This window comes from Centropristis striata, chromosome 14 (assembly GCF_030273125.1).
Source record: "Centropristis striata isolate RG_2023a ecotype Rhode Island chromosome 14, C.striata_1.0, whole genome shotgun sequence".
NCBI lineage: Eukaryota > Metazoa > Chordata > Actinopteri > Perciformes > Serranidae > Centropristis > Centropristis striata.
The window spans coordinates 13,368,321-13,512,499 of NC_081530.1; the positions used below are offsets into that span (position 1 = coordinate 13,368,321).

At 39.1% G+C, this 144,179-nt stretch overlaps 3 protein-coding genes and 1 long non-coding RNA gene across 6 annotated transcripts; 1 reads left to right on the top strand and 3 right to left on the bottom strand.

The window, feature by feature from the left end:
* Positions 1-506: 506 nt before the first annotated feature.
* On the bottom strand, positions 507-39,540 carry top2b (DNA topoisomerase II beta). 3 transcript variants are annotated; one of them, XM_059349643.1, is made up of 36 exons: positions 39,038-39,540; positions 36,795-36,959; positions 33,554-33,644; positions 31,078-31,141; positions 27,398-27,543; positions 27,208-27,305; positions 25,511-25,723; positions 24,249-24,422; positions 24,040-24,141; positions 23,794-23,931; positions 23,569-23,707; positions 21,901-22,058; positions 21,408-21,533; positions 21,212-21,322; positions 19,767-19,872; positions 19,522-19,631; positions 18,143-18,235; positions 17,745-17,859; positions 17,508-17,629; positions 15,765-15,913; positions 14,980-15,211; positions 14,562-14,696; positions 14,240-14,440; positions 13,311-13,506; positions 13,123-13,214; positions 12,233-12,385; positions 11,912-11,995; positions 11,162-11,356; positions 10,944-11,079; positions 8,333-8,488; positions 6,901-7,111; positions 6,133-6,215; positions 4,148-4,243; positions 3,104-3,232; positions 2,911-2,996; positions 507-980 (listed from the first exon to the last, which is right to left on the bottom strand). In XM_059349643.1, the coding sequence occupies exons 1-36, from the start codon at positions 39,077-39,079 to the stop codon at positions 816-818; spliced, it is 4,812 nt and encodes a 1,603-aa protein (XP_059205626.1). In that variant the 5' UTR covers positions 39,080-39,540; the 3' UTR covers positions 507-815. The 3 variants fall into 3 exon arrangements, with proteins under 3 accessions (XP_059205626.1, XP_059205625.1, XP_059205627.1); XM_059349642.1 differs by having other exon boundaries at positions 3,104-3,235; XM_059349644.1 differs by lacking the exons at positions 27,398-27,543; positions 31,078-31,141; positions 33,554-33,644; positions 36,795-36,959; positions 39,038-39,540 and adding an exon at positions 26,927-26,952 and having other exon boundaries at positions 3,104-3,235.
* A 1,743-nt stretch (positions 39,541-41,283) lies between these two features.
* ngly1 (N-glycanase 1) lies at positions 41,284-55,174 on the bottom strand. Its single transcript, XM_059350321.1, has 12 exons — positions 54,813-55,174; positions 53,232-53,346; positions 51,641-51,880; positions 50,833-50,995; positions 50,511-50,730; positions 48,829-48,950; positions 46,350-46,495; positions 44,461-44,571; positions 44,185-44,370; positions 43,650-43,835; positions 41,753-41,930; positions 41,284-41,654 (listed from the first exon to the last, which is right to left on the bottom strand). Exons 1-12 carry the CDS (start codon positions 54,911-54,913, stop codon positions 41,479-41,481), a joined length of 1,944 nt encoding a protein of 647 aa, XP_059206304.1. The 5' UTR covers positions 54,914-55,174; the 3' UTR covers positions 41,284-41,478.
* A 359-nt stretch (positions 55,175-55,533) lies between these two features.
* oxsm (3-oxoacyl-ACP synthase, mitochondrial) lies at positions 55,534-60,951 on the top strand. The gene is made up of 2 exons (XM_059349117.1): positions 55,534-57,400; positions 60,394-60,951. Exons 1-2 carry the CDS (start codon positions 56,412-56,414, stop codon positions 60,797-60,799), a joined length of 1,395 nt encoding a protein of 464 aa, XP_059205100.1. The 5' UTR covers positions 55,534-56,411; the 3' UTR covers positions 60,800-60,951.
* A 10,343-nt stretch (positions 60,952-71,294) lies between these two features.
* On the bottom strand, positions 71,295-73,226 carry LOC131985565 (uncharacterized). The gene is made up of 3 exons (XR_009395646.1): positions 73,198-73,226; positions 72,205-72,288; positions 71,295-72,062 (listed from the first exon to the last, which is right to left on the bottom strand). It is a non-coding gene; the product is annotated as an uncharacterized LOC131985565 (long non-coding RNA).
* Between the last annotated feature and the right edge of the window lie 70,953 nt (positions 73,227-144,179).

Below are 144,179 nucleotides of genomic sequence, written 5' to 3' on the forward strand. Positions count from 1 at the left end.
CGCTCTCACGTTATTCTACCATTAAAGCCGGGAAAGCAGATACGTCGTTTTGTAGTATTTGTCGTTTTTTTCCACCTATTTTCGGCCTCTTGGCCAATGAAATGCATCACAATACCTGTGGGAGTGTCGCAATGCATCATGGGAATTTTCCAGAACTTTGAAATCATGGTGGAAGACGACTATAGTGGAGGGAGCTCAGCTATAACAGCTATAAGCTCTCAAATACTTTTTGAATTTCATTTCTATCTGCTACAGAGGCTGAAAAATCTATTATTTAGTAGGAAGCGTTGACACTTCAAAACTTCAGGTTTTAGGGGGTTATTTTAAAATCGCCAAGAGGTTTTACAGGCGTTTCAGGCCTTAATGGGTTATTGTAGAGCATAAGTGAGGGGTCAAAGTCTAAACCAACTGATGATTCAATGTTACAGCATTTGTTTAAGTATTACTGTGAAATTGAATGTGTGTAATATTGCTCAGTCATGAAAGAATCAGGCCAGCAAACTGTGGACATTTCATTGTTTACTTTCAACTTCATTTTCAAAAAGTTACATATTATTTTAACAATTAAAATGTGCTTAAGCACAGCGTTCTAAACTTCTAAAAGCCGCTTCGGACAAATACGGAACATTTCAATGAGCATAAAAAAAGAAACCTGTATATGTGTAATAAAAAGTGTAAAACACCTACACATTAAAAATCATTGAACATCACCATTAATGAAAATAAAATGAAAGAGGAAATGTACAAAAGTCTGTGGGAACACAGAAGGAGGAGGAAACTTCCATACAAGCAGAGTGTGTTTGACGTTTGTGGCTCTAATCGAACATGTCGTCATCGTCGTCTTCTTCCCCGTTGTCTGACTCCACAAAGTACTTCACCTCCCTCTTGGCCCGGCCCGGACGGTCGCGGGAGGAAGCGCCCATCGCACTCAGGCTGTTGCTGTCATCGTCCTCGTCGTCTGATGGAGGTTTCTGAGGCTTCTGCACAGGAGGATCACAAAACACACATTTAGTACCTATTGTGACATTTGATACACTTAAGTGGAGATTCAATTCTGATGCACTCAAGTGGACATTCCACTATATTGTGTATACTCTATTTTGACATGTCATAGTTTGTGTCTGTTTTTTATGTATTTGCCTTTTACTGTTATCTTTATTATTATTTGTGCATGCATGTTATATGTTACTCTGAAAATTGACAATAAAAAAAACACACACATTTTTAGGTTGTAACTGCACCGAAACTGCAAAATATAGCTTGGTTTCAAAGATACCTTTGTATGGTACAGAGGAGTGAAGAGGGCCCACAATACAAATGTATCCCAATACTTGAGTCACAATATGATATTGATTTTAAGCATTTTGCGATATATTGAGAATACAATATATTGTGATTTGACTGTTTAACTGCATTTTGTGTCCACAAAATTCAACTGACTCAAGAATTGTTTTGTCAAATAAGAGAAAATTATCGTTCTGTTCATCTCACTTGAGTCTTTTTATTTGTCCACGATGAGAGTCAAACCCACAGACTGACCAACAAAGTATTCAGTCAAACTGAACTCAACTGATATCAAACATGTATGATGACAACAACTGCAGCATTTTATCAAACTTTCCTAACTTTAAGTTTCACTGCTCTGTTTAGGTGGCTGTATCCTTGAAATAGCTCAATAGTCACATACCAGTGTTTTCAGCATGTAGCTAAAACCATCGTAACTTTGCAACATTATTTCGACAACTTCCCAACATGGTATCCTGATGTGCCTATACTGCCCTATTCTGCCCTACAAAGACTAACTGCAGTAACTACACAAAGGGTAAAACTGAGAAAAACTGCTTTAAAGTTATTAAATGTTTTTTTTTAACTGGCCAGCCAAATGGGTTATAGGTAGGTCAGTGATATGACACTTATTTCTATTTCTATGTATTGATGATGTAATTTTTATACTCAAAAATCATGATGATTTATTTGACCTTTGACCCCAAGAAGGTAGTTACTGCACTCTGGTTTTGCTGTAAAAGGTTTTAATAGTAATGATAAACAGAGTGCAGGAACTATATTGTTGTTGTCTTCTTTCAGCTTATCTGAAAATTATATTTTGTTTTCAGTGAATAAACATTTTCAAATTGATTTTGTTATAAATGTATTTAAAAGTGTTTAACAACTCTATTCAAAGGTTTGCGTATTTTAGACTTGATATCATAAAGTAATGCTCTATTTTGGTCTTAATATATTTTTATCTCACTTTTTTACACACTTTCCCTTTCAAATAAACTTATAATTTCTATTTTTTTAATGTTTAAATTAGTATATATATCCAAAGCAGACTGTGGTGAGTACAATTACTGATTGGTTTTGAGTTTCAATCATTTCTCTGAAATAAAGCAAAATTGAAATCTAAAACTTTGTCACAAGATAAAACAGACATTAAGGAGTTAATTTTTAGCTACAACTAAATTTCGACCAAAAAAGTATTTACTGCAGTTAGACTTTGTAGAGCAGTAAAGTTAGATCTTCTAATTTCATATGATACCAGTGTCTATAGTATATTCCTAAAAATGAGCTAAGGCTGCTACGGCCTCCGGAAAAAAAACAAAACAGCGAAAATACTGACGCTAAATATGGATAGTTGGAGGCCATGAATCTATATAATATTGGCATGCAAAATATTGCAATACTACACTGTATTACACAGTATAGCCCCTATATTTTTCATTGGTAGGGGAAATATTAAAACTATTTATGTAAAAGTAGAAAACTGCAATATAAGTAATTTAGAAGCAGGTGCTGAATTAAAAAGCCAATGTAAAGTGTACAAAATACAAGCAGGAGAGAATAGGAGAAAGAAGAAGAGATAATAAAATAAAAAAAAGACCTTCCCTAATGAATGCTAAAGATACTCACTTTGATCACAGGTTTGGGTGTTTTTTTCATTGGACTGTACTCATCTTCAGAGCCAGAGCCCTTCCTCTTCCTCCCTCTGCCTTTACCTGCACAAGTTCACCACAACAACAAGTTTACCATCAGCACTGAAAATGTGTTTGTTTTATCATTAGAATTATTATTTTTGTAAGAAACCACAGGATGTGTGCTGTACCTTTAAGAGCTGATGCTGGCTTCTTGGACCCTGTGTCAGAGTCTGAGTCCCAGATGGATTTATCTGGTTTCTTTGCTTTTGGTGCTGGTGTCTTCTTAGGTTTGGGAGCTGCATCAGAGGGCTTCTTAGCTGCTACAGATCACAGAGGAACCTTTACATCACATACTGCTGACACGTGCACAGTTATCTACAACTATAAATTAGGTTTTAATATGCTGTAATGATAATATAATGCTTTCATGAGTATATGAAAATAAAATGCACATTAGACTTAATAACTCCCGCTTTAATAATCCTCCCCTCTCCTGTTAACCCTTTGGAGTCTTCGGCTATTTTGTCAGTTATTGAATGTTTTTTATTCTGCCACTTAAAAAAATCTTTACCATGTCGTGGTGTTGGCATCAGTTTTTTCAGCACAACCTCACCTTTATGACCTGATAGTTATTTTTTCACTTCAACATTTTGAGCCCAAAAGAAACAAAAAAAACAACAATATAAAATCAGATTTTAAAAATGTTATATATATTTTTAAAAGCCATTTTCATCCTCAATGAAGAATTTTAAATCAAGTCAAATATGTAAGATCACTTCACATGGAGACAGAAAACTGCTGAGTGCAAATACATAAAGTGCCTGGAATACATGTGCAAATTAGTTTTAGTCATAAGAATAAAATACATATATCACATGTGAGTTAAAGTTTCCAGATGTTGAAATTGGTTGCAATTATAATATAAAAAGGTAAAATGAGGATAGCATCTATATCTATATCCATTATCTCTTTTAAAAAAATTTTTTTTTTTACTTTTTTATAGTAAATATATTAAATCTCTTCTTTTTACTGTCACCATCAATCAAAAACTAGGATGTAGTTTAAGCCAATCCTTTAAAGGGATTCTGACGGCTTGATGTTGCTTCAATTTTATATTGTGACGTCATGAAGAAGTAGAATGAAGAAGAAGTCATGTGCTGGTGCTTTCATGGACTCCAGACTATTAAGATGCTGTATTAGAGCTCCCTCTGGTGAACACAGTGAGTCATTACCTTTCTTTGCTGGCGATACTTTATCAAAAGCAGAGCTGCTGGAGTAAGTGGAGAAGACTGGGCCGATGTCATCATCGCTGTCAGACTTGGAGCCATCTGAAAGACAAGCACAGGCCAACGCTCAGCTGCATGTTCACATCAGTCTTGCATGGAGCTTTCTCACTGCATTCTCCTTTTGCCCAGCATGTTCTATTTTCTTTCTTTCACATTTTGTCTTGGTCATATTCACATGGATTAAAGTAAAAAAAAAAATCTTCTGACTGAAATTTTATTCGCGGCAAATCACGTGCAGTGTGTGAAACATGTTCCAGGTTACTTGACACCTGCTTAGGAAATACTAATGCAGAAGAATTCAGCACCAAATCCAGCCATCACGTTTAGATGCTCAACCAAAACTGTTTTACAGGAGGAGGGTTTTGAAAAGCTGTTCTAATGCATCTATTGCATTTTTTTTGTCCTTTCAATTATTTTTTTTGTTTTTGCAAAGCTTGTCTTTACTCTCTAAAACAGTCAGGCATCTACACAACTTTTCATAACTGTTTTTATTTTCCTTATTATTTCAAGTAAACCTTTTATATGTATAAGGAAATAGAATTGAAAAAATACATCAACAAACATCCCCTGGATTAAATAATAATGGGTGCAAATCTCTATAGTGCTTTGTCTTATTTAAAAAAATTAACAAAAAAGCAGATCAAGGTTGATTTGCCGTTTAATTCACAATCGCTATGATAATGATCAGCGAAGACTGTGCATAATTAGCCATGCTGCTTTTGTTTTGCAACAGTTGCATCTCCGTGTTTAATCCGTCGCGTATGTGATCACGGTCAAAACTATCACTAAGCGATTAAGCTACGATCGAAAACCATACGTCACCTTCAGAGTCTCTAAATCCCTCTGGGGGCTAACTTGTAATGGAGACACGATGAGTGAGCGGACATTTAGGGGGCATGACCTGAGACTTTCCCAGCTGACACTCTTCCCCCAAAGGAAACACGGCGATTGATCTCATAATAAGTGGCCTCTGTGAACTTCAAATGAAGGAAATCTGCCGTAGCGACGGAGAACTTAAATCCATGTATACTGTTTGGTACTTGCATGGTATGGAGTACTAGCAGGAAAAAAAACAATATGCAAGTGAAAGAATCTTGTTTTATAGTTTCTGAACAGAGCTGGTATGAAATAGACTATTGACAATGAAAACTGGTGGTCATCCATAATTTATAAAACCAAAGTCACATTTGATTCAGCCGTCCAGTAACGTGTTGCTCTCGATACCAATACCCTGTTCAACAATAGTAGGCTGAAAAACAGTGGATACAGGCAAATATCCAACAGTGGAGTTGTGTTGGGATTAAAAGGGAAACTCAGCCAGGTCTTGCTCCGTACTGCAGTGCACAGAGCTTGCATCATCTGGCAGACTTTTAGCAGCCAGTGAGAGCTCCATGCACTGCAGCATGGAGTGACCCTGTGCATCCCCAGCTCCCTACAGTACTGAAGGAGAAACAACTCCAACCACATTGTCACAATGTAGACATTCACTTGGCACCAAAGCAGCGCTTTTCATTACATCCCTGTTTCTTTAATCTTGTTTTAGATTAGATTTCTTATTTTAAGTGTTCAACATGCTTATTTCTAGATTTAATGATCTTAATTTAAGAAATCTTGTCAAGTGAAATTATCTGTCCATGCAGCATGATCATTTCCCTCAGATTTAGTGTTTTTATCTTGTTTTTAGACACACCTTTTTTGCAGTGTATATGATAATAAAGTGGACATTTTTCATTTTACAGCCCAAATGATTAATTGTGAAAATAATCCACAGATATTGAGAGTGATTATTTACTGCGGACCTAAACAGTCGAAAAATGTGTGATGGTTCATAACTATTTACCATCATAGAGTAAAAAAAAAACACATATCCAAAGCCCACATTGCAGTACATTTTGGAATGAAGAAAATTGTGTCTGCAAACTAACACTCACCACTGTCGTTGCTTTTTTCAGAGAAGGCTGGCTTGGATGAGAAGATGCTGGTTGTCTCTTTCTTTTTAGCTACAGGTGCAGACCTTTACAGGAACAAACAAACAATGCATTCAGCATTTTCTTTGATATTTTCATTAGAAAGCAGGCAGTAGAGACAGAGGACAGGAAACAAGGGGGGTGAGAAGAGCACTATGCAAATTCTACACACCAAGGTTATAATAGTTTGGGATTTTTCATTAGTTTTAGTTTTAATTTCGGTGTCAATTTTTGTTTTCAAATTCAGTTAGTTTTAATTCGTTTTTAGAGTGAGTTTGCTAGTTTTAATTAGTTTTACATTTTTAAAAAAATGCTTAGTTTTAGTTTAGTTTTTGTTAGTTTTAGTGTTAGTTTTAGGTTTTTTGTAATGGAGTATTTGTTGGGTGCAAGATTCAAAAAAGTCGCAATAAATGTTTCCTTTATTTACTTTGCCTTATCAATCTTAGCCCCAATAAGTTTATTAGGTCATAAGACCAGATAGATGAAATAGATTTAGATATGAAAAAAGTTGACAAAGATTAAAACAAAGGACATTTTCACTATAATTTTAGTTAGTTTTGTAACCACAAAATACAGTTTCATTTAATTATGTTTTTTTTTTTAAACTCTCGTTTTTATTTTTATTTCAGTTAACGAAAATGTTTTTTCAATCCTAGTTTTCGTTATTTCGTTAGTTTTCGTTAACTATAATAACCTTGGTACAAACTTGTTCAGAGGACATTCAAATCTTACATGCTCTGTTGTTTGGGAGTGGGGTAGGAATCTTCGTTATCGTCGTCATCTTCGTCGTCATTATGGTCGTTGTAGCGACCCTTGGTCTCAGAGGAAGTGAAGTCATCTTTGAATGACCTCACCGGAGAAGAAGCCACGTCGTGGTCTCCGTTCTCCTCTTCATCTGCCTCCTCCTCCTCTGAGAAGTCGAACGTGTATTTTGGCTTGGAAGCTGAAAGACAAGAGCAGAGTCCGTGTCACATTTTTATTGCTGTGGATTCTGGTGCCTTTTACAGTAATTATTGGTGTTGCATCCGGGTTGCATCAGTCCTCAGACACTCCAAGCCGACAGAGGCTAATCAAACTGACGAAATGTAGACCTGGCTCACAAGTTATTTTAGGCCCCAGGCGGCATGAAGAGGATTTAAATGAAATATTACCAGTTACTCTGTAACTAGATACCGGATCCAGAAGGTGAGTCATAAGAATTTGCACATGTTAAAAAAGACAAAGGCTGCAAATGCATCAAAAAAGCTGTAAATCAGGAAGATAAAACTCTGAAATGACTAATAAATACTTGGAACATTTTGTTGTTCTTTATACAGTTAAATTTTTTTAACCCATTTAAGGCGGGAAAGCATTACCGCATTTCTATCATGAAAAACCGGGGGCGATGTTGCGTTATTCTACCATTAAAGCCGGGAAAGCGGATACATCGTTTTGTAGTATTTGTACTATTTTCCACCTATTTTCGGTCTCTTGGCCAATGAAATGCATCAGAGTACATGCGGGAGTGTCGCAATGCAACATGGGACTTTTCCAGAACTTTGAAATCATGATGGAAGACGACTGCGGAGGAAGCTCAGATATAACAGCTATAAGCTCTCAAATACTTTTTGAATTTAATTTCTATTTCGGAGTCTGAAAAATCTATTATTTAGTAGATGTTGACACTTCTGTTCAATTTCCAGAAAAACTTCAGGTTTTAGGGGGTTACTTTAAAATCGCCCAGAGGTTTTATAGGGATTTTTCCCAGGGGTTTTAAGCCTAAATGGGTTAATACTCACATATCATATGCATCTCCTGACTACGCCTGGTTGATATTCATACTTAGCAATATTTTTATGAGCCCATGATAGGAAAATGAGAAATATTAATTTTAATATATAGTTTTATAGGTTGTTTTAAAGTTTCAGTAAATGCATAAAACGGCTGTTTACTGGAACTTTTAACAAACGTTACTCAACCAGGACAGGACATACATGAGTGCGTATGTAGGGTTGAGTCAAAATAAACCACTGTGTGTTTTGATGGTAATGAAGGAAGATGTAACCCAGTGCAACAATGTGTCTCAATGATGAGTTTAGAACAAAATAGAATACCACCAGATTTACCCTTTAAGATTCAGACTACAAATAAAGTGCCGTGAGCTGGCTGGCTGGTGGTGCCTTACCTGATGCCCTCTGGGACTTGGTCTCTCTGGGGATGACAGGCTGACTCTCCAGGTCACTATCTGACTTGCACTCATCATCAGACCAGGGGTTCCTCTTCTTCACCTTCTTAGCAGAGGCACTTTTGGGTCCTGGAGGTTTTCTCACTCTGGGAGTTCCTGCAACACAGTAAACAAGATAACCAGACGGTTTGTTGACAGACAGTATTCTCACTTAGGACTGAAGAGCTTCTGGTTGTTAATAATGGATTATAGTTTTCTCACTGAACTGCAAATAAACAAAAGGAGCCTGGAGTAATTTGCTACATTCACACCAGTCAGAAACAGTATATGTAGGAGAAAGAACGCTGTACATTTCAAAAAGGTGTGTCTAAAAACAAGATAAAACACTAAATCTGAGGGAAATGATCTTGCTGCATGGACAGATAACTTAAATTAAGATTATCAAATCTAAAAATAGACATGTTAAACACTTAAAATAAGAACATAACTCTTAAAACAAGATAAATTATCGAACAATTCTAAATCTAAAGTTTTTTTTAATCTTGGTAAGGAACAAATAATTGTCAGTGTTGTCTGGTCGGGCCAGTTCATCGCTGCTAGCAGCTTTAATTAGGGCCTGAGCAGGCAACGACCTGCGAGGTCCCTATTGTATTTCAAATGATTATTAGGGACCGAGCACCGAAGGTGCGAGGACCCTATTGTAATTGGTCCGTTTATTATTATTATTGCGCGGAATGAATCGCCTTTTTGAGGCCTTTATCATATTCAAAAACTCACCATTTTTGGAATGTACGTCTATCTCCCAGGAAATTTACGTATTCTAGTATTCGCGGGAATGGGCGTGGCACAATGACTCACTTGCGCCCCCTAAATTTCATATCCTCCCACTGGTTTGTCGGAGACGCACGAAATTTGGTATATACGTGTATCATGGGAAGACGCACCAAAAAGTCAGTGGAAGCCATGTCCTAAAACGGACAGGAAGTCGGCCATCTTGGATCGAATATGGAATTTTTGCCATTTCCAGGTCGCATACTTTCGTGAACTCCTCCTACAGATTTCACCCAATTCTCTTCAAACTTTGGGATCAAAAGTTATTAAAATCTTTACCGCCGCTCACACTATGTGGCCGGGGCATGGCGGCAAAATATGGCGTCTCGCCAAAGAACATCAGATCTTTATAACTTTTACATACTTTGTCCCATCTGCTCCAAACTTATCATGCTTCATCAGAGTCCAGCCCTTAACACTTCTAAATTACCATCTTTCATCACGCCCTGCCCCTTATGCTTTATCCACGCCCCCTTTCATAAAATGACCACGTTGCATACTTTACATAACTCCTCCAACAGATTTAATCCCATTGACTTCAAACTTGGTCAGTACCATGACAAGGCCTTGGGGAACACAACTTATCAACACCTTTACTGACCTTCACAATATGTGGCCGTGACATGGCGGCAAAATATGCCGTCTCGCCATCTAACACCAGCCTGGATAACTTGACCATACATTGTCCAATCTGTCCCAAATTTCTCACACGTGATGAGGCGCCAGCCCTGAACACACCCACGTGTCAATATTGAAACACAGTCATAGCGCCCCCAGCTGGCTACAGAAACTAACATGTTTTACACCTAGCCCGAGCAGTAGGTTTCACGTAGAGACACGACATTTGGTACACATATGAATCATGTGGAGACGCACCAAAAAGCCTCTTGGACCCATACCTCAAACCCAACAGGAAGTCCGCCATCTTGGTTTGAATATCGCAATATTCAGCTTATACTTATTGTCAATGCCCTCCTGAGGATAACCCTTGAAGATTTTATTGATCGGCCCCTAGGTGGCGCTCTGGCGGCAGTTTATTTTAATAAGTGCCACTATGCCCAGACCATAAGACTTAAGGCAATGAAATTCATAGGGGTGGTATAGACTGGCCCCTGTAACGCACAAACCCCGACGGCAGCATGCCCCGACACGCGTGGACTGCGAGGGCCCGTTCAGTACTGCGCGCAGTCCTAGTTCATCTTGTTTTGAGAGTTCATTTCTTATTTTAAGCGTTCAATATGCTTATTTCTAGATTTAATAATCCTAATTTAAGAAATCTTGTCAAGTGAAATTATCTGTCCATGCAGCAAGATCATTTCCCTCAGATTTAGTGTTTTTATCTGGTTTTTAGACACACCTTTTTTGCAGTGTACCATCTCTGGATTGTTCTTACTGACAAATATCTGTGTGCATGTGTTGACGGTTGTTGCCCTAGTGCCCTGGACTGCAGGGGTGCAGCCAACTCCTCAACCCTGCTGCTTTCAAGCAACCTTTAAACGGAGCAAGTCAACTGCTCATTTAAAACCCCCTTTGTTTACTCGCCACTGTAGCTGGTAGGTTGATCAGATGCCATCGTTGAAAGTACCCCACACTTGATCAGCTGCAGGTGCTGACTTCAAGCCCTGCCCCCTTCCTCAATCTCCTCAAAAGTTACATTTTTCCATTTGGCCTATTAAATTCAAGACTTTTACATTTGGACAGAAATAGCAATCAGTAAATGTTTGAAACTGCTGGAAAAAAACAAAGGAAATGTATTTCAATGGTTGACTTTAGTACTGACCGGGTTCTTTCTTCTCTTTCTTGACACGTGGAGTTTTTGGTTTGGGTACAGTGGGTACAGAGTTTTCTCCTGTTGCTACCTCAACGGCCAAACCGTCCTCATCAAACTCCAACTTCACCGCTGGATCAACATCAGCCTGAGAGAAGAGCACAGCCTTTAACAATGCTACATTACTCATTTCAATCTTATGTTTTCTGTATTAAATCGAGGGTTCTTACTTTCTTCTTTTTGGTCATTTTCTTGGCTGCATCAGATCTGATTGCCTGAGTTGGAGGCTCCACCCTGCGTCCGAACGGTGACGGCATGGTCTCCTCCAGGTTCATCTTCTTGGCTTTAGGCTTGCCCACCTTCCCCTTCACCATTTTGACAGCCTTACCTAAACTCTGGTCCTCTCGCTCCTGAGCCTCGATTTTCTGTTGGACCAATCACAGCAATTCGGTTACACAACTTTATATTTTCTAAAAATAGTAAATTGATGGATGGGTGGAATGGAATAGATAGGAAAGGAGAGTATTTATTTTTTCTTTGTTTAATCCTTTTTTATTTGAGCTATGGAAAAGGGTTTGCACACTGGTCAGAGGAAGCAAAACTCTCCAGGGAGGCAAGGTGCCCAGTGTTCAGACTCAAGAAGCTGCAGTTGGATGTCATTACAGAGGTCAGTTTTTCTTTTATGCAATTCATTTTTCTTAAATTTTATTTGTCTGAAGCTGAAACATTGGCATGGGAGTAAAGCCATGCCAATGTTTCAGATGGACAGATGGGTAATCTGTCCATCATTAGGTCTGTAAAATAATGTTTACCAATGCAATGTTTAGGGAACATGTTCTTCATAGGTAGTTCTTGGTTATTTTCTGACCTAAAATTAGAGTGGATTTATAGCAGTGGCCTAACATACGGTGACAGTAAGGAAGGTGCCATTTAAAGACTCTTGCGTTTACAACTACACACCACTATAACACAGAACTTACATCCAGCTCCTCGATGAACACCGCCAAGTCCTCCTTCCACAGATCATCTGGCATTTTCTTCTGGAGATCACCCAGCTCTGCTCTCTGTACACCAGCACAAATTCACTTATTAATACACAAGTCAAGTGCACAACTTCATAGACTAAATCTGAACAGCGGTCCTTCATCATAATAGAGTGAAATCAAATCTCATTCCCAATTGGTTAACCCCCTGATAAATAAATGTCATTGCTACAATAACCATAAATCCTGACAGGCTCCACAGGTGCCAACGAGTGAGATTAAAATGAGCATGTGAAAGAAAACAGTGATTAATATTACCTTGTGATCCCTCTGTTTGAGCAGCTCATCCACCTTCTCTTTAGTCAGGCACCACAGAGGCATGTTGAGGATGTAGTTGAAGTTGGGCCCTGACGAGGAGCCGGAGTCCACTGAACCGTCACTCTCATTTCCATCATCATCTTCTTCATGAGCCTGTTAGAAAAAACAACAACAGAGCCTAACTCGTGCTGCTTCCTCTAGCTTGTATGTGCGTGTATGTGTATTTAGTGACATGCTGCAAATTAACGGTTTTAGAAATAAGAGCAGCTCCCTCTTGTGTTTGTTAACGCTTAGAGCACCTTGTTTTTATTGCTATACATATTTACAGGGTTACTACACCTTATTTGGGGTAAAATTCAAGCATATTCCTGACCTTGAAAACATAACTATTAAAATGAAGCATTTTCCAAACTTTCGAGAGTTTGTTTGAACGCTGAATCTATTTGTATTACTTATTATTGGCCTATGGAATTTTTACACTGCTGTGTTTTTTGAATGTACAGTAATGGAAAAGAGACCATTAGACCACCCTTGCTTCCTTCATTTTCTTGTTCATTTTAATGCCTAGTACAACTAAAGGTACATTTGTTTGGACAAATATAATAACAACAATAAAAGCTGATAAGAGTTTAATTTAAGAAGTGATATCTAGCCATTTTCTATGGTTTTCTTGATGATAACCAAAATCATTATCAAGAAAACCATGGAAAATGGCTACATATCAGCTCTTAAATTAAATTCTTATCAGCTATTTTTGTAGTTATCAATATATTTGTCCAAGCAAATGCTCCTTTAGTTGGGAGGAATTAAAATGAACAAGAAAATGAAGAAAAACAAGGGTGGCCTAATCATTTTTCCATGACTGTATGTGTAGATGTACAGTTCAGTACCTTTTCCTGAGCCTTGGACCAGGCCGCCACTGGGTCAGACTCGTAGCCTTTCTGGATGAGCATGCGGATCAGTTCACGCTTGGTTTTGTTCTCTGTTAGGATAAAAATATTAAAAATATAATATAAAAATGTTAAAACATATTCAACCACTCATTGTTATCCAAGAATCTAATTTTCCGCATTCTTACCGATTGTAATTTTTCCTTCGATCTTTTCCAGTACAAAGCGAGCCTGGTTGGACAGTTTGGAGGCCTCGGCTCCCAGGCTGCCCAGTAACCAGTCCTTCCTCAGTTTGTAGTAGTGCAGGCGGAGCTCAAAGAACTCCCTGAGGATGTCTTGGACCGAATCATACCTCTTCATACAGCCCATGTGGTCAAACAGCACCTGAGGATGAAGTGGTTTAAAAATCAATTAGTTAGTTAGATAGATGGATGGATGGATGGATGGATGGATGGATGGATGGATGGATGGATGGATGGATGGATGGATGGATGGATGGATAGATTACTTTATTCATCCCTGAAGGGAAATTCGGCTGTCACAGCAGTCTGGTATTTAAGTACAATAAAATACAATAGAATAAAATACTGAGGTAGAATAAATAAAAACAACAATAGAAAACAACACAGAATAGAACAAGGACACTTAAGAAGTTAAAAGGAAGATCAGTTTGTAGGTAGATGATGGTAATTATACTGATGATATGATGGTAATAATGTTATTGTGACTAGACAGTATATCATATATAATAATAGTAATGGCAGCAACAATATATACATATATACACACACACACACACACACACACACATATATATACATATATATACTCATATATATATATATATATATACACACACTGAAATATATATATACAAATATGTATATATACATATATACAGACAGACAGACAGACAGACAGACAGACAGACAGACAGACAGACAGACAGACAGACAGATAGATAGATAGATAGATAGGTAGTAGTAATAATAATGATAACAATGTATCAATGTGTCATATATTTAGCCTGTGCCACGCCATTGACACTTTTAAACTCAAGTGAGATATAATGGAAATACAAGGGAAAGTGTTTAGTTGAAGTGAAACCACAGTTTACCATGGAGTTGCAGGTAAGGCTGGACTGCAGCTTGAAGACTTTGTGAAGGCCGACTGACTCTGCCTGAGCAAGTTTCTCCTCAGACATGCGAACCACAAACTTGACTGTGGTGTCTGTGTGGTATTCTTTATAATCACTGATGAGGGCAGGTGTTTTGTCAGTGCCCTGCAGCATGGGCTCCAGCACAGACTCCTTGTATGCCTGCACACAACAGGGATTAAACGCAGTTAAGATTTACCACATCATCCAGTACTAATATTCAATATTCCAATAGAAAAATATCCAATGTATGCAATCCTCCAGGAAAGAAGCTGAACTGTACCTGAGTCCATGTTCGGACAGGAAGCTCTGTGATCTCAATGGTGTTTCTGTCAATGACCGATACCTCTCCACTGACCAGGTACTGGTTCTGACCCAGTTCATGGATTACCCCTTTGAAGTTTTTGTAGTTGGGAAGCTGTTTGTGGACAAGAATTACACAGGGAGATAAACTAAGAGTAACAGAATAGTTTTTTTTCCCCATCTGAACAAAGCTTAAGTCTCCAGTCTGCATCCCCACTATCAATCAATCAATCAAACTTTATTTATATAGCACTTTTCATACATAGAAATGTTCTTTTCTACTAATGTTCAATTCTACCCATGTTCAATCAGAAAGCAGAAACCACAGATCAAGATGCTGGAAATGTGACCAAAAAAAAAATCAGTTAGGCGTAGTTGAATGTCCTCCGACGGTTTACCATTGGCAGGGTGTCCTGGTGGTTGAGCATGCGGTTGATGTTATTGACGATCTCTCGGGCGTCGTAGTTGGGGATCTTACACGCCCAGCCTGTTCCGATGCCCTCAGCACCATTCACCAGCACTAGTGGAATGATGGGAATGTACCACTCAGGCTCCACCTTCTGGTTATCATCGTACAGGAACTTGAGCAGGTTGGAATCCACCGGTGGATACAACAGCTTGGCAAGTGGACTGTGGGAAATGAGAAAAATGATGCCATTTTTTCCTCCCGATACCGATTACGATACTTGTGCTGTGGGTATCGGCCGATACGAGTACCGATCCGATACCAGTATGCTGTAAAAAATATATTATTTTAAAATAAAACGGTATACAAAACAGTAGTGCAACAGCAACTTAAATAAATAAATCTGGGGGTCCGGGGGCATATTTAATTCCGGGGGTTTTATTTAAGGCATCTTATTTTGACAGTCTTCATGTAAATTCTGTGCTGGACTCTGCTAACACATCCATGTGCTTTTATTTTGAAAGCTATATGTGTTTGCTTTTATATTGAAGGCGGGTCTAACACTCAAAGTCAGAACTTGAAAGTCGAAACTTGGAGCTTGGAACAATGTTGAAATATTCTGACAGTCGTGTAGACCTTGAACGCACCATAGCCACCTGACTTTCTATGTGCTCTGACACACATGTGTGTCTGTTGTGTCTGTGTTACGTAATCAATTCCTCCTCATCCCGCTATCATCAATGAATACAATCAACTGTGTTGTTCAATGTGCTTTACCTGAGCATGGTGAAGATGTAACGAGGGCTGGCAGCATCTTTGCCTCCATTGATGCGAGTACCAAACTGACCCAGCGGCTGCAGGATGTTAACGTTGTTACTGCCCACGAAGTTCTGGGCCAAGTTTACTATGGTCATCATGAGAGCTTGCTACAGGGAGAAATGGGAAGTGGGTGGTGAGTAATAGTGACTAGAATGCAGAATCACTAAAGCACCTCTATAAACTAGCTCACTAAAGTAGGTAAAGGAGTAGGTTCTGATACACTATTTTAATGTTAACATGGCAATCCCAGACTATCCGTTAAGGCCTTTTCATAGCAAATGCAAATATTTAGTGCAGAGAAATCTAATGTCAATTTAAAAAGTCAACCCTTTCTTTCTCTACGAGACAGACCACACAGAATCTAAAATGCTTGTATTTTGCCATGCATTTCCCCCTCCACAGCGGTTTCAATTTCTGTAGATTTTGGATGCTGATAAAAACAAGTCAACCAATAAAATAAAGGTTTTGGCTATAGTGATCAATAGTATCACAACACTGTTCATATGTGATTGATTGATTGATTGATTGATTGATTTTACAATGCCCTGCCCTCTTTGACAACAAAATATAGATTATAATCAAAACAATCAAATCAAAATTACTTTATTTATCCCAGAGGGGAAATTCAGTTAATCTGGTAACTCTGGAATAATGAGATAGCCGATTGGCTATAAAGCCATCAAACAAAGGCAACTTCTGTGAAAGTATAGCAGTTCAACTGGCTTGTAAAGGAGAGTAAACATATTTGTTATCAAAATACAATACAATACAATATAGGGACATTTATTTCCAAGCACATGGCTGACATTGTGCTGTGGACATTATATTGTAGTCATTAGGCCACTATAAAACCTGGCCATATAGGATTAGCAACAGTGTCACATCTATTACTATTAATAATCAAATTAGCTGAAGTCACTGTTTTTCCTTGAACATTAGAGGTATAATAAACTACTCATAAACTGGCCATGACGCCTTGTTTTAAGGCCATTTATCACTAATAAGCACAAAAGATAAAACCATATGACCATATTTTGGATCATTGCAGTAAATAAGCTCTGTGGCCAACACATGTTCTGATGCTCACGCTTTTTGTTCAGAAGGATAATTTGCACAAATGAACACCACTTTAATTATGTTTGAAGTAAAGCACTAATGGTATGCTATAGCGAACTACACCACGTTGACATTACGACGACAGTCTCCGGCAAGCTAACCAGCGATTTTGACAAGCTAGCGAATCCGTAGCCTAATAAATTATTTATTAACATAATCTACAATCTCTTGTCTCAGAATTTGCAAGAGCACTGAAAAACACGACTAGAGGCTGTGAGGCGGACTAGTGAGAGAGTTCCTGTCCGTGTCCGGTGTAAAGACAGTTAATGTTCCTGACAACCACTGTAGTCTCATTTAGCCACTTGTTAGCAACCGCCTTTTTAAGGACACGTAAAAACTCAGTGTTCACAAGTGGGGGTATTTACTAATGTATATATTATGGTATACAACAAAACATAGAATGCAAATACTTGTGTGAGGAAAAAAATGTCAATAAATACTCCTTATTTAAATTTGGTTTCGTCACTGTTGTGAAAAGGTCTTTATAGAGTTTAGATTGTTGTCAGTTTGAATGTCTGTCACAAACCACACAGAACAGAAAGAAACACCATGTCACATGTCTAGAGGACAATGAGTGGACCGTACCTCTCCATGATGGTATGCAGACATCTCGGCCACTGAACCAGCCAGCTGTGCTACCTTCACTTCCCTCTTGTCATTCCTTTTTAAGCAGGTGAACAGCACCTTCCTCTGGCCTGGCTTTAGACCTGGAAATGACACACACATCCCATCATCAAAACATCACAGTTCTTCCAAAGACAGAACAGATAATGATGGTTTCATTTGAACAGTTTTCCAAAAAAAACAGCGAGGTTTACAAACCGTCAACCAAGGATGGAATGGACCTCTCATTGTCAGAGTTGGAGAACAGAATCAGCTCTTTGTTGATGAAGTCATTGTAGGAGAGGTGCCTGGCCTGAGTTCCATACAAGTATTGCTGAGAAAACCCAATTAAAATAAAAATTAAAACACACACTTCATATGTTTTATCAGAGTGGTTTAAGACTCATTTTAGCAGGAAAAATAGTCTTCTAAAAGCTTTATGGTTTTCTACAATGCTTGTTTTTCAATTCAAAATCACAAATTATCTAGTTTCACCCAATCACAGGAGCCTGGTCCAGTCACTCCCATAGTGGGAGCAGCACACACAAACCAAAACACCCTAAAACACACGTCTTAACTCCCTTTCTTCCATTACTGCCTCACACAAAGCTACAAACCTCCGGTAGGCCGTGCATCCTCCTCTGACGTCGGTCTTCCATGAAGTTAGTCAGCCACTCCTTCCTGTCATCAGTCTTCTTCTTACTGAAGGCCTGCAGCACAACACAGCCACTCAGCCTCCATTAACTGCTTACTTTAGCGCTCAATGATATTGGTACATTTCTATTTATGTTTTCATTTGGCCTGTTTCTAATAAAAAACCCTTTTAGACTGTATATTATTAAGGCATGATTCTTCATGCAGATTCAAGTGTGTTAAGTTTTTTTTTAAAAGTCAAGTATTGAAAATTTGAGAAGCTTTTCTGTCTTTTTTGTTGAATAGGTAAGGTTTTGAAAAAAGAACTAAATCTCTGGTAGAATAGGACTGTTTCCACTACCGGAATAAGGCGGGTCTCACTCGCAGAAACGCTCCTAATTTGAATACGAGCAGTCCGGAGCCGGCTTTTGTCTGGACTTTTTTAGTCCCTGTAGAAGAGCAGGGTCTTTTTTCTCCTCTGAAAACAGCCTGGTTACTGATTGGATACATCGCTAAGCAGGATGTGACGTAGTACCCAACACGACAACAACACACGCCATTTGTAACAGCCCGGCAAAGCAGTGTTGCCAACTTAGCGACTCTGTTGCTAAATTAAGCGACTTTTCAGACCCCCTTAGCGACTATTTTTCAATAAAGTGACTGGAGACAAGTTAAGCGACTCCTTCTTACTCTTCTTGAGGAGCCGGCTTGTAAAGAAGAGCCGCAGTTAGCTACAGTTAGCTCTGTAGCAGTACAGTGTGTATGTGCTGCTGCTACAGGAGGTGTTCACTTAGGGATCTCTGTTTGTTTATAACAAGCACCAGACACTCTGTCAATCACTATGTTTATGATCAGCGGAGACTCTGTGCATAATTAGCCATGCTGCTTTCAGCTGCTGACGTTGTGCAGAGTTAGCGAAGGCGAAAACCAAACGTCACCTCCAGAGTTTCTAAATCCCTCTGGGGGCTAACTTGTAATGGAGACACACAGAGTGGGCGGACTTATGAGAGGGTGTGGCCTGAGACTTTCCTGGTGGCCACTTCCCCCCCTAGTGGAAACACGGTTAATATTGGCACTATTATAAAAAACAAATAATGCCAAAACCCATACATATTTATAAGTGGGTTGATTTATCCCATAATAATTTTACACATACACTATAGGGGCTCTTTTACCAGTATGAATATATACAGCCCCCTGTACAGTGTTAAGTGATATCGCTGCCTGCCACAGATCACAGATAATGTCAGAAGGACTTTTTAACGCTCTACTCAATAACAGTGTTTGTCTGTGCATCTTGGATGATATTTTTCACAATTCTGCTCCCTGATAGAACAGTATGTATCTGTGGTTTTAAACTCACCAGAGTAATGGCAGCGTCGTCCTCTGCTCCACTGTATCTGAATGTGATGCGATGCTTCTCCATGTCAGCAAAGTATTCCTTTGCCTCTTTGCTCGTACTTGTACCCAAACCTGGAACACAAATGTAACATTTTTAATTAAAATAAAATAAAATAAAAACATCAAACAACAGCAGAAGGAACTTTAGAACTAACATGAACGTTCATTTGAGTTTCTATTAATATATTTAATACAAGAGTATCAAACCTTTGTAGTATTTTATGTGCCAGGTTTTATAGTTTTCTGTCTGTTTCTTCCACTCATCAAACTCTGGAATGCTGTAGAAGGCCATCTCCTGCTTGTTCTTGTTCACCTAAAGACAACAAATTAATCAGTGAGGGTCAGCTTTACTGCACTTTTGTGTTGAGTTTATATCCATTAAATAGTTCATGCTAATTAGCCTGTGATGCAAATAACCCATGTGCTCCATTGATTTAGCATTTTACTCCCAATAACACTACCAAACACTGCTAAACTCACTTCTTTTTCACTTGACCCAGAATTTTTCAAACTTGTATTCTTTCGACCCAAACAATGCTGACGTAAGTGACATCGTTTGAGGATTGTTTTCGGACATCAGCTCCACAGCTCCCTTTGGAGATACAAAAGGCTTAATACAACTTTCCTAACAAGTGCAGTTGTACTTCACCTACTGAAACTTTACGTTGCTTCATCTGCACGACATATTACTTTGACGGTTGTAAAAGTCTCGGGACTCAATAAAGTGTGTTATATTTGGGAGTATTTCCAGCATATTTTGCATTCTAGTGCTGTTAGTTACATGGATTTAAGTTAAAAAAAAATCTTCTGACTGAAAGGCTATTTGCGCTACAGCCAAGTCACGTGCAGTGTGTGAAACATGATCCAGGTTACTTCACACCTGCTTAAGAAATACTAATGCATAAGAATTCAGCACCAAATGCAGCCATCACATTTAAGTGCTCAACCAATACTGTTTTACAGGAGGGAGATTTTAAACAGCTCTTCTATTGCATCTTGCATTTTTTTTGTCCTTTCAATTAAATTTTTTTTTTGCAAAGCTCGTCTTTACTCTCTAAAATAATCAAGCATCTACATAACTTTTCATAATCGTTTTTTATTTTCCTTATTATTTCAAGTAAACCTTTTATATATATAAGAAAATAGAAATACAAAATAACAACAAACAGAACAAGCATCAAACAATCAACACCAACTTAGCGTTTGTTTACAACAAGCACCTGACACTCTGAGCACAGTTAGCGATGCCGTTCATTCACAATCAGGATAGTTATGATCAGCAGAGACTGCTTACTCCGTCTCCCGTGTTTAATCCGTTGCGTATGTGATCATGGTCGAAAATGCCGCTAATCAATTACGCGAAGATCTAAAACCATAGTCTTATACCTAATTGTGACTATTGAGTGATATTGCAATATGAATCACAATAATAGAGGGAATTGTATCAAGATTCTCATTTTCGTTTTAAAAACATTAAAGTGATCATGTTGGATGTTGGATCATGATGGGACATCCCTGCAGCACCTAAAATACACCTGCACCCCTGCCATTCTGCATAGTGCACTAATCCTTACTGAGATTTGGATCAAATTCAGATGAACTGTTTATAGCCTAATATAGAATCTGTGAGCGTGTGTGGGTCTTTTTCTTACTTTGACGATGGGTGTGATAAACTCCTCCAGGAATGTGTGTTTCAGGAGGGACGGCCAGTTGTGGTGGAAGAAGTTGATAAGAAGACCTTTGATATGGGAGCCATCTTGATCCTTGAACAAGACAATAAATGTTAGAAGTTCAGGTTGAGCGATTTATTTCTACTAAAGCTCTGTGAGTAGCCATGAGGCAGGTCACCTGATCAGTCATGATCATGATCCTGCCGTACCGCAGGCTCCTCAGCGACTCTGGGTCCTCATAGCTCTTCTTGTATTGCAGTCCAACGATTTTGATGATATTGTTAATCTCTGCATTTTCCATAATCTGTTGACCAAACAAAAAAGAAAGAAAAAAAGTATTTTCAATCGACTGAAGCAGAATATTCCCTCTAAAGATAAATAAAATAAGTCACAATCTACACAGATCTCAGCTGTTGTTAGCTCACTGACTTCTTCTCTTTAACCAAACCCTTTGACTGATGTTTTCCTCCAGTTTGAACACAAACTGTTTGCTTTGTTTTCCTCTTGATTCATGAAAGCTGACAAATTGAAGCGCCAATACAATCAAATCTTACTAATTCTAACACAATTCACTTTTGCAAAGCTGTGTTCATGAGCAAAATGTAGTTACTAAACTGTTTTTTCACCTGGTGGTTATTTTCCATCGTTCCCTAACACATCATTATATATACCTGCTTGTGTGTTGCCTCTCGCACATTCAGGATCTTCCCTCTCAGTGGGAACACTCCATAGCGATCACGCCCGATGACTCCTAGTCCAGACACAGCCAGAGACTTGGCTGAGTCTCCCTCAGTGAGGATGAGTGTGCATTCAGAAGAGTGTTTGCCACCTATGACATGGATGTGGAAAAGATTCATAATCCAATTACTGTGCAGCAGTGCATCATTGTCATCATAGTCTGATGGGTATTTTGAATGTTCACAGTAGCAAAGACACAGGTGCAAATAACTACATTACTTAAGAAGATGGCCTGGGTATTGGGTCTATCTCAGTATATTTTAATGGATTGGTATAGGCTAAAATAAAACAAATCAAAATCTAATGCGAACATTGGTGAGGGAAGAAGATCCACTCTCTTACACGTCTTCTGTCTGGCAGGTCAGCTTGATAGTTCGGCACAAAGACATGCAGTATTTGGATCAGGTAGCTTGTGAAAAGGCCAGTGTCTTTAGAGCAACAATTCAACAATTGCCTACTTATCAACATTTATGATTTAGTTCAACCCTCTGAACTGAATTGCCAAAAATACAGTTTATCATAGATGGAAACTGTGTAAACAGGCATCAAGCAGAGTTTTAATTTTCCAACGGTCCTTGAACAGATCATGTGTGACGAACGATTCGGTTTCTTTCTCCAAAATCATTTTATTCCACGACTCACTGAAAACTTGCCTTAAATAAACAGTTTGCACTAACTAAACCCTTTAAAAAAACTCCTCAGCTCTACTGGTATGCCATGATTGATTTCGATAAGACAAACGGTTAGTGGTGGCATACCTGTCAAGTATCCCATTTTGGTCGGGAAAGTCCCGTATTTTACCCTTCTTTCCCGCCGTCCTCCTCGTATTAGTATTTTCCCATAAATCTCCCGTATTTTAACCATAGACTGTATATTTTAACCGGGCCAAGTAAAAAAAACAAAAAACATTCCCAGTCTGAGCTCTGTCACTAGCCTCGCAATTACAGCCACCTGAGTAGCTACTACAGGTACTGTAGGTGGCAGCTGTCGCAAAGGTTAGTATGTGACATCAGATCAGTGGACGTGGTGCATCTCCAGTGGCACACCTGGTAGATCGCAATAAATACAGGCTCAGCCCTCGTGAGCTGGTGGACCGGGTTCAAATCGGCTCAGAGCACTTTCCCTCTGTCTTCCCCTTTAACTCTGAATATCTCTCTATCAATAAAGCTATAAAAATACCCAAAAAATTACTTTTACATAAATAAATAATGGACGTAGTCACCGTGACGTCACCCATAGGGTTCTGACTAACTGGTTAATCCAGGTGTGTCTGATTATTGTTGCTATGACAACTGAGGTCAGGCTCACCTGGATGAATCAGTTTGTCCAATAATGGCAGACAGGAAACAAAGGAGCTGGCTGAAGTTCAGGAAGTAGTGCAGCTGTGCATAAAGCCAATTGTAGTTTATAATGGTTGACAAGTGGTGATTTTAGCTTTCTTGTACGCCTGTCTTATAATGTAGGGCATACTGGAACTTGGTTGGGGTGGTGGGACTGCTTGCAACAGTAGCTGGAAAATTTCCCTTATTTTCAAATCCGACACTTGACAGGTATGAGTGGTGTACATTCAAGGCAACAAATACAGAAGAGTGTTAACACACCAGCATCGTTGGCGTCGTCTAGCTTGGGGATGCCTTTGATCTTGCTGTACTTGACAGATGAGCACTTCTTATTGAGCTGCGTCTGAGCTTTGAACTTCACCCAGTTGAGTATACTCTCAACGATCCCACAGTTGGTAGCCTGTGTGCGACAAAGAGACAAAAACCTTTACTGACTGTTGGTGGTTTCTCATGAGTGAGTGGAGAGTGCATTAGTAGAGTCCTTACAGCCCTGATGAACTTCTCTGACAAAAGGCACTTGGACCCAAAGCTCTTGGTCTGGAGTGTCATATTCTCCTTGGTCTGGGAGTCAAAGGTGGGGTTCTCGATCAATGCGTTCACAAACACCCAGATGTGGTTCTTCACCTGAAGCACAATTGAAAGGAAGGTCACTCAGTTTTCAACATGTCTGCAATAGAACCAACACACTTGCATTGAGCTCAAAATGTTGCATAAAATCACTCATAACTCTACCTGGAAGGGTTTGACTGACACTCCTGCCTTGTTCTTCTTCTTCACCACTTCAATAAGTTTAGACACTATTTGGTCCACCACATAGTCAACATGTCTGCCACCCTGAAACAAACATATCCCTCATGTTAGAAAGACATTTTTACTCTTTGCTTTGATGTTTTATTATTAACAGTGAAAAGCTGATAGAGGTTAAAGCATGAATAAGATACCTTGGTAGTGGCGATGCTGTTGACAAAGCCGATTTGTTGGAAGCCCTTCTCGCTTAGGGTGAGGCAAACCTCCCAACGATCATTCACAGTCTCATTCACTACCTTCAGAGCAACACCCGTCTCGTCCAGTTTGTCCTTCACATACAGATCCACATAGCTGCGGAAACCCGTAATCTTTATTCGGAGAAAAGACATATACAAGTTAGGTTTCAATAGCTTATATTCACTGATGAAACAACATTGTCAGGCTCATCACAAGTCCAGGAGCACAGCTACAATTGATAATATTTATGAACAGAAATGCAACAAGTGATTGATATCTGCCATCATAATAAAAAAAAAATGACATCCAAGCATGTCTGGTCATCCTGACATGGTCATTCCTGTGTGCAGCTGGTAAGCAAATCTTCATATTATTTTATGTGAATCACCCAACATAGTCTACAGAAGGTGAGTACTGCACATCAAACGTTTCACACTGAAAGAGCACAGGTGTTTCACTGACAGTAAGCCAGGAAAGCATTACCGCATTTCTACCATTAAAACCGGGGGCACTGTTGCGTTATTCTACCATTAACGCCAGGAAAGTGGATACGTCGCTTTGTAGTATTTGTAGTTTTTTCCACCTATTTTCGGTCTCTTGGCCAATGAAATGCATCAGAATACATGTGGGAGTGTCGCAATGCAACATGGGACTTTTCAGAACTTTGAACTCATGGTGGAAGACGACTATAGCGGAGGGAGCTCAGATATAACAGCTATAAGCTCTCAAATACTTTTTGAATTTCATTTCTATCTGCTACAGAGGCTGAAAAATCTAATATTTAGTAGACGTTGAGACTTCTGTTCAATTTCCAGAAAAACTTCAAGATTTAGGGGGTTACTTTAAAACTGCCCAGAGGTTTTACAGGCATTTTTTACAGGTGTTTTAGGCCTAAATGGGTTATTGTAGAGCATCAGTGAGAGGTCAAGGTCTAAACCAACTGATGATTCAATGGGACCGTATGTTACAGCATTTGTTTAAGTATTACTGTGAAATTGAATATGTGTAATATTGCTCAGTCATGAAAGAATCAGGCCAGAAAACTGTGGACATTTCATTGTTTACTTTCAACTTCATTTTCGTTATTTTAAAATCGCAGTCACAGATGGAACAAACAATGGTGAAACTCTTGCAGTTACCCTGTGGGATAACACTAAACCCTCAACACAGACTTTAAAACCACAACAAAGTAAGATGCGTAATAAATTGGGAGACTTACAGGTAATTTTTTTCCATTCAGCGTGACTTTAATGCCCCTGCAGGAGCCGGCTACATCATAAGCTCTGCGGGTCAGGAGTGCTACAGTATCTTTGTCCAGCTTCTCCATCTTGAACTTAGACAGGTCTGGCTGGAACGTCACACAGGTGAAATCGTCCCCGTCAAAGAACTTAATCTTGGGCTCAGAGGTCTTGCTCATGTTGTTCTGCCACGTCTGCAGATGGTAAAAACATGGTAAAATACACACATATGCTGTCATTCACTTCTAGATTATTATAACAAAAAAATGTAATAAAAGCTTTTTTTATACATGGGTATGTACTTGATCGTCTAAAACTCAGACACCTCTAACTGTAACCCATGCATTTAATCTCTACGGTGTTTAGTCTCTTAAACCACTGTGATATAATCCTTAAATCAGGTATGTGGAGATGCAGATTTGGTTGATGTTATTGTTGTGAAAAAGGCTGTGAATCTACTACCCTTCTAGAACACTACGCTCCCAAAATTCTAGGTTACATGTGGTTCCGAAAGTCCTTAAACGTAGATTAGGAGCCAGAGCCTTCAGTTATCAAGCTCCTCTCTTGTGGAATCATCTCCCAGTCTCAGTACAGACACCCTCTCTTTATTCAAGAGTAAACTTCAAACTTTCCTCTTTGACAAAGCCTATAGTTAGGGCTGGCTGAGGCCTTGGACCAGCCCCTAGTTATGCCGCTATAGGCCCAATGTGTCGGGGGACACCAATAACCGGGCCGCTCTTTTCTTCTTTCTCTCTGATGACCCAATAATACATGATACAAGCTTGTAATTTACCAGAGTACTCGCACTTTTCTTGGTGTCAAGCTGTGGTCCTGCTCGGCATCACTCCTGCTGCTCTCACTGCTGTGGAGATGGTTCGGCCCAGATGGGAATGCTCCTCTCCTGGTCCACTCTACACTCACCATCACTACTGGCCAATGGTGGCCCTTCATCCCCTGCTGCTGTCTCCTCCCAGAACTCCTGCTCCTCTCTGTCTCTCTCCCTCAACAGTCTCTCTCTATCCTCCCTCTCTCCCCCCCTTCAACCTCTATCTACTCTATTCTACTCTGTTGATCCTGTACAACGACATCTATTGACATCTGTCCGTCCTGGGAGATGGATCCCTCCTCTGTCGCTCTCCCTGAGGTTTCTTCTTCTTTTTCCCCTGCTAAAAGGGTTTTTTGAGGAGTTTTTCCCTGGCCGCTGTGAGGGTCAAAGGACAGAGGGTGTCGTACCATGTACAGTCTGTGAAGCCCTTTGAGGCAAATCTGTGATTTGTGATTTTGGGCTATACAAATAAAACTGAATTGAAATGACAATTTCATGTAGTGACTTAACATTTATGCCCCATCTATCAATTGAGTGCAACCACCAAAGGTGATAGTATAAACAACCTTACCTCAGATATGACAACATGACAAAACCCTATAAAACAGCAATTACCTCATTCAAATATCACGTGGATGTGGTGAAAATGTTGTATTCAAATTTACAACAATCAGATCAAATCAGTCATTACTATCCAGTTTATCTTTAGTAAAGTAAAATGATAACCTTTGACCAAAGAAAAAAATATCCTCTCTGTGACAACCAATGGGAATTGTACATAGTCTTATTTTAAGTCAATGTTGACGCAGGTAAAATTTATTTGGTGCATATTAACAGAGGCAACATCCTCACCTGTTTGAAACTGTGTCTGTATTCCTTGCAGGCGGTTTCCACTGTGAACTTGGTACTGAAGATGTTACAGAGTTTAGCACCGTATCCATTCCTTCCACCTGGGCCAAACAGCATTGCAGACAGCAGTTAGCAATATTACTGAACATACCAAAATAACCACTGATAAACATGTTAAGATATCTCTTCTCACCTGTCACTTTCTTCTCATCATCATCATAGTTGCTGGAGGTGAGCAGGTGGCCGAAAATGAGAGCTGGGACGTACATCTTCTCATCCTTGTGCTCCACCACTGGTATTCCTTTACCATTGTTCCAGATAGAAATGGTGTTGGATTCACTGGGGGAGGCAAAATAAAGGACAGGAATGAACTACAGGGGGTTTATGGATTGAGACAGACAATCTGAATGATATCTATGTGTGAACAGTTCTTTTTGTGTACCCACATAAAGACACAGATCAGAACTACTGAAAACTCAAATATCTTGCTGGATTCTTAGTGCTGTTTATTTATTCTTTGATTAAAGAATTTCTGATTTATTACAATAATCATTCAAATTCAAGACTTCAAGACTATTTTATTCAGGCGAAGTTCAACTCTGATATTTTTGAGATGGTTGGCAGTGACATAACTCAGTTATTGTATTCGATCCAGCAAGGGGAATAAAATCTTATTATTAGTTACTTTCTATAAAAAGTACTCCACTTCAGGTTACATGAAGGAACCAGGGGCCGACCATTTAAAATGTTGAAATGAGACTTAATATGTAACCAGGGTTCTAGGAATCCAGATACATGAGGTTTTTCCTCGGTCAACCCACTCTAAAAGTCTGAACGTGCAACTGCCACCAGTTCAGATGAGAGGAAGGACAGATATTCGCAAGGACATTAGTAATGTGTTACTATGAGGCTTGGGTAAAACATGTTCAATTTGTTAATCACACATGGGCAGTATAGCATTTGCTAAAGTGCAAAGATATGTGCTGATCAGGGGTGTCAAACATGCAGCCTGAAGGCCAGAACCAGCCTGCCAAAGGGTCCAGTCTGGCCCACTGGATGATTTTGCAGTGACATTAGCTTAGAAGTAATTAATTCTGAACTTTCAATACAATGCACTGCTATTCTTGTTTGTCCACTGGGGGTTGTGCCGTCCTAACAGTAGCAGGCCGTGTGAGGGATAGGCTATCATAGATCCCACATGCTTGTGTACAGGCTATAGGGCTATTTCCACTACCGGGTAATAGCCAGACAATACCCGGAATGAGGCGGGTCTCACTTGCCGAAACGCCCCTAATTTGAATATGAGCAGTCCGGAACCTGCAACAACACACGCCATTTGTAAAAGCCGGCAAAGCAGTGTTCCCAACTTAGCAACTTTGTTGCTAAATTTAGTGACTTTTCAGACCCCCCTTAGCAACTCCTTCTTACTCTTTTTAATGAGACGCTAACGAGCCGGAGGCCCGCTTGTTAAGAAGAGCCGCCGTTAGCGGCAGTTAGCTACAGTTGGCTCTGTAGCAGTACAGTGTGTATGTGCTGCTGCTGCTACAGGAGGTGTTCACTTAGCGATCTCCGTTTGTTTACAATAAGCACCAGACACTCTGTGCACGGTTAGCGGTGCCGGTTAATTCACAATCACTAGTTTATGATCAGTGGAGACTGTTTATAATTAGCCATGCTTCTTTCAGCTGCTGACGTTACCTCCAGAGTCTCTAAATCCCTCTGGGGACTAATTTGTAATGGAAACACACAGAGTGAGCAGACTTTTGAGAGGGTGTGCCCTGAGACTTTCCCGGTGGACACTTTCACCCCCTAGTGAAAACACAGCTTATGTGACACAAAACTGTCAAGCATAGTTAATGCAGGTTCATGCAGGAGCTGCTGGCAGAAAATTTGTTAAAATTGAGCAAAGTCGACACAAAGTGTTGGCTTATGCCAGAAAAATGGACAACTTATTGTTGAAATGCACTTATTTTTCTTAAGAGACCTGAAGCTGTTTTTGATTAGTTTTTGTTAATAGAATGCTCATTAATTGTAAACATTTTCGGAATGTACTTGTAGTTTAAAGAAAGGGACAAATTGAGGGGTTGTTTATAGATTGGCACGCAATGCTTTTTCTGATCTGGCCCAGATGAGATCAAATTAAAAACAAACTAAAATGAGTTTGACACCGCTGGATGCTTCTGTAAAAACAAGAGACACATGCAAAGACTACTACAACCATAAAAAATGGCTATGTTTGGAACAACGAGGTGCGGTGTGGTTGCACTGTAATTGAAAAGAGAAACCTAACAAGTGTCAGATGCAAGCTCATGTGTTGGTGCCATATTGAACACTAAAATATAATTAGAAAATATGTTAACTTGTTTTAAGTTAATTATGTTATTTTTTTATTTGTAAAAGAAATTATTAAGGAAAGTAACAAAATTTGGAGCCAACCTGGTTTAAAACTTCCAAAGGAATTTAAAGACATTATTTTATTTGTATTGGGATGGTGACGTATGTAATGCACCTCCCACAGGCAGGTGGATATTTAATTTTTTTGTGAATGATGTTTTGGAGGGTTAGGAGGCAGAGTGTAAACAGTTTTCCGACCGCACTCACGCACTAGAATACTTAGAAAACCAAATGTTTTGGATCGCATTAAGTGAATAGTTTTATTTTGTATTGAAATGAAGGAAAGTCAACCGGAGTTCTTTTCAATAAACATCAGAAGTGGATGAGCGTCTCTGCGCGTGCTTATTGTAATGTGTGTCGGCATATCTGCAACCTGAGCTGGCTAAAAGGAGAAATAGGATTAGCCACTTCAACATGGTTTATGTGTTGAAGCTTGAATCTATTCTTTATAGCAAGCTGGACTCAATGTGCAAAACAAGGCTGAGAGTCCCACTCCAGGTGTTCAGTATTGGCTAGCACCATGTTGCTAGTGTTATCATGTACCCATGCTGTGAATTTTCCGTTTATTCCCCAGTGTGCAGTAGCACAGGAAAGCACATTTTCCAGAGTTGTAAAAATCGTGAATGTCTGTGATGCAGGAAAATGAGGAATCTTTGAAGAATGGCCCAGGATCATGAAATAGGACAAACTGGGTGATAAATAAAATGGGTTACAAATTCGTGGGATAAAAAGAAAAAAAAAAGAATGGTCAAATAGCTCCCAGTGAATGCTGAATAATATTTTTGCATGAAATGCCCGTCCCTAATATCAATACATCTTACCTAGGATATAAGGCAGTTAATTCTGTTGTGACTCAGAATAATGACAACAGTGCTTAATAAGCTGACCCACAAACAGGCTGGGGGAGCTGTGGAGAGGAGCATTAACATCTCTATAAAACCACATTAGCAGCAGAGACCTGAGTGCGGCAGGGCTAATGGTATCATTTATACAGCAGGGGACATTGGAGAGAGCAGCGGCTCATCTGAAGGACACACTGCTGTTTAAGCAGTCAGATGTTGATGCAGTTGGCAGGATGGAGGTGAACTGCATATAAAACAAGAGCTCAGTGCATTTCAGCACAGGCTCATTATACTGTAGTTATGCCTGGATCCATGTTTTAAACCTCATTCATCTTCTGCATGTATTCAGCAAGCCCTGGCTATATCCACAGCATAAAGAAAACAGGCAGGGACAGGCCTCCAGCCAGACCAGCACAGCTTACTGATAAAGAAAATAAATCACAGTAGCTGAGAACAGGAGGAGAAAATTCCTGGTGCACAGGTTGTGATGAGTTCATAATGGCATAAATACATTTACATGACATTTTGTAAAAAAGGAAAAGAAAAGAAAAAACTGGTCATGGGAATAGAAAAAAAATGTAATGGTTATAAATGGTACACTCTTTTTGGTCGTTTTAATACAAAACATTGTACTCACGCATCAATGTTGATCTTAATGTGACTCATGTTCTTGTCCCTTTGTTTGTTGTCTGCTGCATTGACTGTTAACGGGAAAAAAACAACATGAAAACAAAGTAAAGATTACAAGGTGACATCTTCAAATGTCTGGTTCTGTCTGAAGAACAGTTCAAAATCCAATGACTGGATTTATAATAACAACCACAGAAACAAAGGCACGTATTCTCACATTTGATCTGAACCGGAGAATGTTGTAGTAATTGATTAGTTAAAGAAGTAACCAACAACATGAATAAATGAAATCATTAGCTGCAGCTCTAGTGGGAACATGTATTCTTATTGAGGAGAATGTTTATTTAAACAGGCTATTAGATCATTGGGGATAGTAAGAGGTTTATTCTTGGACTGGGAAGCAGTAATGGTAAGAAACCTGTATCTGTAGAAATTTGAGTTGCTGCCTGTAAAAAGGCAATATACTGTCTGGGAGGTTTATTACTGTTTTATATAGGCATGGTGATGGAAATATCTGTGCTGGGAAATGATCACCTACACTGCTAATGTCATTATGGGTGATTCTCATGAACATCATTCTCATGAGCTCATAGCAAAAATCCAAGGGCATTGAATACACATTTTCTTTGACCCTTATATATATATATATAAACAATCTAAAGTCAGTGTTTAATATGAATTTATAATTTATTTTAAAAATGTTAAGGTATGTTCTGACATTTTTTGCGACACTGAGCAAAATTCATTACCATAACACATTTTTAAATAAAAAAATAAAAAAAACAACGAAAGGTTTGTTTTATAGAAAATATTATTTTAACACAAAACAATGAATTGTGCATCATTATGGCTATATTGTTCATTCATAGTGAAATATATTTAGTTTAATAAAGTATGTCCTTATAATCTTAGACATAACTTAGACTGGCTTCATGAGAATCACCCTTACATCTGAATAAAATGAAAGAATATGGATTTTAAACAATTGAATAAGAATCATGTAACCCACTCAGTTCAGTGACCGAAAAATGAAAAAAAAAACTTGCTACTTATAACTTATAAATTAATAATTTCACACAGAAGTGTTAGTTGAATTTCTACTGAGAGTGATTCTAGCTACTACACGGGAGGCAGCTAGCCTGGCTAACACCAGACTATTCTCAAATGAGGTCTAGTCTGGCAACGAGCAATGGATTTCTCCGTAGAGGAGGTGTGGTTTACGATCCTCCAGAGCCGTTTATTGGACGCTTAGAATGTCTATCAAAAGCGTCTGTAGGTAGCTCTTAGCCAATCAGATCAGTTATACCAGATGACGTAGTAGAGCAACAGAAATGGATGTTTGTTGTGTGTGTGTCTGTGAGAGAGTGTTGTTTGCTGCTTTGCTCCTCCAGTTCTCGCTTTCTGCAAGATTATTTATTTTCACGCTTTATTCCCTCTCATGTCATTCAGCCACACACATCCACTGATTTTATGGGCAATAAACAAGCTGCTGCGGGTCTCTCGGCGGCTCCGCTGTCCCCGGGCTCGGAGCGAGATCACCGGTGGTGACCGGCGGTCTCAGCGGCTCGGCGCTAATCACCTGCGCTACCGGTGATCTCGCTCCGAGCCGGGGGACAGCGGAGCCGGCGAGAGACCTTTCGCCTTTCAACTTTCGCTCTAAACTATTTAAAACACCATCTACAGCTAAAGAGAGTTTCGCGTCTGCAGCAGCCATGTTGGATCCGGAAAACTACAAGCTTCCAAGTGCCGAGTAGTACGCGTCATCGTCTTGCCGTCCCTCCCCGCTCTGTGATTGGATCCCTAAAACAGGGCTAAGAATGCTTCCTAGTTTCCAGACCCCGCCGCAGTTCGAAATTAAATTTGAGCGTGCAAGGCAGTCTGGGTATACCCAGGCTAGGAGGCAGCAGTATCCAGACAATGACACGGTCATCAATCAAACACCTTTATAAACACACAGGCTAAGAAATGAAGGCAACACTCTCATGAGCTGTGATGCTGTGAGTAGTGTTGAGCCACACCGTTTAAGGTCTGATTACACTGGCATCAAGTCGAGCATTACTCCCACATTGTATTAAAGTCATTAAAACTAACATTTAACGGACTGTAACTTCTTTATTAACCTTTATTTAGCTTACTGAACACGCTTTCTCTACAAGGTCAAATAAATAATAGTGCACCTGTGACCGTGAGCTGCAACAAACACAAATGATTTTTGAATCAACTTGTCATTTTTCACAAATGTCCATTCAGGCTGCACACAAAGACAAGCTGGCAGGGAAACTAATCTCCACATACAGTCCTAGATCAATGCTGCAGTGCCAGCAGCAGACTGTGATTCAGTCAATGACGCCGACAGTTTTATAGCGATAATAAGCCTTCAATATCACACTTATAGAGGGACAATCTCAAATGAAAAATGAACCTTTATATTAACTGTGAGGATTGGAGTGCCAACGAATGTTGAACAGTGTGAATTCACTTACCAAGAATTTCATCAAAGATTTTGTACAGTCCAGGAACGTAGGTGATTTCCCTCTGGTTCATTCCTATCTCTTCATCAAAAACCCACATTTGCTGAAAAAAACAAAAACAAATAGTTTTAAGTTCAGGTTGGAGAACTCACTGGCAGCAGTAAAAAGTGTCTGCTGCTAAGAGCATGCAAATGAGCACATAGGTTAACATAGTTATGTGTACGCATATTAGCAGTCATAGATTTGTCTTTCTTGTGCCATATCATAGTCATGTTATCATGACTCTTGTCATAGTCAAAGACATGTCACTTTTAAAGGACATATTGCAGCTAGTCACAGAGATGTACACACAAAATGTGTTTGTTTTTCAGAAATGTTTTAATTTTCAAGATGAACAAATGCCTAAAGGCTGTTATGTTCCAGGATGTGCCTTCAGAAGAGGAAAAATACTGTTCTTTGTTGATCACTCCTGCAGATCCTCACCACAGAGCACTCATCTAATTGTGTTTGGCTGCCTCAAACAGACTGTAAGACACAGATCCAAACCACTTACAAATTACGGGTACAATATTTAACCCATTTAGGCCTAAATCGCCTGGAGAAGTTTTTCTGGAAATTCAACAGAAGTGTCAACACTTCCTGCTAAATAATAGATTTTTCAGCCTCTGTAGCAGAAAGAAATTAAATTCAAAAAGTATTTGAGAGTATTTGAGTTTGTTGATTTTTTAAAAAACTTTATTGAAGGTTTGGACAAATAAACTCAACTTCTCATAAAAGCAACGGGTATAAACTCAAATACTTTTTGACTTTCATTTCTATCTGCTACAGAGGCTGAAAAATCTTCTGTTGAATTTCCAGAAAAACTTCAGGTTTTAGGGGGTTCTTTCAAAATCGCTCATAGGTTTTCCAGGCATTTTAGGCCTTAATGGGTTAATCAACCACAGAAGCCTGTCTGATATAATATACTTTACTCCTATTTAAGTATTCTTATATACATGGAGCACTTGTTGCTCAGTGACATGCAGGTTCTGCATGCACAATGAGCCATCAATCACAATTATCCCTGATCAATTTCTAAAACAGTCAGCCAAGCCTCGCTTACTGTGGAACACAAACTGAGAAAGAATTTTTAGGTTTAGCGTCATGCATTATAAAAGTTATTATCATTATCATGACATGTTATATGATTGCCTTGGGCCTGGATTAATAGAAGAGTAATATGAATACAATGGTGTCATGTCATCAATGTTTGTGTATTAAGCTACATAATTTCCCCCAGAAGAAGAATCACAGCCCAAACTAATTGTATAGCATTAAAGTTAAGATGGTTCACATTAAAAAACACTCCTTTATAGAGAACAGTTTAAGTGAGGGAAAACACCTGGCCCTAGTCTTGTAAAACACATCTCTAAACTAGTGAGACTGTTGTTTAGCCTATACTGGATATGTAGTTTCTGAACATATTTCATGGATCAAAATTAGATTTGAATGTGTTCAGTTTACTATGTCATCTGTCCAGTCTCAATGACACTTAAGGCTTAAACCTCGGGCTGGGTGATATATCAATATAAAAGATATATCGATATGTTTAAATGTGATATGGAAATAGACCATATCGCATATATCGATATAGTTCAATTTCTTTTTTTATATATAAATGCTGTCCTTACTAGTGTTTGTCATATTTACCTATTTTGTAATGTTCGTTAATCTTTTCTCAGATAAATATATTTATTTCAGAAAGAGACTGGCCTATTTTATTTCATAGGCTATTTTCATTTAAGATATTTTTTATTTAAATGTGCACTTTATGGAGCTTGGATTTTGAAAAAGGTCCTCCTGTTGTTATACAGTATTTATGTTCACTTAAATAATCGGTTTCAATAAAACTACTTGTGACATGTTATATTTGACTCTGACTGAACATTTGCTCTCACTTTGAGATAAAAATATTGGGATATATATCTTATATCGATATTCAGCCTAAATATATCAGGATATGACTTTTAGTATATATCGCCCAGCACTACTTAACCCTTTGATGCACAACATGGGTCTAAAGTGACCCGACTGTATTTTTATTTTCTGTATCTTTGCAATAAATTAATTTAATCATTCAGTATTCCAGGTTTTCCTCAATCAACATGTTTTTCATCATCATACATCTAATCTTTTGTTTTAATTTCTTACTTTTTGAATAAAAAACCTTTTTTGTGTCACTACACTTCTAATGCAAAACAAGGGTCAAAACCTTTTTTGTGTCACCACACTTCTAATGCAAAACAAGGGTCAAAAATGACCCACATCCATTTTCAATGTTATTTCATGTATGGCTGAGTGTTTCTATTATACATCTTTGAAATAAATGTATTTTATCATTTATTAGTCCAAGTATTCAGTACAAGTACAGTACAAATTACTATCATTACAGTATTAGGTCATTTAATTTTACATCAAATTTGGATGAATGGGTCACTTTTGACCTATGTGTATAAATTTGATGTAATAATACAAAAAAATATTATTCTTCATAAAGTATGAAAGGAAAAATGGATAGAATTATCTGTTGTAATAAAAAAGATATTCAAATAATACTTGGACTATTCAATCATAAAATAAAGCATGAAAAAACATGAGAAATGAATGCGGGTCATTTTTTATGTTTTTTATGTTGTGCATTAGAAGGGGGGTCAATATGTCGTGCATCAAAGGGTTAAACCTAATTTGACACTCGTTGATTACACCTGAACGGAGATGTTATTAGGCCCTCAGTGGGCAGATTACCGGAGCTACTTTTACATAGAAATGTCCATAGGTCCTCTTGTAACAGGCCTCCTCACTGTCTCATTTTAAGTCTCTTCTTAAAACCCACCTCTTCTCGTTGGCTTTCAACATCACGTGTGGATATTGACTTTATGATTTTTTTTTTATTTGTATACATGCATATTCTATTTTGTGCAGGCAGTACATTTTACATTTTATTTATTTTTATCCCATTTTTATTTTTTTTTTATCTTATTGCATTTTACTGTTCTGTTGTTTACTACATCTCTTTGTATTGTGTTATCTATTTATTGTTTGTGCAGCACTTTGGAAACCTTGTGTTTGCTAAAAATTGTGCTATATAAATAAAGTGGATTGGATTGGATTGTAACATAATGCCAACAAATGTATAAGATACAGGGTATGTCTGAAACAGGCTCATCAGTTTATTTTTGACGTCAACAGTGGAAGGCAGTTTGCTAGGACTCACCTGGGTGATGGGCTCCACAGTGCCGATGTATGTGTCTGGGCGGAGGAGAATGTGCTCTAGTTGGGTCTTCTTCTGGTACACTCTCTCCACAGACAACTTGGACGCTGCCTTGTCTTTCTTGGACCCTTCCATCTTGCCACCATCACCTCTGCCATTCGCAGCCTCCTGTTTGGCGGAAAATGTTTTTTGTGATAAAGAAAAAACGGGACCTGCAATAAAATGACTCTACTGTGGTGTTGACAGCAGATATTCAGTGCCCACCACCACCACCACAACCACAGGGAGAACGCCCTAGACCTCTCGGTGGCTTTGTGATTTTGGTGACACATTAGCGACAGAAACTTGTGGACATTTTACTGTCTTTTATCTATCTATTCAGAACTACAGTAATATTTGGGAATGTTAAATATAATTACTGTTGGTAAGCATAACAACATTTAAGGGCAATTCATTAGAATATTGTTATAAAAATGGATATACTTGCATTTAGATCTGCAACAATTATTTGATTAATCGAACAATAATCGATTATTAAATTAATCGTCAGCTATTTTGATAATCGAGTATTTGTTTTTGAAGACAATAAGTCCATATTCTCTGATTTCAGCTTCTTCAATGAAAGAGAAGAAACCAGAAATATTCACAAATATTTCTGGTTTCTTTGTTCCTTTATGACAATAAATTGAATATCTCTTTGGTTTGTGGACAAAACAAGAGATTTGAGGACGTCATCTTTTGGTTTGGGAAACACTGATTGATATTTTTCAACATTTTATTGACCAAACAACGAATCAATTAATCGATTATGAAAACAATCATTAGTTGCTTGCAGCCCTTCTTGCATTCAACATTTAACTTGCCAAACAAAACATGAAACATTTGCCTTTGGGAATGAAGACAAAAATTTAAACATCAATCATATTAATAGTTTAGGTATGACTTGAACATGCATTATAAATGGCACCACAAATATACTTTGATTCCTTCAATTTTAACAGAATCCGGTAAGATTTTGTGGTAAAAGTACTATATTATCTGTACTATTAACCCAACTGTATTCTCAGTAATTTTGTTTAAAAGCAGATATTAACAGCTTGCCAAACCTCAAATCAGTGGCCATGTTTTTAATGTTTGTGCCAATAATGATGTGTAAATTACTCATGGCACAAAATCTAGTGATTAACTGTACACGCAACATCAAGACAGACAACTGGACAGGATCTGACTCTTCAGCTGACCTTAAATGAGTGTGTGTGTGTGTGTGTGTGTGTGTGTGTGTTTGTAGGAGTCAGGAGCATCTGGGTCACCATACTGGTTTCTTCTAATGAGAAGTCAAATTGCAATAGTGCACATCACCCAAAGCATATTTAAAGACTTGCATGAGTGAAACTAGTGCAGTTAAATACGCAGGTTAGTAGTAATCCTTTTCATCCTGCCTGTATACAGCACTTAAAAATGTTTAAATGCCATGTTGGTCTTTTTTTTTGCTCTTTTTTTATGACCTAATAATAATTGATTTGTTATTCTGACTTACTGGATCAACATTTTGAACCAAAAAGAAACAGAAAAACCAACATAAATGTGATCTTGTGATTGTGTGTGATCCTGTCATCCAACTCTGTTTTTTATTCTAGTGTGACTATTTTATTTGTGTCTTGTGTGTTAAGCGTAACAATTTTTTTTCAATTCTTTTTTGCTAATTTTCCGTCTTTTTTTCCCTCATTTTCTGTCTTTTTAGTCTTTTAGTCCAACATAAAATGTTACTTTCAAAACACTATCATGCTCAATAAATAATTTTAAATGTTGCAAATGTGAACAAAGGTTGCAAATATATCATATAAGAGGGCTACATCCAGTTCTATCATTTTATACAAAATATATTTGACCTTGTCTCCAGTTTTTACTTCGTATATCATCATCAAACTTAAACTGGCCTCATGGAGTTTACAGCCAAAACTTTAGAGGTAAATTTACAGTAGGGCTCCACGCTGCTTTGTTTTCTAGTCTGGATGTGATGAAGTAGTCCTGCTTTGGAGCTTTTGGAGACTCCAGAGGGTTAATAACCAGCGTATTGTGGACACAGAATAAACTGTCTGGGACTCGCTTGGGGATTTAAACGCAACCGAGCCGGTGTAGTGTGCTGTGGTGAACGTTAACACTTCCAGGTGTTGCAAATGCATAATTTAGATACAAAAAAAACTGTAAGTTAGTTAACATTTGTTGTGTAACACAAACTAACTTACCATCCAAGCCAAAGCGCCGCTTCCTGCTGCGCCGTTGGACATCTTCCTTTGTGATCCGAATTTTTTGATGCAACTCGCAAAATGTCTTCAATTCCACTGAAATTAAACGTCCGCCAGCATAACAAATGTATCAATTGCTGAAGCGTACCCAGACCTGTTTATCTTCCATGTTCTTTCTCCGTCTGAAGCGAAGATAATCCTCTGAATGTACCAAAACAAGCGGAGCAGGGGAGTGTATCGCGGCTATTGTTAAAATCGACAAGCGGAGGCACCGGAGGCCTGAACTCCCAACAAAGATGCTACCGGGCTGCAAAATAAATACTGTACAAAACGCACCTATTAAATACACTTACAATATCATGTGGAAAATTAAACAGAATAAAATATGAGTTTTACTGAGTGGCTCCGAAAACGATACACTTAAATACTTTTCATTTAGAAATAAAAACGGGTATTAGCTAGCTGCAGCTCTAGCTTTCCGGCTCCGCCATCTGCAAGATAGATGGCGAATCGTCTCGCAGATAAACCGACCAATCAGAGGACTGCTTTTCAGAAGCACCGGTACTCCAGCCAATAGGAAAAGTCGACACTTAACGGCTCTGCTCTTTTTAAAACACAAGATGGCAACAAAACATCAAGTTATTTTGTCCATTTTTGATCATTTTCATGTCTTTGTAAGTCTTTTTGTCTCTTTTTTTGTCATTCTGTGTCTTTTTTTTGGCCATTCCGTCTTTTTTTTGGTCATTTTGAGTCTTTTTTGGTAATTTTGTCTTCTCATTTTGTCTTTTTAGTCATTTTGTGTCTTTTTTTTTTAACTTTTTGTATCTTTTTTTAGTCAGCCAGAACTTAAGAGGTAAATTTACAGTAGGGCTCCAAGCTGCTTTGTTTTCTAGTCTGGATGTGATGAAGAAGTCATGCTTTAGTGATTTTGGAGACTCCAGAGGGTTAACACCGAAGGAGCAGACAGTTTGTGAAACAATGCCATTATCAGACTGCAAAAATATCTTTATTACACCACCATATTTCCGAACATTCAGCACCTTTCGCAACACTACCAACACTTGATTTATAACTACACACAGGGGGTAACTGGGCAGGGTAAGGTGTAAAACCCGACTATCATAGCTAAATAAATAAATGACAAACTCAACGATAGCAATGGTGGAATGTAGCTAAGTACATTTGCTCAATACTTGAGTATTTCCATTTAATGTAACTTGTATGCTTCTACTCCACTAAGCTTTGAGGCAAATATTGTAATTTTTACTCCACTACATTTAGCTGGCAGCTTTAGTTACTTTTCAGGTCGAGATTGAACATAAAAAACATGATAAATTTAAAGTGATAAGACTTTTTTTTAATTAAACCACATTAGAGCTGCAACAATTATTCGATTAATCAAACAATAATCGATTATTAAATTAATCGTCAACTGTTTTGATAATCAAATCACAGTTTTTTTTTAAAGACAGTAAGTCCAAATTCTCTTATTTCAGGTTCTTCAATGTGAAAATTTCTGGTTTCTTTGTTCCTTTATGACAATAAACTGAATATCTCTTTGGTTTGTGGACAAGAGATTTGAGGACGTCATCTTGTGATCTGGGAAACACTGATAGATATTTTTCAACATTTTATTGACCAAACAACTATTCGATTAATCATTTAAATAATCGAAAGAATCGATAATGAAAATAATCGTTAGTTGCAGCCCTAAACATGAAAGTAAGTTAAGTAATTAAAAAATAAAAGTTGTTAAAATGGATGCCTTATCTTGAGAAATTCAAAACACTGGTTACACAAATGCATCAATAATAATAATCAAGTAATATATTTAGACTATATTTAAAAAAAAATCTGAGTGGGACCATGCTGCATAATGAGTACTTTTACTTTTGATACTTTAAGTACATTTTGTTGTTGATGCTTTTGTACTTTTACTTTTGAATGCAGGACTTTTACTTGTAGTGGAGTAATTTCACAGTTTGGCATTAGTACTTTTACTTAAGTAAGGGATCTGAATACTTTTTCCATAACTGAGCAATTGTTAGTTTATTACTAGCAGGAGAACAGGATCCACCTGAGCTGACAATTAACTCCGTGGAGTGTCTCCATGTATCACATATTACAGACACAGGCAGATGATACAGAAACTATGGCTTATGTTTTAAACCCCTTTCATGTATATTGTAGACTACATGCCCCAGGTTATTTGGCCTTTTTAATGGTAAAACATGACATCTGTACTCTGTGATAGGTACAAAACTTGTGTTTTCATTCATCTATCTCATTCATCATTAGACCATGCATATTTAATCATCTTAGGAGGACTGACACAGACTTAAATATTGCACTGAATTTACATCATACAATCTTATCATCCAAACAACAGTCAACACTGAAAAACAGACTAGACACCCCAATTTTGCTATGTAAATCAACTGTTAAGCAGCTTCAAAGTGGATGAGGATTTCAAATGAAGGCTCCTGCGTCTCCTCCGAGCTTTGTCTGAAGAGCTGAGAGTGCTGCCATGACGAGTCCCCTTCTCCACCACAGAGTTCTGCTACAACAATGAACTCTGAGGAGCCGGATAGACTCTGGAATGACTGCATATTCCCATCTGAAGGTTCAAACACAGGAGAGGAAATTATTTGGATGGATCATGTCACACAATTACATTTGGAGTATTTGATCAGAATATCTGTGGCGTAACCATACCTCCGGGGAACTCTTCAGTAATCTGGCCTGCTTGCAACTGCCAGCAGACTTTCCCAGAGTGGAAGGTCTGGCTACTTGCCATGATCGAGAGAGACTTTATCTTCATTCCCGCTGGAGCTAAGTCAAACTTCCAGCTAATTTTTCCCATTGAAGAGCCCTCTGTTCGAGCTATATACACCTGAAGAAAGAAAGAAGTTACTGTCATCTCACCCCTCACCCATTGCTGCATGCTGTTTTCACATTATTTTGTCCCTTTTTTCATGTTCCATCCTGTTTCTAATCTTAGTCAAGTTCAAAGTTATGGCAAAAAAAATTGCAGAATCTTAAGTAAGTGCTTGTTTTGGTGCTGGAGGTTTGACTGGTTTGTGAAAAACAAACACCCACTCTTGTCTCTGCAAGGTTCACACTGTCTGATAAAATCAAACAATGGCTAAAACTTCTTTCAAAATGTAAATGTGGCCAATTAGCATTATAATGGACATAGTGTGAACTATTTCATCAAAAAAGGTCACTCCTCCAGTTTTACAAACCATTATGGGGGCTATTACTCAGTTTCTAGATATGGTGATGTCTGTTGGTGAGTGCAACACTTTGGTCCAGGTAGAAAAATCTATTATTCGATGGACCGCCATGAAATTTGGTATTTCTTAAGTGTTTGTTATGCATAGACCTGTATATGGACTGCTGTGATGCCTAATGCCATCAGTCCTGTGAGCCCCAACAATGGTGAGTATACACATTCATTCATGAAGGCTGTTTCCACTACCGGGTAATACCCGGAATGAGGCGGGTCTCACTCGCCAAAACGCCCCTAATTTGAATACGAACTGTCCGGAGCCGGCTTTTGTCGGGACTTTTTTAGTCCCTGTAGAAGAGCAGGGTCTTTATTTCTCCCCTGAAAACAGCCTGGTTACTGATTGGATAGATCGCTAAGCAGGATGTGAAGTAGTACTCTACACGACGACAACAACACACGCCATTTGTAATAGCCGGCAGAGCAGTGTTCCCAACTTAGTCACTTTGTTGCTAACTTTAGCGACTTTTCAGACCCCCTTAGCGACTATTTTTCAAGAAAGCGACTGGAGCGAAATCCAGCAACTCCTTCTTACTCTTCTTAACGAGCCGGAGGCCGGCTCGTTAAGAAGAGCCGCCGTTAGCGGCAGTTAGCTACAGTTAGCTCTGTAGCAGTACAGTGTGTATGTGCTGCTCCTACAGGAGGTGTTCACTAAGCAATCTCTGTTTGTTTACAACATGCACCAGACACTCTGTGCACAGTTAGTGATGTTGTTAATTCACAATCACTATGTTTATGATCAGCGGAGACTGACTGACGTGCACAGTTAGCGACGGCGAAAACCATACGTCACCTCCTGAGTCTCTAAATCCCTCTGGGGGCTAACTTATAGTGGAGACACGCAGAGTGAGTGGACTTTTGAGAGGGTGTGGCCTGAGACTTTTCAGGTGGCCACTCCCCCCCTTGTGTTTTTTGCAGAACACAATGCAGAAAATTATGCTTGGGGTGATTTAGAAATGGTGTCTTATATTTATTTTATTCTTATTTTTTCTTCATTTCTCAGTGTTCAATTCTAGAATTGGTTGATATATAATGTATATTAAAGTAAAATATTAATTTAATATGAAAAAAATGATAAGCATTCTGAGCACCTTTATAGTCATATTGATGCATAGTCCATGTAGAAAATCGGCATCCGTCTAAAAATGCCATGGCCAGGCTTTTATCAAATGTACCCGAACTTCATGGGAGCATAATAATAAAACTTGTTGATGCAGCCTTTTTAGAGTCATCATGGTCATTCATGTTTACTATCATGAGCCATGGAATAATGAAAACATAATGTTCAATATAGATTACTTAATCAAACAATAATAAACGTACCATGAGCCAGTCTTCCTCCACCTTTCTGAAGACTGACTCCTTCCTCCACACACACTGATCCCAGCACTCAACCACCTCACAGTTGTTGGACACTCGATAGTACTGGTCTTTGGCAGCATTGTAGCGCACATGCAGCAACTTGTCACTCTTCTCCTTCTCAGTAGGAGTAAACACGTAACCTGCAGTCTGAGAAAAACACACACAGAGACATTACACACACAGACAGACATTCAACACACACACACACACACACACACACAGACACACAGACAGACACACAGACAGACACACAGACACACAGACACACAGACAGACACACACACACACACACACACACACACACACACACACACACACACACACACACACACACACACACACACACACACACACACACACACACACACACACAAAGCCTGAAACCACAGATCCTCCCCAATTCAGCCCCTAGACATAATGAAATGGACCAGAAGGTACATAACACTGACTGGAGTAAGCTCTGTCCTAACACTATAGAGTATATAATAAACTGTACCTGTGTGGAGGTCCCTGTATCAGCCGGTCTGGTCTCCCCGCGTGCGATCCTCCAGGCCAGAGAGCCAGAGTTGCGTCCGCCCAGCTCTCCTGGATTAGGTTTCTTGGGGGAAATAAACTCAACAAGCTCGACGAGCAGCCTCTCTGTTAGCTCCTTCCTTCTGTCTGGACTCAGGGACTGCTGCCTCTTCAGTATCACAGCAGATGAAAAGTGGTTTACATTAGATTGAACAAAGTAATTAGTCTTATATGAAGAGTTTAAAGGGTTAAGATTTACCGAGGCATTAAGCCCGTTAATGGTGTGCCGCAGCCAGGCCTCCTGAACCCTGGTCCTTCTCGACAAAACCTCTGGATGTTTGCAGGAGTACCTCCATGTCACATCCACCACCTGCATCATACACACATGGTCAAGTATGAACTGTCTGCTGATCCTGGAAGTTAATTGTTGCCTAAACAACGGTAAACCACAACAGCTCTTTGCTGATTGGACCAAGGGGGGCGCTAGGCATTACAGGTGAATGTAAACAGACAAACAGAAAATCATAACTTCCACATTCAAGGACATAACAAAAGGCAACATTTTGCGCTTACATTGAACATCACAACATTTACAGATTTTATTTCACAACTCAAAATAATCAGTGATAGAAAACTCCGTCCAAGATTCTATAATCCTCCAAAACAAACCACTATAGACAGCATAAAATCATACTTTCGTCAATTAATTCCAGTCATATACGGTAGAATATAAATTTCCATCTCTCCTCTTATCTTAATATCACCAAAAAAAAGGTGGAAGTCTGTGATTCTCTGGAGAGATTGTTTATGTTTAAACTCAATACTCAAACATATACTCAAACACAAGCTCACAGAGATGGGAGTGGATCTTTCCTTCATCTCCTGGATCACAGATTACCTGACAGGAAGACCACAGTATGTCAGGTTGGGGAACTGTGTTTCTGGGACATTAATGAGCAGCACAGGGGCTCCACAAGGGACTGTTCTGGCTACATTCCTGTTCACACTGTACACAGGGGACTTCAAATACAACTCTGCCACATCCAGAAGTACTCGGGCAACACTGCTATTGTGGCGTGTATCAGGAATAGACAGGAATCTGGAGTCACAAGAACTATCTCCTACTCTCCTACCTCAAAGACTAAGGAAATTATCATAGATTTCCACAGGTTCAAGCCCCCTCTTCAGCCAGTGAATACCTGTGGGGTGGACATGGAGGTGGTGCCAAGTTCTAAGTATCTAGGTGTATACCTGGATAATAAGTTGGACTGGTCCCTAAACACAGACGCTCTCTACAAAAAGGGGCAGAGCTGCCTCTTTTTCTTCTTGAAGCTCAGATCTCTGGACATGTGTAGTAAGATGCTGCAGATGTTTTATCAGTCTGTGGTGGTAGTGTGTTGTTTTATGCTCCAGTCTGCTGGGGAGGCAGCATCACACACAGAGATGCAAGGCGGTTGGACAGACTGGTCTAAAGAGCTGGTTCTGTGGTTGGAGCCAGGTTGGACACACTGGAGGAGGTGGTGGAGAGATGCACTGTCAAGATGTTCCAGGCCATCCTGAAATACCCGGATCATCTGCTACACAAAACCTTTATGGACCAAAAAAACAGCAGTGGACGGCTCCTCTCTCTTTGGTGCAGGACGGAGAGATTCAAAAGATCCTTCTCTCCTACAGCCATCAGGCTGTCTCATTCTAACAGAGATTCTACCAGACTAACCGAATTTACCCTCGGGGGATGAATAAAGCCATTTTGATTTGATTTGATTTATACACCCCTTCCCATCATACATAGGGTTAGCTTAGCCTATGGAGAGATATTCACTCAGGCTACGTTTACATGATGACGGTCTGAACAGAAGACGCAAAAGTGGCGTCGCGTCTTCAACTTTTCCACTTTGGAAGGTGGTTTCAGATTTTTGCGTTTTTAAGCCCCAAAAACGCCGTCACCGTCTAAACGAAAGGCACTTCCGTTAAAAATATTTTGTTGTTTTTACCCGCAAGCGTCCTTGTGTAAACGGGGCCTAAATGTTAATAAAGGAAGGAATTGCAGAGTCCACCTTTAAGGAAACGACACTTTTTACTTTTGTTCATATGACAGTTTTTTCAGCAACAGCAGTAATAGTTGTGTGTAGTGTCCATTTGTCTCACCTGGTCCTTAGAGAAAGCCAGAACATAGGCCAGTTTCTTCTTCCAGCCAACCTCATACAGTAGGGGCTTATCACAGCCATTCTCACAGGAGTCACAGTGCAGCCAGCGACGCTGAGAGACGGAGTAAATCTCTGTCCACACATGGTCTGAAACGTCACAGAAAACCAAACTGATTTTTACTGATCTATTGTTGTCACATCAGAGCAAGTCTGAAGGTACATTTTTGTGATGACAGTACTGTGATGACATGTTCTTAATATATGAAACTTGTGGGATGATACCAATACAATTAGCATTTAGTGTCTTTAATATTTATATTATTTAAAAAGGTAGAAATTGTGTTTCATAGAATTCTATTCTGAACACACCTCTCGGCTTAGATGTCGGTTACGATAACAATATTAATGCCAAATGTCAGAGTTCATTCTTGATCTTCAATGTAAATCTTATAATAATAATAAAAAAGGTGTATATTTGTAATTCATCCATTAAAAAAATTATTTCTGGTGTCTTATGAGCATTACAGTCTAGGGCTGGGTGATATGACCTCAAATCAATAACTAATTGAACATTTTACCATGATAACGATTCATTAAGAATTATTTTGTTTTTGTTTTTGGCCCTCATAGTTAAATGCTGGGACATTTTATTTCTAATAAAATAGTGCACATCTTTCATAGGAAAAGCACAAAGAAGAACTATGTTGTAGTTATGATTTGAATATTGAGAACTGAAATCAAAGAATAGCTTGAAATGAAATTTAGTTTTAATGTAGAAATCAACTTCTCAAAGAGGAGAAAATAAATAACTTTAATTTTTTCCAAGCGTTTTTTCTGCAGTGTTTATTGCTTTGAAACAGCAGTTGGCAAAAACTCAACTCAAGGTCTTGTTTTCTAGAGCTTCCAACCACATCTTCACTGCTTCTTTTAGTGGATGGTGTTTGCTCAGTTGTAAGTTCTGTTTGGGGCCGAAACTAATTATTTTTTTAAATTACCAATTAATCTGCTGAATAACCGTTTTGTCCATCAAATATCAGGAAACGTTAAAAAACAAAAAAGGGCAATTATATTGGTCAGAGCTCAAGATAACATATTCAAATGTCTAACGTTGTCTGATTGACAGTCCAGAACCCAAAGATATCCAGTTCATTGTCATAAAGACCTTTTTTTAGCCTTTTTAATACATTTTCTAATTCATTTACTGCCAATAAACTAATCCTGTGGATCTCAACCAGGGTCCAGGGACCACTGGGGGTTCTTGAGGGAATTCCAGGGGGTCCACAGAAAAATGGGGAATAGTTCTTTTAACTATAAGAATAGTGAAGTATAGAAGTGAACCCAGCCTGAGTAAGAGTCTTAAGAATGTTAAGAGTGACTGTTCTGTTCAGAGGTTTTGTGCTCAACCCCACTGCACCACAAAGTCTAACTGCAGTAACTACATTTTTGGTCAAAATTGAGTAATAAATAAAAATGAACCCCTTGATGTCTGTTTTATCTTGTGACAGAGTTTTAGATTTCAATTTTGCTTTATTTCAGAGAAATAAACCACAAAATCCAACTCAAAACCAAGCAGTAATTGCACTTACCACAGTCTGCTCTGGATATATATACATACTAATTTAAACATAAAAAATAATAGAAATGATACGTTTATTTGATAGGGAAATTATTATCTAGATAGTGAAGTAAAAAAGTGAGATAAAATTATATTAAGACTAAAATATAAAATTTCTTTATAATATTAAGTCTAAAATTCGCACATCTTTGAATAGAGTTGTTATACTTTTAAATAAACTGATAAAAAAATCAATTTGAAAATGTTTATTCACTGAAAACTAAATATTAAAGCTGAAAGAAGACAACACATTGATGTTACTGCACTCTGTTTTTTCATTACTAATAGAACCTTTTACAGTGATGCAGTAACTACATTTTTGGGGTCAAAGGTCAAATTAATCATCGTGATTTTTGAGCATAAAAATTACATCATCAATACATGTAGAAATAAGTGTTATATCACTTGTCTACATAAAACCAATTTGGCTGGCCATTTAAAAAACGTTTTGAAAAAACTATGAAGCAGTATTTCTCAGTTACCTTTTGCGTAGTTACTTTAGTTAGACTTTGTAGGGCAGTGTAGTTGGCAACAGAACTCTGGTTGAAATCATATCTGACAAACATCCTTTCAGATGCAGGTCCTTGAAGTGAAGTGGTATTTCAATCACATGAAAAAGGGTTGAGATCAACTTGACTAATCGATTAATCAACTAAACATTGCAGCTCGAGTGGTGATAACGGTACTGAAGACTGGAAGATATGGGTGAAAGTTCCCAAAAATTAGGTGGACCTACAGTTGAGATACGTTTTTAATCAAAAGTCAACCACGCTTCCTCCTCAGCCCTGTAAAGTACACTGCTGCTTTTCTCTGCACAACAGAAAATCTAATCAGAAATGTGCAAATCTCTCAGTCATGTACATACCTGTGCTGTCCCATATATATCTGGCCTCGAGGCCAAGGGCTCTGCAGCACAGTGTGAAACAGTTAGCCCACTCCCCGCAGCGCCCTCTCCTGCTTTCAAGAAGCTTCTCAGGATTGTTGTACCTGGTATTAACAATACAGAGGAAACAAAACTAATTCATACGCTTTATGGCTGTTTGCAGAAAAAGTTTTACCCCTCACCATTATACTGTAAACCATGGGTCTCAAACTCGTGGCCCTCGTGACGATATTTTGTGGCCGCCACCTTGATATGAAAGTTTAGTGTGAGTTTTATATGAATGTCTCTTTACCGTGTTGTGTGTAGAAGGTCCCTTTATTGCTCCAGCTGGAGCTTTGTTTCATTTGTGTCTATGACGACGTTAACAAAAAGAAAGGCAGCTGCTACCGGATCGTTTATTATCTGCCGTGTTGTTGTTACCGCAAGAAGTGGAAATGTTATGGAATGTAATTTTGTGTCTTTTTTAATAATTTTGTGTCTTTTTTTTTGTAATTTTGTGTCTTTTTCTAATAAATTTGTGTCTTTTTTTGTAATTTTGTGTCTTTTTCTAATAAATTTGTGTCTTTTTTTTGTAATTTTGTGTCTTTTTCTAATAAATTTGTGTCTTTTTTAGTAATTTTGTGTATTTTTTGGTAATTTTGTTTCTTTTTAAAATAATTTAGTGTTTTTTCAGTCATTTTGTGTCTTTTTTAGTCATTTTGTGTCTTTTTTGGTAATTTTTTTGTCTTTTTAAAGTAATTTTGTGTCTTTTTAACGTAATTTAGTGTCATTTTGTGTCTTTTTTTGTAATTTTGTGTCTTTTTTGGTCATTTTGATACTGCCTCCAGCGGCCCCAGGTAATTTGAGTTTGAGAGCCCTGCTGTAAACTGTAATAACAGGCATTATCGTAGAAATTTTTACTTTCCGACAGTCCTTGAAGGGATCATAGGTTCTGAAAGTTTTTGTTAGAAGAAGCAATCAAAACGAAGCTTTATTCTACATGTCTCATTTAATAATGTTGGCATAAATAAAGCGTTTAGAACAGGGGTCGGCAACCTTTACGAACCTTATTTTAAGCCTGAGAATAAAGATAACACGGCCTACTAGGTCTAAATTAGCCTACCAACATTAATAATAGGTCATAATGAGCATTTCTTTTTTATGATTTTGTATGATTTTTGTATGAAATATCTCAGGAGATTTGGAATCGAAAGCTAGCCTAATGAGTGAAACTCAAAACTAGACTTGAAGTCGGCAAAATGTAAAATTTAAGGTGCCGACCGGTAGATTTTCATAAGCTATAATGCAAATTTTAGTTGATTAAAATGTTTTTTAAAATCTTTTTACAGCCATGTATAATCTAGACATTTTTACAATTGAAGAATACAAATCACTTTGGGCCAACACCAATGAAAAATAAAATTTTAAATGTAAAGAATTTGTCTAATTTTTTTTGTCACAGCCACATGGAGCCACTGCAGACGGCCTGAAGAGCCTCATGTGGCTCTGGAGCCGCAGGTTGCCGACCCCTGGATTAGAATAACTAGATCCTGTTAAAAACATTCATTCAAGGGGGAAAAAAGCAAAACACCTTGAGTTGGCTTGGGTTTCAGTGGGTTAATCCTACTGTTAACCTCAAAAACTATTTCACTGCAGTAGTAAGAACAAGTCAAAATGTTGCAGACCTGGGGAATCTGGTGGAGAGTCGGCAGCTCTGACAGTAGTGGTTCTCCACTCGCTGGGCTCCCCAGCGGAGGTCTTCAGTGGTAGGACTGAGGGAGCCATTGTTCTTGGTGGGGCCATTGCAGCTGCTGCAGGGCAGACAGTCCACCCAGGAGAAGAAGTCCTGTTTGAACCATCTGAGCAACTCCAACACCAGGAATTCTTCTATTCCAAGTTTACATTCTACAATCAGGAAAGCAAGTCAGCTGGTTACTATGAACCACTGTTTAAAGGAAGATGCATAGAATCTGTATGAAGCAGATTTAAAACTGTTTACAACTTAACCTGGATCGGCTTCTTTGGCCTCCTTCAGCTTGTGTTCAGCAGCAGAGGACATCTGCTGGTGAGGGATGCAGCCCCTGGCTTTCTGCTGCAGCTCAGGGTTTTCATACAGCATCACATGCTGGAAGTTTGACTGGAGAGTCACAAAAAAGCTCATACTGCTCTCCTGAATGAAAGACAAGAACATTTTTTAACCCACAATAACAACCCACATTGAAACGGGTGTAACAAACACTTTATATGTTTTAGAATCTCCCATTCAGCTTGATGCTTGACAGTAACTAATTAAGTCCCTAAGCAACACATACTCAACAGCCTGGTGTGGTGGTAATGTGACTTTCCAAAATGTGGCTGTGACTCGACATGTGAAAAAGTATCTAATTTCAAAAAGCGTATTTTTTGTTACGAGGCTAAGTTTAAACCGATTTAACAATTCTAATCCGTTAATAGGGAGCACAGAAACACACAGCAAGCATTAAATAACATGGGAGATGAATGAGGGTTGTTTTTGACCCATGTTGTGCTTTAGAAGGGGGGTCAATATGTTGTGCATCAAAGAGTTAATATTGATTATGATCATGGAAAATAAAGCCCCACAATAACAAATTACATTTGGCAAAGCACACCTTTATGACTTATTGCACACACAAAGGCCATCATCTGCAACTATTTTTTGTAGTTTATATGGCTAAGCCTTGTTTAAATGATAATTTAAATTGGAATTGTATTATCAAACCAGCTACTGTTTCAACTGTTAACATTTCAGATATGTTCAGTCACAATTTTATACCAAGAATGAGCACATCTTTACCAAGGATGAAGGCTGTAGTGGAGGTGGTGTAATTGGCTGGCTGGAAGCAGTAGCACTGCTCTCTGGTGCTGATGTTGAGGCTGATGTTGAGGCTGAGGCTGAGGCTGGAACAGCCTGAGCAGTAGGTTGGACAGCTTGTCCTGCAAGCAGCCTTTGCTCCCTCTCTGCTGCTATGGATTCCCTGATTAGCTTCAGCTGTTCTACTGATGCAGACTTGGGAAACACCAGGTGGGTCTCTGCCTGGAAAGAGGTGCAAGAGGTCATAATATTTACTCACAGTTGGGCCTATGTACAGATGACCAAGTAGACCTTTGGCAATGATGTAGGTGGAATATTGGCTTTAACTTATTTGTTAGAAATAACCTGTTATTCTGTCTATTATTCTGTCTCTGTTGTCTGTCTCTGTGGACGTGGGTCGCTGTCTGTTGACATACGTAACTATCTATGCCAGGGATGGGCAACTTAAATGCTGGAGGGGGTCACAATTTTTCATGGACACTACCACAGGGCCACATATAGGACCGTGCACTTAACCAGATATGATGAAACTGCAATTTTAAATATGTTTACAGTGCAGTAACTTAACATATTTCATGCTCAAATGCATGTATAACAGTGTAAATAGGAATACAAAAGGTTTGAAGCAAATAAAAAATAACCACTTACTGTGATTTCTTCTTTTTCTTCAATGCAAAAACAGCAGACCAACATTAATTGTAAGAAGTCATTTTGTGCATTTTTACACTGCACTTTTAAGATTTCATGCTCAAATGCATGTAGTTGTACTGAGGGCCACTTCAAGAGAGGGTGCAGGCCGTATGCGGCCCCCGGGTCTCCAGTTGCCCATCCCTGATCTATGCATACGTGGTTCACTGTCTGTGTGTGTGTGTGTCCTCTCTGTGCATGCAAGATGCTTTGATACAATGATCATGTGCTAATATTGTTTTTTAAACTATGATTAAACTAAATAAATGTACTGCATCTGCTTAAACTTCCTCTGCCCTATTTAGAGTAAGATTCTATAACCACAAAAGGATATATTTTATGTTTGATTGTTTTGTTGCAAAATCTGTGTCTCCAATAATATCTCTGCAAGGCAGGAGTTTATGTTTTGAAAGTTTTGTTAACAGGTCAGGTAACATATGTTGTGCTGAGCAGAAAGAGAACTGTCTTCTCTGCTTGGTGACATGACGTGTCCACGTATGCAATAAACTGACAAATCAACGGATTGAAAGGAGGCGACTTCTGGAGAGTTCTACCTACATTCTTAGTAAACCTCTGTTAAGATGTAAAAAGGGTTCAAGGGATAGTAGACTGGTCCAGACCTCATGAACTGACCAGCCTAATGTGATGTCAGGGACGTGTAGATTGAACCCAGAGACTCTGTAACTGCACATTTCTTGACGTGTTGTAATAAAATGAAGCTAAACTGAGAACTCGTCGTCTCCTGCTCATCATTCCCCATCAGACGATTGGCGAGGAGAAATAGGTGAGGATTTTGTGTTGGAGTCAGATAATTTAATTTTAAAGGTTTCCTCAATGCATTTATCAACATATTACAGTAGATATCTGACAGTAACATATGAATTACCTCCTGAAATCCCATTTCAAAAAGGCATTCCACTGCACCTTTGATGGGCAACAGCTTGGTAGAGAATGTAGGATTGCCTATGCGGATCGATCTGTACTTCTCCTCATTGGGATACCTGTTGGGAGATTGCATCATATGAGGAAGCAGAGCTTATCCAGGGACAGAAGACACTCTTACTCTGTAAAACAACTAGTGTTGTTGGCTATTGTACACATGTGGAAGTAAAATCAAACTTTACAGATACCTGCTTTACCATTGCACAAAAGCAAAAATCTTCTTACACTGATATTTCACGCGACTCATCTATACTGCCCTACAAAGTCTAACTGCAGTAACTACACAAAGGGTAAAACTGAGAAAAACTGTTTTAAAGTTATTTAATGTTTTTTAACTGGCCAGCCAAATGTGTTATAGGTAGGTCAGTGATATGACACTTATTTCTACATGTATTGATGATGTCATTTTTATGCTCAAAAATCATGATGATTTATTTGACTGTTGACCCAAAAACGTAGTTACTGCCCTCTGGTTTTGCTGTAAAAGGTTCTAATAGTAATGCAGAAACAGAGTGCAGGAACTATAATGTTGTTGTCTTCTTCCAGCTTTTATATTTTATTTTCAGTGAATAAACATTTCCAAATTAATTTTGATAAAAGTGTATTTAAAAGTCTATAACAACTCTATTCAAAGATTTGTGTATTTTAGACTTAATATTCTAAAGTAATATGTTTTAGTCTTAATATCATTTTATCTCACTTTTTACTTAATCACTATCTAGATAATAATTTCTCTATCAAATTAACTTCTAATATCTATTATTCTCGAGTATATGTAGGGTCTTATAGTCTTAACTATTTAACACAATGAAGAAATACAAGGCTACACAGTTTTATGTATAAATTCGTACATATATATCCAAAGCAGACCATGGTAAATGCAATTACTGAGTTGGATTTTGTAGTCATTTGTTGTAATTATTTGTCCGAATTAAAGCAAAATTGATATCTAAAACTTTGTCACAAGATAAAACAGACATCAAGGAGTTCATTTTTAGTTATAACTCAATTTCAACCAAAAATGTAGTTCCTGCAGTTAGACTTTGTAGGGCAGAATACACGTTAACTCCACATATGACACATATGAAACATATGACAACTTAAGACATGTACCTCACTCCGCAGCGTTTTTCAGATTCAAGTCAGGAAAGGTAACGTTAGAGACGAATATAGAAATTATAACTATTTAAAACAAGTTATTTCCAAGTCACTTGTATGACGAATTACCCGGAACACCTTAGTGATCGTTACTTAAGGCAGGTAGGGATTTTCCATGCATGGGCGGGTCCTGATACACAAGGAGAACTAGAAATAGCAGATTTTTCAACAGAGTCTGGTTTGAGGCTGTGTGTAAACAGCAGCAGCGGCTTAAGTACAGCGATGTTGGCTGTAGTGACAGTTAGCCTGCTGACGACACAATATTAGCCACTTTATTTGTAATGTAGAGGAGAAAATCTCAGCTTATCTAACACATAACATCTCAACACACCGCTAGTCTATTGCGTTTTTAACTTCACAACCTTACCTTAAAATGTTGTCCGCGTATGTAAGCAACAACTTTGCAACGTCTAGGAAGACTTCATTTGGATTTTCACACAACGTTACCACTGCAGGTGACTCAGCCATACTAGTGTTTATTAACAAACTAAAAAGTCCTGTCTCCTTCTAGTATGGGAGCTAGCCTTAATGCTAATGGTGCAATTTTGGCTACTAGATGTTTTGGGTCCTGGCTTTAGCTGACCTATCACCGCCTGAATAATAAAAATATATATATTTAAATATATATAGAATTGTATAATACCATTATTCTGTTTCATGGCGCACAATCATTTGTTTTCTTGCTCTGTCGGTTTGGTTACAGCTGGAAATGTAACATTTTACATGTCAAATGAATCTGGCGATCAAAACGCTACCTGGGGGTTGTTTTAATTTTTTTCCAATGCTTTATTGAAAATTACAAAAATAAACATTTCTGGCACGTTTTTCACAGTACATACCTTGCATAAGTGTAAAAAGAATGCTAGGTGAACATCAACATCAACTTATAATAATAACACCAATATTGTGAACATCAATCAACAGTACAATTTATAATAATAACACCAATATTGTAAATTCAGAGCAGTTGAAATTAAATAAAAAATAAATACAAAAATAAAACACATATAAAACACTATAAATGTTGTTTTCAATAAGGGGAATTCGAATTAGTTTTAACTGTTCATTTCAGTGGGAAAAAAAATGTCAAGATATATAATTTTTGTGCCTTTGTTATGCTGCGTTCGATTGCACTCGGAACTCGGATGATCCGACCTCCGAGTCGGAAAAGTGCAAAAGAACGGCCCTTGAACTCGGGATTCCGACTCGGGAATTCGGGTAGGATCCAAGCAGCCCGAGTAGGTCGGAAAGACGTGGAAAACGTCAAAGCAAAACAGGTGGTAAACAGTCACGTGTAGGATTACTTTGTAGTGGTATTTTCACCCCCACTCTTTTAATTAAAGAGTTTGTGTGAGAGTAGTAGGGACGAAAAAGCACAGTAAACGTGTAAAAAAATTATAGTTGTTCCCATATTTAAACTACATTAGTCTATGAGGTGTAATACTGCACTTCTTTTTGTTATATCCCGGAAATTGATAAGATTTAATTATATATTTGTCTCTTAAGTATTTGCAGAGCACAATTCCACCCTATATTTGGACCCAGAGAGGACACAACCATTTAACTGTATGTTGTACCAGGCAGCTGATGTACTTCCCTAGAATCATTTTCAAATACTCGAAAGACATCCAAACAAACATCAATTTGCTGTGGCAATTTGCAATCTTGCCATGTTTTCCGAGGTTGAGCAATGAAACGCATTTACCTCGGAAGTCGGGATTTCCAACTCGGATCTTTCCGAATTCCGAGTGCAATTGGACGCAGCATAACAGAGTGCGTAGGTTGTTACAGGAAGGTTCAAGGACTCGTTGCGTCGTTTCATTAATGTATTCACGTTGACGCAGTGACGTGCGAGTACGTTAAAACGTGTATATTAGCGTCTAGAGGATATCCCAACGTTTGCTTTATACATGTTTGTGTTTGGTATGATTCGAGGATTCACCAAAGCTACCAGCTAGCTGACAGCATGTCTCTATCACTTTCCTGCTGGACTAAACTCCAGCTGAGAGCACACAGCACGAGGACACTTCTTCAGAAGACCGTGTGTGTTTGTCCACAGCAAGACTCCAGACACTATAGCAGTGGAAAGCCCAGAAGAAGGGTTGTTATTACTGGCATAGGGTTAGTGTGTCCTCTGGGCACAGGGACTGGACTAACCTGGGAGCGCCTGATTAAAGGCCACAGTGGGATTGTTGCTCTTCACTCACAGGAGTACGACACTGTTCCCTGTAAAGTGGCAGCACTGGTGCCCAGAGGAAATGAACAGGGTCAGTTTCAGGGAGAGAAATTTGCAACTCGTGGGGAGATCAGTAGCATGTCCCCAGCCACATTAATGGCCCTCGGTGCTGCTCAGCTGGCTCTGGAGGACTCAGGCTGGTGCCCCCAAACCCCAGAGGAACAGCTCAATACTGGGGTGGCTGTGGGCATGGGCATGGTGTCTTTAGATGAAATTGCTCGTACCTCCACTGACTTCCAACAGAAGGGCTACAAAAAAGTCAGTCCCTTCTTTGTGCCTCGTATCCTTGTAAACATGGCTGCTGGACACATAAGTATCAAACACAAACTCAAGGGTCCCAACCATGCAGTTTCCACAGCATGCACCACAGGTGTACACGCCATAGGTGATGCTGCCAGGTTTATTGTCCATGGGGATGCAGTTGCTATGGTTTCAGGGGGGACAGAATCCTGTGTGGGGCCTCTGTCAATGGCAGGTTTTGCCAGGGCACGGGCCCTCGCCACTAAATGGAATGACAACCCCACCCAGGCGTCAAGACCCTTCCATCCAGAGAGAGAGGGCTTTGTGATGGGTGAAGGAGCAGCGGTGCTCCTCCTGGAGGAGCTGGACCATGCAGTGGAAAGAGGAGCCAGGATCTACGCTGAGATCCTGGGTTATGGACTCTCGGGGGATGCCAGTCACATTACCGCACCCACTGCCGATGGAGACGGAGCATTTAGGTGATTCAGTTTGATTTTTTCTTCTTTCTTCTTTTTCTTCTTCTTTGATGTTTGTTTTTAAGCACATTTTCTACTTACATTTTACATTTTAAAATAATATATATGTAACCAAACTCCTAAAACTCATTTAACCCATAAGAACCCATGGTGACACCCGTGTAACAAACACATTAAATCTTCTATAATCTCCTATATTCAGTTTTATGCTTCACATTAACTCATTAAATCCCTAAGCGACGCATACTCAACACCCTGGTGTGGTGGTCATGTGACTTAGACAAGAAGTGACTTCCCCAAAATATGAGTGTGACTTGAAACAGAAATGTGAAAAAGTAGATAATTTCAAAAAGCTTATTTTTTCTTACTAGGCTAAGTTTAAACCAGTTTAACAATTCTAATCCGTTAATAGGGTGTCCTGTATTGCATTTAACTTTTTCTGACCATATTTCCTGAACAAATTAAAGTCACAATTTTGATATATGTTATGGAGATACAAACAAAAAGGCAAATGGTTGTTTTTATTTATTATTATTTTGTTACTTAAACCTCAAGTCCAGGAGATTTTAGTTCAAGTTTGTCAACTTCCTATGCGTTCATTTCTGTCTGTGTTTAGCATCTTTCAGTCTGTCCTTACACCACATGTATGGCTCCTTTTCATCATTTTCATTCTATTTTAGTTAACAAAGTATAAAGCTGCCAGGAACCGAAAATACAAACAAACGACACGTGTCTATGGAAATGTACTTTTTTTCTTTCTTTTTTTAAACCATTTATTCACACAAAAACAGCAGAAAAAATAATAAATAATAAAACTACAAAACAGTCTATTTGCATGTAAATTAAAAATAATAATATTTTTCATTGTAGAAAGAGAATTCACATTTTAAAAATGGTCTAGAAACATAAATGACACTTTCAACTGGCTTTCTCAGCTTGTCTACATATCATATATAAATAAAGGTATTACTGTAAATAAAACGTGTATTTTAGATAAATAGATGGACTCAAGGGGGTTAAAGACAAATCTGAAAAATAATTTTGATGGATGTTTTGGAGTTGCAAAGAAAAAGGCAAATTTGTGTTCGTGTAAGCAGAAAAGGTGTCTAGTTTTTTTTTATTTTAAAATAAGAAATATAAACATAAATACCATAAATGCCCAATGTAACATATATGTTACATCACAGATCTTTGACATTTAGGGGTAGATTTTTTTTTTAAAACATCATAAATGTGTTCTATGTGGTCCACTTGGTCTGTGGTATATCCCCCATTCTTTTCCTTTAAGGATAAATAGGTCTGGGTTCTTCTGGGTTAAGAAGTGGTTTCCAACACAACCTGGGGGTGGTGGAGGTTGATTATTGAGAGGGGTCACAAGATGTAGCGTACTACTATTCATCAAACAGAATGTTTAGGGGTGAGCTACAGAGTGTTGGAGATATTTACCATATCTGTTCTCTTCTCTCACATCTATTAGGGCTATATGACACTTCACTTAAAAAACCAGGGTTATTATAGTTAACGAAAACTAGAATTGAAAAAACATTTTCGTTAACTGAAATATTGTGTGGTTAAAAAACTGGGATGTCGACACTCAAACCAGAATTCAAAACACCCAGAACTGTAAGAGTTAATAACTTTATTGGGGCTAAGATGGATAAACCAAAGGAAATAATGGCAACATTTATTATGACCTCTTTGAGTCTGGCACCCAACACAAAGCCCATTACAAAAAAACTAAAACTAACACTTAAACTAATAAAAACTAAACTAAAACCAAGCATTTTCAAAGCAAACTCACTTTAAAAAATGAATGAAAACTAACTGAATTTGAAAACAAATTTCACAACGAAATTAAAACTTAAACAAATGAAAAATCCAAAACTATTATAACCTTGTTGCAAACTCAACATCAATGTCTCTTATCAGAAATCAGACCTTGTTGTGAGCAGTTTAATGTAGGAAGTGTACTAAAAGAGATAAAAGAAGTAAAAAGACAAGAGAGAACAGACATCTCTACAGCTGATGTATTCAACACTCAGCAACTCACACCGAAAAAATCTAGATTGATAAATGGCAATACAGGAAAGAGAAAAAATATGCATTTTTGATTTTGGGTGAACTGTCCATTTAACAGCAGACAAAAGCACACACACACCACACACAATCATGTATATTTTTTTCCACAATAGTTGATTTTATTTTGTGATTTAAGTTTCTGGTAATTTTTAAACCTAGTACAAATGTGTATTTCATGGGACACAGTACAATTTTAAAAACGGCCAAAAAAGATAAAGGAAACACAGGATTACATGGATATATAAACAAAAAGAACAACAACACCCCAGTGTTCCTTTAGACTAAACTCCATGAGGCCAGTTTCAGTTTGATGATGATATACCAAGTAAAACTGGAGTCAAGCTCAAATATATTTAGTATAAAATGATAGAACTGGATGTAATCATCTTATATGTTATATTTGCAAATTTTGTTCACATTTGCAACATTTAAAATTCTTCATTGAGCATGATAGTGTTTTGAAAGTAAAAAAAAGATTCAAAATCACATTTTATGTTGGACTAAAGGACTAAAAAAGACACAAAACGAACAAAAAAGACACAAAATGACAAAAAAAAAGACACAAAATGCCTGAAAAAAGACAAAAAATGACCAAAAAAGACACAAAATGACCCAAAATGACAAAAATGTTTACGCTAAACACACAAGACACAATTGGTTTTTCTTTGTTTCTTTTTGGTTCAAAATGCTGATCCAGTAAGTCAGAATAAAAAATCAATTATTTTTAGGTCATATAAGTGAGGTTTGTGCTGGGAAAAAATATACCAACATGGCATTTAAACATTTTTAAGTGGTGTATACAGGCAGGATGAAAAGGATTCAGAAATGGACAAAATAGCCCAAAACTCCATGGAGTTAATAATTATCCAAACTGTTAGACCCACTTCTGAGTACAATTTTGTCCACTATCTTTTCAGATGCATGTCTGCAGCCCTCAGAGACGCTGGAGTCTCACCTTCAGATGTCACATATGTGAACGCTCACGCCACATCTACACCTTTGGGTGACGCAGCCGAAAATGCAGCCATTAAGAGGCTCTTCCAGCAAAGTGTTGACAACCTGGCTGTCTCCTCCACCAAGGGAGCCACAGGACATTTGCTTGGCGCTGCAGGGGCCCTGGAGGCAGCGTTTACCGCTCTGGCCTGCTACCATGCGGTCCTGCCACCAACTCTCAACCTGGACCGCACTGAGCCAGAGTTTGACCTGAATTATGTTCCCTGCACATCGCAGACATGGTACACTCAGGGCCGACGGCTCGCCCTCACAAACTCCTTTGGATTTGGCGGCACCAACGCCTCACTGTGTCTCACCAGCATTGGATGACACACTCATTCTAAAGTCTGTATTCTTCACCTCTGGTATGATAGAACACACAAACATCCAGCAGAATGAATCCATTTTTAGTGAAAGTCTAACTGACTGCAAGACAGAAAACATTCAGGCTTTGAACAAAGATTAAAATCCTTGTAACAATGTTTTTGTTTCTGTCTTTTTACATGAAAATGGTCAAATTTCAAAGCTGTGAATGTGAGAAACTGTTTTAGGCCTTTATGTAAGAGCAGTCATGCTCTTTTTGGAGTGTTCGGTTTGTGTGTTACTTTGCTCACCAATATGATTTTTGCACTCTGTGTCCCACTGACTGCACTTACCAATGAATCTGCCCATTTTATTCATGCTTAATAGTTTAGTCCATGAAATAGCAAAATGTATAATATATTCAAAAAAATAATGGAGAAAAATACCCATAATACTCATAAGTCAAAATTTACAATTTACAATTAATTTTAATATCCCATTCACATCATTTGTTGGTCCATTTTTGACTACACTTCTGTCAAAAAGCCAAGTCAAGAAGCCTGGAGAAACGGATGGAATTGGGTCAGAAAAGGTTACATTATATAACTTTGATTAAAGACATGTTGATGAAAAGTAATGCAATTATATTGAAGAACACTATGAAATTGAATAGGGAATTTTTGATTTTATGGGACTTTCCACAACTGCACATTGTTGCCATATGGCAACACATAGTGTGTGTGTGTGTGTGTGTGTGTGTGTGTGTGTGTGTGTGTGTGTGTGTGTGTGTGTGTGTGTGTGTGTGTGTGTGTGTGTGTGTGTGTGTGTGTGTGTGTGTGTGTGTGTGTGTGTGTGTGTGTGTGTGTGTGTGTGTGTGTGTGTGTGTGTGTGTGTACGTATACATATAGATATGTGTATGTATATATATACACTACTCACAATAAGTTAGGGATATTGTTATTTACATGAGTGCATTTCCTATTTGGTCTGAATTTTAATTAAATAACTAATAGTTCCCTTTGATATTACTATTAATGAATGAGAAGAAGCACGATTTTCATTACTGCAATATTTATTACCCCAACAATTTAAACAATAACAAAGGTAGCCCCAAATAACCAAAATTGACAACGTCAGTAGTGGGTGTTTCCACCATTTGCCGCAATGACAGCTTGACAGCGATGTCTCATGCTCCTGACTAGGCTCATGATGGTGTTCTGAGGCAATGCGTTCCAGTCCTCCACAAGTGCTACACGCAGTTCTGCCAGGTCACGTGGTTGTGGGGTACGAGCATCCAGTCGCTGCTTCAGCTGGTCTCAGACGTGCTCTATGGGGTTCAGGTCAGGGGACATTGCTGGCCAAACCATATGAGGCACTCCGTCTTCCTGAAGTCGAGCTGTGACAATTCTGGCACGATGTGGTGGAGCATTGTCATCCATGAACAGAAAGTTGGGGGTGTGCTGGTGGAATTGGGGGATGATGATGGGTTCTATGATGTCTCTGAGGTAAGAACGTGCAGTGACTGAGCCTTCTACAATCACCAAATCGGTTTTGCGCTGACTGGTGATGCCTGCCCAGACTGTTGCACCTCCTCCACCAAAGCGAACCCTGGGGACCATGTTGACCTCGGCGTATCGCTCACCTCACCTTCTCCAGCAACGCTGACGACCATCGTTTCTGTGCAAGGTGACTCGACACTCATCAGTGAACAGGACTGTAGACCACTGCTGCATTGTCCAGGTCACGTGGTCTTGTGCCCACTGCAAACGGGCACGGCGGTGTCTTGGTGTCAGTGGAGTCACCTGCAACGGTCGTCTGGCATTCAAGCCAAAGCGGTGAAGTCAGTTGCGAATGGTTTGTCTGGAAACCCTAGTACCCCTCACTTCTTGTAAACGGGCCTGCAGGTGTGTGGCAGTTGCAAAACGGTGTCTGAGTGCATAGGTCCTTAGGTACTGGTCATCATTGCTCCACTCCTGGGTCTGTCACGAACACTGCCAGTAGTTCTGTGTCTTGCTGCAAGTCTGCTGATGACACTTTGAGACACACCGAGTTCACGAGCAACATCTGACTGCCTGCTACCGACCTGAAGGCGCGCTATGGCCAGGTGGCGCTGCTCATCCGTTAAGTGACGTCGTGTGTTCATGGCTGCTTGAATGATGAACTGGGAATGACTTACTGACAATGCCAGCTTTTTATACCCCCAGAATGTTGAAATTGATGCCACATTGAAAAGGGTTGTCTATTTGTATTTTTTGGTATGAGCCCAATATGTAAGGCGCACTGTACACAGTGAGACCATTACGTGGAAAACACAAAATGAGGTGTGTCTATCACCCTAATACAATTGCCTCCCTATCCCTAAAATCACTGAAGTGACACAAACACCTTAAGTATGAAATCCACTGAGGACCTCACAATATCCCTAACTTATTGTGAGTAGTGTATATATATACATACAGACATATATATATATACACACACATACACACATATATCTATATATATACTATATATATATATATATATATACACATGCACACATATATCTATATATATATATAGATATAGATATAGATATATGTGTGTGTGTGTGTGTGTGTGTGGTCACCCATACATAATTTTGTTTTCATATAGAAATTCGTAAACTAGTAGTGGATCAAGTAAGTGGAGTGAAAAGTACAACATTTCCCTTTGTACCCTTCTCATACAAACATTCCCCCACATTGGACTTATGAACTAAGCTTAAGGTTGTAAATCACTTACTTTCCAGCACTCCCTACACATAAAATCCAGTCCCTATACCTTTGCTAACTTTCTCTGGCAAAATTGTTGAAATAAGCATTTCACCACTGAACAATGATTGAGCTCAATTCAATTGTGACCCTGAAACAGACATTCTCTGTATTCCAGCAGGTGGCGTTGGCTCACAGTAAGTCAAGCATCTTGCTTCAACAGTACACTTCCAGTACAGCTTACATTTTAGGCATACAGTAGACACTTGAGTTACAAGCAACTATACTGACTGAGAGCCTTCTCTTAGGCACCCTTACATGACCTTAGAGCAATAACAAAGAAAGTGCTCAGAAGAGTTTTTGGGACAGGTACATGCACAAAAGACTTTAGATCCGTTAGAGTAGATTGAGAAGAAACCATCCAATAGAAGAGGTTAATATGAGTAATTGCATTAAGAATATAATATCTGTTAATTGCCTGCTGTTAGCTTCCAGGAAGCCAAACGTCACAAGGCTTGGACAATATATTATAATTAGGAAGTAAGTGGTGCTTTAGATGTGTTCAGCTGACCTTAATAACATCTAATGGAGGCATGATCTCACAGTAGCGCCTTCTGTGATCAATTATGAAGGCCCTTTCCAAACCAAGACCTCTAGCTCTGTGTTGTTCTTTGAATTCACCCTGGTTTGGCCTTTTACTTTAGTGTTGCGATGGTGAAAACAACAAGGGATCACTGGAGCAAAAGGTATGACTAAGAGAGGTTAATTGGGGACAAAGTGCCATTATGTCAGGGTTGAAATGAAAGTAAAGCTGTAAACAGTCCCCTAAAGGAAAAGGACAGTTTTCCAAATGGTTACCTGTCTTTAAACTTTGAACGACAATTATTCTGCTCCTTTATAGTGGAGAAAACACACCGTACTTGTCTGGCATCCTGGAGGGGACATGAAGGGACATTGAGTGGTCATTTGGAGCCTCTTATGTGATGGTTGAGAATATATGTGTGTTCACATTTCCCAATGATGATTTTGGTCACAAATCTCAGATTTTACAGTACATTATATTCCACTGAGAGGAAAAAGAAACCGGTTTTACAGTATTAGAAACAGACATTAACCCTCGAGACCTCTTTAAAATTACTTTACACTTTACACCTTAAGGTCCCGAAACGGTTCCTCTCAAGTGTCATAAAAATGTGATATATAAAAAAGAAATGTTTCACTTTCACCGCATCAAACCTTTAATCAGCTTCCAACCGAACATAGTTTTGTTTTGTTTTTCATTTTTTATGTTTTAATGCCCATTTTGTCATAAGAACCCCTGATTTTCTCAAAATATGCAATATTTTAAAAAACAAGGTGGAATAAAGTGGAATATTTGGGGTAAGGTTATTACAGCGTTGACTAGATCAATAATTGATAACTCCTTTTATATCAATCCCAACACACCAAGACCATGTTTATGGTGTTAAGCTTTTTCATTGCCATGCATTTTGCAAGATAACAGAACCAGGCCTCCATTGAAACTGTATGTGATTTAGCTCTGCTACCCCTGGTGGTTTCAGGCCTATCAGACCTAAAACCTATTTTCCATGTATTTTGAAGGGAGAGGCTTAGATTTATTAAGTTGTCATGGGAAAAGCATTATATTATGTCAGGATTACAGTGTATGAAAATTATGTGTTTATAGTGGGAGTCAATGGGACCAAAACAGGCCTTAAGGGTCAAAGTGTGGGGGTTTTGCGTATTCTATGCACCTTGCAAAAGAGGAATTTTTGTTGTTCTAGAACAACTAAAACATCTCTGTCTGTGCATTTATATATTTTTTTATATTTTATTGTTAGTTTTAATCTAAGTCCTTTGCTATAAGTTTAAAGGTCCATTCTGTCCTCCTGAGTGTGTAACAGTCAGCTTCAAGCCAGAGACTCCTTGGAAAGTAATAACTTGCTACTTTGGGATTTGTCACAAAATTACCCAAAAAAGAATCAAATTGACCTCAAAATGACACAAAATGATTTTAAAAAAAAGACACAAAATGACAAAAAAAGACGTAAAATGATCAAAAAAAGACACAAAATGACCAGAAAAGACACAAAATTACCAAAAAAAGCCACAAAATTACCCCCAAAAAAGACACAAAATGACAAAAAAAACACAAAATGACCAAAAAGACTAAAACACATGAACACTTTAACACAGTGGAGACAGAGCTGACTTCCAAAATGATTTGGCGACCCCCAGAAATCATCTCGCGACCCCAATTGGGGTCGGGACCCCAAGTTTGAGAATAGCTGCCCTGGACAACAGGCTCCCTGTGGTGGTAGCCACAAGAACATATTGAATTCTTCAGACCCCGGGAATGAGAGGTTCGCTCAAACACAATGGCTCTAATTGATATTTATTTATGTGATGGTGACTCTTTAACTGCTCAGTTGTAACCTCCTGTCCCTTGGAAGAATTGCAACATTCAGTTCACAAACTAGAAGTAATGGTGTGGGACATGAAAATTGAAAAGGAACATATACCATAGTTAAATCAACCTCTGATGGAAATCAGACATGACATTAATGACAGTCAGGAACATGGGTACCGGAATACAAAGGAGTTTTTGGTCCAAAATACAGAGTACCTTAGAGATCAGCTCAGAGACACTATGAAATGGCTACAACAGCATCACTCAAAACTCTTAAAGATATACATGGGGTTCTGTCCCCCATGGTTGAGACAATCCGCCGGCTGCAGGAAGAAATAACTTCTTGTAGCCTTAAGCTACACAGTGTCTATGAGGAGGTTAGTGCAGTAAGACAACCACTCTACATGATTTTACTTCAATCCAATCCAATCCACTTTATTTGTATAGCACATTTAAACAACAAAAACATCTCCAAAGTGCTGTACATAGAATCATCAATAAAACAAACATTTCCATATAACAATCAGCAATAAATAATACGTGTATTACTCTAAAATGATGCTATAAATAAAACAATAAAATCAAACAGATAGTAAAATAAATAAAAGACGTAGTTTGAAGTAGTAAAAGAAATAAAAGACAGAGGACCACAAAACTCACCACCGTGGGGGCTGTTGGGAAAAGGAGGGGGAGGGCATTCCAAAGTCTGGGGTCCACCACAGAGAAAGCCCTGTCCCCCCTGGTTTTAAGGGTGCTTGAAAGTCACACCTGAAAGTCCGGACCAAGGTCCGTGTTCTGTTACATTGTATACATTTGGTCCGGTTGGTTTTGGTTTCACAATGCAAAAAGAAGAACGGACTTTACAAGACAATTCTACTGGACACGTCATCTCCCTATGTATTTCCGCGGCTCATTTTGTTTTGGTTACGCTGCGTTGTTAGGCCGGCCGGCATCTGACGTCAGTGTTACTTCCTTAACTTGCTTACACAAAATGAATCCAGCGAGACACCTTTTACTCCGTTTGAGTCCTTTTCCCATGCATTATTTCAGTGTTGTGGCAGTGAAGGTTTCTGCTGCTGTCCTCAGCTCCGTTGTGCACACAATTAAATGTTTGTCCTTGGTCTTGTGTTACCTTGCGGCTGATTAGTCGCGGAGCAACGCACACGCCGTAGCGCGCATGCAGCAGCACGGCCGCTGTCACACACACGCAGCTGCACCTCCAGGCATATCGCCGCAACAAATACTTTTGCTGGTCTTTTGCTACCAGCAGCACCACCTTAATGAGCAATACGTGAGAGTGCTTGGTATTCGCAAGTACCGTAATTCGAGAGCAGAAGAAGAAAAAAACTTCCTGTCATTGATACGAAGGTCTGAACTATAAAAAAGTTGTTTTCACACTGCAAAAGGTTCGGACCTTGGTTCGTTTGGTCCGAGACCACCTCTTTTGGTCGGACCAAACTTTGGTCCTTTGGTCCTTTTGTCCGGACCGTGGTCCGCGGCACCTTTCACACCTGGAATTTAGGTTCGGATCAAACTGAAAAGTCCGAAAGTCCGGACCAAACGAGATAGGTGTGAAAGCGCCCTAAGTCTCGCTCTAGTAACTCTGTCGCTGAGACCATGTGAACCAGTAACTCTGCCACTGAGACCATGTGAACCAGTAACTCTGCTGCTGAGACCATGTGAACCAGTAACTCTGCCGCTGAGACCATGTGAACCAGTAACTTTGTAGCTGAGACCATGTGGACCAGTAACTCTACCGCTGAGACCATGTGAACCACTAACTCTGCCGCTGAGACCATGTGAACCAGAAACTCTGCAACTGAGACCATGCAAAACGGCGACTGCCACTGAGACCATGCGAACCTGCGACTGCTACTGAGACCATGCGAACCTGCGACTGCTACTGAGACCATGCGAACCGGTGACTGCCACTGAGACCATGCAAACCGGCGACTGCCACTGAGACCATGCGAACCTGCGACTGCCACTGAGACCATGCAAAACTGCGACTGCTACTGAGACCATGCGAACAGGCGACTGCCACCGAGACCATGTGAACCGGTGACTCTGTCGCAGAGAGACTATGTGAACCGGTGACTCTGCCTCTGAGACCATGCGAACCAGTAACTATGCTGCTGAGACCATGCGAACCGGCGACTGCCACCGAGACCATGCAAACCGGCGACTGCCACTGAGACCATGCGAACCGGCGACTGCCACTGAGACCATGCGAACTGGCGACTGCCACTGAGACCATGCAAACCGGCGACTGCCACTGAGACCATGCGAACCGGCGACTGCCACTGAGACCATGCGAACCGGCGACTGCCACCGAGACCATGCACACCGGCGACTCTGTCACTGAGAGACCATGTGAACCAGTAACTCTGCAACTGAGACCATGCGAACCTGCGACTGCCACTGAGACCATGCGAACCTGCGACTGCTACTGAGACCATGCGAACCGGCGACTGCCACTGAGACCATGCGAACCTGCGACTGCTACTGAGACCATGCGAACCGGCGACTGCCACTGAGACCATGCGAACCGGTGACTGCCACTGAGACCATGCAAACCGGCGACTGCCACTGAGACCATGCGAACCTGCGACTGCCACTGAGACCATGCAAAACTGCGACTGCTACTGAGACCATGCGAACAGGCGACTGCCACCGAGACCATGTGAACCGGTGACTCTGTCGCAGAGAGACTATGTGCACCGGTGACTCTGCCTCTGAGACCATGCGAACCAGTAACTATGCTGCTGAGACCATGCGAACCGGCGACTGCCACCGAGACCATGCAAACCGGCGACTGCCACTGAGACCATGCGAACCGGCGACTGCCACTGAGACCATGCGAACTGGCGACTGCCACTGAGACCATGCAAACCGGCGACTGCCACTGAGACCATGCGAACCGGCGACTGCCACTGAGACCATGCGAACCGGCGACTGCCACCGAGACCATGCACACCGGCGACTCTGTCACTGAGAGACCATGTGAACCAGTAACTCTGCAACTGAGACCATGCGAACCTGCGACTGCCACTGAGACCATGCGAACCTGCGACTGCTACTGAGACCATGCGAACCGGCGACTGCCACTGAGACCATGCGAACCTGCGACTGCTACTGAGACCATGCGAACCGGCGACTGCCACTGAGACCATGCGAACCTGCGACTGCTACTGAGACCATGCGAACCTGCAACTGCCACTGAGACCATGCAAACCTGCGACTGCTACTGAGACCATGCGAACCGGCGACTACCACCGAGACCATGCGAACCGGTGACTCTGTCGCAGAGAAACTATGTGAACCGGTGACTCTGTCGCTCAGACCATGTGAACCAGTAACTTTGTTGCTGAGACCATGTGAACCAGTAACTCTGCCACTGAGACCATGCGAACCGGCGACTGCCACTGAGACAATGCGAACAGGCGACTGCTACTGAGACCATGCGAACTGGCGACTGCCACCGAGACCATGCAAACCGGCGACTCTGTCGCTGAGAGACCGCGTGAACCGGTGACTCTGTCGCTGAGACCATGTGAACCAGTAACTCTGCCTCTGAGAACACGCGAACCAGTAACCCTGCCGCTGAGACCATGCGAACCGGCGACTGTCACTGAGACCATGCAAATCGGCGACTGCCACTGAGACCATGCGAACCTGCGACTGCCACTGAGACCATGCGAACCTGCGACTGCTACTGAGACCATGCAAACCGCAACTCTGTCGCTGAGACCATGTGAACCAGTAACTCTGCCGCTGAGACCATGTGAACCGATAACTCTGTCGCTGAGACCATGTGAACCAGTAACTCTGCCGCTGAGACCATGCGAACCGGCGACTGCCACTGAGACCATGCAAACCGGCGACTGCCACTGAGACCATGCGAACAGACAACTGCCACTGAGACCATGCGAACCGGAGACTGCCACCGAGACCATGCGAACCGGCGACTCTGTCGCTGAGAGAACATGTGAACCGGTGACTCTGTCGCTGAGACCATGTGAACCAGTAAGTCTGCCGCTGAGACCATGTGAACCAGTAACTCTGCCGCTGAGACCATGTGAACCAGTAACTTTGTCGCTGAGACCATGTGAACCAGTAACTCTGCCTCTGAGAACACGCGAACCAGTAACTCTGCCGCTGAGACCATGCGAACCGGCGACTGCCACTGAGACCATGCAAACCGGTGACTGCCACTGAGACAATGCGAACCGGTGACTGCCACTGAGACAATGCGAACCGGCGACTGCCACTGAGACCATGCGAACCTGCTACTGCCACTGAGACCATGCGAACCTGCGACTGCTACTGAGACCATGCGAACCGGCGACTCTGTCGCTGAGACCATGTGAACCAGTAACTCTGCCGCTGAGACCATGTGAACCGATAACTCTGTCGCTGAGACCATGTGAACCAGTAACTCTGCCACTGAGACCATGCGAACCGGCGACTGCCACTGAGACCATGCAAACCGGCGACTGCCACTGAGACCATGCGAACCGGAGACTGCCTCTGAGACCATGCGAACAGGCGACTGCCACTGAGACCATGCGAACTGGAGACTGCCACCGAGACCATGCGAACCGGCGACTCAGTCGCTGAGAGACCATGTGAACCGGTGACTCTGTCGCTGAGACCATGTGAACCAGTGAGTCTGCCGCTGAGACCATGTGAACCAGTAACCACTGAGACCATGTGAACAGTAACTTTCTCGCTGAGACCATGTGAACCGGCGACTGCCACTGAGACCATGCAAACCTGCGACTGCCACTGAGACCATGCGAACCGGCGACTGCCACCGAGACCATGAGAACCGGTGACTCTGTCCTGAGACCATGTGAACCAGTGAGTCTGCCGCTGAGACCATGTGAACCAGTAACTCTGCCGCTGAGACCATGTGAACAGTAACTTTCTCGCTGAGACCATGTGAACCGGCGACTGCCACTGAGACCATGCAAACCTGCGACTGCCACTGAGACCATGAGAACCGGCGACTGCCACCGAGACCATGAGAACCGGTGACTCTGTCGCTGAGACCATGTGAACCAGTAACTCTGCCGCTGAGACCATGTGAACCGATGACTACCACTGGGACCATGCAAATCTGCGACTGCCGTTGAGACCATGCGAACCAGCGACTGCCACTAAGACCATGCGAACCGGCAACTGCCACTGAGACCATGCGAACCGGCAACTGCCACTGAGACCATACGAACCGGCGACTGCCACCGAGACCATGCGAACCGGCGACTGCTACTGAGACCATGCGAACCGGAGACCATCAAGATGTAACCTCTCCTTGGATGGAAGTGTGTACAACGGTTGGTTTAAAAAAAAAAGATGTTTAGTATGATTGATTTGCATTAAGTCATGTATTTAAATATACATTTCATGTTTGGGTTTGTTGAAATGGAATACATACAATGTTTTGTGTATCACTTTGTGCAGAATTAACAATTGAAGAATTTTTTAGTGGATCCAGAGGTCATCCAGCTTTTCTTGGACTGTGGGGGTGTCTGTATTTTCAGAACCTGATGACACACAATACCAAATTTATTCATACATTATAAATACTCAATTGTGAATTAATATTTTATTATTCAAAGGAAGTAGTTAAGACAGCAGATTGTATTATCAGGCCATGTCTGTGTCCACTGTGATGGGGAAAAAAAACAAATCCATACCTTGTAGACTGGAGAAGGAGTTGTGGGTGCGTTATCCATCATCCACAGCCGGCTAGTTGACGGAGGTCTTTGAGGTACCCCATGGCCGGAAGTGGTTGGGCTAAGTGGGGCAGGATCTGCAAGGTCGAGACTTGTCCAACGCACTTTCTGAGAGGCATCTTGGAAGCAGTGGTCTTCCTCGTCTCACTTGGTCCTGCAATATACAATAGCCTGTACAACAATAACTCACAACTAACACAATTGTAACAATAATATGCAACTGTAAGTGATCTGAACTAAATTAATTTGCTAACTTAACTGTCCCTAGACCAGCATAAAAAGCTAAACTATACAAACTAAATACTCTACTATAAACCTAACCTACTCCTAACCTAACCTAAATATAAATGTGCGAAAAATATGAAAAGTTAGCTTAGTCTGTCTTGAAGATGCTGGACACAGGAAACCTGGAAAAGTCAGAAAATTGTTCCTTCAGATATATTTGTATATCACTATACATGACATCACAGAACAGTGGTTGAAAGTTCTTTATGAATAATAATTTCAGTGTTTCTCAACATTACAAAAGCATTTTTTTTAATTGCTTACCTGAAAAGGTGAAGACAAACAACTGAATGCTGAAGGTCAACGAAGAACTGGATACTCAAGTCTCTTAGGTGAAGTAGTGTTTATCTAGAACAGGATGACAACCGTGAGCATTGCAGCAATGTAACAATGTGTTATTAATGTTTTAAATAACTGAATTAATGTATCACTTATTCATAAAAATCAGTATGAAGCTGAATGTAATCATCTGAATTAAATACACACATAGCACCTCTAGAAACATAGCAACATTTTCAGCATATGTGCCCCTCTGCATCCTTTATAGATGATATAAATTTTAACTTTCTTCATACATTTTTACGTGTTTTATACATTTCTATAGCACCCATGGTCCTCAGGGGTCAATAAGGACCTCATGACATTAGACTGGTTTTAGGAAATGTAGAAAAAAATATTACCAACTTTTTTTTCACCTTTTAAGGTGACTCATGACCAAAAAAAAATTATATTTCATTTTCACTTTTTTTTCATTATTATTGGTCAATTTTATTCAAATATACAAATATCAAAACATAAGTTTCACTAAAAGTTGACATGACCTACTCTGTGCATTCCCATCAAGAATTATTTTTTTCCACTATTACTGTTGAAAAAAGTACTCAGGGTTTTTTTTGTTTTTTTTTTTACTTTTTTCTCTCTTGAAATGAGGCCTAATTTTGAATATTTGACTAAAATTGACCAATAATAAAGAAAAAATTATGAAAATTATACATCAATCAATCAATTTTGGGGGCATGAGTTGCCTTAAATGATAAAATGATAAAAAAAAAAAAAAAAAAAAAAAAGTTGGTAATATTTTTTTTCTACATGTCCTAAAAACAGTCTTGTGTCATGGGATCCTTTTTGACCCCTGAGGACCATGGGTATATAGTCGACAGGAGGACTATATTATTTTTTTAACAAGGGTTAAAAAAATAATAATACATAATTTATTAAAGTAGTTTATGTTAATAACAGTCTTTGACAAACACTCACCATTAAATAAATGGTCAAGCTGTAAATCTGTGAGGGGAAAAACAGGATTAAAGCTTGCAAAGAAGATGAATATGAATGGATAGGTTGATAATTCTATTGACACCACAGCTCGGTAACACCATGGTAATAGTTAGGTAATAATCTGATAATAGTGGCGAATACTTTCAAAAGCTTTCAGTGTAATAGTACCCAAATGCACCCTAAACTAAATTTAAGCCATTAATGGCTATGACTCTGGTATTACAAATACACCTTATTACATAATAACCTCTATTATCAAAATAGTACTGCAGTATTAATATCGGAAGAAAACAGGATTAAAGCCTACAACGAAAATGCTTCACAGCACCACTTCAGGACACACACACATACATGAATTAATCCAAAGCTGTTTAAGCCTACATTTTCAACTTCCAATAAATCTCTCTCTCTCTCTCACACACACACACACACACACACAGTACATTAATATTAGTCACAGGAGCACATACTTCAGGTACCAGTTGACATGAATAGTCTGCTAACAGTAGTGAGTAACATTGACATTGACACAATGCAAATCTTAAAAGGTGAAGTAAACTACCAGTTCATCATTACAGTAAATTTTTACATACCTGACTCCATGGTTAAATGTATATCCCCATGATTATCTCGTCTTTTTAACCTCTCATTACCAAGTGACATGAGTTTCAGTTTAATATTATCCCAATACACCGAATGTTCAAATTTAGCCATTGATGAGTATGACATTGGTATTACTATTACACCTTATTACATAAGAATACCAAAACATCCTCACAAAAAAACAGGACTATTATCAAGAAGCTACCATCAAAATCCACATACAATTAGCTACATATCACAGTTAAAAAAAATTAGTCAGGCCAACATTGTACACAAACCCTACATTAAAAATGGCATTTAGACAACATTAATCAAGGAAAATAGCATAAGCTCTCAATTTTTTTTGCATAATTATATTATTATTAGCATAATGACGACTTCCCAGATAGACACAAGACAAAACACAGCAATTGTTAAAATAATTGATGATTTTCTATATTTGTAAATCATGATTTATGATTTTATGATTTATTCAATTTTTCTAACACAATCATAAACTGTTGCGGCCTACATGTGTACACACGTGTTTACACGTGTTTGCTAACACCAGACACATCTACTGTTATAACAACTGTTAGCATCATTGTAACTGTAACGGAGTAACTGTGAAGATTTTCTGCCTCGACGGACCATTTATAAATTGCTTCGACATGATGCTAAAGCTAGCTCGCTAGAGAGCGCTAGCTCAGACCTAAGACCAGTAGCCGCGAATAAATTAGCAAAATAAAATGACAAACATCGTCCAAATGAAACTCAAATAACTTGCAACTACATTTCACAAAGGACATATTTTCGACAGTAGTTGAAAAGTTCAAATATGAAAATGCTAACATTATAAGGCACAATTGTAACGGTAGTATGCTAGCGAAATATACAGTAAATAAAAACATGTCTTCTTACCTCAGACCCTCAGACGAAGAGCCAGAGAGGCCAAGTACCGCCAGCGGACATATTCAGCAACCGAGTGAAGCAGATTCTCCCCCGTGCTCGCTTGCGGTGAAGCTCTGTTCGCGCGGAGCGAGGACTTTTGACACATTGGGGGCGGGGCCAAGGCTGACCCCTGGCGTCTTATGATTGGTCACTTTCCAGCCCTCCACGCGGGTGCCTTTTCAGTTTACTGCTGACAGCTGGTAGCGGCGGCATCATCTAAACAACAATGGTTGTTTCATGACGTTCACGACCACAACTCTACACTTCATCAATGGTAATAAAAAGGTTAAAAAATGCTGATCCAGGATTGGTCGAATCCACCTGGCCACCTGGTTGCATAGCTACCAAAGCCCCCCCTCCTCCAACACAGACATGCTAACTGAAAACTGTCAGTTTATTCTCACTGAACAGACATGGTGTTTTTTCATAAAACATGAGACCTTATAACTTGACCATACATTTTCCAATCTGCCTCAAACTTGTCATGCATGATGATGGTTCATCACTGACCAGTTCTACATAACAATATTTCATAAATTCCCGCCCTTTTTGATAAGCCACGCCCCTTTTTGATAACTAATGAACTGTTTGTCCTAGAGACTTGTATAAGGTGTCAGATTACTCAGGATAGAGTCCCTGTTTAACTGTTGATTGATGACCCCGCTCCTTTTGATTAGCCACGCCCCCTTTCATAATTAATGAACCGTCTGTCCTAGAAACTTGTGTGAGGTGTCTGTGAACTCAGGACAGAGTCCCTGTTTAACTGGTGATTTAAGCAACGAGAATCAAGGGCCAGAGGCAAGCACACAATCAAAATTTCTTTAGAAATTTTCTAGTTATTCTTCCGTGTCGACTACTCCTCCCAGAGTTTTGGCCGCACATACACAAAAAAGGTATCAAATCGACCGGCTCGCCCATGACAAGTGTGCTATGACTTTTCTAAGGGTTTCGACAAACGGTTTTCAAATTATTGGACAAAAACACGTCAAAAAATCCCCCCAATGTAACCCTATGGAGAGTCTAGAGTGGTGATGTCAGAGTGTAGAGGGAGAGAACGAATTGTCAAAAAATAAATTTGCGCTCCAGGCCGCAAATTTCACTCTACAGAAATAATTTATACATAGAAACGGAGGAAAATTTGTCCTCTCACTCACAATCCTCTGGTAAAGCTGTCAGAGTTATAGTTTGGGCGTAAGACGCACAGATGCACCAACAACTCGCACCAACTGCCTCATTGGCTCCCATATTAAAAACACAGGATGATTTCTGAAATAAGGACATTTTTTTTTTCAGATCGCTCTAACAAAGCTATTTTTTCATTTTTCTTTAAAAAAAAAATATGTAGACTTTGAGGAAGAACTCAGGACGCTCAAAGTGAAGTCAGATCAATGATAGGTATTATGGTTTTGCCAAAAATGCTCTCTGTTCGAGGCCAGAATTTTCAGTTTGTCGACCTCTGGCTGCTCAGTGTGGCGGAACTGTCAGTTATTTTCAGTTGATTGCTCTGCTTTGATTGGTCGACTCCACCTGGCCACCTAGTTGCTTAGCTACCAAAGCCTCCCCCCTCCCCTCCTCCAACACAGACATTTTAACTGAAAACAGTTAACTCTAACTGTCACAGACATGGCATTTTTTCATAAAACATGAGACCTTATAACTTGATACATACATTGTCCAATCTGCCTAAAACTTGTCATCCATGATGATGGTTCATCATTTACCAGTTCTACACATAGACTGTATATAAATAATGGACGTAGTCACCGTGACGTCACCCATTGGTTTGTGGACTGCCCGTTGGAAGCCTCGAGTTCAGCGTTATACTCATCGCCATCTTGCGTCGCCATCTTGTTTCCGATACGCAGAGCAGACCATAATTGGACTGTGGCGGAGCGCGAGGGATCTGACAACACTGACTACACGCCTCTCTACACCGGCAACCCGACTGAGAGAAGCCGCTGCTAATTCATGTTAGCATTAATTGGAGCATTAACTCGGATGTTAGTTTTGGCTAGCAAAAAAAAAAAACAAATTGTATCTTTCTTACCTCAGAAAACTGAGCAGCGAGTGTCTGTTAGTCCAACCAAACACTGAACATGACATTTTTACTGAACAAAACGTTCAATTAAGTGAAAATACAGTGTGAAAGGGTCAAAGTTATGAGACCAAATCGGTAAACCTCCTCTTTCCTATCTATATAACGTTATATATAACTTTATTGACACGTTTCCATGGATACGCATTGCTCTGCTTCTCTCCTGATGACGGCTCGCCTTGTTAGTGACCTGTCAATCAAAGCTAGAAACGCCCCAAATCATACGATTCTTTATCTTCTATTTTCTTCTAAATGGGGCCATTATTAGAACTATTGACATCAAATTGTCTTGAAGAAGATTTTTTACTAGCGATTGAGACCATAATGTTGTCCCTGAAAAAATGTTCTGAGGTAATAAATCAAGTGAGAAGTTTTCAAATTTAGCGCTGAAATGAATGGGCAGATTTCTTTTGCAGCCAAACTTAGCACCCCCTACTGGAATTTTCGGTGAATTGCAGGCTTTATGCACTTCCTGGTGGCCTCCATGCTCAGGCACGGAGATTGCCACCTGGTTCTACATAACAATGTTTCATAAATTCCCGCCCTTTGTGATTAGCCACGCCCCTTTTCATAACTAAAGAACTGTTTGTCCTAGAAACTTGTATACGGTGTCAGATTACTCGGCATAGAGTCCCTGTTAAACTGGTGATTGATTACCCCGCCCCTTTTTATTAACCACGCCCCCTTTTACTAACTAATGAACCGTTGGTCCTAGAAACTTGTGTAAGGTGTCAGACATTGTAATACAGTGCTGTTTTCAACCTTAACACAAAACTACTACAGGCAATGAATTAAAAAGGAATGTTTGTCTGTCCTGAGGATGATCAGAGGACGAGTGTTAAAAATATAAATGATCCATCTTTGGGGCATGGCTAGATTAAACAGTTTAAGGCCCTTGGGTCGAAAAGGCTTATTTACTATCTTTATTCAAGAGCAGGATTTTCTGTTAGAGCGCAGGCTTACTTGATTTTGCGTGCCGCAAGAGGGCACCTCCCCTACGATTGGTAAGAAACAGACATTGCACCCTATTGACTGTGACATTTGATAGAGTCGTCTCACTTAATTTCCTAGTGTGAGCTAGTTGTGGGAACAGCAGTCCTTTTCAGTGAACTGAATCACTAGAATCCACTCCTTAAAGAGATGAGTACAAAAGAGTTGTTCACCAAATCATTCAGTGCTTTACCAGAGCTGTGACTGCGTATCACAACTCACTGAGCTGAAACACAGTTGATCATTCAGTTCTGCTCGCCAAGCGAAATGGCTGTTCGTGAATAAGCACTACTTCCTACTTCGAGACACAAGAGGGAGAGAGGGGTGAGCTTGAGCTTGAGCGACAGTGACTCTCACTGGGCTCCTGTTCACTTTACTAGTACGTTCAGTGAACTGACTGGTGGATGCCGCAGGAGAGTCTGGCTGCAGACCTGCACTGTCCCGACGGGAGGTTGCAGACCTGCACTGTGAGGTCTTCTGCACTGTCAGGACTGGAAGTTGATTTGAAGCCTTTCAAAATAAAAGTGAGCATACTGGAAGCATGTATTTTCGTTCCCCGTGTTTATTTCTTGGGTCTTTTTTTTTATATATACATTGTGAAAATGTTCATGTGTAGTGATGTGTTCAATTAAAAAGATTTTAAAAATGTATATGTTTCCAGTTCAACTGGATAAAGTGATGAAACGCAAGAAAATATCAAGATAAAAAACAAACAAAAAAGACACTCTAGCTGCAGACCTGCTCTGTCAGGACCCTTTATTGCAGACCATAGACTGTATATAAAAAACCCTAACCCTCGAGTTCATCATTACACTCGTCGACATCTTGCGTCGACATCTTGGTTCCGATACGCGGAGCAGACCATATCTAGACTGTGGAGGAGCGAGAGGGATCTGACAACACTGACTACCTCTCTACTACGGCAACCCGACTGAGAGAAGCCACTGCTAATTCATGTTAGCATTAATTGGAGCACTAACTGGGATGTTAGTTTTGGCTAGCAAAAAAACAAAAACAAAATGTATCTTTCTTTCCTCAGAAAACTGAGCAGCGACTCCTTGGAGTGTCTGTTCAAATAAACTGTCATTAAGTGAAAATACAGTGTGAAAGGGTCAAAGTTATGAGACCAAATCTGTAAACCTCCTCTTTCCTATCTATATAACGTTATATATAACTTTATTGACACGTTGCCGTGGATACGCATTGCTCTGCTTCTCTCCTGATGACGGCTCGCCCTGTTAGTGACCTGTAACCACGCCCCATCTCATACGATTCTTTATCTTCTATTTTCTTCAAAATGGGGCCATTATTAGAACTATTGACATCAAATTGTCTTGAAGACAACTTTACTAGCGATTGAGACCATATTTTGCTGTCCTGAAATTTTTTTCTGAGGTAATTAATCAAGTCAGAAGTTTTCAAATTTTGCACTGAAATGAATCGGCAGATTTTTTTTGCAGCCAAACTTAGCGCCCCCTGCTGGAATTGTCGGTGGATTGCAGGCTTAAGGCAATTCCTGGTTGGCCTCCATGCTCAGACACGGAGATTGCCGCCTGTTGCAGACCTGCACTGTGAGGTCCAGGAGTTGATTTGAAGCCTTTCAAAATAAAAGTGAGTCCACCGGAAGCACGTATTTTTCGTTCCCCGTGTTTGTTACTTGCTTTTTTATTTTATGTATACATTTTATGTGAAAATATGTTTATGTGTAATTTAAAAAAAAGTCCAAAACCCGATTCTTTCAAATTAATATAACTTTACAGGGCAATGTATAGTGTGCAACATAACGTTCTAGAGATTAAGACTGTTTCTGTTTCTTCGTATGATGAAAAGTTGTTGACTTTTACTCACCTTGTGGTCTCCAGACTTCACACGGGGAACGAAAAATATGCGCTTCCGATAGACTCGCTTTTATTTTGAAAGGCTTCAAATCACCTTCCTCACCTCAAAGTGCAGGAGACCTCAGAGCGAAGGTCTGCAACTTCCGGTCCAGTGCAGGTCTGCAGCCAGACCCTTCTCGGATGCAGAGGCAGAGAGCCAATCAGGGCATCCGTTCACTTTACTAGTACCCTCAGTACACGAACGAAACACTGACTGACGGGATTCCCTGATAGGGAATGGCAAAAGAAAAAAAAGACTAAAAGAAGGAGAAAAAGAAGAAGAAGGCTGTAGCGAGGGGCAGGCTTGAGCAACTCCATGCTCATGCTACTTGGCATTTACGGTGTAGAGAGAGACACTAGACGGGACAGGAATTTGAGAAACAGCTAAACTTTTCATTAAAGTACGGTTCATTTACCTAAGCATTTCATTCTTTTGAACGGAAAAAAAGAGTGTGAGCAGACATTTTGGGTAGAAGAGAAGAGGTTTGAGAGAGCAGTAAAACAATCTGAACACAAAATCAAGTAATCCTTTTCTCAAACTGAAAATCCTGCACTCTAAGGCTTATGATGAATATCAAGAAATAGCTGGAAATTAACAAAAAAACACTTTGTTTCTGCCAAGTTCAAGGCACATTTGCACAATGATCTGGTCTCAGCACATGTCTTGACTCTGTTGATGGTTATGTCATATTTGTAAGTCTCAATCTGTCCATTTTTCCCCAAAAAATCTCACCAGAAGTAACTATGTAGAGGGTGATTTTTCAAAATTTTCTTCCCTGGACCCCCCTACTGTTGCTAGGTTACCAGTGGCTCAACACCACCGCTACACAAAAATCTAGGGGAAACACTGCATTCTATAAATTATTGCTTGAGTACTGCATGGTCCAGGTTTGCTGTGTAGTGAAATATGTGTACAGCATAAGCTCAATATTAGCTGTAATAATAAATGTCCTCAAACTAGATCTTGACTCAGGCTTCCAGACCTGAAAAAAAACAAAAACAGTATCTCATGACAGTGATATTTTCTTTCAGTCCATATTCACATATTGCCAAAGTTTTAATAAACTTTGCCCAATTGGTAATATAACTCTCTACATTTAAAGCAATTATATGTTGATCTTTCTTGTGTATGACAGGAGATTTTGTCTTTAATGGTAGTGCTTGAGGAAACATTCTGCTCTGTTTACACCAGACATTAACAACATTTCAACTTGCACAAGTTGACCATGGGATCATGACCAATGCCATGGAAACAGAACAGATATTTGAAAAAAGTGTCGATCCTAGGAAAGTTTTGAAAAAACTTGAAAAAATTGTCAAAAAATAAATTTGAAAACTGTGCTCCAGGCCACAAATTCCACTCTACATAAATAATTTATACATAGAAACATAGGAAAATTTGTCTTCTCACTCACAATGCTCTGGTAAAGCTGTCAGAGTTATAGTTTGGGCGTAGGAAGCACAGACGCACCACCAACATGCACCAACAGCCTCATTGGCTCCCATATTAAAAACGCAAGAAGATTTCTGTAGAAATGCATATTTAACAGTTTTTCTGATCGCTCTTACAAAGCTATTTCTTCATTTTTCTTCACAAAAACATATGTAGCTGTTCAGGAAGAACTCAGGATGCTCAAAGTGAAGTCAGATGATAGGTATTATGATTTTACCAAAAATGCTTTCTGTTCAAGGCCAGAAATTCCAGTCTGTCCACCTGTGGCTGCTGTCACTGTTCAGGGACATTCATGTGGCAGTTAATTCTGTTGATTGCTCTGCTCTGATTGCCTTTGATCTTTGCTCTGATTGCCTTTGATCCTTTGATGTGATTACAGTTACAGATACACGCAGGCACACACACACACACACACACACATGCGCACACACACACATGCACGCGTAAGTGCACACACTCCTCCAGATACACATGCTTCACACACACACACACACACACACACACACACACACACACACACACACAGACACACACATTTTGAGGTTAAAGGGCATAGGTTGCTGTTTAAATAAATACTTGAAAAGGAATGCTTGTTGTAGGTGTGCTCCTTGTATATAATATAGTATCATAACATTAATAGTATTAATTGTTTGAAATCTCTGAAGAATCTCATCATAGTTTTCTAGTTATAAATCCCTTCTGCAGAGCATGAATATCCGTGAGGCCAGTTTCAGTTTAATGATGACATACCAAGTAAAACTGGAGACGAGGTCAAATATATTTGGTATAAAATGATAGAACTGGATGGAACCCTCTTATATGTTATATTTGCAACCTTTGTTCACATTTGCAACATTTAAAATTCTTTATTGAGCATGATAGTGTTTTGAAAGTAAAAAAAAGATTAAAAATTACATTTTATGTTGGACTAAAAAAGACACAAAATGACCAAAAAATACACAAAATGACTAAAAAAAGGCACAAAATGACCAAAAAAGACTCAAAATGACTAAAAAAGACCCAACATGACTAAATAAGACACAAAATGTCCAAAAAAAAGACATAAAATGACCAATAAATAAACAAAACAACTAAAAAAGACACTACAAAAGACACAAAAGGACCAAAAAAGACACAAAATTACGTACAAAGACACAAAATGAGAGTCCCACTAGAATAAAACCAGAGTTGGATGACAGGATCACACACAGAAAAAAAACAAAAGATCACATTTATGTTGGTTTTTCCTTTGTGTCTTTTTGGTTCAAAATGTTGAGCCAGTAAGTCAGAATAAAAAATAAATTATTATCAGGTCATATAGGTTAGGTTGTGCTGGGAAAAAAATTACCAACATGGCATTTAAACATTTTTTAAGTGGTGTATACAGGCAGGATGAAAAGGATTCAAAAATGGACAAAATAGCCCCAGACTCCATAGAGATAAAAGCTGTGCATGAAGCCAAATTTAACAGAACCCTCACATGGAACCCTTTGTCTCATGCTCTGTATATGGCGAGCTTGGACCTCTTGCTCTGTATTACACTTGATGAATAATTGTACTGTCCCGACTGAATTTAATAGCATGATGTAAAGCCGGACCCAGATGATGAATTACTGTACTGGGGAATGTCGCTCCAGACCCATTTTTAGAGATTACGTTTTATTAACTCTTCTGGATGTCACATCCAGCTAATGAATAAATCAATTATTCATCCATTTTTTAATTTGAAATAACCTGACATAGATAAATGGGTTGCAACAAGCTTCTTTTTTTCCAAGTTAGAAAGGAAAGCCCAGCATCTTCATGGGAAATATTTTGGCCTCAGGATTGAGACATCACTCTCTCTGCAGCTTTGGCTCCTTATCCTGATGCATGGTACACTGTAAAAAAAACAACCTTGTTTTTACAGTAAAAAACCAGCAGCTGTGGTTGCCAGAACTTTACCATAATAAATACAGTAGAACTTTTTCTAATATTACGGTAAAATGATATTAGCACTGTTGATTTCAAATTTAAGATTGCCATTTTATTCCATTTTTTATAGTAAAAAATAAAAAGTTTTCCCGTCAAAAGAAACGCTGTTCTGCCATATAATTGACAACAAAATACTTTATAAATGCTGCATAAATGAAATATTTTACCCTTAAATATTACAGTATATTTTTGTTAGAGATATGTTTAGTACATTTACAGTGAGTGAGAAGTATTTTTTATAAAAGATAAAAGCAAAAATGACAGTGATGGCTTGTATATTACAGTATATTTTTGTTACAAACACGGTGCCAGTGTATTTTAGAGTGGAGTAATGTACTTTTTTAAAACTGTAAAAAAAATACTGTTTTGGCTGATATTTACAGTGTTTCATTGTTACTGAAACTGAATTAACCCATTTATCATTTTAGGGTCTTTTACTGTTGTGGTTTAGCAGTTTTTCACCATAAAATTTACAGACATTTTTTACAGTGTATGTGTATAATTCAGCAGTGTTTACTCTCAGTTGTGCATCATTGCAGCAAGCACGAACATGCACCATAGTTTTGTTACATATCGAGTTGTAAATTGTAACCATTGTACGATTACATGCACAGGGTTCCCTACCTTTTCATGGTATTAGAAGCAAATAGTTGCCAAAGAAATGTTCCAGCATTAAATCTACGGACTGGAGGATGAAGACATTGCAGCAGCACTGCATCATGACAACCCCCACCCCACCCCCACCCCCCCTGCCCTGTGTACTCTGAGAGCTAAGTGTACCCATTACACTACTCCATATCAATAGTGCCTTTGCTGGGCGGGAACTATTGATTCCTATTGCTGTAATGATGACTTTGGTTCATGTTATTCCTTCTCCTCTTTTTTTCTTTTTTACATCCCTGCCTCCTAATGAGGAGATATCCAAGCTGAATTATGATCGCCATGGCAACAGAGTCAGCATGCATTCCCTTTGATATCACCCTGTCCCACATGGAGCACAGCTTATCACCAGGTTCTAAAATTAGACCTCCTCCCTCTCTCTGTGGCACATACTGGATGGCCTTCATTCCTCTGCTATGACCATTACTCAGGACCAGCGTTGGCCTTTGCTTCAATTATAGAATTTGGAATTTATGATTGGTCAAATTGACACAGAATTGGTATGGCAATACTGTAGGATATACCTTGTTAAAGTACATTACTTTTGCAATAATCCACAACATTGCCTGAGATGTATCATCACCTAATTAGCCATTACAAGATAATGCAAACCCATACACATGCCCACATGTGAGTATCAGATTGGATAATACACACTTTAAAGGAAAAAAGCAGTTTTTTTTATTAGAGTGTGTAAATCCTCAGAGGCCCCAAAATAAAAATAAAAAATATATAATAATAATAATCTGTTTATTGAAACACATCACATCATGTTACATGAACTTTTTAGATGCATGATTTTCCCCCCCTCAAACAAACAAACAAGTAGAAAACATACAAAACATTATCCCACCCCCCACCCCAGTTGGTCTTCCCTTTTCAAACAGAATATCTCAGCAAACACCTTGCATTCACATTTACCTTACATTTATATTGATGTAAGAGCACAGCTGGACAAAACAAACAAAACAAAACAAACAAACAAAAAAACTAAAATGTTGTTAACTCCTAGCTACATTATCGAATTATGAGATAAGAGGCTGCCATGTAGTATAGAATTTCTCAGTTGACCCTTGAAGTGAAAATTAGATTTCCTCTGAAGTCCAGGAGATTTTGGTTGAAATTTGTCAACTTCCTCTGCATTAATTTCTGTCTCTGTTCAGCATCTTTCAGTCTGTCCTTACATCACATGCATGGCTCCTTTTTCTCCACACAAACTTGGCTATCAGTCACATTTTTCATTTTATTTTAATTAACAAAGTATAAAGCTGCCAGGAACCCAAAAAACAAACAAAAAACACAGGTTTCTATGGATTTTTGACCATTTATAGACACAAAAACAGCAGAAATAATAAATAATAATGATAAATAATACAACTACAAAACAGCCTATTTGCATGTAAATTAAAAATAGTAATAGTTTTCATTGTAGAAACAAAATTCACATTTTAAAAATGGTCTAGAAACATAAATGGCACACTGTGAAAGCTCCTATGATGCTCTTTTAACTGGCTTGTCTACATATCATACATACATAAAGCTATTACTCTAAATAAAACGTGTATTTTCAATAAATAGATGGACTTCAGGGGGTTAAGGAATGACATTAGGTCAGTGTGCCAAGATTGTTCTGCTGGGGGTTTAGGCAACTTCCAGTGTAGAAGGATACGCCTGCAGACAATCAGAGAGGCAAAAGCTAAAACATTTAATGTCTGCTTATAGCCTGGCTAACACCAGACTAATCTCAAATGAGATCTAGTCTGGCAACCAGCCATTCATTTCTCCGTAGAGGAGGTGTGGTTTATGATCCTCCAGAGCCGCTTATTGGGCGCTTAGAATGTCTATGAAAAGCGTCTGTAGGTAGCTCTTAGCCAATCGTATCAGTTATACCAGATGACGTAGTAGAGCTACAGAAATGGATGTTTGTTGTGTGTGTGTCTGTGAGATAGTGTTGCTTGCTGCTTTGCTTCTCCAGTTCTCGCTTTCTGCAAGATTATTTATTTTCACGCTTTATCCCCCCTCATGTCATTCAGCCACACACATCCACTGATTTCATGGGCAATAAACAAGCTGCTGCGGGTCTCTCGGCGGCTCCGCTGTCCCCCGGCTCGTAGCCAGATCACCGGCGTTACGGTAGCGGGGCTGTTAGCCGCGGCGCTAATAGCCCCGCTACTGTAACGCCGGTGATCTCGCTATGAGCCGGGGGACAGCGGAGCCGCCGAGAGACCTTTTGCCTTTCAACTTTCGCTCTAAACTATTTAAAACACCATCTACAGCTAAAGAGAGTTTCGCGTCTGCAGCAGCCATGTTGGATCCGTAAGAAAACTACAAGCTTCCAAGTGCCGAGTAGTACGCGTCAACGTCTTGCCTCCCCGTTCTGTGATTGGATCCCTAAAACAGGGCTAAGAAACCTCTCTGGTTGCCAGACTGCCTGGAGGTTCGAAATTAAATTCGAGCGCGTAAGGCAGTATGGGTATACCCAGGCTAGTCTGCTTACTGAATTCTAAATAATTTGAGGGAACTCCAAAAAAATGAGAGGACAGGGAGTGATAGCTACACCTAGAACCTCATGATGACATGAAAGGCCAAGATGCGATTTTATCTCAATACTTGATTCATGATGCGATATTATTGCAATTTTAACCCTCTGGAGTCCATGAAAGCACCGGCACATTACTTCTTCATGACGTGAAGACATAAAAATGAAGCAACATTGAGTCATCAGCTTCCCTCTAAAGTTCTGGCTTGAAACTCCGTGCCAGATTTTTTTTGTTTATGATATTCAACCAAGTAAAACTGGAGATAATGTCAAATATATCATTTTATCATTTTACCTGTCATATGTTATATATGCAACCTGTATTCATATTTGCAATATTTAAAATTCTGTGTTTTGAAACATAATTTTCAAGATCAGATTTTATGTTTCCTTAGTTTCTTTTGGGTTAAAAATTTTGTTCAAGTAAGTCAAAGTTAAAAATTAATTATCAGGACATATAGGTGAGGTAATGCTGAAAAAACTGACACCAACATGGCATGGTAAAGATTTTTTAACAGACATAGCCGAAGATATCAGAGGGTTAAGCATTTTGTGATATGGTGAGTATTGTAATACAAAATATTGTGATTTAACCGTTTAACTGCATTTTTTGTCCACAAAATTAAATTCAGTCGAAAATTCTCAGTCTACTCATCTCCCTTCAGTCTTTTTATTTCTCCACAATGAGAGTCAAGGCCACAGACTGACCAACAAAGTATTCAGTCAAACTGAACTGATATCAAACATGTATGGACGAGAACAACTGCAGCATTTCATCAAAATTTCCTCAACTTTAATCTTCACTGCTCTGATTTTTTTTCTGATTGAAACATAAAAAACCCTTACTTTGCAGCGTTATTATCCTGACTCATAGATTCCTTAGATCTTCTAGTTTCATATGATACCAGTATCTCCAGTATATTCCTAAAAGTGACTAAAGCAGCAGTTATACTGTATGAATAGAGGACAACCTGTTCCTCCTCAGTTGAAGTCAGTGCAAGACTACACCAGGCTGAAGAGGCTCAACAGGTGCACTATGTTGCAAGGTTATAATAGTTTTGGATTAGTTTTAGTTTTAATTTCATTGTGAATGCTTGTTTTCAAATTCAGTCAGTTTTAATGCGTTTTAAGAGTGAGTTTGCTAGTTTTAATTAGTTTTTATTTTTTTGGAAAATGCTTAGTTTTAGTTTAGTTTTTATTAGTTTTAGTGTTAGTTTTTTTGTAATGGGGTATTTGTTAGGTGCCAGGTTAAAAAAAGTCACAATAAATGTTGCCTTTATTTCCTTTGTCTGATCCATCTCAGCCCCAATAAGTTTATTAAGTCATAAAACCAGATAGATGAAATAGGTTTCATATCAACCAAAAAGATTTACGTCTGGAAAAAAGTTGACAAAGATAAAAACCAAGGACATTTTCACTATAATTTTAGTTTGTTTTGTAACCACACAATACAGTTTCAGTTAGTTATTGTTTTTTATTTTTTTTAAACTCTCGTTTTTTTTATTAAAAACTCTCGTTTTTTATTTTATTTCAGCTAATGGAAATGTTTTTTCAATTCTAGTATTGGTTATTTCGTTAGTCTTTGTTAACTATAATAACCTTGCTATGTTGACTGTGTTGAATTTCAGAAATGATTAACTTAAGTAATGACATAAGTGTTGGGTAAGAAGCTGTAATGTGATTACTCAATTTACAGTTATCTAAAGCAGATATTTCATTTAATACTTTGTCACCACAGTATTAAAACACCAGGTCATCTATCCTGTACATGACACACATTGATGTCACACTGCCATGTGACACTAAAAGAGAGGCCACATTCTCCAGAGAGTCAACAGGTTGACCTCCGATGCCTTTTAAATAAAGCTACAGTTACAATGTGCTATAACAATAAACGGTGGGTCAGGACAGACAGGAGAGGTCAAGGATGGTGCCACACATGCCACAGTTGTTGCATCAGATTCTCCTTGAAGGTGAATACAGCGGAAAGACTACTGTCAGCAGTACTCTTTATCTGCTCTTCAGCTCTTATTTTGAATAAAATTTCAGTAGGAATGGAGATGTGCATGCTGTTTGACATGTATACAGCCCTACAAAGTCTAACTGCATTAACTAAATGTTTGGTCAAAATTGATTTATAATTAAAAATTAACCCCTTGATGTCTGTTTTGTCTTGTGACAAAGTTTTAGATTTCAATTTTGCTTTATTTCAGAGAAATAATGATATGAAACCACAAAATCCAACTCAAAACCAAGCAGTAATTGCACTTACCACAGTCTGCTTTGGATATATATACTAATTCAAACATAAAAATAATAGAAATTATAAGTTTATTTGATAGGGAAATTATTATCTAGATAGTGATGATGTAAAAAACTGAGATAAAATCATATTAAGACTAAAATATAACATTTCTCTATAATATTAAGTCTAAAATACACACATCTTTGAATAGAGTTGTTAACCCTCTGGAGTCCACGAAAGCGCCGGAGCACGACTTCTTCATGATGTCACGACGTAAAAATGAATGTCCAATTTAGTGCGTCAACACTTTTTCAGCAAAAGTAAAAATCACCACGTAAGTGTGAAGTGTAACATGATTTTACTTTTACTTAGATTTTTCAAATTTTGCAGTGTGCGTCTCAACATTTTTAATGCAATGGTTGTGTTTACTGGTTTTTTGTGTTTTTCCTGTGTTTTTTGTAATTTTTTGTGTTTTTTTTATATATGTGTGTGTGTGTGTGTGTGTTTGTTTTGTCTTTTGTAATTTTGTGTATGTTTTTGTTTTTTATGTGTTTTTTGTATTTTGTGTGCGTGTGTTTATGTGTTTTTTTGTGTTTCAAAATGTTGATCCAGTAACTTAAAATGACAAAATAATAATCAGGTGAGGTTGAGCTGAAAAAGATGATACCAGCATGACATGGTGACCATTATTTAAGTTGCATATACAGGCAGAATGAAAAGGAGTCAAAAACCAACAAAATAGCCCAAGACTCAATAGAGTTAAACACTTTAAAATACACTTCTAACTAAATCAGTTTGGAAATGTTTATTCACTGAAAACAAAATATAAAAGCTGAAAGAAGACAACAACATTACTATTAGAACATTTTGCAACAAAACCAGAGTGCAGTTACTACATTTTTGGGGTCAAAGGTCAAATAAATCGTCATGATTTTTGAGCATAAAAATGACATCATCAATACATGTAGAAATAAGTGTCATATCACTTATCTATCTATAACCCATTTGGCTGGCCAGTTAAAAAAAACGTTAAAAAAACTTTAAAGCAGTTTTTCTCAGTTTTAACCTATGTGTAGTTACTGCAGTTAGACTTTGTAGGGCAGAATAGTTAACCAGCTTCTTTCTTTCACAGATAAATACTTATGATCTGAATAATATCTGATTCCAGGCCAGTAATACTTGCTTTTTTATTGGAACCCAGCTCCAGACTTTCTTCTACACCAGAGAAAAGTCAACATACAGGAACACCAACTTTTCCAAAGGTATTCATATAAATTCAATTTGTTAAAATTCTGAACAAGTTCTTTAGAATATGAAAGGCGACAGTGACTGCCTTTCCTCCAACTCTCAGGCTTTGAGTATGTGTGAACACGACTCAGATGATAAACATAAAGTCTGCCCTTACATAAATGATGCAGTGGAACCCAAAAAGCATTCACACCTTGGTGCAAAAGAGAAATACTTATAATGCAGTGTTTTAGTGATTAATTTTTTTTGCTTTTCATATATTCACAGGAGTAAAAAGCACATGTCTGGGCCCCTCTAAATACTTTAACACCTTGCTGTTGAGAAGCTTACAATATGCCAATTACTAGTCAGACAAACTGTTTGTTTTCACAGTTTTTAGTTTTGGGATGAGTGTGCAGTTACCACCACAATGTCATCATGACTGGTCAATGTGTTGGTATTTTTTGTTTTATCATGTTTTATCACAACAAGTAAAAGTAAAAAATCTTGGACTGAACAGTTCACACAGCTTACTGCGAACACACATCCACATCTGTGTTGAGGTCAGAAGGGCCGACAACACCACATCCACCACATATATCAGATGAAAAAGACAATCATCCACACAAAATTACATTTAACAATCTTACTGATAGCTCAACTAGCCTAATGTTTGGTGCAGCAACAGTTCATAGTTTTTATGGTTAATAAGTATGAAGAGCGCTGTTGCTTCCAACTGACTTTATAACTCATCTACCTCTGTCAGAGCCAAGATTACTGAACTGCACTAATCTACTGTCACTATTTGCACTGTAGACCTGTACAACACTCCACTCCAAATACTGGAACATATACCTCACATCATATGTGATATGTGTTAATATTAATCATTTTGATATTACATATCATATTTATACAATATTCATGTCCTTTTGCACATTGTACTTATTAGGGCCACGGGGCAATCGCACCGAGCACTGGTCCCATACAGCAATAGCTGTAGGGACCACTACTGTTATACTGTGGATTTAATACAATACACATACACAAATGAATCGTCCATGGCAGAAGTCTGTTAAATTCACCAGGCACATGTTTTGATGATGGAGTCATCTCCAGGACCAGCAGTATGGTAATTTAGAAGAAAGAAAATTATAATAATGTCACTTGAGATAATGAGATAACACAGACCTGTGTCGACAATACAAAATGAACTAAATGTTCATACTGCATCTGAAAAATTATGTGTGTCATAAATACAACATCAAACTCTGCAGTCTGCTGTTTGGCTCTGCTTGCACTGCAGAAAAGGTGTGTCTAAAAACAAGATAAAAACTCTAAATCTGAGGGAAATGATCTTGCTTCATGGACAGACAAGATAAATTAAAGCTGCAAGCAGCGTTGAACTGGCCCGAGCAGAGTGCACTGCAAATTATTTAATTCTTACCAAGATAAAAAAAACTTTAGATTTAAAGGTTTTTGATAATTTATCTTGTTTTAAGAGTTAATTTCTTATTTTAAACGTTCAACATGCTTATTTCTAGATTTTATAATCTTAATTTAAAAAAATCTTGTCAAGTGAAATCGCCTGTCCATGCAGCAAGATCATTTCCCTCAGATTTAGTGTTTTTATCTTGTTTTTAGACACACCTTTTTTGCAGTGTGGATCGTGATGAATGGGGAACCTAAAGGGTTGTGTAGGCAGGTAGCAGTGAGTGATTTTTCCATTACTGTCATTTACTCTTTCCAACCAGTGAAGGGTCTTATGGTCAGTCTCCAGGCTGAATTCCCTGCTTAAGAGTTAGTAGTTGAAAAAGTAAAGGGCCTCCTTAACTGCAAGTGCTCCATTTTCCAGCATGGCGTAATGGATATTTTGCGGCTCATGTAAACTACAGGATGTCAGCTGTCTTGTGGTCCCTGCAGAGGAATGACCACAAGAAGGAAAACATGTTTCTTTCTTACTGATTTATGAAAGTCCTGAAACGTCTCTCTTTCCTCTGTCCACTGGAGCAGATTGAGACACCTGTATCAGCAGCTGCCCTGGTAAAGGAGTAAGGTGGAATATGCTGGATAGTTTTACACAGAACCTGGTGAAAAAGAAACACTCATTCTAAGTAGAGGCAGTTCACACCATTACTGTGTTATTGTGTTTATAGCTATGAGTTTCAGTGTGAAGTGACAGTTTATACTGCTGCAGACTGATGACTTTGTAAGGAAACTGCATGGTATTACAAGAGTTTTCAGAAAAAAAAGTATCTTTGATAATCTTGTATGACTACTAATTTTTCTCATCCAATAATTATTTTTAAACCTGGAACAGGTTTGACATCTTAGCCAGGCGTGAATCATTCTGTATGTCCACAGCTAATCAACCTCCCATTAGTTTTTCGCACAATGCAAAAAGTGTTGTCTAAAAACAAGATAAAAACACTAAATCTGAGGGAAAAGATCTTGCTGCGTGGACAGATAATTTCACTTGACAAGATTTCTTAAAATGAGATTGTTAAATTTAGAAATAAGCATGTTGAACGCTTAAAATAAGAAATCAACTCTTAAAACAAGAAAAATGATCTAACACTTCTACATGTAATTTATCTTGGTAAGAAACAAATCATTTGCAGTGCACTCTTCTCGGACCAGTTCATCGCTGCTTGCAGCTTTAATTTATCTTGTTTTAAGAGTTAATTTCTTATTTTAAGCGTTCAACATGCTTAAGAGTTAATTTCTTATTTTAAGCGTTCAACATGTTTATTTCTAGATTTAATAATCTAATTCTAATCAACAGTGAAGATGAAGCTACTTTGTGGGACTTTTATTCTACTAATCTATTAGATCTACTTGCTATGTGGGAGTTTTATTTTGAAAAACAGCCTTGTTCTGGGTTTCCTGTTAAGCTGCAGTGACCTCTCACACTTTAATTCCACTAAACACCGAAACCATAAGAGGTTCTTGAGCATACAGTCATGAATGCACTGCAAAAAAGGTGTGTCTGAAAACCAGATTAAGCTCTAAATCTGAGGGAAATGATCTTGCTGCATGGACAGATAATTTCACTTGATAAGATTTCTTAAATTAAAACACTGAGAGGTAACTGTGTCTTAACAGGAAATCCAGGGGCATGAGGACTTGTTGCTAAGTAAGGAAATAAAATCTTAGGGACAAGTTAGGGCCATGGCCGTATTGTGAAACTCAAAATTTCTGTGGGAATTTTCTTGTTGATTTAATTGATCATTGTTTGCTGACTCCTCACTCCTCCAGTCCATAGGGGTCGTCCTCTACGTCCTCAACAACTGCTTCAATTACACAGCAAAGCAATTTCCTGTAATCAGCTAAAGTTAAAAACAAGCCTTATCGTCCGTTGCAGGACACATTTTGGCCTTTTCATTTTGGCGCCCCACTAATTGTTCACAGGATAACATTTGTGTTTACTGATGTTACGCCAGTGTAAACGATGCCACCATTTACATAACTGTGGCCCAAATAACCACACTGTAAAATAAACCTGTTGTTTTGACAGTAAAAAAAAACAGCAGCTGTGGTTGCCAGAACTTTACCGTAATAAATACGGTGCAACTTTTTGTAACATTACGGTAAAATGATATTAGCACTGTTGATTTCACGTTTAAGATTTTATTCCGTATTTTACCGTATAAATAAAAAGTTTTTCCATCAAAAGAAACGCTGTTTTGCCATATAATTGACCAGAAAACACTTCATAGATGCTGCATAAATTAAAGATTTTACCATTAAATATTACAGTATATTTTTGTTAGAGATAAAAACAGTATGTTTACAAAAAAAATGCAAAAATTACAGTGATGTCTTGTATATATATTACAGTATATTTTTGCAACAAACACTGTGCCAGTGTATTTTACAGTGGAGTAATCTTTTTATTTTTTAAACTATTCACTTTTTTAAACTAGTAATTTTGGGTATTTTTTATTCATTTTGCATCCTTTTTTAGTAATTTTGTGTCTTTTTCATTCATTTTGCATCCTTTTTCGTAATTGTGGGTATTTTTTTATTCATTTTGCATCCTTTTTTAGTAATTTTGTGTCTTTTGTTACAGAACACAGTGTCAGTGTATTTTACAGTGGAGTAAAAAAATCCACATTGATATATACAGTTACGGTGTTTCATTGTTACTGAAACTGAATTAACCCATTTATCCTTTCTTTTACTGTCATGTTTAGCAGTTTTTCCAACGTAAGATCTACAGACATTTTTTACAGTGCATCCTTGCTTCTTTGAACCTGTTTTTTAAGTCTCAGATAAGTCGTAAAGCTGAAAGCCATCATGTCTGGATGAATAATATCTTCAAGAGGTGCACACAGTTTCTCCAGGAACTGCGTCTGGATGACTGCCAGCACAGCGCTGAGCTGCTACATTGGTATGTATCCAAAATAAACTGCTTGTGGCTTAATTGCAATAAACAGACAAGTATGCTTATATAACTCAAACTAATGTGTCTGAATTCATGCTTTGTCAGGTTTGTCTATAAGACAACAAGCAAACAGTTTTTTGAAATGTTTGTTTTCTGAATGGTATATGGGTCGATCACAGCTATGCTACGTGGGGGAATCTCAAGATAATCTTTGATGCACTCAGTTTAGTTCTCACCACCTGCACAGCCAGCTTCAGCTATTGTATTGAATAGCATTGTTATTGCTACTATACTGAACAAAAATATAAAAGCCCCATATCAAATATTGATGCCACATGGAGTTAACAACCCTAAATGAACATATGCTGACTTTTACTTGTACAAAAGGATTATTTATATTGATTTGTGTAACATTTTAATCCATCTCTGTCAGTGAGCATTTGCTCAGTGATCAAATCAAATCAAAATTACTTTATTTATCCCCGAGGGTAAATTCAGTTAGTCTGGTAGAATCTCTGTTAGAATGAGACAGCCTGATGGCTGTAAGAGAGAAGGATCTTTTGAATCTCTCCGTCCTGCAACAGAGAGAGAGGAGTCGTCCACTGCTGTTTTTTTTGGTTCATAAAGGTTTTGTGTAGCAGATGATCTGGGTATTGCAGCATGGCCTGGAACATGTTGACAGGTCATCTCTCCACCACCTTCTCCAGTGCGTCCAACCACAGAACCAGCTCTTTAGACCAGTCTGTCCAACCGCCTTCATCTCAGTGTCTGATGCTGCCTCCCCAGCAGACTGTAGCATAAAACAACACACTACCACCACAGACTGATAAAACATCTGCAGCATCTTACTACAGATGGCCAGAGATCTGAGCTTCCTTAACCCTTAATAGGACACTCATTGAAATACTTGCAAATTCCAAATTTCAACCCTAGAGAATATTGGAGGATATTACATTCAGCCAGAATGTGTAAAAAAAACAACAACATACAGACCCGGGGAGGGTGGTAATATTTTGAGAAAAAAAGTTTAAAGTGGCAAATCTACGAGAAAAAATGTGCAGATTTTGTGGTGTATGGAGGCTGGGGGTTGGTTTCTGTGTTTCTCTTGGCAGAGGTGGGCGTGGCTTGCTGGGTTGCTGAGAAGCTGACTGCATACACCTGTGGCTCATCTCTCGCTGCCAGATTGTTCCACTGCTTCAGGGTAGATCGTCCTGTGCGAACTGCGTGAGCTTATTACTTGAGATTTCTGATTGAATTACAAACCTGTGTTGTCTGTGCTCTGCCTCCAGGATCCAGTGCTTACTCTGTCCAGCCACAGTACCCACCAGCTCGAGCCACCAACCATAGCACGCTTCCTGCCTCCCTCTTCCCCTGCCTCTGACCCCCTCGGCTTCCCTGCCTCCGAGCACTCCCTGCCCTGACTTCCCCCCTGCGTCTGGAGATGCCACCTCACCTTTTCCCCTACAATAAACTGCTGTTTTGATTGTTCATCCCAGTCGTCTGCTTTTTGGGTCCAGCAAACCCCGAACTACAACAGAACAATAGGAAGGAATACTGTTAGGAAGGCATGACAGAGTACTCACTGATGTCATGAGTTCTCTACAGGACCTGCATTCCAGCGTGGCCCAAATTGTCTCTCAGCTGTCCAACCAGACTCCTCGAGGTAACCCTCTAGCAGCAGTGAGTAGGCCTGCCTCTTGTCAGGCTCAATCACTCCTCCCTCCAGCCATAAAGGAACCTTTAGTCCTTCCCCCTGAGCATTACTCTGGTGATGTTGGCTCTTGTGGTCGCTTCCTGTTACAATGCCATCTAGTTATCCGTCAGATCGCTCACGTATAGCTTACATAATCAATTTACTTGGAGGCAAAGCAGGCCAGTGGGCTACAGCTCTGTAGGAGGGAGGATCCAGGGTTTTTGAGTCATATGTGGACTTTACTACAGAATTACAAAGGGTTTTTGACCATCTGATTCAGGGTAGAGAGGCTGAGAAACGACTTTTGTCCCTACATCAGGGGTCCTCTTCTGTGGTATCATTTTCTATTGATTTTCATATCTTTGCAGCAGAAAGTGGGTGGGATAACAGGGCTTTACAAGCAGATGAAGTTAAAGATGAATTGGCTACTCGTGAAGAACCAAGCACTTTAGATGAGCTGATTTCTCTAGCTATTAAGATAGATAATCGTCTTAGAGAGAGAGTTAGAGAGAGGACAGGCAAACCCCGAACCGCAACGGAACAATCTGGCCATTTTGAGTACCTTGTAATGCCCTTTGGTCTCACCAATGCACCCGATGTCTTCCAAGCCCTCACTAATGATGTTCTCCGTGACATGCTTAACCAGTTTGTGTTTGTATATCTGGATGATATATTGATTTTCTCTCGTACACCAGAGGAGCATGTCCAGCACATCCGCCTGGTTCTGCAGCGCCTCCTGGAGAACAAGCTGTATGTTAAGCCAGAGAAATGTGAGTTTCACCAACCTTCTGTCAGTGTCCTGGGTTACATTGTGGCACAAAGGCAGCGTCAACCAGACCCCATCAAGATACAAGCTGTGGCAGAATGGCCAACCCCTACCTCACTGCAGCGTTTTCTGAGATTTGCAAACTTTTATCGCAGGTTCATCAGAAACTATAGTAAAGTAGCTGCCCCTCTGACCAGACTCACCTCAACCAGTTTCCCGTTTTCATGGCCTGCTGTAGCTGAACGAGCTTTACAGCTACTGAAGAGATTATTCACCCATGCTCCAGTGCTCGTCCAGCCAGATTCTTCAAGACAGTTTGTGCTAGAAGTGGATGCTTCAGAGTCCGGAATAGGAGCTGCCCTGTCTCAGCGTCATCCTGAGACTCATAAACTTCACCCCTGTGCTTTCTTTAAGCGACTATCTACAGCTGAACAAAATTATGATGTGGGAAATCGCAAGCTGTGGGAAACGGTGATCAGACAGAATGAGCAGACACTCCTTATACTGGGGACAATAAAAGGCCACCCCAAAATGTCTAATTTTGTCATAAGCCATCATGCCTGCTGGATGCAGGGACCCAGAGCGCTCGCTTTGCGTGTTAATTATTGGACGACAGGCCGTTTGAGAGTTCGTATTCGCAGGACATGTCACCCACAGAGCATCTTTGGGATGTTCTGGATCGACGTGTCCATGACCGTGTTACAGTTCCGGATAATGTGAGCCAGCTCCGTGTGGCCCTCTGGGAAGAATGGAATAACACCCACAGGCCAGGTAGAAACCTGATCAACTCCATGAGAAGGAGATGTGCTGCTCTGAGAAATGTTCCTCCTTTCCAGATGCCTATATCAAGATGTTGATGATCAAGATGTTGATGAAGATGATCAAGGTTAGCACTCTCGCCTCACAGCTAGAGGGTCGCCGGTTCGCCTCCCGCCTGCGGCTCTTCTGTGTTGAGTTTGCATGTTCTCCCCGTGTCAGCATGGGTTCTCACCGGGTACTCCGGCTTCCTCCCACAGTCCAAAAAACATGCACTTCGGTTTAATTGGTGACTCTAAATTGCCCGTAGGTGTGAATGAGAGTGTGATTGTCTGTCTGTATATGTCAGCCCTGCGATAGTCTGGCGACCTGTCCATTAATGGTAATGGTACTTTACAATAATCAAACATTATTTAATAATAATAATAATAATAATAATAATAATGCATCAGTTTTATATAGCGCTTTTCAAAATACACAAAGACGCTTTACAAAAAAACACAAAGTGAATAAGAATACAAATGGACAATACATACAGTACATACATACATACAAACACATACAAATATTCAAAAACAACAATACAGTGGATAGGAAAGAGATAAGAAGACCGAGGGTGGAAAATGATTTATCAGGTGTTGTAAGTGATGTTGAAGAGGTGGGTTTTGAGTTGACTTTTGAAAGATGGCAGTGAGTCGGAGTTTCGGATGGCCAGGGGGATGGAGTTCCAGAGGGTAGGGGCGGCAATGGCAAAAGCTCTGTCCCCTATGGTGCGGTATTTAGTCCTGGTGATGGTGGTGAGGGTGTTGGCGTCAGTGGAGCGTGTTCGGTGGGGGTGAATGGGGCGATGGAGGAGATCTGTCAGGTATGAAGGGGCAAGGTTGTTTAGGGCTTTGTAGGTGGTGAGGAGGAAATTGAAATGTATGCGTTGTTTTACGGGAAGCCAGTGAAGTTGACGGAGGATGGGCGCGATGTGTTCTCTGGAGGGGGTGTGGGTGAGCAGTCGGGCAGCGGAGTTTTGTACATATTGCAGTTTTTGAAGGACAGTGGAGGGGAGGCCATACAGGATGCTATTGCAGTAGTCGAGTCTGGAGGTGATGAAGGCATGAATTAGTGTTTCAGCGGCTGAGAAGGAGAGAGTGGATCGAAGGCGTGCTATGTTACGGAGGTGGAAGAAGGATGTTTTGGTGACGTTGTTTATGTGTGATTTGAAGGAGAGTGTAGATGTCCATGTAGATGCCAAGGTTTCTGACCAGGGGGGAGGGAGTGACAGAGTGACCATCGATACAGAGTGTGAAGTTCTCGGAAGTGGGGAGGGTGGATTTTGGGCCGAAGATTATAATTTCAGTTTTACTGCTGTTGAGTTTGAGGAAGTTGTGGTTCATCCAGGTTTTTATGTCGGTGAGGCAGTTGGTTCTCTCCAGATGAGTTGGTGGAGAGAATAGTTGGAGTGATGGTTTTGGTGGTGATGTAGAGTTGAGTGTCGTCGGCATAGCAGTGAAAGTGAAGTCCATGGCGGCGGATGATGTGACCAAGTGGGAGCATGTAGAGGATGAAGAGGATGGGGCCAAGCACTGAGCCTTGGGGGACTCCGTGTGAGACAGGGGTGGTGTGGGATGTGTGGTTGTTTATTGCGATGTAGTGAAATCTTTCAGACAGGTATGAGTTGAACCAGGAGAGGGCAGAGTCGGTGATGCCTATGGATGTCAGGCGGCTGAGGAGGATGGAGTGGTCGACGGTGTCGAAGGCAGCACTGAGGTCCAGGAGGAGAAGAATGGTGAGAGCGCCGGAATCAGAGGAGAGTAGGAGGTCGTTTGTGACTTTGATTAGAGCTGTTTCAGTGCTGTGGTGGGTTCGAAAGCCAGATTGGAATGTTTCGTATAGGTTATTGGAGAGGAGGTAGGTCTTGAGTTGAATTGCGATGGCTCTTTCCAGTAGTTTTGAGATGAATGTGAGGTTGGAGATGTGTCTGAAATTGCTGGGGTCGTCGGAGTCAAGACCAGGTTTTTTAAGGAGAGGCGTGATAGCAGCAAGCTTGAGAGGTGGGGGGAGAGTGCCAGAGGTAAGAGAGGAGTTGATGATGTCAGTGATGAGTGGGGCGACAGAGGTGAAACAGGCTTTGACGAGTTCAGAGGGCATGGGGTCGAGGGGGGAGGTGGATGATTTCATGGTGGAGAGTATTTTAGAGAGGTCTGCTGTGGTTATTGGTGAGAAGGTAGAGGGCCGGTGGTCTGAGGATGAAGGGGGTGTGGGTTCAGGGACCGGGGTGGAGGCAGAGGAGGTTGCAAGCTGGTTGTGGATGTTCTCTATTTTGGAGTTGAAAAATGAAATGAGGTTGTTGCATTTCTCCGGGGTGAATGAGGATGAAGTGTTGTCGTGGGGCTTGAGGAGTTTATTTATGGTGGAAAACAGAGTGCGTGGGTTGGAGGATCCAGAGTGAATGATGCCAGAGTAGTAGACAGAACGGGCGGGTGTGTGTGCTCTTTGTATGTGAGGGCATGTACTGTGAGACCGGTTTTCCTGTGAAGTCGTTCTAGTTGTCGCAGTTGTTTTTTGAGTTTGTGAAGTTCCGGGGTGAACCAGGGAGCCGAGTGAGTAAAGGTGACAGTTTTGGTTTTCAGGGGGGCCAGATTGTTTAGGCATGAAGACAGTGTGTTGTTGTAGATGTTGACGAGGTCCATGGGGGTTGGATTTGCAGGGAAGGTGAGGCTGGAAAGAGTGTTTGCTATGCAGGTGGAGAGAGAGACTGGGCAGATGGATTTAAGCTTGCGAAAAGTGATTTTGCGGTTCTGTTTGGGTTGGAGGGCGGGAGTGTCAACGACAAGTGTGATGGCCAGGTGGTCAGATATGGAGAGGTCGGTGCTGGAGATATTGTGGATGTGGAGGCCAGTGGAGCAAACCAGGTAGGAATATCCAGCGGGGGTGGTTTGGTTTAGTGAAAAATAATCCAGTGGTTTTTGCCATGTTTCATTGAGGCACAGAAGGTCAAGTAGTTGGTCGATGATGAATTCATTGAGGATAAGACTTTTATTGTTGAGCGATCTTGTGTTGAAGAGGGCGATTTTTAGGTGCTTTTGTTTTGAAATTGATGGGACGGAAGTAGGAATTGGACGGAGGCTGAAGGTGTTCACTCTGGACGCATTCTGATGACGTGAGATGTTGTGATGACGCAGAGAGCAGGTGCGGGAGCCGGTGGGTGAGCTGCGGTCAGACCAGAGCGCTGGGATGAAGTTTTCTGCGGTGGAACTGTACATAAACTTGCGGCGGGACCCTCGATGAATGTAGCGGGGACGGAGGAGAAGTCGAGAGTTTTTTAAAGTGGTGATGAGTTCGGTTGAAGGAGGAATTTGGGGAATGAGCTGGTGGAGCTGTAAGGACGAGTGGCGAAGTGCCATGGCCGAGGCTGCGAAGAGGCAAACGCTGGAGGTGGATGGTGACCGGTGGAGAGGCAGAAGGTAGAACAGGATCAACAACCACAGCGTGGTGGATGGAGAGACCAGCCCGCTTGGACCCATCAGGGTTGGAGGCCGGAGAAAGCCAACGTAGCCGTGCAGCTAGCTCAGGGAGCCGCCACCACTGGCTAGTTAGCCGGCTCGAGTCGAAGGGTAGCGGTCCCAGCCAGCAAGGGGCTAACCGCACCGAGACAGGTGGAAACCTGACCGGATCTCTACCCTCAACTTAGCGGCGATGGAAGCCGTCCACTGAATGGGAGCAGGGTTGGTTCGGGAAGAAGGCAGCGGTCTTGGCGACGGCAGAGGGCCGAAGCAGCCGCACCGGTACAGGTGGAGATGGATCCTGTGGCGGAGAGTCCTTTGACACTGTGCGGTGAGTGTCCAAGCTAACACACTGCACAGAACACTGAGAGGGGCTCTGAAACAGTAGCCTAGCACCACCGTCGATGTTGGTTTGAGAAAAATCCAGGTAGATAGGTAGATTTAGCCGAGAATGTAAAGAACGTAAAAAGTTTTCAGAGCGAGAAGCGGCAGCCAAGCACTTCATAAATGGTTAATAATTGGTTTATAAGCCATCTATAAACATTACTTAGTTGGTTATTGTAAAGTGTTACCGAATTTTGATTCGCTTCATATATTGCATAACGCTAATGTTAAAAAATCAAATTTGACATGGGCCGATTATACTTTTGTTCAGTGTAACTGCCATTCCACACTAAAATCAAAGAGGCATTGTAAGCTAGCTAGAGCAAACAACATTTTTGGAAATGCAAGGACAAGTACCACAGATCAATTTATCTTTAAACAATGCAGTGACTGATTCAGAAGGCAGAACATTTATTGTTCATCCACAAAAACATGCAGAAGGTCATACAAATTCCTGTGTGTTCATGACCTGGGGTTAAATACTGCTTTTTCAGTGACTTTGGTAGTAGAAATGGATGGTTTTCTTCATGATCTTAAAACTGAATATGACCACCTTTCATCACAAAAAGCTTTGCTTTATTCAAATGGGCAAAAAATATATTTATTGCACCCAGTAAAAGGAACAAGCCACATTCTCAAACTAAAAAGCCTTTTGACTTTCAAGAGTCCCATAATTTGTCCTTGTTTATTCTTTTCTTGCAAAGCTTACATTTCCACCGAATTTTAACCTGTTGTATCATTACAGTCCTAATGGCACACATGAGCTTTCTACAAGCTATAATAATATTTGGTGATTATCAGTCATTATAAAGTACCACATGTACTGTAATTAGCCAATTGAAATGTGTTTAGTACTATACTGCATTCTGCTGTAGTCCTTGTAATTATCATCTAAAAGGGAATATTTTGCTGTGCACAATTACAGTCAAGGACTGCAGCACTCTCTTTGCATAATGTGATGAGTCTCTCCAGGCTGGATAGAAAAAAAAAGACACCATAGAGGCACTGAGAGTTGCACTCCACATTTATTATGACAGAAATTGCGTTTAACCCTTTGGAGTTTGGGGCTATTTTGTCGGTTTTTGTACTTCTTTACCATGATGTGTTAGTATCATTGTTTTCAGCACAACCCCACCTATATGACCTGATTATTATTATTTTTATTTTGACTTACTGGATCAACTTTTTGAACACAAAAAACACACAAACCCCCCCAAAAACACAAAACACACTCAAAACACACAAAAAACACATAACAAAAATCCTAAAAACAATCACAAAAAACAGATAAAAACACACAAAAACACAATGAAATAACAAAAAACAGTAAACACAAAAAATGCTGAATGCACACTGCAAAATTACAAAAATCTCTGCAAAAAAAGTAAACACTTGGTCGAGGTGTTTTTTTTTTAACCTTTGCTGAAAAAGGATTAATGCTCTAAATTGGACATGGAAACTTCTGGAAAAGCCAAAACTTTAGAGCTGACAGCAGGGCTTCATGCTGCTGACAGCAGGGCTCCATGCTGCTTAGTTTTTAGGTCGTGACGTCATGAAGAAGTTGTACTCAGGCGATTTCATGGACTCCAAAAGCTCTGACTTCTTCATGACATCCAGACTAGAAAACAAAGCAGCGTGGAGCCCTACTGTAAATTTACCTCGAAAGTTCTGGCTGTAAACTCCATGAGGCCAGTTTCAGTTTGATGATGATATACCAAGTAAAACTGGAGACAAGCTCAAATATATTTGGTATAAAATGATAGAACTGGATGTAACCCTCTTATATGTTATATTTGCAACCTTTGTTCACATTTGCAACATTTGAAATTCTTTATTGAGCATGATAGTCTTTTGAAAGTAAAAAAAAAAAGCAAAATCACATTTTATGTTGGACTAAATGACTAAAAAAGACACAAAATATTAAGAAAAGACACAATATGACTACAAAAAGACGCAAAAAGACACAAAATGACCAAAAAAGACAGAAAAAGAGAAGACAACATGACCAAAAAAAAGACACAAAATTACTTACAAAGACACAACAATACACAAAATGACCAAAATTGTTACGCTAAAAACACAAGACACAAATAAAATAGAGTCCCACTAGAATAAAAACCAGAGTTGGATGACAGGATCACACACAATCACAAGATCACATTTATGTTGGTTTTTCTTTGTTTCTTTTTGGTTCAAAATGTTGATCCAGTAAGTCAGAATAAAATATCAATTATTATTAGGTGATATAGGTGAGGTTGTGCTGAAAAGAATATACCAACATGGCATTTAAACATTTTTAAGTGGTTCTGAAAGGATTCAAAAATCGACAAAATAGCCCAAGTCTCCATTGAGTTAATGTTGATAGGCCAAGAAGAACTAGAGATAAGGTCAAATATATTTAGTATAAAAATATAGATCTAGATGTTCCCTTCATTTAACCTCTTATATTTTATATGTGCAACCTGGTTCACATTTGCAACATTTAAAATTCTTCATTGAGCAAAAAAACAATGAGATTTTCAAAAACTATTTTAATGTGTGTGGGTTTTTTTTAATTCAATAAGTTTATCCAGTGAGTCAAAGTAAACAAGAAATCATCAGGTCATATATATATATATATATATATATATATATATATATATATATATATATATATGAGCTTGTGCTAAAAAGAATGATACCAACATGGCATGGTAAACAGTTTACGTGGTATATACAGGCGGATTTAAAAATTTCTGAAACAGACAAAATAGCCCAAAACTCCAAAGAAATAAAAATAAACCAGAGTGGAAAGCCTTGACTGCCATTGCATTTCTATTTATAGGAAATCATGTAATGGGAGATTGTTTAAAAAACATTGGTTTAGACACTTCAATAGCACCTTGTATACACACTGGCTGTATCCCAATGTCAAGGATCCTTCCATGGTAGGCTCCTTCCTTCAGAGTCGGGTCCTTCAGAGACGAGGCCAGAGTCCTTCATATCACTTTCACTGTAATAACGCGCAAATGGAACAGCCTTCAGTGTGCAGCTGTGCGTCACTGTGTAATTGGATGCCCTGCTTAAATTCAGCACTGCAATTTAAAAAACAGTTCACCACATGGATGTGGCTTCGGTATCAGCACTCTGACACATATTTGTGGAAATGTAAGAAGATGCTTTAAGGTTGAATCTCCACGATTTAGCAAGTAAAAGCCACAAAGTGGATTAAACCTGAATATTTAACTGATCTTGGCTGAATTTGGCCGCTACTTAGTTTCATAAAAGCAGCGGTGCATAACTCACCATGGAGATATGTTCTGTGATTTTTTAATTTTTTTAATTTTACAGTACAGTACAATAACAGTTATTTATAAATAACAATAACAGATAATAGCGGACTGTCGGTCCCTTTCAACACAATAAAGAAATGTATAACTTTCTGAATGGTATAGCAGCGTATTAACTTTGCACATTGTACATCATCATCTGATGCATATGAATTAACAATTAATAACTTCAGCAACTGAGACGGCATCAATTATCTGAACCGGCAATGTATCATGATGACGTTTATCATCTTTTAGCTAAATATACTGTCATTTGTTTATGGAAATGTTTTGCTTGACTTTGAACAAAAGTTTTGTAAGTTATCCATCCATCCATCCATCCATCCATTCTCGTCCGCTTGTCGGGGGCTGGGTCGCGGGGACAGCAGGCTAAGCAGGGCATTCCAGACGTCCCTCTCCCAAGCCACAATGTCCAGCTCCTCCTGGGGGATCCCGAGGCGTTCCCAGGCCAGGAGAGAGATATAATCCCTCCACCGTGTTCTGGGTCTTCCCCGGGGCCTCCTACCAGTTGGACATGCCCGGAACACCTCTAACGGGAGGCGCCCAGGAGGATCCTTACTAGATGCCCAAACCACCTCAACTAAATTCATATTGCGTCGCCGCCGGTGTCGCTGTTTCTTCGCTCGCCATTTTTAAATCTCAAGGCATTATGGGTACGTGGTGCGCACGGAGGATAAAAACATGCATCCTTGGAATTTGGGCAAAAGAAGGACTCTGACATTGGGACAGTCCTACGGCGGATGTCGATGACGTAGTATCCTTCAAATCCAGCCGTATGAGGATCCCTCCTTAACATTGGGAAACAGCTCCTGTCCAAACCTAAATCTACAACTGTTCCTGTTGTAGAAAATCTTTAAAGAAAAACAACTGATGACCAGGTAGATTCAAACAGCAGCCTTGTGTGGGATTTATTTAGCAAGTATCAAAAACAGATGATAGGCGAATCCAAAAGTCAGAACAACACTGAGCAAGGCAACGCCTTGTCTTGCCTTTTCACTTTTCAGGTCCGTGCATCATTGTTTCTGTGTAACTAAGGTTCAACGTCCTGTAATTTCCTGTTTTGAAAAACACTTGATATAAGAGCACACTTGGGATTTCCAAAATCAGAGCTGTTCATATCTCAATCAAGCAGAAGTTTCCTGTAAAGAGACTGTGACTGTTGGTCAGATTTCTGTGTGTTTATCAAAACATGTTTGATGCATATTTAAACTGCTATATGTCTGATATTTTAATACATCTTCAAATTCATTCTACGACATTCCGTCTAGCGTCACCGAATATACAATTCAGTAGAAAAGCTGCTGGAGGTTTGTTTATCATAATGTCTCAAAATGACTATGGTAATGATTTATGAATTGTAAAATACTATGATACAGCTCAAAAAAAAAAATTCATTTCTGTTGTACAGAAACAGGTATTGTTATGGTAGGTATTGTATTTTTCTGAGATTAATATTTTGAACTATATCATCATCAAGGTAAAGATTACTGTGTGTTCATCACAGCTGTGGACGAGGTGCTGTCATGGACTCTCTTCTTCTCAAACACTGAACCTTTACTCAGTTACAATTACCTGTTTCTCTTGTCATAATACAGCACGAGTAAAACACTACCATTGACAATTTAATAAACGTTCCTTACGAAGAGCATAGATCTGTAAACACTGCCTAATGTTCTGCTGTAGACTGTGAGAGCCTGTATCGCCTAATAGCTTTAATGACACGCTGTGTCTGGGAAATCACCAAGAAACATCTCATCTTCTCTGTGGATCATTTGACTAACAGATTGCAACGAGTAGAAGGAAGAATGAGAGGCCTCTACCATCTGCTCTTTTACATATATGGAGGAACAAAGTCTCATGAGATGACGCAGAATTGTTAAATGCCAGCCATCCTTTTGCAGCACTGGTCTCATTCATTGTACTCCTATGAATCTTTGTCTCCTCTGTCTTTTCAGCAAGTTTGAATCAAGTTTGTAGCACAAAAGCAAGGTAATGGTATGAGGGCCCAGATAGGCCATAATTCATATATTCCCTCCCACATACACAAAAAAATACCTTCCACATTCACAATTATATCTCACATACACAATTTTACCTCTCACATCCACAATTTTACCTCTCACATTCACAATTTTACCTCTCACATATAGAATTTTACCTCTCACATATGCAATTTTACCTCTCACATTCACAATTTTACCTCTCACATGCACAATTTTACCTCTCACATACACAATTTTACCTCTCACATTCACAATTTTACCTCTCACACATACAATTTTACCTCTCACATTCACAATTTTACCTCTCACATTCACAATTTTACCTCTCACACATACAATTTTACCTCTCACATTCACAATTTTACCTCTCACATTCACAATTTAACCTGTCACATTCACAATTTTACCTCTCACATAGACAGTTTTACCTCTCACATTTATAATTTTACCTCTCACATTCACAATTTTACCTCTCACATATACAATTTTACCTCTCACATTCACAAGTTTACCTCTCACGTATACAATTTTACCTCTCACATACACAATTTTACCTCTCACAGTCACAATTTTACCTCTCACAGTCACAATTTTACCTCTCACATACACCATTTTAACATCTCACATGTACAATTTTACCTCTCACTTACAAAATTTTACCTCTCACATTCACTATTTTACATCTCACATTCACAATTTTATCTCTCACATATACAATTTTACCTCTCACATATACAATTTTACCTCTCACATTCACAATTTTACCTCTCACATTCACAATTTTACATCTCACATTCACAATTTTACCTCTCACATATATAATTTTACCTCTCACAGTCACATTTTACCTCTCAAAGTCACAATTTTACCTCTCACATTCACAATTTTACCTCTCACACATACGATTTTACCTCTCACATACACAATTTTACCTCTCACATATATAATTTTACCTCTCACATATATAATTTTACCTCTCACAGTCACAATTTTACCTCTCACATTCACAATTTTACCTCTCACACATTACGATTTTACCTCTCACATAGACAGTTTTACCTCTCACATAGACAGTTTTACCTCTCACATAGACAGTTTTACCTCTCACATATATAATTTTACCTTTCACATTCACAAATTTACCTCTCACATAGACAGTTTTACCTCTCACATATATAATTTTACCTCACACATTCACAATTTACCTCTCACATAGACAGTTTTACCTCTCACATATATAATTTTACCTTTCACATTCACAATTTTACCTCTCACATTCACAATTTTACCTCACACGTACAATTTTACCTCTCACATACACAATTTTACCTCTCACATACACAATTTTACCTCTCACATTCTCAATTTTAGCTCTCACATACACAATTTTACCTCTCACATATATAATTTTACCTTTCACATTCACAATTTACCTCTCACATAGACAGTTTTACCTCTCACATATATAATTTTACCTCTCACATTCACAATTTTACCTCTCACATTCACAATTTTACCTCACACATATACAATTTTACCTCTCACATACACAATTTTACCTCTCACATACACAATTTTACCTCTCACATTCACAATTTTACCTCTCACGTTCACAATTTTAGCTCTCACATACACAATTTTACCTCTCACATATATAATTTTACCTTTCACATTCACAATTTACCTCTCACATAGACAGTTTTACCTCTCACATATATAATTTTACCTCTCACATACACAATTTTACCTCTCACATTCACAATTTTACCTCTCACATTCACAATTTTACCTCTCACATTCACAATTTTACCTCACACATATACAATTTTACCTCTCACATACACAATTTTACCTCTCACATTCACAATTTTACCTCACATATACAATTTTACATCTCACATTCACAATTTTACCTCTCACATATATAATTTTACCTCTCACATATACAATTTTACCTCTCAGTCACAATTTTACCTCTCACAGTCACAATTTTACCTCTCACATTCACAATTTTACCTCTCACACATACGATTTTACCTCTCACATACACAATTTTACCTCTCACATATATAATTTTACCTCTCACATATATAATTTTACCTCTCACTTTCACAATTTTACCTCTCACACATTACGATTTTACCTCTCACATAGACAGTTTTACCTTTCACATTCACAAATTTACCTCTCACATAGACAGTTTTACCTCTCACATATATAATTTTACCTCACACATTCACAATTTACCTCTCACATAGACAGTTGTACCTCTCACATATATAATTTTACCTCTCACATTCACAATTTTACCTCTCACATTCACAATTTTACCTTCCACATGTACAATTTTACCTCTCACATACACAATTTTACCTCTCACATTCACAATTTTACCTCTCACATTCACAATTTTACCTCTCACATACACAATTTTACCTCTCACATATATAATTTTACCTTTCACATTCACAATTTACCTCTCACATAGACAGTTTTACCTCTCACATATATAATTTTACCTCTCACATTCACAATTTTACCTCTCACATTCACAATTTTACCTCACACATATACAATTTTACCTCTCACATACACAATTTTACCTCTCACATCCATCCATCCATCCATCCATCCATCCATCCATCCATACATAAATCCACACATACATACATACATACATACATACATACATACATACATACATAAATCCATCCATACATACATACAAAGAATACCTCTCTCTAAAATTGTGAATGTGAGAGGTTAAATTGTGAGAGGTATTATTTGAGTATATGAGAGTAAAGAATGAATTATGCCCTCTACTGCCCCCTCATACATGTTGTCCCCTTTCTTTAAAAATCGCCTTTTGACAGTGTGTTGATATTCGTGAGACAGGGTACTGAAACTGTTGGAGCAGCACAATTGTAGTGTGAATGTTAAGCCTCCACGAGCTGTCTGGAATTCAACAGACGCTTCTCGCACAGCAGATGGAAACATTTCTCAAAACACTGTCACACAAGCCAAAATTCACCAATAAAAACTGTGTCTTCATTTAATACACGGCAAGGCCTTCACTCTTTCATTAACATTCCACACACGCCACCATAACATAGAGTGGCTGTAGGACCCATTGATCACAATGCCCATTACTATTGACTATCTATTACGTCTATGCACTGCAAGGAATAGCCTAATTACCAGCCATGTGTAGTATCTTCATCAGTATCTTAAAACAAGACAGAACAAAAAGATTGTAAAGGATAATCAAAATCAATGCGGCCCATTCTGGGGAACATGCATATATATATATATATATATATATATATATATATATATATATATATATATATATATATATATATATATGGTAACCATTAAAGATGCAATGTGTAATACCTGACCACATGCTCCAAACTAGAATCAGAAATTAGAATTAGAAAACTTCATCTGAGACGTGGCTCACATACAACATCATACAGTGCAAAAAGCAAACTCACACAATAGACATACAAGATGTGTTCCTAAAAAACAGAATAAAAAATCCTAATGAAGTTAATTTACACAGGATAAGAATTATAATATACTATATGTGCAAAGTGGCTATGTGTGTGTGTGGAGCATCACCTTTTATTTGAGATGGTTATGGCAATGGGAGGGCTACATGGTAGTGTAGTGGTTAGCACTCTTGCCTCACAGCAAGAGGGTCACAGGTTTGACTCCAGCCTGTGGCTCTTCTGTGTTGAATTTGTTTTCCCTGTGTTGAATTTTGGGTAACACTTTATATTAGGGGACATATATTCAACATTAATTAGTTGCTTATTAAATGCAAATAAGTAACATATTGGCTCTTAATTAGTCATTATTAAGTAGTTATTAATACCTTATTCTGCACGGCCTTATCATACAACCAGTAAGCCATTAACTAAGAGTTTTCCCTCAATAACCTCAGAATTAGTGCTTATTAGTAATAAGTAAGGAAGTTGTTTTGTATGAGTTACGATCTTAGTATGCTTTAATTGTATTTGAGCCAATATTAGTCTACCAGTGACCTACTATGTAGAGTAATGATTGACATTACAATCTACCAATCCTCTTCCAATCATCCAAAAGGAGCAACCAGTCATGTCAAAGGTCAGGAGAAGGTGGCTATATGCCGTTTCCATGGTTTCGTTCACCGCTATGTAAAAGCATCCAAATTAATGCGAAGTACAGATGCACCTTACTAGCTGATAGCATTAGCTACAATTAGGCACCCTCCACTAGGGCTGCACAATTAATCGAATTTTAATCGTGATCACAATTTTGGCCGCCATGATTAAATTAACCTGATCGTCGGCGATATTTACATTTTAAAATGCGGCTCTCCTGCATATTTAATCAAGCACTTTCTACACCAGTAGTCCATCAACCACCAGGGGCGAACACATAGTTCAGGTTTCATGTAGCTGCCTAAATAAATAACGAGCGAGCTCTAAGCAGGATGTGACGTAGTACTCGACGCCACAACAACACACGCCATCTGTAAAAGCAGTGTTGCCAACTTAACGACTTTGTTGCTAGATTTAGTGACTTTTCAGAAAGCAACTGGCGACAAATCCAGTGACTTTTTCTGGTGTTATTGGAGTACTTCTTAACGAGCCTCAGGCACGTTAAGAAGTGTAAGAACGAGTCGAAGCGGCACAGTCCTCCTGCAGCAGTCTCTACCAGCTGCAGAGCCAGAGGGGACGTTAACCCCTTAGCGTCCAGTCTGCAAATTGCTAATAGGCTTACAGTTAGCTCTGTAGCAATACAGTGTGTATGTGCTGCTGCTGCAGGAGGTGTTCACTTAGTGATCTCTGTTTGTTTACAACAAGCACCAGACACTGTACACACACTAAAAACTGTTCCTATTGTTTGTTTAAAAGTAGTGCAATAAAAATACAGATGTTTTCCCGCGATGAACACGATGAATAATCATGGTTAATAATCGTGATTACAATATTGATCAAAAAAAATCACAATTATCATTTTGGCCATAATCGTGCAGCCCTACCCTCCACCCTCTGGCACAAATAATAATAATGATATTTTTTATTTATAGAGCACTTTTCAAAATGCATGTTACAAACTGCTTTACAAAGACGATTTAAAAACAGACATAAAACAACAGATAAAAATAATGTTAGAGAATTACATAGTTAATATTTTAACTCTTTAATAGTGTTTAATATTTGACACCCATGGTGGGTTTTTTTTTTTTTTTTTTTTTATATATTGTATTTATTCACTTTTCTTACAAGCAAACATACAGAAGACAGGACCAGACAAAACGACAAAACAACAACAACAAGCTGGGAATACCAATACAAAAATCAAAGACCCAAACAAAATAATCAGTTCCAGGTAAATGTGACAGGTACAATATGCAGTACAGAGCGAAATACAATGGGAGCTAAATAAATACAGAAAACACATAAAAAATACAGGGTTTTTTTTTTTATACAAATGCTCTTGTTAGTATAGCAGAAATATTTACATGAGTATAGTCAAGAAATGGTTTCCATATTCTTTCAAAGGCATTTGTTTTGGAGTGAAGAAGGCAGGTAAGAAAGTCCAGAGGTATGTATTCAGTTATTGTCCTATGCCATCCCACCACTGAGGGGGGCTTATCTGAGATCCAGTGCTGAAGAATATTTTTCCTGGCACAAAATGTCATAACATTATACAATTTTTTCTGATATATATCAGCCACACGATCACTGGGAAGACCCAGAAGGAGGGAAACCGGGTTAAGTTCAAACTTTTTCTTCAGAATCTTCTGTATTTCAAACAAGACATCACTCCAATATTTTTGTATTTTAACACAGGACCAGAAACACTGAGTAAGATCACCAAGTTCTGTTTTACATTTAAGACAAAATGGAGAGACATCCCTTCTGTATTTGGAGAGACGGTTTGGACCAACATCCGCTCTATGCAGTATCTTAAGTTGCATTGCTCTCGTCCGGTTACATACAGTTATTTTCCTTGCATTATCCCAGATGTCCTCCCACATCTCCTCAGTTATCACAACACCCAGCTCCCTCTCCCAGATCACACCCAGCGCCCGAGCGCCGAGATTTGAGCAATCCCTCAGACTGGCATAAAAGGTTCTGATGGAAGCATTGCCCCGAGAAAGAAACATTTGTTTCTCTATCTGTGTGACATCCATATCAGCCAACAGAGATGTGTCTTTAATAATAAAATCTCTGACCTGAAAATAACAGAAAAGATCATATCTAGATATGCCATATTTTTGCCTAATTTGATCAAAAGTCATGAGAGTAGGACCAGCAAAAAGGTCGCCCAGGGAAATTCCCATAGCTGTCCAGCATTTGAAAGCCCTATCCAGGGTTCCTGGGAGAAAGTCAGGGTTATCAGCGATCGGGGTGAAAACTGACGTAAGCCCTGATCTGCCTTCCATATGCTGTGTAACCCTCCATGCTTTAACAGTATTAATTGTAATCGGGTTGCTGCAAAACTTTTGAATACATTTCAGTTTATCAATAAAAAGTAGATTTTTTAGAGGACAACTGGTTAGGGACTTCTCAAGATCAAGCCAGATTGTCGAAGCATCATCTTTAACCCAATCAGCTATGTATCTTAGATGGGCGCTCAATTGATATCTCTTAATATCTGGAAAATCCAGCCCACCCATAGCATTTGGTAACTGCAACACTGACATCCTAATCCGTGGTCTACTTTTACTCCAGATAAAAGAACTAAACCAACCATTCAGCTTCTTCACTATTTTATGATTGAATAAGATGGGAATCATTTGTATTGGATAGAGCAAACGTGGAAGGACATTCATTTTCAGAAGTGAAATTCGACCTAGCCATGATATGGGAAGACCGTTCCATCTCTCCAGGTCTTGTCTAATTTTATCGAATAGTGGGTTAAAGTTGGCTTGAAATAACTGATTAAATTTAGGTTTAATATATATGCCTAGGTATATGAAACCTGTAGGGGACCACTTGAATGGGAAAGGATCGGGATTATCTGGTGGTTGTTGTAAATTACCCAGAGGCATTGCCTCTGATTTGGAAAAATTAACTTTATACCCAGAAAAGGCAGCAAACCGGTCAATAATCTCAATAAGACGAGGGACTGATACAGAGGGGTTCAACAAGAACAACAACACATCGTCTGCATATAATGTAATTTTATGTGTTTTTTCGCCCATTTCCAATCCAGCCATTAAAGAGTCTCGCCTGATGGCTTCCGCTAGGGGCTCAATAGCCACCGCCAACAAAAGTGGCGACAATGGACAGCCCTGTCTGCTACCCCTCTGGACTACAAAATTTGTGGACCTAAGTCCGTTAGTTATGACTGCAGCCATTGTCTGGGTATACAGTACCTTCACCCATCTAACAAAGCTATCACCTAAACCAAACCGACCAAGTGTGAAAAATAAATAGGACCATTCGACGCGGTCAAAAGCTTTTTCCGCGTCCAGGGAAATCACAAGACAAGTTCAGATAGTTGACTAATATTTAGCAATCTTCTAATGTTGTTATATGAATTACGGCCTTTAATAAAGCCAGTTTGATCCTCCTTCACTATGACCAGTAGAAGACCTTCTAAGCGTTTTGCTAATATTTTGGAAAGAATTTTTACATCCACATTCAACAGCGAGATCGGCCTATACGAGGCACAATCCTCAAGGCATTTCCCTTTTTTTAAGAATCAGTGAAATATTGGCTTCCCTTAATGATGGTGGAAGGGCGCCACATTCAAAGGAGTGGTTAAACATATTCATCATAGGCTCTAATACAAGACTTTTAAAATTCTTTTTAGAACTCGCTACCAAGACCATCATTGCCAGGTGCTTTGCCTGTTTGAAGGAGTTGAATGGTCGCGCGCAGTTCTGCCACTGAGATTGGGGTATTTCATTTAGATTTCTGATCTTGTGATATAGTTGGGAGATCAAGTTCGGAGAAAAAAGCTTCCATTAATGTTTCAGCATTGTCATCTTGTTCCGACTGATATAATTTTGTATAAACATTTCTAAAAGTGTCATTAATTAGTTTAGAATCAGAGGAGCAAGTCCCTGACCCATCTAAAATTGACTCAATAATTTGAGAGGCCCTTCGCTTTTTTGTTAAATTGGCTAAATATTTTCCTGGTTTGTCCCCATGTTCAAATAGTCTTTGTTTTGCATATCCTAATTTTTCTCCCGCCTTTTTTGTTAGCAAAGAGTCTAATGTGGAGCAAATACCAGTAATTTCCTTCAATTTAGCTGCTGTAGGTTTCTTGACATATTCCCTCTCTGATATACTCAACCTTTTTTCTAATAAAGCTTGTTGTTCCATATTTTTACGTCTTTTAGTAGCAGTATAAGATATAATCAACCCCCTGGCATAGGCCTTGGAGGTCTCCCAGAGCAGAGATGGATTGTTAACAGAAGGGGAGTTAATGGCGAGGAAATGCCTAAATTCTGTAGTAAAATATGATATAAATTTGTGATCTTTTAGAATTGAGGTGTCCATTCTCCAACTCGAGGGTTTCTTAGAGAGTTTTTTAACTGTAACATTCATATACACTGCTGCGTGGTCTGATATTAAAATGTTTCCAATCGAGCAGGAGACAACAGATTCTAGAAGCTGTTTTGGGGTAAAAAGGTAATCAATTCTTGTATAACAATTGTGAGGATTAGAAAAAAAGGTAAATTCTTTATCTGCAGGGTGAAGTGTCCTACAAACGTCCACATATCCAAAGTCCTCCCAAAGACCAATGATTTGTTTGGACTGTTTTGATAGGGGTGAAGCACCTGAAGGAAACCTGTCCATCAAAGGATTCATAAGGCAATTAAAGTCACCTCCTACAATTGTACTTTCCACCGCAAGATCAGATAATTTGGCAAATGCCTCCACCAAAAAATCAAGAGGATGACATGGAGGACAGTCGACATTTAAGAGTGCAAACTCCTCCCCATGTAAGGAGGCTGAAATAAGAATAAACCGTCCATATTTATCTTTAATACATTTTGACACTTTAACTGGTAAATTCCTTCTGATGAGTATTGCAATCCCTCTGCTTTTGCTGGTGAAAGACGAGAAATAAACCTGGTCAAAGCTGCACTGTTGCAGCTTTAAATGCTCCTCATCATTCAGGTGTGTTTCTTGCAACATAGCAATATCAACCTTCTCCTTTTTCAACGCTAACAATATTTTTTTCCGTTTGATTGGTGAGTGGCTTCCCTTAATATTCCAAGTGCATAGCCTCAATGTCACAGGTCATAACATTTCTTACTGTAATGATTTAAGCTCCCATATGTATTATAATCTCCGTGTAGATTTGGTACCTGATTGTAACCCAGCTGAAAAACAAAAAATAGACAACAAAGAATAAAAATAACAGACGTGCCAACAGCACTGTGGGAGGAACCTTCCCCACGTGGTAAACCGGGGATTACCATAACCTTCTCCTAACCTGACCCTAACTTGGCTAACTTCTCCTAAAGCTCCAAACTCGGATCACACCACCTGAATAATATTAACATCCACCCTTAAACAAGGATGAGCAGACAATTTTTTTCCTTTTTTCAAATAATAAAAAAAAAAAAAAAAAAAAAAAACTCCCTGCAATATTGGTTTACGCATCATGCTATCAGTCACCCATGATCACCATAAGCACAGAACAGTAGGGCAACGGTTGTCATTTAAAATCGTTCACTTTTAACCTTGAGAGCCAACATCATTATTCACATAGATATAAGATCGGCCCATAAACAAACTAAGTTCAAAGCAACGTATCGATCAGTGGCGGGCGGTGCATTTCACACTTGGGCCTTCAGTGATGTCCAACTTAGTCAATAAATACCTTTCATTATGCCAGCATTTATAACGCCAGGACTGGAGAGTAGTTAGAAACACACTTAAGCACTACAAGGCATTGCATCACCTCAGTTGTGTACAAAATGGGCTATTATCCGGCGCATCAGCAATTAAAACATATCTGATATGCCACTGTCAAAACTTAAAAATAAAAGGGTCTTTAAAATTATCTTTCCAAAAAGTTTTATTAAATGAGTCCACAAAGAATATGCAAGCTTTAACAAGATTGTACAATACATTGCAAAATCGCAGTTTAATATCAGAAAGACACTAACAAGACGGCCATACTTTGGCGACAGTGACACAATAAACAAGTCTCTTTGTGAAAAAACTTTTTCATGTAAAAACGTGACGTATCACGACTTTCTGTGACCTGTTGCTTTGAGTACAACCACACAGCTGTGCCAATGCGCCAGATTATTTACATACCGTTAACAGTCCCGGGTGTGACTCTGTTGATCTGCATAGCACTGCCGTGGCTCAAACTAGTAAGTATCCATATCCAATCACAGGACGTGTAAATGTCACATTCAACGTGAGGCCAGCTAGAGGACCTTACTGACACAACTCGTGATCTGATTGGCTATCGCAACTATCTATCAACTGTATTTGCCCGTTCACTTACAGTGCACAGACGCCCGCATTGTTGATTCTGAAGGCCCGGGCAGATTTCATACAGCCTGGCAACATAAGATAGCTGAATTCTGATTGGATAAAAACTCTAACCTAAAAACAACAGCACTGGAAGGAGCATAATATGACATGAAGAGAATATGAATACTTTTAGATATTTAGGGAAAGAAAATTAAAAATTAAATTAACCTTTATCATAATTATGATCATGATTTCTGGTTATGTTAGGCCAGCAGAGAAGGCCTTGCTGGCCCTGACGGCCCACCACTGGTATTGATACAGATAAACAACCTACCCATGAACATAAACAGATCAGCTGGTGACTCACGCGTAGCTCATCTGAGAGTGTCAACAAAAGCCGTGGCTTTAGCGGGGGTATCGAAGCTCCTGGCTTCCCCGGCGTAGATTATTTTCAGCGTAGCCGGGTAGAGCATCATGTATTTAGTCCCAATGTCCCGCAGACGTTTCTTCACATTCTCAAAACCTTTTCGTTTTTCCTCCTGGAAAAACATGATGCTGGACTCTTGGTACTTCACGGTCCCGCTGCGTCTTGCGGCGTCCAGTACCCTCTGCTTATCAGTGAAGTTGTGAAACCTGATTAGGACGGGTCGCGGTCGATGGTTCAGTCCCGGCTTTGGATCTAGGGTGCGGTGAGCCCTTTCAATTTTGACGCGGCCGGCTTTCGTGTCCAGCCCGAGCAGGTCGGGTATCCAGCTCTCAAAAAACTTTGTTGGGTTACTTCCCTCCGCGTCTTCCGGTAAACCAATAACCTGAACATTTTTTCTCCTGCCTCTGTTCTCGAGGTCATCGATATGCTCGGCCATGCTCTGTATTTGCTTTTCAAGCACCTGAACCCGCGTATCCACCGATTCGGTGATGTGTTCAGCCGCAGCTATCCTGTCCTCTGCCTCGGTGGTTCTCTCCTCGATCTTTTTCAGCTGCTGGGCGTGGGCCTGTATAGTTTGGGATAGTGGCCCCAGCTTTTCATCAATCACCCTGGTTATGTTTGCCGTTATTTCTTGAATAGTTTGGCGAAAAGCTGGGTCAAGGACATCCTCGGTGTTAGCTAGCAGCTGGTGTGGCTCTTCCTCCACTGGGGGAAAGTCAGGCAAGCTAGCAGTAGCTTCTGGTCTGCTTGTCTTTGTCGATTTTCTACTTTCTTTTGGTGGCATTTTGTCTTGGCGTCTCAGAAAATACTCATCAATACTCATATTAAAATGCACAACATGAAAATTGTCGCAAATGTTAAATTGGGCGGAGTTATGCAGAAAATATCAGTGCGGTGGTGCAGAGCTCAGAAAAAGTCAACCACTCTCTACCCCGTCATCTTGCTTCCTCAAAAGTATGTTTTAAGAAGATTTAAATGAGATCACTGACCCAGCCGACCTGATTTCCTTGGCCAGGTTGTTCCAGAGCCTCTGGGCCCTGACTGCCAACGCTCTGCCCCCTCTGTTCAGCCGGGCCACTGGAACAGTCAGGAGACCTCTGCCCGAAGATCTCAAAGTACGGACTAGTGTGTAGGGTGTTAAGAGGTCAGAGATGTAGCAGGGAGTGAGGCCATGAATGGCCTTAAAAGTAATCAGTAAAATCTTAAAATCAATTCTTAAACATACTGGGAGCCAGTGTAAGGACATGTAGTGTCAATTTACTACCTCTCTTGAGTGAGAAAATGAACTAAAGACCAAGTTGAAGTTCCTTTCAGTTTTCTTTATTATCAGACATCAGAATACACTGCCTAGGTACAGCGGAGGAGAACTTTGTCAATTTTAAGGCTGCTGAAAAAAGGTGTCCCCAAGTCCAATGAAGCCTGTGTTCTCTCTGGCTTTTTCTGTTTTTGTCAGATCATTTAAACAATTCTGTTTGTAACATCCCATACCCAATGCATGGGCACATTTTCCCGGGAACGAGCATGCTGCTAAGTCTACTTTTTAACCTTAACCCATTTAAGCCGGGACAGCATTACCACATTTCTACCATTAAAACCGGGAGCTCTGTTGTGTTATTCTACCATTAAGGCCGGGAAAGCAGATAAGTCGTTTTGTAGTATTTGTAGTTTTTTTCCACCTATTTTCGGTCTCTTGGCCAATTAAATGCATCAGAATACATGCGGGAGTGTCGCAATGCAACATGGGACTTTTTTGCGGTGGAAAACGACTATAGCGAGGGAGCTCAGAAGTAAGTGATGGAAGCGATCTTGATGAAAACAGCACCGGCGATTTAATTGCTGATCCGGACTTTGAACCCTCGGAACCAATCGACCGGGATTTATGGATGAGGAATATGTTTTTAGACGACATATTTTCACCGAAGAACAGATAAGATAATAGCAATAATACTAATTGATTGTGATGATGATATAAGAAATCATGACTGTTTATGCCTTATATTACTTTATGCCTCGTTGAGTACCCTGAAAAGTGCAATATAGATAAAAATGTATTATTTTTATTATTATTATTTATTATTATTATTATTATTTTATTACAGTAGGCTAATGAGAACTATGTCTATTTCTTCCAATGGTCATATCATGTTTGCATCTTGCAAACGGGCATGTATTATTATGCATAGGATTTTTATTCAGTCAAATGTAACATTTGCTGAGTTTGTTGATTTTTTATTTTTATTTATTGAAGGTTTGGACAAATAAACTCAACTTCTCATGAAAGCCATGGGTATAAGCTCTCGCATACTTTTTGAATTTAATTTCTATCTGCTACAGAGGCTGAAAAATCTTCTGTTGAATTTCCAGAAAAACTTCAGGTTTTAGGGGGTTCTTTCAAAATCGCCCAGAGGTTTTCCAGGCATTTTAGGCCTAAATGGGCTAAAAGGAATTCAACCTATAATACTGTTTATATTCAAATTCCATAGCCTCTAAGGTCTGACAACTCCCAGATAATACAGTTCATTATTCTGGTTTAAACCAGTTGTTACAGTTCTGTTCTGAACAAAAGGTCAGACTATGGCCCTTTAGTAAAGCAGAACAATTATATTAAGAGTAACATAAAATATACTACAGGCACTAAAACAGAAGTGATGTGATCATATTTCTTGGTTCTGGTTAAAAGTCTGGCAGCGGAATTCTGGACAATCTGGAGTCTATGAAATATGGTCACTTCTGGTTCTAGAAACCGAGACGGCGACGGCCAACATGTGAAACTTGAAGAGCTGTATCAGTTATTCAAGGTTTATTATTGTATGTTATCTATGATCAGTACAGTAGAAGTAAGTTTAAACACAGGGTCAAACTATGAAAGGTTGTATACATGCATTTCGTGCGTTACCAAGGCAATAATGTTTCTGCATTGTCCATCATCCACTTCTATCCACATTGCCCTTGACATTGTGTTCTGAATATGTGTCTCAACAAGACCTGACTTGTTATGGCAGAGTGAAGACAAATGAACAAATCCTGCAGAGAGACATGCAATTATGATTTATATCATAAAAAGCTGGAGTTAATCTGAAATGAAGATAATTAAAGAAAAAATGTAAGAACTTATATTGCAAATTCAATACCCAAAGTCCACCATTAACTGTGAGATTGGATTTATCAAGGTTCATAAATGAGATGGATATGCTTGTGTGAGAGCAGCAGTTCATTATGAAGCTAAAATTGTCATTTTGATGATGATATCCACTTGTTCTGAGAGCCAGCAGCAACAGGATAAGGAGCTACCCACGGACCAATTTTGATATTTCATTTCTTATTGTGCAAATGAGTCAGAAAGATCTTTTTTATTAATTCGCTTGTATAATTGTGTTTATGTGTAGACATCAACTAAACAATTTGGTGAACAACTTTGTTTGTTGCCCCTCAAACAAAGCCATCCATTCTTTTATGCTCACATTGTCAAACAAACTAAAAGGGACTCTACCGAGGCCCATGCTACACCCTTTCACCAAGTTTATAAAAATCAGGCCAGTAGTTATTTCATAAAAAACAGACAAACAAACTAACAAACAAACACGACAGCATTTAAATCAGCAAAACTCCATTTATTTCATTGGAAACCATGAATAAATCTAGTGACGGTTTGGGCAGACGTTTCCCCTTCATGAACGTGCTCTCATTTGAGTACATATGAAATTCTGAGTGCTACTCAGTCTGCAAGTCAACTTTAAACAAATATGGTACAATACGGTACAACGTATCATATTATATCATATCTTGTATCTGTATATATATAAATATATCTATATATTTATAAATATGGCGTCTCGCCATAAAACACAAGATCGTTATAACTTCTCCATTCTTTGTCCGATCTGCTCCAAACTTCTCATGCTTCATCAGAGTCCAGCCCTTAACACTTCTAAATTATAGTATTTCATACAGCCCTGCCCCTTAGGCTATATCCACGCCCCCTTTCATTAAATGACCACATTTCATATTTTAATGAACTCCTCCTACAGATTTAACCTGATTGACTTCAAACTTGGTCAGTACCATCACAAGGCCTTTGGGATAAAAAGTTATTCAAATCTTTACCGATAGTCACACTATGTGGGCGTGGCATGGCGCCAAAATATGGCGTCTGGCCATAAAACACAAGATCGTTATAACTTCTCCATTCTTTGTGATCTGCTCCAAACTTCTCATGCTTCATCAGAGTCCAGCCCTTAACACTTCTAAATTATAATATTTCATACAGCCCTGCCCCTTAGGCTATATCCATGCCCCCTTTCATTAAATGACCACATTTCATATTTTAATGAACTCCTCCTACAGATTTAACCTGATTGACTTCAAACTTGGTCAGTACCATCACAAGGCCTTTGGGATCAAAAGTTATTCAAATCTTTACCGACAGTCACACTATGGCACCAAAATATGGCATCTCGCCATAAAACACGAGATCGTTATAACTTCTCCATTCTTTGTCCGATGTGCTCCAAGCTTCTCATGCTTCATCAGAGTCCAGCCCTTAACACTTCTACATCATAATATTTCATAAAGCCCCGCCCCTTATGCTATATCCACGCCCCCTTTCATAAAATGACCATGTTGCATACTTTACATAACTTCTCCAACAGATTTAATCCCATTGACAAACTTGGTCAGTACCATCACAAGGCTTTGGGGAACACAACTTATCAACACCTTTACTGACCTTCACAATATGTGGGCGTGGCATGGTGGCAAAATATGGCGTCTCGCCATCTATCACCAGACTGGATAACTTCACCATACATTGTCCAATCTGTCCCAAATTTCTCACACGTGATGAGGGGCCACCCCTGAACACACCCACATGTCAATATTGACACACAGTCATAGCGCCCCCCGCTGGCAACAGGAAGTCACATGTTTTACGCCTAGCCCGAGCAGTAGGTTTCATATAGAGACACAAAATTTGGTACACATATGAATCATGTGGAGACGCACCAAAATCCTCTTGGAGCCATACCTCAAACCCAACAGGAAGTGTGCCATCTTGGTTTGAATATCGCAATATTCAGCGTTTTCTGCCATTTCTAGCTAGCATACTTTAACAAACTCCTCCAACAGATTTTGCCCGATCAACTTCAAATTTGGTCAGTACCATCAAAGGGCCTTGGGGAAGACAATTTATCAACACCTTTACTGACCTTCACAGTATGTGGGCGTGGCATGGCGGCAAAATATGGAGTTTGCCATCTAACACCAGACTGTATAACTTGACCATACATTGTCCAATCAGTCCCAAATTTCCCACAAGTGATTAGGGTCCAGTCCAGAACACACCCACGTGTCAATAGTGACACACAGTCATAGCGCCCCCTGCTGGCAACAGGAAATAACATGTTTTACACCTACCCTGAGCAGAGTAGTAGGAGACACGTAATTTGGCACGCATAGGGACTGAGCACACAGCGTCGCGCCCGATGTGGCCTCCCTCGACGGCTCCACTCTGCTCGGTCCCGTTCAGTCCTGCTTGCAGGCCTAGTTAGGGACCGAACACGAGATGCGAGGACCCTATTGTTTTTGGTCCGTCTATTAATATTATTTTTCTTCAGAAAAAGTAATTGCCTTTTTGGGGGCTTTATCATATTTTTGGAATATACATACATCTCCGCGAGACGTATACTCAACATCCTGGTGTGGTGGTCATGTGACTGTGACAAGAAGTGACTTCTCCAAAATGTGGCTGTTACTGGAAACAGAAATTTGAAAAAGTGGCTAATTTCAAAAAGCTTGTTTTTTGTGACGAGGCTAAGTTTAAACCCATTTAACAATTCTAATCTGTAATAGGGAACTGAATTTATTAAAGTCACAATTTTTATATATGTTATGGAGATGCAAACAAAAAGGCAAATTGTTTGTTTTTATTTGTTTTTTATTCATTCCTATTTTGTTACTTAAAAACAAATCTGTAAAATAATTTATTGTTAAACAGCACTATTAATGTCACAATTTCTATATATGTTGTGGAGATCCAAAGAAAAAGGCACATTTGTGTCTCTGTAAGCAGAAAATGTGTCTAGTTTTTTTTTATTTAAAATAAGAAATATCATAAACATAAATACAATAAACGCCCAATTTAACGTGTACATCACATCACAGATCTTCGACATTTAGTGGTAGAATTTATTTTTTTAAAACATCATAAATGTGTTCTATGTGGTCCACTTTTTCTGTGGTATATACCCCATCATTTTCCTTTAAGGATAACTGGGTCTGGGTTCTTATGGGTTAAGTTTTGAATTAGCGTAGGACCATGGGAGTTGTTGTCTTCTCCACCACTGGCGTCATTGTAGTCACTATATCTGAATTGTCAGCAGAGGTGTCCTTCTCTCTTAAAAGAATGAACCAGGTGATTAAAACGGGTGAAAAATCTGAATAAAGCAATTTCGCGCTAAAATTAAGTGTTTCTCATACATTGTTCCGCGGATACAGGACATCCTGGAGAGATGAAAAAAACTGACCAAAATCATAAATATGTGGCTTAAAACTGGATAGAAATAGAACCCAACTGATATGGGATATTTTTGTTTCCCTACATGTATTCTGCCGCTGCTGGATTTTCAGCGCCGCCACAAAAAGAAGTTATTTGTAATATCATGGTGAATTGAAGACTTTCACTTGCACACAGTTAAAACACAACATAATAAGTTTACAGAGTGTTGCGCCAGCGACACTTTTACCACAATAACTAAACGGTTTGCGCTATCGGGAAAATTCAAATGTTTTCTGAAAGCTGAGAAGTTGCTCTTTACAGCCAACATGGTGTTTTTACGGTAATTTCACTCGCACTTCTCCTGGAAGCCCACAAAACAGGAACACACACACTCAGCAGTGGAGAAATAGAAACACTGGATTATTTATGAAAAAAGTTGACAAAGACGAAAACGAAGGACATTTTCACTATAGTTAGGGCCCAAGCAGGCAACGACCTGCGAGGTCCCTATTGTAATTCTTTTTTCATTTTTTATTGGTGAAATGATGTAACAAACAAGGTGACATGAGAGACAAATACACTACACCATGTGGACCACAAGTAGAGACAGCAGACATACAGCGCAAACAACAACAAAGAAAAACATAAATGATAAACGATTTGCACAGAGGCATCACAGGTGTATGTGCGTGTGTGTATGTGGATGAGGGTCAGATGCTACAACATAAATATAAATATATATGACATGGCTCACTTATATGTATAACACAATGAAATTAAATAGGCAAACAAAGCAAGAAGCGCTAACGCGAGAAGAGAGGGAGGAGGAAAGAAAGAGAGAAAACAAATAAACAAGAATAAATAAAACTAGGCCTGCAAGCAGGACTGAACGGAACCGAGCAGAGTGGAGCCGCCGGAGGAGGCCACGTCGGGTGTGGCGCTCGGGGCTCAGTCCCTATGCGTCCCAAATGCCGTGTCTGTGTAAAACATGTTACTTCCTGTAGCCAGCGGGGGGCGCTATTACTGTGTGTCAATAATGACATGTGGGTATGGTCAGGGCTGGACCCTCATCAGGTGTGGGAAATTTGGGATAGATTGGACAATGTATGGTGAAGTTATAGAGTATGGTGTATTATGGCGAGATGCCATATTTTACCGGCATGCCACGCCCACATATTCGAAGGTCAGTAAAGGTGTTGATAAGTTATATTCCCAAAGGGCTTGTAATGGTATTGACCAATTTAGAAGTCAATGGGATTAAATTTGTAGGCGGAGTTTGGTAAAGTATGCAATGTGGATAGAATATTGGACACAAACACAAATACAGTATATGACAATTTAAGTGTGTCTGCTGAATGTGTAACGGACAACTTGCCAACTCATTTGCTGTGTTTACACCTTTTTTCTTTTTTTATAAAGATTTGTTTTTATTAACAAAATACTCTTACAGTATTGTTATGATGTACATTAAGTATCTACAGTTTGTCACATTGAAAAACGTATTTTACAAAAGAAGCATACACAAATGCATAACTTTACAGAAACACCTTACAAGGATAGTGATTTTTTTTTAAACAAGGAATAATAAAATGAAAATAGATAAATAAATAAAAGACTCATCCCACCCTCCTCCCTCGTATTGCTCTCAATTTCCTACATTTATATACCTACACAATCTATAAACAGTTTACACATACACCCTTCTGTACACATTCATATCATATAAATCTACACTCTTCTCACAACGAATATGTGTTTACACCTTTTTACACTTTGTTGTGCTGTGGCCAAAAGATTATTGTTTCAGGTGACACCTGCATTTTTAATCTTGAGGCCCTGCTTAATAGAGGACCTTGGGGCAAAATATACTTCAAGGCCTTCATTACTTCAGTTTATATCATATCAGTTGCGGCTCACCGCTGATAATTGTTTTAGAGCCAGTAGGGCTGACATGGAAAATAATCTAAATAAGGAAATCCTTTTTAATCCCTGATTTTTTTTTGTTTATTTGTTTGTTTGTTTTAGCATGGAAGGTCATCAATTGTTTTCATAGTGGAAAGAATTGGTTGGTTGCCGTGCATATACAAAGTTTTGACATTTTTCTATCCCATTTTTCTACTGAACAGCTGTATTTATGTTCAAATTTTAATAGCATATACTGGGCATTGTATAGGGTCTATGCTGCCACTTATTTCTCTGAAAATGTAGGTGTGTGTTATTGCAAAGACTACACACTATACGCCTGAGGAGCACACACTACAGACTGACAGGACCGCCTGGTAAGCTCATATAAACTTCAGTAGTGATGAGACTGCAGTCTGTCCTTGTCATCCTAATCCTGGATCTATCCTGAAGTATAACAGTACAGGATCCCCCACCTCCTCCTATAAGTTTTGTTATTAACCCTCTGGGGTCTGAGCCTATTTTGGCCATTTTTGAATATTTCTGATTTTGCCCTTCATGTACCACATACAAAATGTTTACTATACCATATTTGGTGTCCATTATTTCTTCACCTATATGATCTCACAATTATTTTCTCATTTTTAACCTATTTTAGCAACATATTGAGCCCAAAAATCATGAAATCCGAGTTGAAAAATTATACTATTTACTACAATAAAAACCACAAATATCCTTAATGAACTGTTTTGGAACTTGAAAATGTAAACATAGGATGCAAATATGAACATATAAAAAGGTAAACCTTTAAATATAATACAATTATATACAAAAAAAGTCTATTTTAACCTTGATGTTCACTGCAGGTTACATAATTCAAGTAGTGGAAAAACCAGTTAGTAGACCAGAAGTTAAGAATATTTAGTCAAACACAGCTCTGTTGTTTGAGTCAGAAGTCATTTTCCACCAGAGATTAGATCAGGAGTTTATTTACCTCAGTATCAGGGTAAGAAGGCAGAGAGAATAACAACTGGTACACTTACATTTCTATGTCACGCTTTGCATTTTATCCTATCAGATGGTTTCACATATTATCTCTTAATCTGCTGTGTGTTGCTATACCAGACAGGCGGCACAAAAGGTTAAAGTAGAACATTAATTCAAACAGAGTTTGATAAATATAATGGCGGTTGGACATATTACATTACATTCTTTTTAAAAAAGCAGTGCTTTAGATAGAAAACATAATTAACAGTTCCACAAGTTTTTGTGGATTTAATTAGTCCCTGTAGTGTTTAATACGTTGCTTATATTCAATCATGCTCTGCATCTGTAATTGTGCTTCGCAGATAGATTTGTGAGCTTGCTGCTGAAAATGTGATTATGACAGCTGATTAGTGCAATCTAAGTGCCCAAAATTCCAATTTGTATTCAATGACTGATAGTTAATCTATGTGAGGAGGTGGATGGAAGACAGATGATTTTCATACCATGGATGTAATAATGGCAGTTCCTTATTTACAATAACTATAATAACTATAAACTATAATAACTATAAACTGTTCTGTTGTCGGACTGTTTGCATGATAGTAAATGCTTAAATTGCATATAATAATCCATTCATCCATCCATTTTCCTCCACTTATCCGGGGCCAGGTCGCGGGAGCAGCAGGCTAAGCAGGGCATTCCAGGCGCCCCTCTCCCCAGCCACAACGTCCAGCTCCTCCTGGGGGACCCCAAGGCGTTCCCAGGCCAGAAGAGAGATATAATCCCTCCACCGTGGGAGGAGGAACAGCAGAGGAACTCTCTCTGTAAAAAAATTCGGAAACATTTCACTGGGAAATAGTTAAGGGGTGTGCCTCATCATGAAATTGACTGCACTGCAAAAAAGGTGTCTAAAAACAAGATAAAAAATACTCAATCTGAGGGAAATGATCTTGCTGCATGGACAGATCATTTCACTTGACAAGATTTCTTAAATTAAGATGATTAAATCTACAAATAAGCATGTTGTACGCTTATAAGAAATTAACTCTTAAAAGAATATCAGTGGTGAGGTGTGTGCATGCATGTGATGTGGTGAAATGCAGGTGTATAAGCTAAAAGTAACTAACAAACTAAACAGAACCAACAAACCCAGACAAACTAAAAAAAAAAAAAACCAAGGTGGTGGCTGTGAAGGAGAGAGAGAGAGAACTGAGGCCTCAGCTCCTCTATATAGCCTCAGTGATTGAGACTGGATTCAGGTGTGCTTCTCCAGCCTCCTCCAGTCTGCAGGGGCCTGATCTGTGGCTCCTCCTACAAAGGAAGACAAATACAACATGCCACAACACAGAGGGGGAGGGGGTCATCACACTTACCAAGATAAAAAAAACTTCAGATTTCGAAGTTTTAGATAATTTATCTTGTTTTAAGAGTTAATTTCTTATTTTAAGCGCTCAACATGCTTATTTCGAGATTGAACAATCTTAATTTAATAAATCTTGTCAAGTGAAATTATCTGTCCATGCAGCAAGATCATTTCCCTCAGATTTAGTGTTTTTATCTCGTTTTAGAAGACACTTTTTTGCAGTATGACCCAAGAGGAACTCAGGATTGATCATTTTGAGTTTATATGCACACTGATATATACAAGTATCAAGTAGACATGAAGTAAAATTAGCATTTGTGTTCACCTGAATTGGCAAAAAAAAAAAATACAAAAGCCATACATTGCTAGCTTACCAGTGCAATGAGAATGTATTGTATTGGTAAATGGACCTGCACTTATGTAGCGATTTTCTAGTCGCTTTGCGACCACTCAAAGCACTTTACACTACAGACTGCGCTCATTCACCCGTACACACACACATTCATACTGGTGGCAGAGGCTACCCTAAACGGTGCTACCTGCCACCATTGGGAATTCATTGTCACACCGATGAACACAGCATCAGGAGCAATTTGGGGCTTCTTCAAAGACACTTCAACATGTAAGCTGCGAAGGTCAGGGATCGAACCACCAACCCTTCAGTTGGGGGGCAACCCGCTCTACCAACTGAGCCACAGCCGCCTCATTCAGTGCTTGATGAAGCTAGTTCTCTCCTGTACCTTTAGATAAAGATTTTAAAAGCATTTGCAAGTTAAATTCTTGCATTACTTGCCATTTGATAGTACATAGACCTCTGTAGGGTTTTCCAGGCAAAGCCACAGCATACTGCTCATGGTGAGTGAACATGTCAAGTGTTATTAATGGCGGACTGGGAAAATGAGAAGGAAGACCACAGCTGCAACTGTCAGTGCAGGCAATGCACTGTAGAGGTTATTAGACCAGATATCAGGGGAAAAAGCCTGCCCTGCTCGCTGTGAGAATCTGTCAGTCCTGACCCAGCCGAGAGGATCCACACATCTGCACTGCAAAAAAGGTGTGTCTAAAAACAAGATAAAAAGACTAAATCTGAGGGAAATGATCTTGCTGCATGGACAGATAATTTCACTAGACAATATTTCTTAAATTAAGATTGTTAAATCTAGAAATAAGCATGTTGAACTCTTAAAAAAAGATAAATTATCCAACACTTCTAAATCTAAAGTTTTTTTTATCTTGATAAGAAACAAATAATTGTCAGGTTACTCTGCTCGGGCCAGTTCATCGCTGCTTGCAGCTTTAATTTATCTTGTTTTAAGAGTTAATTTCTTATTTTAAGCATTCAACATGCTTATTTCTAGATTTAATCATCTTAATTCAAGAAATCTTGTCAAGTGAAATTATCTGTCCATGCAGCAAGATAATTTACCTCAGATTTAGTGTTTTTATCTTGTTTTTAGACACACCTTTTTTGCAGTGTGCCAGAGCGACCATATACAAACCTGTATGGTAAAGGATTCTGCCATGTTAACATCTATGTTACTTGTGGTTCCTAAAGTCCTTAAAACTAGATTGGGAGCCAGAGCCTTCAGTTATCAAGCTCCTCTCTTGTGGAATCATCTCCCAGTCTCAGTACGGGAGGCAGACACCCTCTCTTTATTCAAGAGTAAACTTAAAACTTTCCTCTTTGACAGAGCCTATAGTTAGGGCTGGCCGAGGCCTGCCTTGGACCAGCCCCTAGTTATGCCGCTATAGGCCCAATGTGTCGGGGGACACGATACACCGGGGCCCTCTTTCTCTCTGTCCCAATAATACATGACACAAGCTTTTATTTTCCCAGAATACTCGCACTTTTCTCTGCTCTCTCTTCACAGGGTGTGGAGCTGTGGTCCTGCTCCATCACTCCTGCTGGTCTCACTGCCGTGGATCTGGTTCGGCCCCAGATGGGAATGTTCCTCTCCTGGTCCACTCACCATCACTACTGGCCAATGGTGGCGCTTCACCTCCTGCTGCTGTGCCCCCCCCCCCCCCCCCCGAACTCCTGCTCCCCTCTCTCTCTCTCTCTCTCTCCCTCTCTCTCTCTATTGCCCCCCCCCCAACCTCTCTCTACTCTACTCTACTCTGTTGACCTGCCCTGTACAACGACATCTATTGCACGTCTGTCCGTCCTGGGAGATGGATCCCTCCTCTGTCGCTCTCCCTGAGGTTTCTTCTTCTTTTTCCCCTGCTAAAAGGGTTTTTTAAAGGAGTTTTTCCCTGGCCGATGTGAGGGTCTAAGGACAGAGGGTGTCGTACCATGTATAGTCTGTGAAGCCCTTTGAGGCAAATCTGTGATTTGTGATTTTGGGCTATATAAATAAAATTGATTTGATTTGATTTGATTTGCCAATAGCTATGACGTACTGTCCAATTATATTAACAAATGGGTTAATTAGGACTTCTTCCATGGAGCAGAGGTTATATCCTTCATGTTTGTTTGTATTGACTTTGACCTGTAGCCCTGCAGCTTCAAATGAGCTTGAGTCCCACAGTGGGGAAATTCAACCGCTACATTTAACCAATCCTTTTTACACTGCTTAGGAGCAGTGGGCAGTACATTACTGTGCCCGGGGAGCTGTGTGTGGGGGTTAGGTGCCTTGCTCAAAGGCACGTCAGCCCTTGGCCTGTCAGTCCTGGGATTTGAACCGGTTACAAGTCTGATTCCTAACCACAAGGCATCCTAACCATAGGGTTTGGGGAACACAGGGTTATGGGAACATGAGGTTGAGGGAACACAGGGCTTGGAGAACACAGGGTTTTGGGAACGTATGGCTCAGGTAACATCGGGTTGAGGGAAGATAGAGTTTGGGGAATTTAAGTTGGAGGAACATATACTTAAGGGGAACATAAGGCTGAGGTAACATGAGGTTCAAGGGAACACAGGGTTTTTGGAACATAAGGCTGAGATAACATGAGGTTTAAGGGAACACAGGGTTTTGGGAACACAGGGTTTTGGAGAACACAGGGTTTTGGGAACATATAGGGCTGAGGGAGCATAGGGCTAAGGTAAAATGGTTATGGGAACATGAGGTTGAGGGAACATAGGGTTTGGAAAACACAGGGTTTTGGGAACATATGGCTCAGGTAACATCGGGTTGAGGGAAGATAAGAGTCTGGGGAATTTAAGTTGGAGGAACATACACTTAAGGGGAACATAAGGCTGAGGTAACATGAGGTTTAAGGGAACACAGGGTTTTGGAAACATATGGCTGAGATACCATGAGGTTTAAGGGAATACAGGGTTTTGGGAACACAGGGTTTTGGGAACATAGGGCTGAGGGAACATAGGTTTTGGGGAATGCAGGGTTTAGGGAACATATAGGGCTGAGGGAGCATAGGGCTGAGGTAAAAGGGTTATGGGAACATGAAGTTAAGGGAACATAGGGTTTGGACACAAGGTTTTGGGAACATATGGCTCAGGTAACATCGGGTTGAGGGAAGATAGATTCTGGGGAATTTAAGTTGGAGAAACATATTAGTGGAGCGGCAATTCCACAAACATGTGGATCTTTAAATTCTGAATTTTCTCATAGAAATGTATTGGGTTCCTCAAGAGAGGTTGTTTGACTGTGCTTTGTCTGACTCCTTGCCAACGACCTGTCCAGTTTGGTAAAACCTGACAGGAGTTCCCTCCCACCGACGTAGCTCTCAGGGTTCACCGAGGTACACAAGCTCCCTTACCATGAGGGCTTTTTTAAATACTTTTTTAAATTACTTTTTTAAAAACTAACCATTACTACTGCCATTAAACATGGCAAATAAATACTAAGGGGCGGAGAAACACAGTTGTGGTGCTGAACGGGCAGTGCTCCAAAATAATAATTGAGCAATGGTTAATACTGAATGGCAATAATGACAGATCCAGAGGCAACAGCAGCTCTGGCTGACACGGAACCATGACAAACAGTATCTGAAACTATATTATGGAACTAAACTGAAAATGTGAAAGCAATGTTACAAAGTAACAACTGAACATGTCACAGTAATAGGCTGGTGACAAAGTAGGACATAATGCGCCGATGTTGCGAGGGGAAGCCTGGCAAAAGAAACAAGCAAATAAGTTCTATCAGGGGCAATACATAGGCATGTGCAACTAAGTCCATATCTATAGCACTTACACTTTCCAGTACATGCCTTGGTGCACCCACATTTTGTCCACTAACAACAACTCTCCGCAATAGTTGGAAGTGGAGTCCAGAAGACTTTCCAATCCTTGTCCTGTTTAACCCATCCACAGTCGGACGGGCTCGGCATTTATGGATGTCTCTTCAATGCCTGTCCCCACACATGTACAGCCGCATAAGAAGTCTGGGATCTTCTTGACCTCTTAACATGGATCATTCAACATGGATATCTTTGGTATTTTCAGTGTCTTTATCAGCAGTAGATGCTCTCTTTTGTGCCCTTTCCAGCTGTGTGTTGTTGAACATAAGTTTACAGCTTGAATTATATTTTGCTGTGTTTCTTGTCAATGTGCTTTCTATGCCATCACCTTCATCTAGTCGGGTTGGACTACGTAAAATAGACAGAGCATTTATTTGATGAAATAATGGAATATTTCTTGCAATGGTATCATAACCAGTATGATCTTGGTGTCCTGCTGACAAATGAAACATCTGTACCAGTTTGTTTTCTCAACTGTTATGATGGCTTCTGCAATGTCTGCAGCAAATTCATAGGCAGAGGCCGAGGGTTTATCCTTTTACCACCTTTTAATAAGTACTTTGATGTATGGGATACAACTAAGTTCATGCCTTAACCCTACACTTAGTCCGATCGTTCATCCAATGCCACTTTTACCCTGTACGATCTGTACACCACCCGGTTAACTAAAACTACTCAGAGAGTTGTCGTCTCTTCTTTGACTAACTTTACAATTGGCTGACATTGAACCCCACTCTGAGTTTAACGGCAGTCATATATCACCAGTGTGCCCTGGTAGTGCAGATTCTGACTCTTGTCTAATCTATCTATGATCAACAAATCAACACAACTGTATTATGATGTGTTAAAACTTGTTCTTCAGAATAATCTAAAACCCAATACATTTCTATGAGAAAATTGATCTTTTGAGGATCCAGGGGGCGGCCAATTTCTATGCTTGTATCACCAAATAAACTATTATTTAATTTAATTGCTCCACTAAGGTGTCGGCCATCTTGAAAAATGGCCACCATCTTGGAATTTCAAGTAACTGTGGGTGGGTTATTGTCAAGTGACCAACAGAGACGGCTCATGCCAATTTGTATTCTTGTATCACCAAATAAACCATTATATCATTCAATTGCTCCACTAAAGTGTCGGCCATCTTGGAAAATGGCCGCCATCTTGGAATTTCAAGTAACTGTGGGTAGGCTATTGTCAAGTGACCAACAGAGACTGCTCATGCCAATTTGTATGCTTGTATCACCAAATAAACCATTATATCACTTAACTGCTCCACTAAGGTGTCGGCCATCTTGAAAAACGGCCGCCGTCTTGGAAATTAAAGTAACTGTGGGTGGGTTATTGTCAAGTGACCTACAGAGACTGCCCATGCCAATTTTTATGCTTGTGTCGCCAAATAAACCATTATATCACTTAACTGCTCCACTTAGGTGTCGGCCATCTTGAAAAATGGGCGCCATCTTAAAATTTCAAATGTCTCGGACAATTTTCTTGTTAAGTGACCCATGGAGAGTGTTCATGCCAATTTTCACACTTGTATCATAAACTGAACGATTCTGCCAAAAATGAGCACTTAGTCGCTCCACTAATACACATAACCTGTATATGAACTGTTCTGGCAAACAACAGCCAGAATCAGTGACTATGCATCGGTTCGGAGTCTGCATTCACAATGAGGTTAGCAGGTTTGGTGCCTTGATCCTGTACAACATCCACATATTAAAGAAAATCTGATTACAGACGATTACAATCTGATATTAAAATTACAGTCCATTCAGTTTTTTTTAACAGCACTGTAATGTATTCCTAAAATACAGCACTTTACCGTAAAAGTATCTTAGCTAACACTATCATGCAGTATTTTGGGCATTCTGGGAAGTGGGAAGAGCATTGCCCGAGCTGCACATGTGAACCTGCCATTCTTGATCCATCCCCATCCTTCTAATTATTTGGTGAGTATAGCAATTTTATTTGATTGTTTTATATTATATATTTATATAATTGTTTTATTTGATTGTATTTGTTTTGTTTGCATTGATGATTACTGCATGTGCACATGCATCATGCTATAGAAGGATATACCAGCTAGCTAGCTAGGAGCACATTTGAATTTCTACTAAGTTAATGTGTGTTGACACCTGCATTTTGCCAGTGAATTCATGAAACTTTATGATAGTCTTGTGTAAACATTTTACCGTCTAAGTCACTTCGACAGTTGACTACAGTGCATGCTAATTATTGTGTGTCACAGTGCAGATTCAAATAAAGGCAATATTATTTTCAAGATATTTATTGGATGACAAATTAAGTACTGAAGAATATTTGTTTTGCTGTAACTGGGCGTTGTGCAAGGGACTGTTCATTTGTATTTAGATTGATTTTTGACATATTTCTTTGATATTACAGATGCAGTAGATGACTTTACTGCTGCCCTACTTATCATAGTAAGTAGCATACTTGCATGTTCATCACATCACAACAGTCAAGTCTGTTCGGCTTGCAATGATGTTTTCTTGGCGTATCTGTAGACAGCTAGCTAGATCTGCAGCTAGATGATACTGAGTATTTGGAGGCTAGTCCAGAAAACATTGATGATTCACTGTTTTTAAGGAATCTTGCTTTTATCTTAAACTACAAGCAAAGTTGCTACTTCCATCCTCCACCATTCAGACAATCATAGAAGATATGCAGTCAATACACAACATCATCATGAATGAAAAGCTTAGATACTTTAAGTAGAACCTGAATTTTTCTTATGTTTTCAATCCTAACTCTATACATTTTCTGACTTTTATTGTTTAATTTATCAGATTCAGTTCAACAATTGGATTTTTACACATTGAATAAACATATATGTCATATATATAATTTTTCAGGCGTTTCGTTGGAATAAACCCTGAGAGAGGCACCAAGACTGGACGAGGCAAAGTCCTATCCAAGAAAACGGGCAAAGTTACAACCAAAAAGAGTACCACAGTGAACCCACATGTGTCCACTCTGCTAAGGAGACTCATGTATTTTGAGTGGGACTTCATTTGAGATGGTGAGATTACTCAATCCCATTAATCTATTTCTCAAAACACCTGATTCTCTCTCTCTCTCTCTCTCTCTCTCTCTCTCTCTCTCTCTCCTACTCTACTAATACTTATTATTTTCTCAGTCATTCTTTTACTCATGACACCGCCACACATAAACTGTTTGGATGTTTCAGGTTGGAATGTCATTATGATAGGAGGGAATGGGGGGCACAAATGTTAATTTTGTATGCATGTTGTATGTGAATTTTTTATGCATTGTAAGTTGTTTTGGAGCTGATCTCTCTCTCCCTCTCTCTCTTTCTCTCTCTGTCTCAGGCACACACACACCACACACACGGCTTGAGAAACCTGGTGTCTTCAAGTCAGTCGTAACTCTCCTGTCAATGTTCTTGGACTTCCACACTAACAGTAACTACAGTTTTGTAACATGTACTGTTTAGTGATGTTCATGTTAATTTAACATTCATTTATTTAACATGCAATTGCTCTGCATGTGAAGGTTTTGCATGTCAACTTTACATTCAAATAAAAAGTAAAGTGCAATAAGAAGCTGTGCAGCTTTTTCTCTTACATTGCAATCACAGGATTGAAAAAATCAGTAGGTTTATTTTATTATGGTTCGCCATCTGCTTGTAGCCATGTTTCAAACAGAGATTTTGTGACAGTGACATCTATTAACATGTTTTCCTTAACAAAAGTGCCTTTAATTGTATGCAATCATATGACTACTCATGTCTTAATTTAGTTTTTAAAAATAGTTTATTAAAATGTATAAATAATACAAACTAAATAGTCATTTAATTGTAAAATACTGTGAAATAAATTTTAAAAACCAGTTCATACTGTATATTTCATGAACAGTACAAAACTGTAAAGTAAGCGACTTTAAAAAGATGTTAATTTTACGGTAACATAATGACAACCCAGCTGCCAGTAGTTTACTGTATTTTTCATTTACAGTACAAAACTGTAAAGTAAGCGACAGTAAAAAGATGTTAATTTTACAGTAACATAATGGCAACTCAGCTGCCAGTAGTTTACTGTTTTTTTTACAGTCCATACTGTATTTTTCATTTACAGTACAAAGCTGTAACTTTCAGTGACAGTAAAAAGATGTTAATTTTACGGTAATATAATGGCAACCCAGCTGCCAGTTGTTTACTGTTTTTTTACGGGAAAATTTCTAACAGTGTGGGTATAGGGTGCCACAGGAATTAGTTCTGAAATCCAGAGGTCAGTTAGCCTGGGGTCTATCCTGTCAAACTCAATGAGGATTTTGAATGGGCTGATGGTTAGAAGCCTGAAATAAAGTCTGTGGTTAACACAAGCTGAAGAGAAGTTCACGTTTTGTTGTACGACAAAAAACATGTGATTCATGGTGTTCAATTGTGAAGATATTCCTGCTAAACAAAAAGCATCAGCATCAGAAATGTGTTTGCCACAGAGCTTATTTTCTGCAAAGATCCAAAATCCAATGCAAAGATCTCATAGGTGTATTCTCAATAGACCTGATGGTGATGTTACTTCCAGGTTGGCCTACAAAAATATGTAATTTTGTTTGCTCTCTATAGCTGGATGCTGCGTAGAAGTGCTGTGCATGGATACATTTTTATCTAGCACAAGCTAAGCTAGTTAACTTAGAACCAGGTTGACTCCAGCTGTGTACAAAAAATATACAGAATTAAGATTTACGTCAATCTTCTCATCTTGAGCTCAAAGAAAAATAAAATAAGCATATTTTCAAAAATGTTTAATTTGTTAAATAATAACTCTTCTTATATTTTAATTAAATATCAGCTAAAGACAAAGTTTGATGGCCATGTGCTAAATTCGCTTGGATTTTATTCACAAAGCATTGGTCTAAACCAGGGATGGGCATCTGGAGGCCCGGGGGACGCATACGGCCCGCAGCCTCTCTTGAAGTGGCCCTCAGTACAACTACATGTATTTAAGCATTAAATCTTAAAAGTGCAGTGTAAAAATGCACAAAATTACTTCTTGCAATTAATGTTGGTCTGCTGTTCTTGCACTGAAAAAAAATCACAGTAAGTGGTTATTTTGTATTTCTAAAGTCTTGATAGGCGACATGCAACCATACCTCAGCACTTTATTAATCTGGTCACAAAATAATTATCCAACATGCTCTAGTGATGCTTAATGCTCAATGTTCCCCAGACAAATACTGAATTTGAAAAAACTACTTTCAGTTTTTTTGATGCATCTACCTGGAACATCTTACAACATTCACTCAAACTCAACACAATTATAACTATGGGCCAGTTTACAACTATGATAACCAATAATTCTGCCTTTCACTGCAACTGTTTTCAATGTTTTGTCTGTGCTGTTTTGTGTTTTCTCTGTACTGTCGACATCATTGTAAATGAGAGGTTGCACTCAATGATTCCTTGAGAAAATAAATAAAGGATGAATGAAAATATGCTTTAAATCTTTTGGATTCCTATTTATACTGTTGTACATGCATTTGAGCATGAAATATGTTAAATCATTGCACTGTAAATATATTTAGAATTGCAGTTTCATCATATCTGGTTCAGTGCACGGTCCTATATGTGGCCCTGTGGTAGTGTCGATGAAAAATTGTGCCCCCCTCCAGCATTGAAGTTGCCCATGCCTGGTCCAAACTATTAAAGAAGAGGTATAATTTTGCATATAAACAGCCAAAAATATACTGTTCAGGAATTTGATTTAATGCAGCCTTTGTCTTCTCCCTTCTGCCGTTTCATGCAATTATCACTGATAATGTGCATTAAATCTTCAAGCATGTGTGACTTTCTTCTGAAAATAGACTGAAAAGTTAAACCAAGAAGTCTATCTAAGTTTTTCCTGCAGATCGAAACGTAACCCAGAGATTTGACTTTATTTCAGTGCTGTGAAGTGTTAATGAACTGTAAATGACAGAAAAGGTGTTCCTCATTCTTTCACACTGAAGCTAGGCTGAGGATGAATGTAAGAGTCTTCCCAGAGGGGCAAGGCAAGAAGATCAGAGGGTGAGATGGTTGGATAATCATGTCCTCTTCATATTTAATTGCTGTATGAAGGCAGGCCATTTTTAGCCCCTTTATTATTAGGGTAAGTTTAGCTCTAGTGTGTGTGTGTGTGTGTGTGTGTGTGTGTGTGTTCATTCACTATGCTGGGATTGGAGTTCGAATAAAACAATAATGACTAAATAAATGAATGAAACACCACAACCCACACTGCAAAAAACATGAATCTTACCAAGTATTTTCTTCTTATTTATAGCAATAGTATCTTAATGATATTGTTATGAGTATAATTTACTTGCCCACTGACCACAGCTTTATGTGCTTCTTTAATTATTAGTATTATTATGGATTACTGGATTACGGTGATCTGCTTTTCATGAATGTAACAACTCAGAGCCGGAAGAAGTTGGACTGTGTTTATCATTGTGCTCTGCGTTTCATTGCTGGTTTGGGAAATCGTACACATCATTGTACTCTGTATGCCACGGCTGAAATGCCATCTTTGTATATTCGCAGGCTCTCATTGGTTAGTTTTTATCTATAAATGTATTCTTGGGCTGCTTCCCTCTTATCTGTGTGCATACATATGTCGAAACCAAACTAAACAAGGTCTTCGCTCACAAAATATTGTACAGATGCTGGTACCAAGAGTGAGAACTGAATTAGGTAAGAAAGCTTTTAGTTACGCCCCTCTGCAAAAATAATTGAAATTGTCTGAGTTGATCACAATTGGTGAATTTAAATTGATTCTAAAGGATAAACAAATAATTTTCCTTGGTCAATATGACTGCTCCGTATGAGTCTCTACTTGATATATATATATAATGTACTTATTTAATTATCTTATTGTTTAAAGACTTGTTTTTAGGATTGACATTGTGAGCTTTTTCATGCTTTTCAAGCTATTCAACTGTTGAATATGGTGAGTTTTTACCTGAAATATTGGCTCCAATTGAGAGTTTTAGTTGCATGGAGTTTAATTTTATTTCAAAAACATTTTCTACCAAAACATGCACGTTTCAAGTATTGCTGGCTTATTTTAATGTTACTACAGTTGGGCTATTCAAGCCACAATTGCTCAAAATAAGTATATTTGGATTTATTTCAAGCTATCATTGTTTTTTCCAGTGGCTAGATATTTTTTTTACCTGTAAAAAATTGTCTTATTGCACTGGCAGATAATTTTACTTGTTTCGAGCATGTATTTGCTTAATTCTAATTATTTCTTTCTTATATTCTGTCAGTTGTTTTTTGCAGTGCAGATTCTTTTTTTTTTTTTTTTTTAAACAAATTTTGTCAAATTTTGTCACCATGGCATTTCACCTCGATATATTCAGCGCTCCATCCTTTATTTTTGTAGGTGAATAGAGAAAATACAGGCAGAGGGCAGACACAGACACTACCAAACACAACTTGATCCTCATACATGATGATTGAGAGCCATTACTTTTGAATGAGCCTATACAATGTTTTTTTTCTTTTTTTTTTCAGAAAATCCTACAAAGTACCTTCAATGATGAAATTGTCCTCAACAATTTCAGCATGGACCTTGAGGATTAGTTTCCACAGACACTTTTTAGATTAAACAGACCTTTCTCAAAAGCTGTGGGCCCTGCACGACCAATCCTTAATACCTTCCCTCGCATTCAGCACAGTCAGGCTAGGACAAGGGCCTTTAATGTGTCCTGGTACATTGAGTACACCTGCTTGGTCGTGCTAAGTTGTGGTATGAACTCTGACCACTGCTTCAAATCAAATCAAATCAAATCAAATCAAATCAAATCAAATCAAATCAAATCAAATTAAATTAAATTAAATTAAATTAAATTAAATTAAATTAAATTAAATTAAATCAAATCAAATCGTCTTTATTGTCATTATATAGTTCACTGTACAACAAAATTGAAAGTGCCACTGCATAAGGTGAATAGTTATGACAATCATAACACAAAACAACATGAGTAAAAACATTTAACCCTTTATCAGGCAAAGAACCATATTTGGTAACTTGGTAATCAGTAAATAACACAAGATTCAAGCTTTCCTTTATTGTCATTGTATTAAAAAAGTATACAACTGAATTTACGTGTGCTTCTCATATATAAGGTTCTTTAAAAAAAGACATTCAGACATTATGCATATGTAATAAGTAGTCTAAAAAGATAATAAATAGTTTAAATGTAAAAAATAAAGTTGTGATGGATGTAAATGATGTGTTATTGTCTATTTAGGGTTGCTGTGGAAAAGAGACTATAATAAATATAATAATAATAATGACTCAATTGACCTCGATTTGCAACATAAAAATGAAACATTTTGCAAAAAGTCTTGTAATATCCTCCAATAACACTTCAGGGTTGACGTTTTCAATTTCCAGGAGTGCCCTATAAAGGGTTAAAAATACCGGGCTAAACAAGGACATGTGATGTAATAAATAAGTTAAAAAATAAATAAATGGCTACTGAAAATGCTATAATTTATAGATGAGAATTTAGATATAGATATAGATATATAGATTGAATTTTTTGCACATATCAATTGTATTGCATATGTCCGTTTTATTGTTTCACTTATAATACGTCTTGTAGCATAGTGTTAGAGAAATGCATTGAGGAAACCTTTAAAATTAAATTATCTGACTCCAACACAAAGTCCTCACCTATTTCTCTGCGCCGATCGTTTGATGGGGAATGATGAGCAGGAGACGTCTGAGTTCTCAGTTTAACTTCATTTTATTACAATACGTCAAGAAATGTGCAGCTACAGAGTCTCTGGGTTCAATCTACACGTCCCTGACATCACATTAGGCTGGTCAGTTCATGAGGTCTGGACCAGTCTACTTTCCCTTGAACCCTTTTTTATAACCTGACAAAGTTTACTAAAAATGTAGGTAGATCTCCTCCGGAAGGTGCCTCCCTTTCAATCCGTTGATTTGTCAGTTTTAATCAAAATTGTGGACACATCATGTCACCAAGCAGAGAAGACAGTTCTCTTTCTGCTCAGCACATCATGTCCGTGACCTGACCTGGAACAACTTTCAAATCACCACCTCCTGCCTTGGTATGACTTGCAGAGATATTATTGGAGACACAGATTTTGCAATGTCTATATAAAATATAAAACATAAAATATATCTTTTTGTGATTATAGAATCTTACTCTAAGTAGGACAGAGAAAGTTTGAGCAGATGGAATAAGTGTATTAATTATGGATGTATTTAGAGTAATCACAGTTTTAAAACAATATTAGCACATGATGATTGTATCAAAGCATCTTACATGATTAATCTATAAATGCACAGAGAGAGGTTAGATAAACAGTTAGTGAATTACGCACGCATAGATAGTGACCCACGTCATAGTGGAGCGGCTAAGTGCTCATTTTTGGCAGAATCGTTCACTTTATGATACAAGCATGAAAATTGGCATGAGCACTCTTCATGGGTCACTTAGCAAGAAAATTGTCCAAGACATTTGAAATCTTAAGATGGCGGCCATTTTTCAAGATGGCCAACACCTAAGTGGAGCAATTACATGATATAATGGTTTATTTGGTGATACAAGCATACAAATTGGCATGAGCAGTCTCTGTAGATCACTTGACAATAAGCCACCCACAGTTACTTGAAATTCCAAGATGGCGGCCATTTTTCAAGATGGCCGACACCTTAGTGGAGCAATTAAATGATTTAATGGTTTATTTGGTGATACAAGCATAAAAATTGGGTGGCTTATTGTCAAGTGACCCATAGATACTGCTCATGCCAGGTTGTATTCTTGTATCACCAAATAAACCATTATATCACCATCAAACTGAAACTGGCCTCATGGAGTTTACAGCCAGAACATTAGAGGTAAATTTACAGTAGGGCTCCACGCTTCTTTGTTTTCTAGTCTGGATGTGAGGAAGAAGTCATGCTTTGGTGCTTTTGGTGACTCGGGCTGGCATTAGCGGACTGGCATTAGCGGACTAGCGTTAGTTTACCACAAAGTCTAACATTAACATGCTATATTCAGTATTAATAAGGACATAATCACCGTCCATAGCATTCAAGACAAGCGGCACAAATGTGTTGAACCAGTCATGTTTGGATGCAAATGTAGGCTCACAAAGCAGGAGCAACATTTGTTGTAATTAAACTTACTGGGAGAACGGAGAGTCGGAGACGTATATAGAATACAGACGTATACAGTAACATTTTAGTATCTGTGGGTAGATACTGGTGGTAGAAAATGCTTTTTAAATAGCATTTAAACTAAATGCAACTAAAACTCTCAATTGGAACCAATATTTTAGGTAAAAACTCACCATATTCAACAGTTGAATAAATGAAAGAAGCATGAAAAAGCTCACAATGTCAATCCTAAAAAGAAGTCTTGACACAAGACTAAAATCCCCGTGAAGAGGTTATTCACACATTTTTGTTACAAAGAGACACATGTTCTTAAAATAAGCACATAAAGAGATGGTCAGTAGGTAAATTATACTCAAAACAAGATAATGAAGATACTATTGCTACATATAAGAAGAAAATACTTTGTAAGCTTAATGTTTTTTGCAGTGCATGCTAATTTCACTATATAATCCTGGCAACACAATACATAGAATCAACAGTATTTCTTCACATTCTGTTAAAAGTGTTGTTTAATTTTTCAGAAGTTTTTAAACTAAAAATTTTACCAATACAAATTGTACCTTTGAACCATTAAAAAAATGACATAATAATATGAAAATAAGGTAGAGATTTGATCTAGTGATACCAGACAACCTAAAAATAAGAGGGTAACCAAACACCTTAAATATCCATAATTAATGTCGAAGATATCTATCATGGCAGAGGAAGATATCTGGACTAAAGTATTCAACAGGCAGATGGATGGACAGAATGGCCAATGCATCAATAGACAGAGACATATATGGTAATGGGGTATTAGGTTTATTCTAGCTAAATAAATAAATGCATCTATAAATAATTGGACTCATAAAGGAATTTCTGTCCTTTTTATCTTCTTTGAACAGACAGAAAAACGAGGACACACTGTCTCTGATCTGCGCCAGTCAAAGAAATCCCTCCATCTGTGCTTCCCTGTCAAACACTCCACCATCGCTCAGCATGTATCGACCACTGAGACTCTACTAACCCGCTGCATCAGAGCAGCTGACCTTTCCATGAGAGCATCACAAATCGATAAAACATTATTTGATGGTCACATTGATATTCAAAGAATCAGCAAGGGGCCATTGTATCTACATTCAATACAATATTATTCATGAATAATTTATGAATAGGTGATATTCCTTCTTTGAGGATTAAAATTAATTTGTAATTAATACGTGGACTCTGTATAGTCAAAGTGATTCTTCTGTCAGGCTTCTGTGTGAGTAAATATTTGTGAGATAACATGGCCAAAAATTGTAAATAAAAACATATGATTCATACTGTGACATTTGAACAGGAAGCTTTGTTAATACTTCACACCGGGTGAATAACATAATGAGCTGAGTACTGGGCAGATAAAAGCCTCCTAGACATTCATTATGCATCTCCGTCTTCTGGCTCCGTACAGCATATAACTCTCTCCAAGCTACAGGAAGACTGACCACTTAGTAAAGACGGGAACAAATCAAGTATGTGTTTCCTGTAAGCTACATGAAATTACTGTTTAGTCCCTCTAAATGTCAAT

What these genes read in the sequence shown, in the direction of transcription:
- top2b (XM_059349642.1), bottom strand. Translation starts at nt 39,079, where the DNA reads ATGTCCAACGGCGCAGCAGGAAGCGGCGCTTTGGCTTGGATG. An exon ending in GCGGCGCTTTGGCTTGGATG is followed by an intron (nt 36,960 to 39,037) that starts GTAAGTTAGTTT and finishes TCCGCCAAACAG; the next exon opens with GAGGCTGCGAATGGCAGAGG. An exon ending in TACATCTTCACCATGCTCAG is followed by an intron (nt 15,212 to 15,764) that starts GTAAAGCACATT and finishes CATTTCCCACAG; the next exon opens with TCCACTTGCCAAGCTGTTGT.
- ngly1 (XM_059350321.1), bottom strand. Translation starts at nt 54,913, where the DNA reads ATGGCTGAGTCACCTGCAGTGGTAACGTTGTGTGAAAATCCAAATGAA. An exon ending in TGGCTTTCTCTAAGGACCAG is followed by an intron (nt 44,572 to 46,349) that starts GTGAGACAAATG and finishes TGTATGATGCAG; the next exon opens with GTGGTGGATGTGACATGGAG. An exon ending in TACTGAAGAGTTCCCCGGAG is followed by an intron (nt 41,655 to 41,752) that starts GTATGGTTACGC and finishes TTGAACCTTCAG; the next exon opens with ATGGGAATATGCAGTCATTC.
- oxsm (XM_059349117.1), top strand. Translation starts at nt 56,412, where the DNA reads ATGTCTCTATCACTTTCCTGCTGGACTAAACTCCAGCTGAGAGCACAC. An exon ending in GATGGAGACGGAGCATTTAG is followed by an intron (nt 57,401 to 60,393) that starts GTGATTCAGTTT and finishes CTATCTTTTCAG; the next exon opens with ATGCATGTCTGCAGCCCTCA.